Below are 144,179 nucleotides of genomic sequence, written 5' to 3'. Positions count from 1 at the left end.
CAAGACAGTATGGTACTGGCAGAAAAACAGAAATATGGATCAATGGAACAGGATAGAAAGCCCAGAGATAAACCCTCACACACGGTCACCTTACCTTTGATTAAGGAGGCAGGAATGTACAGTAGAGAAAAGACAGCCTCTTCAATATGTGGTACTGGGAAAACTGGACAGGTACATGTAAAAGTATGAGATTAGATCACTCCCTAACACCATAAACAAAAATAAGCTCAAAATGGATTAAAGACCTAAATGTAAGGCCAGAAATTATCAATTCTTAGAGCAAAACACAGGCAGAGCAGTCTATGTCATAAATCACAGCAAGATCCTTTTTGACCCACCTCCTAGAGAAATGGAAAGAAAAACAAAAATAAACAAATGGGACCTAATGAAACTTCAAAGCTTTTCCACAGCAAAGGAAACCATAAAGAAGACCAAAAGACAACCCTCAGAATGGGAGAAAATATTTGCAAATTAAGCAACTGACAAAGGATTAATCTCCCAAATTTATAAGCAGCTCATGCAGCTCAACAACAAAAAAACAAACAACCCATCCAAAAATGGGCAGAAGACCTAAACAGACATTTCTCCAAAGAAGATATACAGACTTCCAATAAACACATGAAAGAATGCTCAACATCATTAATCATTAGAGAAATGCAAATCAAAACTACAATGAGATATCATCTCACACCAGTCAGAATGGTCAAAAAATGGTCAAAAAATCTAGAAACAATAAATGCTGGAGAGGGTGTGGAGAAAAGGGAACACTCTTGCACTGCTGGTGGGAATGTGAATTGGTACAGCCACTATGGAGAACAGTATGGAGGTTCCTTAAAAAACTACAAATAGAACTACCATATGACCCAGCAATCCCACTACTGGGCATATACCCTGAGAAAACCATAATTCAAAAAGAGTCATGTACCAAAATGTTAACTGCAGCTCTATTTACAACAGCCCGAAGATGGAAACAACCTAAGTGTCCATCATCAGATGAATGGATAAAGAAGATGTAGCACATATATACAATGGAATATTACTCAGCCATAAAAAGAAACGAAATTGAACTATTTGTCATGAGGTGGATGGACCTAGAGTCTGTCATACAGAGCGAAGTAAGTCAGAAAGAGAAAGACAAATACCATATGCTAACACATATATATGGAATTTAAGAAAAAAAATATCATGAAGGACCTAGGGGTAAGACAGGAATAAAGACACAGACCTACTAGAGAATGGACTTGAGGATATGGGGAGGGGGAAGGGTAAGGTGTGACAAAGCGAGAGAGGCATGGACATATATACACTCCCAAACGTAAGGTAGATAGCTAGTGGGAAGCAGCCGCATAGCACTGGGAGATCAGCTCGGCGCTTTGTGACCGCCTGGAGGGGTGGGGTAGGGAGGGTGGGAGGGAGGGAGATGCAAGAGGGAAGAGATATGGGAAAATATGTATATGTATAACTGATTTACTTTGTTATAAAGCAGAAACTAACACATTGTAAAGCAATTATACTCCAATAAAGATGCAAAAATAATAATGATTTTTTTTTTTTGGCTGCACAGAGCAGCTTGCGGGATCTTAGCTCCCTGACCAGGGATTGAATCCAAGCCCCCTGCAGTGGAAATGTGGAGCCCTAACCACTGGACTACCAGGGAATTCCCCGAAAACATTCTCAAGATGTCAGTTAATTGAAAGCTACTACCTTCTCCTCTAATCATTTCCCATAGTAATAAAAAAAAAGCAGTAAGACCATGCAGAAATGGCACAAGAAACATGAACGTTATGTTAGAGACCTTGATAATCATGTCATTTATACCCCTATCATTACTACCTTCTTAAAAGCAAGAAATATCTGTGCAATATGAACTCATTGTTATACAGGGTAAAGTATTTTGTAGTTTACTTCCATTAAGAGCAAGGAGGGAGGGGAGGAAACAGAGTAACTTCACAATGTTCAAACTTAACAAACACACCACTGCCATTTGATCGACGTCAGCAACAATAGTCATATTGATAATATATACCCTTGATATGATGTGATGAAAATGGCATGTCAGTGATTTTTCTTCTAATAATCCAGAACCCCAATCTTATCATGAGAAAAACATCAAACTATAATAATGGGCATTCTACAGAATATCTGACTAGTACTCCTCAAAACAAGGTCATCAAAAAATGATACAAATGAATTTATTTACAAAACAGAACTAATCTCACAGACATAGAAAACAAACTTACGGTTACCAAAGGAGACTCGGGGGAGCGGGGGAGATAAATTAGGAGTTTGGGATTAACAGATACAAACTACTGTATATAAAATAGATAAACAACAAGGACGTACTGTATAGCACAGGGAGCTATGTTCAGTATCTTTTAATAACCTATAATGGAAAAGAATCTGAAAAATAAAATTTATATTTATAACTGAATCACTTTGCTGTACACCTGAAACTAACACAACATTGTAAATTAACTATACTTCAATTAAAAATGGTTAAATTTTTTAAAAAGTTCATGAAATACAAGGAACTCTGAGTATCTGTCACAGCCAAGAGGAGCCTAAAGAGACATGACAACTAAATGTAATATGTTCCAAAATGGGATCCTGGAAGAGAAAAAACTAAAGTTTTCAGTAAAAACTAAAGAAATCTGAATAAACTATGGATATTACTTAATAATAATGTACAAATACTGGTTCATTAACTGTAACAAATGCTGATGCTATTGTAGGATGTTAATAACAGGAAAAACTGGGTGTGGAATATATGAGAATCCTCTGTACAAGCTTCTCAATTTTTCTGGGTAAATCTAAAACTGCTCTAAAGAATAAAGTCCACTGTAAAATTCCTTAAATGACTCCACTTGGATAAAAAAGCAAGGGGAGGCATAAAACCCATTCACACATGTTCAATAAGACATTTGCCATGAATAAATGACCTTGGTCATTTGCAAAGAGAATACTGATATTCTTTATCCATGCAGATTCTTTCTTCTTTCTAACAAACCAACAATTGAAACATGTGAAATTATATTCAAAAAAGACAATTTATCTACAGGTAGATAATAAAAAACCATAAAGTTATTCAAGAAATGTGGGATGATAAGCTAGTATTAATCTAGATTAGTAGTTTCTTACTATTGCCCTATTTCTAATCACAGATGGGCTCCTAAAATAATTAGCCTTATTTCTTCCCTTTACACCACTTGAGCCTAACTCAACTTCCCTCTTAAGAAGCTGTCAGAAACAGAAAGCAAGTCAATCTTACGGCGCCTGAATTGGAGGAGATATCTATTTCATTTAATTAAAAAAATGTGTTAAAATAACAATACTTCACATGTCAGCAAAGATGACGTTGAGACCAGGCACTTCTTCCCTAGCTCTTCATCACCAGCCTTTTTCTTAATGTAAAACATTTTGTGGAAATACAACGCATGAAAAAAAGCACAAAACAAAGTTCAGCTCAATTTTTTTTTAAATCCAAAAGCACTGATGGCTTTGCTCCTTTTATTGCAGATTTGTGTCATTACAAGGTTAATCTGGGAATATATTGAAAAAAAACTTCTCCCTTTTATATGCACAAAACGTATGACATGAAATACTTTGTGAGAGAGCTGAGGTAATAGGAACACACTCAGAAACAACAGTACGAAACGTTCCAAATGTTTAAAAAGTGAATTCATCATGAATTAAGCACCTAAAAACAGAGCATACCCAGAACCCCAGAAGCTTCAGCAGCCCCTTCCAGACAGAAAGCCCCAATGGTAACCACTAGCTTCAAGTTCTAACAGAATCAATTAGTTTCACCTGTTTTTTGAACTACATATAAACAGAACCATACAGGCTTCACAGGTGGCTTCACGGGTGAATTCTATCAAACATTTAGAGACGAGCTAACACAACCTTCTCTAACTCTTCAAAAATATAGCAGAGGGACGAACACTCCCAAATTCATTCTACGAGGCCACCATCACCCTGATACCAAAACCAGACAAAGATGTCACAAAGGAAGAAAACTACAGGCCAATATCACTGATGAACATAGATGCAAAAATCTTCAGCAAAATACTAGTAAACAGAATCCAACAGCACATTAAAAGGATCATACACCCTGATCAAATGTGGTTTATCCCAGGAATGCAAGAATTCTTCAATAAATGCAAATCAATCAATGTGATACACCATATTAACAAATTGAAGAAAAAAAACATATGATCATCTAAATAGATGCAGAAAAAGCTTTTGACAAAATTCAACACCCATTTATGATAAAAACTCTCCAGAAAGTGGGCATAGAGGGAACCTACCTCAACATAATAAAGGCCATACCAACCCACAGCAAACATCATTCTCAATAGTGAAAAACTGAAAGCATTTCCTCTAAGATCAGGAACAAGACAAGGATGTCCACTCTCACCACTGTTATTCAAAAACATAGTTCTGGAAGTCCTAGCCACATCAATCAGAGAAGAAAAAGAAATAAAAGGAATACAAACTGGAAAAGAAGAAGTAAAACTCTCCCTGTTTGCAGATGACATGATACTATACATAGAGAAACCTAAAAATGCCACCAGAAAACTACTAGAGCTAATCAATGAATTTGGTAAAGTTGCAGGATAAAAAATTAATGCACAGAAATCTCTTGCGTTCCTATATACTAATGATGAAAAATCTGAAAGAGAAATTATGGAAACACTCCCATTTACCATTGCAACAAAAAGAATAAAATACCTAGGAATAAACCTACCTAGGGAGAAAAAGACCTGTATGCAGAAAACTGTAAAACACTGATGAAAGAAATTAAAGATGATACCAACAGATGGAGAGATATACCACGTTCTTGGACTCGAAAAATCAATACTATGAAAGTGATTATATTACCCAAAGCAATCTACAGATTCAATGCAATCTCTATCAAATTACCAATGGCATTTTTTACAGAACTAGAACAAATCATCTTAAAACTTGTATGGAGACACAAAAGACCCCGAATAGCCAAAGCAGTCTTGAGGGAAAAAAACGGAGCTGGAGGAATCAGGCTCCCTGACTTCAGACTATACTACAAAGCTACAGTAATCAAGACAGTATGGTACTGACACAAAAACAGAAACATAGATCAATGGAACAAGATAGAAAGCCCAGAGATAAACCCATGCACCTATGGTCAACTAATCTATGACAAACGAGGCAAAGATATACAATGGAGAAGAGATAGTCTCTTAAATAAGTGGTGCTGGGAAAACTGGACAGCTACATGTAAAAGAATGAAATTAGAACACTCCCTAACACCATACACAAAAATAAACTCAAAATGGATTTGAGACCTAAATGTAAGATGAGACACTATAAAACTCTTAGAGGAAAACATAGGAAAAACACTCTTTGACATAAATCACAGCAAGATCTTTCTTGATCCACCTCCTAGAGTAATGGAAATTTAAAAAAAAGTAAACAAATGGGACCTGATGAAACTTTAAAGCTTTTGCACAGCAAAGGAAACCATAAACAAGATGAAAAGACAACCCTCAGAATGGGAGAAAATATTTGCAAATGAACCAATGGACAAAGGATTAATCTCCAAAATATATAAACAGCTCATGCAGCTCAATATTAAAGAAACAAACAACCCAATCCAAATATGGGCCAAAGACCTAAATAAACATTTCTCCAAAGAAGACATACAGATGGCCAAGAAGCACATGACAAGCTGCTCAACATGACTAATTATTAGATAAATGCAAATCAAAACTACAATGATGGGGCTTCCCTGGTGGGGAGTGGTTGAGAGTCCTCCTGCCGATGCAGGGAACACGGGTTCATGCTCCAGTCCAGGAAGATTCCACATACCATGGAGCGGCTAGGCCCGTGAGCCATGGCCGCTAAGCCTGCGCATTCGGAGCCTGTGCTCCGCAACGGGAGAGGCCACAGCAGTGAGAGGCCCGTGTACCGCAAAAAAAAAAAAAAAAAAAAAGTACAATGAGGTATCACCTCACAGCAGTTAGAATGGGCACCACCAGAAAATGTACAAACAACAAATGCTGAAGAGGGTGCGGAGAAAAGGGAACCCTCTTGCACTGTTGGTGGGAATGTAAATTGATACAGCCACTATGGAGAACAGCATGGAGGTTCCTTAAAAAACTAAAAATAAAATTACCGTATGATCCAGCAATCCCACTACTGGGCATATACCCAGGGAAAACCATAATCCAAAAAGACACATGCACCCCAATGTTCACTGCAGCACTAGTACAATAGCCAGGTCATGGAAGCAATCTAAATGTCCATCAACAGAGGAATGGATAAAGAAGATGTGGTACATATATACAATGGAATATTACTCAGCCATAAAAAGGAACACAATTGAGTCACTTGTTGAGACACGGACAGATCTAGAGACTGTCATACAGAGTGAAGTAAGTCAGAAAGAGAAAAACAAATATCGTATATTAATGCATGTATGTGGAACCTAGAAAAGTGGTACGGATGAGCTGGTTTCCAGGGCTGAAGTTGAGACACAGATGTAGAGAACAGACGTGTGTACACCAAGGGGGGAAAACCGCGGTGGAGTGGGGATGGTGGTGTGCTGAATTGGGCGATTGGGATTGACATGTATACACTGATGTGTATAAAATTGATAACTAATAAGAACATGCAGTATTAAAAAGCAAACAAACAAAAAAAAACATCTAGTACTAAACTTTCCTTGGGTTATTTGTATGGAAATACGTTAATATAAATATTTCAGACATTACATGAAATTTCTAAAAATCTTATATGTTCTGGTACAGTGTTATAATTCACAATTCTAGTTATTAGTTTAAAATATATATCTCAGAAATAACTAAATTTCCTTGTCAATTGCATTATTATTATGAACTTTTATCAACTATTTAAACATGGTCATTTTTAAGTCTTTTGTCATTTAGAGACAGTTCTGGGTATACTCTGATGCTTTTGCAAACATGTTCCTATAAAAGGGTTTCATCTTCAAGAAATTCATGGAAAAGACTCTGACAAGTACAGGTTTCTGGTAACTGACTATACTGCTGAACTGAATGAATAAGCATTTTCAGAACTCTAATGGAAAACTGATGAACTCATAAAAGTGTGAACAAAAGATCAAGATGAAAAAAAATTAATTAGACGGGACTGAGTGAACTGATGAGGGTGATTATAATATTTGTGACTTCTGTTTGAATAAAAAAAAAAGGATCATACTCCATGATCAAGTGGGGGTTATCACAGGAATGCAAGGATTCTTCAATATATGCAAATTGATCAAGTGGGGTTTATCCCAGGAATGCAAGGATTCTTCAATATACACAAACCAATCAATGGGATATACCATATTAACAGAGTGAAGGAGAAAAACCATGTGATCATCTCAATAGATGCAGAAAAAGCTTTTGACAAAATTTATCACCAATTTATGATAAAAAACCTTCCAGAAAGTAGGCAGAAAGGGAACTTACCTCAACATAATAAAGGCCATATATGACAAAACCACAGCCAACATCGTTTTAAATGGTGAGAAACTGAAACCATTTCCACTAAGATCAGGAACAAGACAATGTGCCCCACTCTCACCAGTATTATTCAACATAGTTTTGGAAGTTTTAGCCACAGCAATCAGAGAAGAAAAAGAAATAAAAGGAATCCAAATCGGAAAAGAGGAAGTAAAACTGCCACTGTTTGTACATGACATGATACTATACATAGAAAATCCTAAAGATGCTACCAGAAAACTACTAGAGCTAATCCATGAATTTGGTAAAGTAGCTGGATACAAAGTTAATGCACAGAAATCTCTTGCATTCCTATACACTAATGATGAAAAATCTGAAAGAGAAATTAAGGAAACACTCCCATTTACCACTGCAACTAAAAGAATAAAATATTCTAGGAATAAACCTACCTAAGGAGACAAAAGACCTGTATGCACAAAAGTATAAGACTCTGATGAAAGAAATTAAAGATGATACAAACAGATGGAGAGATATACCATGTTCTCGGCTTGGAAGAATCAACATTTTACAAATGACTATACCACCCAAAGCAATCTACAGATTCAATGCAACCCCTATCAAACTACCACTGGCATTTTTCACAGAACTAGAACAAAAAATTTCAATTTGTATGGAAATACAAAAGACCCCGAATAGCCAAAGCAACCTTGAGAAAGAAAAATGGAGCTGGAGGATTCAGGCTCCCTGACTTAAGACTATACTACAAAGCTACAGTAATGAAGACATTAAGGTACTGGCACAAAAACAGAAATATAGATCAATGGAACAGGATAGAAAACCCAGAGATAAACCCACGCATATATGGCCACCTTATCTTTGATAAAGGAGGCAAGAACATACAATGGAGAAAAGACAGCCTCTTCAAGAAGTGGTGCTGGGAAAACTGGACAGCTACATATAAAAGAATGAAATTAGAACACTCCCGAACACCGTACACAAAAATAAACTCAAAATTGATTAAAGACCTAAATGTAAGGCCAGACACTATAAAACTCTTAGAGGAAAATGTAGGCAGAACACTCTCTTAACAGAAATCACAGCAAGATTCTTTTGACCCACCTCCTAGAGAAATGAAAATAAAAACAAAAATAAACAAATGGGACCTAATGAAACTTAAAAGCTTTTGCACAGGAGAAGAAACCATAGACAAGACAAAAAGACAACCCTCAGAATTGGAGAAAATATTTGCAAACAAAGCAACTGACAAAGGATTAATCTCCAAAATATACAAGCAGCTCATGCAGATCAATATCAAAAAAACAAACCACCCAATCCAACAACTGGCGGAAGACCTAAATAGACATTTCTCCAAAGAAGATATGCCAACAAACACATGAAAGGATACTCAACATCACTAATCATTAGAGAAATGCAAATGAAAACTACAATGAGGTATCACCACACACTGGTCAGAGTGGCCATCATCAAAATGTCTACAAAGAATAAATGCTGGAGAGGGTGTGGAGAAAAGGGAACCCTCTTGCACTGTTGGTGGGAATGTAAATTGGTACAGCCACTATGGAGAACAGTACGGAGGTTCCTTAAAAAACTAAAATTAGAACTACCATACAACCCAGCAATCCCACTACTCGGCATATACCCTGAGAAAACCATAATTCAGAGAGAGTCATGTACCACAATATTCATTGCAGCTCTATTTACAATAGCCAGCAAATGGAAGCAACCTAAGTGTCCATCGACAGATGAATGGATAAAGAAGAGGTGGCACAGATGTACAATGGAATATTACTTAGTCATAAAAAGAAATGAAATTGATTTATTTGTAGTGAGGTGGATGGACCTAGAGACTGTCACAGAGAGTGAATAAGTCAGAAAGAGAAAAACAAATATTGTATGCCAACACATATATATGGAATCTAAAAAAAAAACAAAAAGTTCTGAATAACCTAGGGACAGAACAGGAATAAAGACACAGATGTATAGAATGGACTTGAGGACATGGGGAGGGGGAAGGGGAAGCTGGGATGAAGTGAGAGAGTGCCATGTACGTATATACCCTACAAAATGTAAAACAGATAGCTAGTGGGAAGCAGCCACATAGCACAGGGAGATCAGCTTGGTGCTTTGTGTCCACCTAGAGGGGTGGGGAAGGGAGGGTCGGAGGGAAACGCAATAGGGAGGAGATATGGGGATATGTATATGTATAGCTGATTCACTTTGTTATAAAGCAGAAACTAACACACCACTGTAAAGCAATTATACTCCAATAAAGATGTAAAAGAAAAATTGAAGTAAATGATGACATTATTTTCTCAATAAAATTTTATGAAACAAATATCCAAAATAAGAGACAAAAAGATTAAATGACAAAACAGATGAGTAAAATGGAGCTGAATAAAGCAAAGAATAAAAGTAAAAAAACTGAAATGCCATAGATAAGAACATCATTATAGAAGCAGAAACACATCAGAACATTTAATCCAAAATATGAAATCAATCAATTTACTAGAACTATCAGAATACACTGAAATAGGAGAAAGATGAAAACTATAAGAGAAAATATGAAAAGTGTAGAGGACAAAAATGGTTATTTGACATCACTGAAAAAGAGACCATACAAATGGAATAGAAGCAACAAATAGATGTTAAATATCTATATATAGATATACAGATATTCCTTAGATGAAGGCTATAATATTCACATCTAAACAGACTTACAACTTTCCACAAACAAAACAAAATTAATGAATATAGATAAAAACCTAATGTACTCTCATGAAAAAATAAAAAATTGAGCATTAAATCTGAAAAAAGAATCATGCAAGCATCCACATAGAAAAACAAAAGAAAAATGCATTCAAACAGCCTCAGACTGCTCTGCCTTATTATTTGAAAAAAACACTGTGAATAAAGTCTATACCTTATTGAGGACTGAAAATGTTATAAGCTAGCTATTAAACAACCCAACAAAAGTGAATGTTTCACATATGAAGGCAAGGGGACAATCTCAGACACTCTCATGAAGTAAACAGATATTTTTAAATAAAAGTACTTAGAGACGTATTCTAGGTAGTCATTAGAGGTATTGGAATAAAGAACTCAGGAGTAGAGAAACTGAAGTGGAGGAAAGTGGCGTGCTGGTGAAACCATTTCAACATACAACTAAGCCTCGACTGTTGTCATAAATGTCATTACAAAAAAGGAAAAAAAAGAATGCAAGTTTTATAAGTAGTTATGGAAAGGTAAAATGCTTCTGTAAAAATATTATTTAATAATCTGGGACTATTTCACAATGTGCATGATGAAGATGATATTTTATTTATAAATTTCTCTTATAAATTAAATGTGAACCTTACAGTTAGGGCCAACGGGTATATGAAAAGATGCCCAACATCACCAATCACTGGGTAAACACAAATCAAAGCCACAATGAATTATCACCTCATACCTGTTAGAATGGCTATTATAACAAGAGTCGGTAAGCATGTGGAGAGAAGGGAGCCCTTGTGCACCCTTGGTGGGAATGTAAATTGGTACAGCCAATATGGAAAACAGTATAGAAGTTCTTCAAAAAAATTAAAAATAGAACTACCATATGACCTGCCAATCCCACTTCTGGGTCTATATCCAAAGGAAATTAGGGGCTTCCCTGGTGATGCAGTGGTTAATATTCCACCTACCAATGTAGGGGACATGGGTTTGAGCCCTGGTCTGGGAAGATCCCACATGCCGCGGAGCAACTAAGCCCATGCACCACAACTACTGAGCCTGTGTTCTAGGGCCCGTGAGCCACAACTACTGAGTCTGTGTGCCACAACTACTGAAGCCCACGTGCCTAGAGCCCGTGCTCTGCAGCAAGAGAAGCCACTGCAATGAGAAGCTCATGCACCGCAACAAAGAGTAGCACCCCCTTGCTGCCACTAGAGAAAAACCCATGCACAGCAACAAAGACCCAATGCAGTCAAAAAATAAATAAAATAAATACATAAAATAAAATAAAGTTTTAAAAAACACAAAGGAAATGAAATCGAAGAGATATCACAGCATTGTTCACAATAGCCAAGACAGGGAAACAAACTAAATGACCATCAATGAATGAATGAATTTTTAAAATGTGAGATATATATAGATATATAGACACACACACACACACACACACACACACACACAATGGAATATTATACGGTCATAGAAAGAAGGCAATCCTGCCATTTGTGACAACATGGATTAACTTTGAGGGCATTACGCTAAGTGAAATAAGACAGAGAAAGACAAGTACTCTATGATACCACTTACATATGGAAATTAAAAAAGCTAAACTCATAGAAATAGAGAGTAAAATGATGGTTGCCAGGGGGCTAGCAGGTGAGGGAAATGGGGTTGGTCAAGGGATACAAACTTCCATTTATAAGATGAGTAAGTTCTGGGGATCTAATTACAGCAGATCTATGCAATGGTGACTAGAGTTAACAACACTGTACTATATAATTGAAAGTTGTTAAGAGAGTAAATCTTAAATATTCTTACCACACACACACAGAGATAATAATGATGTGAGGTGATGGAGGTATTAACTAACCTTATGTGGTAACCATTTCACGATATGTACATGTATCAAAGCATCATGCTATATCCTGTTGTATACCATAAATGTACACAAGGTCATATGTCAATTATACCTCAATAATAAACACTACAGTTAAAAATGAAAAAAAACCCACATCAAAAAGCAAATCTCCAAAGACAAAAGCCACATGACCATTTGTTTAAGAGATTTCTAAAATTCTGATATTATCATCTCAACTTGGAGTATAAGAAAAGAACAAAATATCACCTGTATATCGGGAATTTTCAACAGAACATTTGTAATTTTCTTTTCTCCTTTTATGGAAAGAGAGGTAAGAGTCCAAATGATTATGCTTAGTTTACATACTGAGGGTATCTTATTTTCAAATATATCATGAATTAGTGAACGTGTACTTATCAAGAAGATTGGGACAGAAGAATATTTCACTTGGTAAAAACAGTTGAGCCAATTAGACCATCCACTTCTTCACCTGGTAATTCTAAGGAAATAATCTGAAAACCCAATGTCTGATATCACAGACGTGGCAGAAATACACCAGTTAAAAAAAAATTAACCTGCTCTAACAAGAGCCAAGGTAAAGTCCCCAACATAAGGAGGCTGGAGGTACATGTCTTCAGACACTCTTAGGAAAGTGAACCCAATGATTTCCCCATAAGAAGTACCTAAGACTTGACTCCAGCTTAACCAGGGTCCAAGACAGGTCAACAGGACAACAACGTTTGCCAGCCCCATTCAAGGAGAAGTGCCAGACTGTGAACTGGGGGGGTCAGGGGAGGGAGACTGGGGGAATGGATGACCAATGGGACTAGAATTAACTTTTTATTCTGTCTCATTTTCAGCAATGAGCACATGTGACGCTTCTATTCAGAAAAAAAGTGATAGTTTTCAAAAATGGTTGTTGTAGATTATATATAACATGGGCCATATTCATGATCTAAGTGCTGAAGCAGGTTATAAAGTGGTATAAATTCTACTTACAACTATGAGGAACTAATGAGTTTGGAAGGAAAAAAAAGCAACAAAATGATATGGACAGTAAGATTATAAATGACTGTTTTTTTCCTAATGTTTAAACCATCTATAGTATAGTTCTATTTTAAAATCATTTTAAAGTATTTTAAACATAATTTGTATCCAATCATTGTGCAAAAAATATAGACAAATGACCTTTGTGATTTATGTGTCAAATATCCTCACACTTTCAAGCCTTTAAACAGATTATAGGATGACCAATGAATCTTATTAAATGCATATTACAATTTTTTTTTAAAATTTGGTGCATTGAAAAATAATTTTGAAAACTGGAGACTTAAAATGGAGGTAATTTCCAAGTGAACATTCTTTCTGGTCTCACCCTTTAAGAAAGCGGAGTAGTAACCATTGACTGATTGACCGTTGGCATTATCAGCATTTTACACGTGACAAATATTCATGCAACTGAACCAAATTTTACCTCTAATCAAGAATGGCAGAGTCATGCAGAGACTAGTTATATTCCCACTAAAGTAATCAAGGAAAAATTTCTTTCAGATGTAGTAAAAACCCACACAGAGACTTTTATGAAAATTTGGTGTTCCTTGCCGGGAGGAAAATCCACAAGGCCAAAGAACCTTATCTCCTGCAACTATTATTCTTCAGAGTATTTCAAGAGCTCATTGTCAGAGAAATTGAACTTGACCCTGCTTTTGATTTGGAGTAATTTCTTATCACAGAATTGTCACTTCCCAGCATTCCAGCCTCAGGCACATGATGAGCTGTGGCCTGACAGGAGCTATAATCAGAGGTAAAGCAACTGGTGATAAAGTATGAAGTGCCATGAGTTTTGATATAAATCAATAGAGAAATCCCTTCTCTATCCAGTTAAATCATTTATAACTTTATTGTCTTACAGGAAATACAGCCTGTGTCAAAAGAAAGGCGAAGTCAGAATCTGCTGCTAGAATTCCTATAATGTCTATTTTCTCAACAGTGCTTTAGCAAACTTTCGGTCCTGAGATTTGAAAAGAGCGTTACTAATTCAGAGTACCTTGTCTTGACCCTACCCTGGGCCTGAGGGTAGAATCCCATTGTGTTAAGAGCTCACTGTCGCCCTCTTTTCCAGAAATTGCCCTCAACTGGGAGGAACTGCCTTATCCTCCCCCTTCTCCTCAGCCACAGCCCCCAGTTACTGACGGAATGATTCTGGGGTTAAGAAGGACAAGTACCTCACCTTTTGCGCAGTTGATACTCCAGAGCCCCACTCCCCGAGCCCCGACCCACACACCCTGCCCCCGTGTCTTGGTTGGCCAAAAAGTTCGTTCGGGTTTTCCGGAAGCTCTTAAAACCCAAACGGACTTTTGGGCCAACCCAATATTAGCCCAAGGCCAGATTTTATGCTACTGGGTTCTTTCTCCCTCCCTTCCTGCCTCTTCCCCTTTTCCTGCTTCACATCCTTCCTTAAAGGCTCTTCCCAAAATGCATTTCCTCCATAAATTACAGGCACCCAAATGCCTGTTTTAGACTCGCCTTTAGGAGACAGTGTAAGTTCAACAAATGTTGGCTTCTCAGGCATACGTGACAACGCTTAAGTTTTTTGAAAGCATGACCTTAATTTTGGGGATAATGTTATGACAACAAGATTCGACTCCTATACTTGGACCTCATTTTTGCATCCAACAACTCTGAAATTAGCAGCGGAAGACAGGATAACCTGTCTGCCCTCCAAAGGTCTCTATCCTTCACAAAATTGAAATGCAGAATGCCTTTTGATGCCCCAGGGTTCGCTGCAGTACCTTGCCCTTCCTCATCTTTATGTGACTTCTAAATCAATCACTTTACATATGTGTGAGAAGTTGTTTTGATTTGCTTTAATTCCTGCTAAAGAGAATTTTAATTTACATTTCAATCACTGGGAAAAAAATTTTTTGAGCAGGTCCTGGGGATAGAGCAATGAACACAACAAACAAAATCCTTATTTTTATGATGCTTAAATTCTAATTGTGGAACACCAAAAATTAAAAAAAGAAAATAAATAAAAAGCATACTTTCTAGTAAAGAAGCAATTTCCCAAAATAATATATTCAACTTTGTCTCTCAATTTTAAACAATCTTTCCCTCCATACATTGCATTCTAGGCCAAGAAGCTTAATAGTCATTGAAATGTTTTAATGAAATATAGATTGACCAAAATGGTATAATTCCTATGATGTAATTCCTCAGTGGTGGTAAGTTGAAGGAACTATTGTTTGAAAGTTGATACTAGCTTCACCCAATAATTTCACTGCCCAATTATTTGCATATTGATGGGGCTTTGGGAATATCACAGCATCCAGTACAGCCTTTTTTCACAATATACATCAAGATTGTGTTTCCAATTAGACCACTGGAGTAACAGACACATTCACTGGGGAGATAAGGCCAGGTCAAAACAAGGAATCACATACAGCTCTAGCTGCAGAAGAGATTTGAACGCTACCAGATGCTGAGATGCTTGAGGATGGTACCATGTGTCCCCAACAGAGAAGATACTAAGTAAATGTTTGTGGAATGAAAGAATAAATAAATAAATACATAGATCCATATAGTGAAAATTAGCATTTTATGTTTCTTCTTGCTCCTTACTGGCTCTGAGGAAATACGTCATGTAATCTTAGACAATAATTTCCTCAGAAATAAAGAAAATGACTTTAAGCCAGAAGGCATTTCAGAAATCACTTTGTGACTTTACTACATACATTAATGATTATTGGGTGATGTTTCAGATTAATAGGTCATACTCATCGTAGCTGTAAAAATAAGTACTATTGTGTGAAGTAGCTAATGTCTAAAACGTAATGGACAGTTTCTAATATAAACATTTTCAGGGACATTTTAGAAGTAATATTCCCTTCCTCACATCTTTCAATACAGACATAGAACAAAAAAAAATCAGTTAATCTATCTATCTACTCCTTTTCATTGCTGAACCCCAAATTGACTCTGAACAAGTAGTCCCATTGATTCTCTAGCTAGCTTCCTTTCTTGACTGTTTAAGAATCACCTACAGTTTGCTTTTGTGCCCTTTGCCAGGTATTCCTCAAATTCTTTTTCAGTCCAACTTGTTTTGCCCTGCCATTTTATACTTTGTAGATATTTAGTTGTCTTTAGATAAACCAATGTTTACGTTTCAAAGTTATCTTCTTCCCTGTAGTAGCTGCTTTGACTTTGCCCATTACTGGTACTATGAAAATTAAGTAATATATCAAGACTTTATATAGTTAGTATACTTAAGCTTATCAATTAACATAATTATTTTAGCTATAATTAAAATATAAAATTTATTCTCATCAAATATGCAGATTTCACAGAGCTGGAAAGCAAAGTACTATAATAAAAGCTAGATTAAATATCATTCGCTAGGAGGGGTTGGATCTCAAACTCGAAAGATGAATTCAAAGCCTTGTATTTATATTCCAAAAATTCATTGCATAAGTACAGAAGGGGAAGATATGAAACATAGGCAAAATTTACTTGGAAAAAAAATAATAAGTTGGAAATTTAACTGCAAACTCAGTGGGATCAATATTGAGATGGGACAACTTAAATCCAGTTTTAGCTGGGCTGATAACGTCACATGAAATTACAGGTCTGCTGTAATCTCATATTTCTCAATGTCTATTCAGGAATATTTCTCATCTAAATACTACTTTTTTTGTTTTTAATCACTAGCCATGTTTTACAATGTTAATGCTTGATCAACTTGACTCACTGAAGTATGTGCTGGAACAATTGAAGCTACTTAAGAGTGAGATAAAGTGCTCCACTAGGGATATCCAAAGAGGAGAGAGAATGAGAGGGCAAGTAGAAAATGTAGAGTCAATGAGGTGAAAAGGCAGACCTGAACAAAAAGCAGTAAAATACTCTTCAATCAAATACAGATGAAATGCTCTCCATTTTCTGTGGGAACATCATATGCTTACAACTGAAGACCAATATCAAATCAATGAACTAAGTACATGTATCCATAAGTCACAAATAACTAAATGGGCATCTACATTTATCTTCTCTCTCACTGCCTGGATTAGATTTATCATCGCAAGTATATGCATTGTTATTGTTTGCATAACTGCCCAGGATAACATGAAATGCTAAGTGGTTAACACACAAGTAGGTCCTAATGACACATTTCAACAGTGTACCATGATTGTGGGTGAAATGGTATCAAATGTATTTTATTTCTTTTTAGAAAGTTTGACTTCTATAACGTGCATTTCAGCACATGTGTTATTCATGGCATTTTTTAAATCGCATATAACTCCTTCTCCATCTCCAGAGTCATATGCCACTTCCCCAAAAAATAATTCTCCAACCTTCTGAAGAATACATCTGAAGGTATATTCTGTGTTTGGTGTGTATTTGAGAGATAAGAGAGAAAATGCATTTTTTTTTACATTTTATCTGTTTGTGTACTGATTTAAAATACTGCTGTTATTATTAAAATGTGTATTTTGCAATTATTATATCATGATTCTACTAAAATCTACCTGGCAACTTAGTTTCCTGTGATCACCTATGAGTGTTTTATGTTTTCTCTAAATGCAATGAACCTCACACAGTTGTAATAATTAAATGTAATTCCTTTCCTTATATTCCTGATAATTCTCCAAGTCATCTCAGCTCAAGCCACTCTCTAATTAAGAAGAGATGAAAAAAGTAGCAGGTATTTTGGCAAGTTGATTTTTAACACTCAATAACATTGTTTCCCTCAAAATAAAGCAAGCTATAGAAAATCCTTCTAAGATTCTTACTTTATTCTAGTAGTAGGACTAGTTCAGAGACAAGGTACAATATCAGATTCAAATGCACTAATACTACAATAATAAGGCTCACTTTTAAAGCATCGCTGAACATTAGAATATAATTTAATGGCTGAGTGGCTAAAAGAATTTAATCTCCTTCCTTCCGCATGGCACAAGAATTGCTGCTACTCCCAGCGGCATCAGGTCTAGCAGTTGCGGGGGAAATCTAGCTTGAGGAGTTTAACAGGTTTGTCAAGTCTAGAAGGAAGCATGTGATGTAAATGTATTACACGTACATGAAACCACCATTTCCCTTCCTAGGAATGTTTTGTCTTGACATTGCCATCTTTTCTTTTCCTCCAAAAGGAAAGATAAACAAAATTGCAAAGAGCTATCTTCATTAAATTCACAACATCCCCAAGTTCTATAAATATGCAGCTAGACATAACCAAGTTTTAGAAACACATATAAATTGAATCAAAGGGGAAGAAATAGGAAAGATTGAGACTATAATTCAGCTATTTAATGTTATCCTTGGATCAATCCAGACTGATTTTTTTCCTCGCAGAATGATTTCAAGAAATTTCTCTATGCTATTATGATCTCAAAAGGAGAATAATGAGAAATGAGGCAATGAATATGAGAATAGGATATGGTGGCTATCATCAGGACGTTATTACACCATCCATTAAAACACACAGAGGCCTTTTAAGAGTACCCATGAGAAAAATTCCTCTATGATTTTAGTACCAGAGAAAATCCTTATTTTTATCTTACAGGAACAATGATTCAGCCCTTATGTTTCTCTGTTTGTTCTAGCTACTGGAAAGTCCAAGCCAAAGTTTTTAAACCCCTCTTACAAGTGAAAATGACTTTCTGTTATGCTTTTGTCCCCTAATCTTTCATTTAGCTCTACATTATTATCTTATTACTTCTTCCCTCATACCTCATGCCTGCCTGAAAGTCGACCCAAATTATCTCTTTTTAAAAAATGTATGGAACAAAGTGCAACATAAATAAATAGTACATTGGGATTCTTATTATATTTTAAAGGAAATCATTATAATTCTTTAAAAGATTCCTGTTCCTACTTTCAACGGAATGACTTGTGGTTTTGTTTTTTTGTGTTTTTTTTTTTGCGGTGCGCGGGCCTCTCATTGTTGTGGCCTCTCCCGTTGCGGAGCACAGGCTCCGGACGCGCAGGCTCAGCGGCCATGGCTCACGGGCCTAGCCGCTCCGCGGCATGTGGGATCTTCCCGGACCGGGGCACGAACCCGCGTCCCTTGCATCGGCAGGCGGACTCTCAACCACTGCACCACCAGGGAAGCCCTGCCTTGTGGTTTTATACACAAAGTTCATTAAGCAATACAAAAGAAAATATCTTCCAAGACAACGTCACAGACAGTGAGGGCTGGTTCTACATAACTCTTTCTTGTTTGACTCTTTGATCAATAGTTGAATATACCCTTGCCTTCTGAGTACCACACTTGCCTGAGTTTCTTCCTACCATACTAATTGTGAATTCCCAGGCTCCCCTCTCGTTCCTGAGATCATAATTTTGGAATGCTTAGCCTTTGGTCTCTTCTTTGTCTACTCTCCCTTTCTTGGACTCACATCCAGTCTTATAGCTTTAAGTACCATCAATATGTTGGCAGTCCCAAATGGGTGTTTCTAGCCTAGACCACTCTTCCAAAGTCAAGACATATATCCAACTGACTGCTCAAAATCTCCCCTTGGATATCTAATAGCATATCAAATTCAAAATGTATTTCTAAAACCAAACTCAGGATTTTCCTCCCTAAACATGCTCCACCTGTAGCCTTCCTCACTTCAATTGTTGGCAACTTGATCCGTCCAGTTGTTCAGGTCAAAGCCCTGGAATTATCTCTGACTCCCCTCTTTCTCTTCCACTTGGCATCTAATGCATCAAGAAATTCTATTGGGGGCTTCCCTGGTGGCGCAGTGGTTGGGAGTCCGCCTGCCGATGCAGGGGACACGGGTTCGTGCCCCGGTCCGGGAAGATCCCACATGCCGTGGAGCGGCTGGGTCCGTGAGCCATGGCCGCTGAGCCTGCGCGTCCGGAGCCTGTGCTCCACAATGGGACAGGCTATTCTATTATCTTCTAATGTTTCGCTATATACCTTCTTTGTTAGGGTCATTAATAGTGCAGTTCTGATCAGAATAACCTAATTGCTGTTGATAAATACCCTTAAAACTGGCAAAAACATCAGGATAAATTCAGTAACTAAACACTCCTCTCTCTTTATCTGTGAACATAAATCTATGACTCACTATTAAAAGTATTTTGCCTCTCTCCTCTCAAGGTTATAAGAGTTCTGAGTCTTTACAGAATAAAAGAATAAAAAGGCTAAAGCATTTCCCTAATGATTCTTATTATACATTTTTAATACACAACTTTTTAACATTATAACTTATTATAACATACAACGTAAGTAAACTTAACCATCACCATTTCCTCACCTTGAAGGGCAGCAGACACAGGGGAATCTAACCCAAGAGGACTTTTGTTACTTTATTAGATGTTCTGGGACAAACTGCAATTCACAACTTTGAGGAGAACGTCATGGCCACCCCAACCTGGGCAAATTTCCTTCTACTGTATTTTTTTTTAGGATACTACTCTGAGGAACAAGAACAAGAGGACACAGGTTAGTTTATGGGACTTACTGAATACTCCTCTTACATTAGAGTACAATGATATATAATGGGGAAAAACTTAAAACCTGAACTATGTGCTCAGTCTCTAAAATCAGAGGCCCTATGTTCTCATTCGAATCCACTGATACTTCACTTTCTGCATGAAATAGAAGCCATCATTTTATTTTTGAGTAGTTATCTGTTTTAAAGCCATGAATAAATATGATTAAAGTAGTCAGACATCTCAAGACTGAAATACGAATCGTGGACCCAAATCAAGAGCCTTTCATTTTCTGTGTTAATGAAGGGGAACACAGTGAATAATATACGCACATAAATCCATTCAGACACATACTGACGAGTCGTAACACATCCTCCAGTATGTTTCAAACCTATTCTTTCCATTCTGCTTGACTGTCACTGCTCCCTGCCGTTCAAGTCCCCACCACGTCATACAGTCTTGCTACAAAGCTTCCTCTCTCTCCTTGCACACTTCAGGGTTTCCTCCTCTTTAATTCATTTTCAGACAACATTCTCAAGCATCATTTTTATCTGGAAACACCTATGATTACTAAAACACTCCCCCTGGCTTTCAGAGCCTCCAAGGATTTACTCCCAACAAACATATTCAAACTTACTTCCCACTGTCCCATTAGCATTGACAGGAAAATCCAACTTTAACCAGTCCTGTACCTTTAGTAACAATGCCCTTGTCAGCAACCATCAGGACAGTGACAAGCCCCCAAGTACCATGGCTAGGGTCCCCTCACTCCCAGGGAATGTCCTCCTTGCCTGGCCCCCACTGCATCCCGCTCATCCAAATTTGACCTTCAGGACCTGACTCAACTCCATGGAAAATTTATTTCCTTTAGTTTTATTTAGTTTATGATCATTTTTGTTGTTTACTTTTGCCAGAAGACCTATGGCCTTGGAAGACAAAGCTTACCATCTTTAATCTTTAAAAGCTTGTCTATTATGGTAAAGTGATAAGGGACAGTTAGTGACTGTATTGGAGTATGTATTATAAATTCTTAAAACTTTATTTTCCTGATGCCTCAACATCCCCACAGGTTGTGTGTGTGCAGCACATCCCCACAGGTTGCGTGTGTGCGGCACATCCCCACAGGTTGCGTGTGTGCGGCACATCCCCACAGGTTGCGTGTGTGCGGCACATCCCCACAGGTTGCGTGTGTGCGGCACATCCCCACAGGTTGCGTGTGTGCGGCACATCCCCACAGGTTGCGTGTGTGCGGCACATCCCCACAGGTTGCGTGTGTGCGGCACATCCCCACAGGTTGCGTGTGTGCGGCACATCCCCACAGGTTGCGTGTGTGCGGCACATCCCCACAGGTTGCGTGTGTGCGGCACATCCCCACAGGTTGCGTGTGTGCGGCACATCCCCACAGGTTGCGTGTGTGCGGCACATCCCCACAGGTTGCGTGTGTGCGGCACATCCCCACAGACAGGTTGCGTGTGTGCAGCACATCCCCACAGGTTGCGTGTGTGCAGCACATCCCCACAGACAGGTTGCGTGTGTGCAGCACATCCCCACAGGTTGCGTGTGTGCAGCACATCCCCACACGTTGTGTGTGTGCAGCACATCCCCACACGTTGCGTGTGTGCAGCACATCCCCACAGGTTGCGTGTGTGCAGCACATCCCCACACGTTGCGTGTGTGCAGCACATCCCCACACGTTGTGTGTGTGCAGCACATCCCCACAGGTTGCGTGTGTGCAGCACATCCCCACACGTTGTGTGTGTGCAGCACATCCCCACACGTTGTGTGTGTGCAGCACATCCCCACAGACAGGTTGTGTGTGTGCAGCACATCCCCACAGACAGGTTGTGTGTGTGCAGCACATCCCCACACGTTGTGTGTGTGCAGCACATCCCCACACGTTGTGTGTGTGCAGCACATCCCCACACGTTGTGTGTGTGCAGCACATCCCCACACGTTGTGTGTGTGCAGCACATCCCCACACGTTGTGTGTGTGCAGCACATCCCCACACGTTGTGTGTGTGCAGCACCTCCCCACACGTTGTGTGTGTGCAGCACACATCCCCACACGTTGTGTGTGTGCAGCACATCCCCACACGTTGTGTGTGTGCAGCACATCCCCACACGTTGTGTGTGTGCAGCACCTCCCCACACGTTGAGTGTGTGCAGCACATCCCCACACGTTGTGTGTGTGCAGCACCTCCCCACACGTTGTGTGTGTGCAGCACCTCCCCACGGGTTGTGTGTGTGCAGCACCCGTCTCAGGGTACTAGGTGTCCCAGTATGATGAGTGTGGCCCCCCGCCGCAAGTTCCCCTTCTTTCCCTCCCCATCCCCCCACTGTGACCTAGTGACATTCAAATGCACCTATAATACTGCCCCCTGACCCCCAATAAAGGCACCTTCCATGGGCCCTCCCTCTCCCTCAGCTCCCCACCTGCCCTTGGTTGAGTTTACCCTTTGGAGCTTCTCCCATACGGTCTTTTGTGTGGTATGTCTTGCCTCCCAATTTAGGACCTGTGCGTATAATACATCTCTCTCACTTCCCTATGTCTCTCCACCTCTCCATGGTGTTATTTCATGTCCATACCAGAATGACCATCACAAGAACCTCATTTTTAATTCTTACAATGCACTATATATATATCATACCCCAATAGAAATGTATACATGTTAAAGTTTGTTCCTTTAGTCACTAATTTTGCCAACTACAGTTTTCATTTGTCTACACATGTTGATGCTGACAATAAATTTGCCAATATGGAGTCCTCCACACAGATAATAGAACATTAGTGATGACTTCATACCATCAGCATCACACAGTGGTACATTAGCTGCCAGACTGTTAAATTATTGCTGCTCTCAATAAGCTTACTTCTAGAAAGAATACTACAATATAGATGCTCGTTAAAATTTTGTTGAATAATTGCTTCCGTGTATGCAGGCATGGGTGAAAAAATTACAAAACATGTTACAGGTCACAGGAATGCTATATTTAGAGAATGAGTGACTTTTTACTGAAAAATGTTTTTAATTTATATATTTAATTTAAAATATATTTAATTTAAGAAAAGCATATACCCATGACTCAATGTCTATTTTGTATTTCTGACACTTAAATATTAGGTACTGTGTACCAGATGCTATTTGAAGAACATAAAAATGATAATGTAATCCTCATAATAACCTCATGTCCATTTTATGGATGAGAAAGCAGAGGCACAACAAAGTCTCATAATCGGTTAAGTGGCTGAGCTAGGATTCAAACCCAGACAGTCTGGCTCCAAACTCTGTGTTCTTAGTGACTATGCAATGTTGCCACTCTGAGATTTTATTTTTAAAATAAAATATGCAATATCACCCAAGGTTTAATACACCCTCTTTACAAAAGGTAAGTAATGCATGTTTCTGACCATCCATGCCATGGGTTTTTGAAAGTCTTACGACTCAAATAGAAAATTTTATTGAGTGTTCTACAAGTGAAAATGTTCTGAGAGCTTATTCAGCAGCCTGGCCCTGTTAAAGAATTTGAGAATTCTCTTAATTCCCGTCAACATGAGATAATGCATCAAAGAGAAACCACTTTCAGCTTACACGATTAAGCAAGTGCTACCAAAAAGTCCTCTGAGCCTTATTTGTATTCATATCACACAATTGATATGCATATCGGGCATCTGCAAAACAATTTTACCCAAGAAGACACATTTCACCTGATGGTACCAAATAGATATATCTTAAGTTAGTGCTTCAAACCAGGAAATGTTCCATACTTTTATCACAAATACAGAAAAAAATAATTATTTAAAGTCACTTCTATCCAATTTACGAGCATGATGTTTGTTAATTAAACATGACCTTGGATTTGCACAGAAAATGTGCAATACTCAGAGATGGCCATTTGCTGTCTCTGTCCATGCTCTGTGACTGGCGTATGTAGTTCACGGTCAGAGACTCCTGCAGTTCCCATCCACATTCCTGACTGGCTTATGTAGCAAAACTATCTGTTATGTCTAGCAACCATCTACATCCCTTCCCACTCTTCCTTGTTAACCCAACTCCAATTTTGTTGAGATGGCAACATTCTCAGGGCAGGGGTACAGCTCCAGGGAATGAATCATGATTACTCCCAGCCCTGCATGGTTCTACCTCCCCTCCCCGGATGCTTGTCAGAGAGTGGTTTGCACATAGGCATGCTATCCACTTCTGAGCAGTGAGATGAAGTCTGCTGGGACCTTCTGGTACAAAATTTCTCCCCTGGAGAAAAGATGCAGAGCCCTGACACCACTGAGTGTTAAATCAGCCCTGGAAGTACCTGTCTCCGGACTTCTTTTTATGTGAAATTATAAGGATCTACTACCAAAATGGCATTTAATACGCTCTTCTATCACTTGCAGTCCAAAGTACCTTAATTTACAGACCTTACTTGATTTGCTTTCCAACCTGCAAGGCCATTGTCCTAAATATGCGCATCTACTGTACCTTAACCTTTACATTAATAGAATTTCTCCTCACAGATACCCGATTCTTTTCTGTTTCTTTCATATGTAAATTATATTGATTTAAATAAAAATATAATAATTAGAAGATAAAATATATGTCTGGAAAGTTTTTGATGTCTAAATTGCAATGGTGATCGCCACCACTGATTAAGATGGATTAAACTGTCCCTGACAGCAAGAAATCTAGCCAGCGTTCTGATTACGCACATTCAGTTTGCGTAAATATTCAGAAAAAAGGTCGTATTTTTGTCGAGCACTTGCATGAATCCCTGTGAGCACACAATTTTCCTTCTCTGAATTCTGAAGCATGCTTACCACCTGCAGATACTGAGGAAACTGACAAAAATAGGCAACTATCCTATAGCAACAGGACACTGGGAAACATATACTGCGCCAGATAGCATTTTATATTGAAGAAAATACACTAAATTTTCACATTAGGTCAAGTTTATATCATATTCAGAGAAAAGCTTCCCTCTTCCTTTTTCTTTTATAATACCCTTGTAACAACCTCAATCAGAAATCCAAGGGGAAATTAAACGATATGCAGTGACAATCTTAAATTAGAAAATTGTTCCCTGGCTGGACCTCTTCCTGAGTTTGCTAGGACTGTGTACTTCAATTTGAAGAGACAACAATGGTCACAGAAGACGTGCAGGATACTATAATGGGCCCACGTTTTGGAGACAAACATCAGGAAGGAGAAGCAAGGTTATTCAAACATGAAATAAATATTGTCAGAATGTATTTCAGTGAGGAAACTACTGTATATTAAAGTTGTGGGATAACACACTTTGGATTCCAAATAGATGAAAGTGTTGCCTAAAATCCACAAAGCATGATTTTAAAAAAACAATATTGAAAGGAAGATTGGTTCCTGAAGGAGAAAACCACTTTGCAACCAACAGACTCATTGTGCTGGATGGCAGGAACCAGGCAGCAGTGACCAGAGACTCAAACAGAACTTAACTGGAGCAAACATTACCAGGTGGGACGAAAGCCACCCTTTGTCATGTCAGTATACAACTTCAGAAACTCAAAATATAACTCTCCAACAGAGACTTAATAAAAACTGAAAGACTAAGATTGAGCTCTTAGGTCTTGTATACCATTTATGTTACTGTCAGGGTAAGTCCCACACATAGATACGAAAAACATTAAACATTCATGAACATCCTTCCGTCAACTGCCCAATTCCTCAAGACTTCATTTCTATCTTGAACAGATGGCAAGCTATCAGTGTGTTCTTTATGACCAGAACATAAACACTGTCTGATTAAATCATTCTGAAGCCAATTAAAATCTCAACATTTACTCTGAGTAAAACATATCTACAATAAGAGAGCAAACATGGGGAAATTCAGTCCATTTATTGCCCCATCTCCTAAGAAAAATGTGACATAGTGCAATGTATTAATAGAAGAAATAATTTATCTCAGTTTAGCTATCTGTTTCCACCTGAGCTCTCAAATGAAATTGGCCAGAGATGTTAGAATTCCTTTCTCAAATATGCATTGGAATTCCCCAATGATAAAGCCCACACACACATACACACAGGCTAATTTAAAATCTTGATTCCCACTACAGAAAGTAAATAAATAAAGCAGATGCTACTCCAGCAAGAGTCTGGGTTCGGCTTATCTTGTAGCCACTTGTAGCTCAAATATTGAAAACTCCAGGCACTATCAGGCACCTGAAAACTATCAGGCACTATAACACACTGACTACCTTACATTACTTCATTGACTCTTTATAAGAACCTATGAGGAAGGAGCTAATTATTATACCATTTGACAGATTTAGAAACCGTATCTTCGTGTGATTGAGCAGCTTGCCCAAGATCACACAGTTAGTATGTGAAAGAGCTGTGCTTTGTACCCATGAGTTTTGATTCCAGAAGACATGCTTCAAACTCTATGCCCTCTCTAAGAGAGTAAGTTTTTCTAAGCCCTTTTAGAGAATTAAAATTAATAGATGAAGCTCTTTAAATCTAAGTATTGCTAGAACAAATTATTTTCATGCATGGCATACAAACAACTGAAATATTAATCATAAATCATTCTTATTTCTTCATTAAAGCCTTATGAGAACGTCTTTCTACTCCAAATTACTATGTATACTTAAAAGAAATAAATTGACTTTATAAATATTATATAACTCAGATTAGATAAAAAGATGGATTTTAAATATTCATACTTTAGATTTTTCATATATACTATAAAATATGAATTTTAAGTAGTACAAATGTTACATTAAAATGTAAATGAGTATCTAATATATCTGATACTCATCACCAGAAGAGCATATATTATTGATACTTGACATGACCTAACTATAAACAATTCTAGGCACTTAAGAAAGAATTTATAGGCATGGCCCCAACTGGGACACATCACTTCAGTGTTAAAACCGGGGAAGGCACAGGGAAACTGAGGTAAGTTGGTCCCCCTAATTCTGAAAGAGTGTCAGGTACCAAAGAAAGCCACTGTCCAGGAAAGGCACAAATAGCTCAGAAAAGATCCTTATGTGATTTAATGCTAGAAAAATGTATATGGAATTATATACTTTCTTGTGAAATTGGGCAATTATAATTTCTTCTGCTTAATCAGGCCCAAATTTTCCCTACAGCTGGAGAATAACTTTAAAAAAGAGTTTGAATGGTCAAATATGACAAAATTCCTCTGCTTAGCTTTGCTAGATCTGAGAGATAAAGCATCACCCAAAATTATCTTTACATGCAGCTGTAACTGACATATCCAATATTTACTACTTTAACACATATTTAATGTACATTCTGATTGGAGGATGTGTTCCAGAAATTCATGACATTCATGATGTTTGGCTAAAATTGTCTCACGATGGTCCAACTGAGGAAATGTCCTACCGTGCATAGCCAAAAAGGCTATGTTTATATTTTATTACTGATATTTAGTAGATGGTAGCAAAGATATTTCAATTAAGTTAAAATTGAATTTAAGATTGAATTTCACTATTTCATGGCCATGACAAATAAAACTAGGTTTAGACCCAGTCCCTTCATAAATTTGTCCCAGTGACAACAAATTAAACTAGGCAAATAAATTAACTGATTTAATTAAATTCATCACAACTAGAAGAAGAATAATTAAAAGTGCAAAAAGAAATTGCATTTTTAAAATACAGCATAGATCTTAGAAAATGATATTAAGTGAGAGACATTGTCCCAAAATATTACATACAGCATAATACCTTTCTAGAAAGTTAAAAACAAAAACAGAAACAACAACAAAAAAACATGCTTTTGAAGGGATACATATAAATGCAATGAAACCATATAAAAAGGAAAGAAAGAAAGAGTTACCAAAGAAATGGGAAAGAAGTAGGGACCATTTGTTTAGTTTGGGTTTGGTGTTCATAGTGCTTATTACATTATTTTACATAAAAATAAATAAATATATGAATGAGTGAAAGCAAGCCATACCTAGAAAATGAAGAGAGAGCGTCATGTAATAAGGGTTATAATATTCCCAATTCTGAGCACTTAAAGCTTCTTAAAATAATATGTAAACTTATCACCCTATTTAAATCCTCACTATTGGAGTCAGGGAGAACAGGCAGAAGATCCAGAGTAATCTTCCTATCCCCAGGGTTTTCTTCTCCATTTCAACATACATAACTCTGATACATTCTCGCAGAACTTCAAAAGCTTCACATGTATCATCCACAGAATAACAACCAGGTCAAGAGCTCCTATAATGCTGACCAGGTCTTCCTTCTCCATCACTCAATGCTTCCTTCATTGACTACCTCCTTCCTGTTCATGCTAGTCCCTGGTCCTGGGTGCTTCCCTGTCATTCAGCATCTCCTCCTTCCTAAGTCCTACTTCCCTTATAAGGCCTGGCGCAAGGACCACCACATCCACAAATTGGCTGGTCTGAAATCTGTCTCCACTCTGTGCCCCAGAGCACAGTATATGTATCTTTATAATCGAATTTATCTATAGCATTCAATTTAATATTGCTAGTTTAGCAAAATTTTATTGACTATTTACCACTATTAATGAGGCAATATACAAGTTTGGAAAAAATATAACCAGAGCATATACAATACCCTCAAAGATTTTATAATCTAGAATTATTTATATTCCTGCCTTACTTGATAATAAACAAGGCAGTATCAATAGATATCACCTTTGAATGTTTCCTAGCACTTAGGAAAGAATCACCATCCTAGGCAATGCTTGTCCTCTATTTCAGAAAAGAGGAGCTGAGTTTGCTGCTCTTCACTGAAAGCTGCTTTCCCAGCTGGCGAGAGATATTCCTGCATTTGTAGCTCTCTTTTTACATGTATTGCCAGAAATTCAAAATGTTAAAGGTCTTTGCACATGTAATTTTTGTCTTCAACCATAGTTTTAAAAAAATGACTGTACCAGCTAAAAATACATATGTCCTAACTCCACTGCAGCTATAGGTGACCATGTGACATAGTTCTTAGCAATGAAACAGAAACAGAAATGTGCTGAGAGGAGCTTTCACAAATAGACTATTTTTCTAATCAAAAAAAAAGTGGACACCTACTTTCTTCTCCTTGTACTTCCCCTCTTTAAGTTACATACTCATTACATACATAATATACATTATATACCCATTATATATTATATACCCATTATATATTATATACCCATCAGAGAGAGAGAAATGATGCCCAGAGTTGGTACAGCCACTCTGTGACCATAAGAATAAAAGTCACCCTAGGGTTGGAGGTTGAGAAACTAGAAGCAGCCTTGGTCCCCAGTCACTTCCTTCACCAGCTATGTTTGCTCCGGACTGCTTAGCTCTAGACTTCTGGTCACATGAGAATGAAAGGCTCTATCTGGTTTGGCCATTGTGGTGTTTTCTTACCTCAGCCTAAAGCAGTTCTAACTGACATAACATCCCTGCTTACAAACAATAAGTAGGCTGAATTCACTTCCTGTTTAAAGAATGAATAATAAATGCAAAGAAGGTGTGAGGACCAGAAAATTTTTCTTTAACGTAAAAGAACATAGCTTTAAGAATGGATTCCTTTAAAAGATGCTTCAGGAAATGTGATTTTAGAAACACTGTCTCTTTTCACAATACAATTCAAAGTATAGACCTTTGAAATAAGTGCTGAGAGATGAGAGGGTAAGACAAAGTACTGATATGAAAAAGGAATTTGGCTAGGAGATGAGTTGAAATGAAAAGGACATAAATTAAAAGTAAAATGGCAAAAGTAATATCTTCATGAGATTAGAATCACTCAAGATTAGATTCACTGAAGAACAAAGCCAACACTGGTGAAAATTGAATAGTGTGTAGAACAAATTTGAACAGCTGTCTCCAATATATAAGAAACTAACAGATTAAAATCATGAGAGAAGAAAAAGTAGATGTAGTTAATGGGAAAATTATGTGCCACATCACTTTTGTTCTTGAAGAAGAAGCCATTTGAACAAAAACTTAATAAATCTGAGTTATAATAGGACTACATATTATAATATAATTATACATATTTAATATAACAGTACAATATATTCCTATACAAAAGAATGGCTTGAGTCTAAAAATGAAAAAGTCTCAGTGATTAACAAGCAATATTAATAAAAATGAAAACCTGAATTGATACTGTTGAACTTCATGATTTCAAGGCTAAAGAAAATACATTATTTCTTAACTTAGCAGAAAAGTTGTCTACAAAAGAAAAAAAATTCAGACTCCTCCCCATCAAAAAATAGCAGGAAGCAATGAGCCAACATCTGTAGAGTTCTAGGTGGTAACAATTATAACCCAATATATCCCTAGGTGGTAAAACTTATAGAGTTCTAGGTGGTAAAAATTATAACCCAATATGTCCCTACATAAAATATTTATTGTATGTGAAGATCAAAGAAATATATTATCAGATATACAAGAATTCAAATGTATGTCAATTATATTTTTGAATATGAAAAATTTACACTTCAAATTTTAACCACCCGGAGGATTAATCAAAAGTGAAGGACTCCATAATGAAGACACTAAAAATACCTATCCTAAGAAAATAATAAAATACCAAATATATGCAGAAAATTTTCAGTATATACATGTTCATCACAGTATTATTTATAATAGGTAAAAAATGGAAACATCTGCATGACCAGATATGCAAAGTTGGTTAAATGGATTATAGTACCACAAATGACAGACTAAGACGCAGCCTTTTTAAACAACATACTCAAAAAATAGTGAAAAATATGAGCAATCATTGCAACATATTGATAAATGCAATAATTACGAAATGTATGTGCAGAATGAAAATAATTGTTTCAATAATATGTGCAGCTGGTTAGAAAAATATTAAAAGTAGAACAAAATTCTTACTCTGGTTTAAGATATGCAGATTTTTCTTCTTGAATTTTTTGTGTATTTTCTCTAATAAATGAAAAACAAATCATATTTTTAATCACCTGTCCCTTTCTTGCTTTTGGGTGAATTTATAGCAGTTTAGTTCTAGTGTCTTCATTGTGGCTTTGGAAGCTTCTATCACTTTCAGTAATGTTTGGAGTTGAGATAAGAATTAATAACATCATATCACTTATTAGGTAAAATGACTATGTTCTGATCTGTTTTACTGCAACTGACAATTCATAAATCAAATTTGTCATTTTGCCTATGATGAGAAAATACTGGGCAATATATGTTCTAATAACTTTCTTTAAAAACTGTGAAACTCCAGAATCTGAGCCTATGTTTTCAATACGCAGACCTATTCAGCAGTGCTTTTTGTTTTCAGTATGAAGCCATAAATATTTTGGAACTATAAGTTTGCCTCCAGCCTTTCCATTTATCCTATCACTCTGTCTTTCCATTTTTGCTAAATTTCACTTAGCTGATTGATACTTTTACATACTTAATATAGGCTGGTATTTAAAGAACATATAGTAGAATCCTAGATCTTTATTTAGTAAGCATTGCACTTTTCTATAGTAAACAAAGTTATAGGTTTAATTGAAGAGGAAAATGTCATTTCATTTTCTTTCAGCTATTTTCTAGAGTGAGAAAGATTTTCACGGTAAAGCTTAGCACAGTATTAGCCTTTGGCAGTAAACTAGGGAGATGAGGCTGTCAGTTCAAAGAAACACATGAACTTGAAAACACGGATTGTTGATGTTATTATCTGGAGGTTAGTTTATGGGCTCCTGGGTTCTTAACTCCCCCCAGACACACAGAAATTCACAGGGAGAGCCTCAAGCAGACCCAGGTAGCACTGATTCTCCGCCTCACCTTTGTTTCCCCATTTGCCATGGGGTCTGCACAGAAGTTGGTGAGAATTCCTCAACTAAACCCAAGATGAAGCATCCAGAGTGTGACATTCTAATTCCCGCTCTGCCCCTGGCTTACCAGTGATCTCAGATAAGGCACTTATCTGGTCTCTGCCTAAAGCCACCTGCAAAGTCAGAATAATATTTTGATCCCAACTCTCTAGGATGCTGTGACGGTTAACTGATAAATTATTTTGAAGCTAAGAAGAAACAAAGATATGCTTAGAGTTCTCAGTTTATTCAAATAAACTCCTTAAAATCCTAGCTGTCATGACTTCCTCAGGCCCAATTACCCTGCAAATAAGAGGAGGAAATAATTTGAGGAAGAAGGTTTTCAATAAGCAGAACCACATGTTAATTTTCAGATCAACAAATCCCTACTGGAACTTAACATAAAAAAGATTATTTTATCTTATCCATGGGTAAGCTTTCTTTCATTCTTTTATCAGATTTAACAATTCTTTTATTTTTATAAAATTTACCATGCTAATATTTGCATTACTTTGTGATTTTTCTGGTATCAACTTTTTGGCTGTAGTCACTTAAGCTTGAACGAGGCACCAAATCAACTTCATGTATCTCTATAACCTTCTCTCAGCATCCTTCTTTTCTTTCGAAGTAGCCACCCCATCAGTGGTTATACTGATGCAGCTTTTTAATCAATGGTTGTCCTTTTAAACAGGCCATATAATATGGAGAATGTATCTTCTCCAACATATTTTTCCTTTAGTTTCTTATAAAAGTATAGGCTTCCATAAATTACACGATTGAAATAGGACAGCAAATACTATATGCTGAAGAAGAATTAAATTACATAAACACAAAATCCAAATGCTGTATTTTTATTGACAGGCAGAACAGCATTGGGGGGAGGTCCTCAATTTCTTCCTCTGAAATTGGGGATAATAAGGATAGTTATTACAAAGACTAAAAGATCTAATCCTTTAAAATGATTACAACAGGGTCTGGCACATAATAAGTAATCAATAAACATTATCAATTACTATTATTCTATTACAAAAATATACAAATCCTAATCACACTGAAGTTCTGAATATCTAATAAATGAAATCTAATGTTACAGGTATTTTCAAATCCTACAGAGAACTACTGATGCAATAATATTTCTAAAATTCTTGTTTTAAAGATGGGATACTTAAAATTATGTACAAAATCAACGAAAAATTTGATTATTTTTTTCAATGTTCTTTTTATGCAGACATCATGATATAATGGAGATATAATGACCTGACCTCAAACACATTGTTCTCGCTTATTGGGAGTTTATATCTGAGTTTGCCTACCACTGAGCCTAGCATATAGTGAACACTCAATGCGTGCTACCTTTTATTATTTGCATTACTCCTAATATTTAAACAGATATCATAAACTGACTTGTAATATTAGCTAAGTGCTAAATACATATTCTAGATAAGTGGGTGAGATGACCTCTAGATAGTTGTTCAAGGAAGACTCTGTGGCAGAATTAAATCTGAGCTCCACCTAGGTAGAAAGGATTTTGTGCATTGTTGTGCTATTCCATACTATGCTGTATTATACTGTATACTATATGTGTACATCTGACATGCATACTACAGTGAAGTAATCCATACAGCAATTATCTCAAGTCCTTCTCCCACACTTACTACTACATATATTTTACATTAAGAAAAAAATATATAAAAACTAAAGACATAGCACTTCCCTGGTGGTGCAGTGGTTAAGAATCTGCCTGCCAATGCAGGGGACACGGGTTCGATCCCTGGTCCGGGAAGATTCCACATACCGTGGAGCAACTAAGCCTATGCGCCACAACTACTGAGCCTGTGTTCTAGAGCCTGCTGGCCACAACTACTGAGCCCATGCGCCACAACTACTGAGCCTGCGCTCTAGGGCCTGCGAACCACAACTACTGAAAAAAAGCAAAAACTAAAGACATAATGATATACTCAAATTCTCAGCAATGAGAAAAAGACCAAAAACCAGCAAGCTAATAAATAGATTTTCTGTGAGCCCTACTAGAGAAAAAAGACAAAAATCTAGCATGCAGCCAAATGCCAACAAAGAGAAGACAACTCAACTGGCAACAGAAACCACGCACTTTCTATCACCCACTCTGTGTTCTCTTGTCTTGGTCTTCTGTGCTTTGACTTAAGAAAATGGAAAGAGCTACTCAGAAATGCTGACTGGTCACTCCCAAACCCAAATCTTCACTCCTGCCATCCCTGGATATCATCTTCTTGAACCCTGAACTTGTCTTATTCCATCTCAACACTGCCCAAGTGAAAACAAATTTCAACCCTTTCCAGACACTACCTACTACAGTTGGTACCATCCCTACCATAATATTTAAACGGTTAATATTTTTGTATACTTACTACTTTTAAAGCTTTGAAGAAGCATATAAATAAGAGCCATAATGTGGTTTTAAGAAAGCGCCATGGGAAGAATATGCCCTCTCAGAGGAAGCATCATCAGGTCCTCGATGGCAGCAGAACACAGACCAGAGGTGACTGTGGACCTATAATGCGGTGCCCAGGTATTTTCTTGGAGTGGGAGGGGAATGAGTTCCAAAGAAATATATGAAATAGCTTTCACCCTCAACCACCTTTCTATCAGGGACAAAATACTTTAACAAATTTAACAGAGCACAAAACAAGATAAATGATGCGTGCTACATTTCTGAATTTCTAGAAGGCACGGCAGGCTTGTTTGGCTCTGGATCCCCTGTGTATAGCAATGGTTCTTCAATTGGTTCTTCAGTAAATGTTTGCGGAATGAATGAGTAAACAAGTCAGTAGAAGTGAGTGAGAGAAACGTTTCCTTTCAGCTATTCATTTCATTAAGGCTTCTTGAATCTCTACACTTAAAGCTCAGGGTCAGATCCTTTAGGGATGCAGAGATGGATTCCTTAAAAAAAAAAATGAACTCTACCTTCAGAACTTTATACCTGGTGATCCTAACCTCTAAATGAAGTAAAACTTTGCAGGGCCACAAAATTTTTAGTTTGTGAAAAAAGAGGGACAAAAACCAAGTACATCATTCAAGAGAGTAAGACTAACATGTCTCAGGTAAGATGGGGAAAGAGTCTAACAGAATTGAAACACATTACATAGGAGTCCTAAAAAGTGCCAGCCACATTAAATGCCAATGAAATAAAATGAGATGGAAACTAACTGCAAAAATACTCCCAAAAAATAAAGGTAAATATAGTATGTTTTTTTAAAAAAAAGATGAAGGGTCAACTCTGTAGAGGACAAACATTTTTATCTACATAAAATTAGAACTTTCCATTTCAGAATGGCAGACTTATGTTGCTCTCTTCCTTTTGAGGACTTGTTAAAATAACAGTAAGAGCATAACAAAGTTACAATCCATCAACAACAAAGAGAAAAGGTGGGAACCAGCAGTGAATGGGGTCTATCCAAAACGTTCCATAATAATGAAAGCATTCCATGTGGGAGGAAGAAGGAAGCAAGGGGTCCTGAGATTCCTGATGAGTGTCCTCCTGCTCATCAGGAGTCTCAGAACCACCTTCACACTGTGTGGTCTGACAGAGCATGGCAGTAAGAATCTGAGCATGAGGAGATGGGTTAAAGGTCTCTACGTGGGATTTCCAACCCATACCCACGTCTATCTATTGTACACAGGTTGCCAACAGCCAAACATGTACAGTCTAGAGCAAAATAAAAGGTCTTTGCTAGTAATAATATAATACTAGAATGAGTTATCTGCCAGAGAACTAGCACAGCTAATAAAAGTTAAGCTCAGAGTAAGGTCCTCTGCATTCTGGCGTTTGGGATCCAGAATTAAGACTGGCTCCCCTTCTGCCCTCCTTAAAAAAAAAAAGCCTTACATCCTACTACTAGCTCTGCCCATATACCCAGAACTCTCTGTCAGGCTTTCTATTAAGTTATCCTTTGATTTGGACAAAATTAATCCCATTGTTTCAAGTACCACTGATAGGCTGGTATCTCTCAAATCTATATCACAATACCTGTTTTATGATATTTTCAATTCCTGAAAAGCAAACAACTCTTACTCCATCATCCCTCAAACCTCCTTCCTGCTCTATTTCATCTTAGTAAATGGAACATCACCCAACCACTCAGTTGCTCAAGCCAGAAGCTGAGTCTTTGCTGATACTTCCCATTTCCTCTGTCCCTAAGCAAGTTCTGCCGAGTTTGACCCCAGCAGTTATCCTAAACCAGTCAGTCCCCTTTTACTTGCTTCACAGATACCACCGAAGTCCAAGCCAATCTCATCTTCTACCCGGATACTCCCACAATAGCCTTTTAATCTCCCTACCTCCACTCTTGGCTTTTGTTCCGATTTCCTGCCATGCATTCTCCATTGAGAAGCCAGAATGAGCTCTTAAAAATGTAAATCACAACTTGTTATGTCCCTGCTAGAATCCACCCAAAGGACTCCTTTCTCACTCAGAATAAAATCCAAACCCGTCACTAAGGCTGGAGGACCCCAGGTGACTTGGCCCTGCCAGCGTCCCTCACTTCATCTCATGTATACTCTCTCCCTTTTCCTCATTCTGCTGTAAACACTCTTTTCTTGAATTCATTAGTGATTTCTGAAGACTGCCCCAACCTCAGGACATTTATAATTGTTGTTCCCTCTGCCTGACATACCTTCCCCTGGATCTTCACACAGAGAGCCAGCATTTTTTCTTTCAGATCTCAGCTTCTTTAGACAGGCCTTCTCTGACCTCCTAGTCACTCTCTCACACGTGGATAAGTTCCCACAGTTAGAATTTTCTCCATATTACTGCTGTCAATTTATTATATTTAATTTTTGTCTAGTCATATTCTTTCCACTCTAAGATGAAAGCTCCATGGAACACAGTGGTCAGTTTTATTTACTACCATATCCATAGTGCCTAGAACAGTGCCTGAGTCACAATATGTGTTCAGAAGTCTTTGCTAAATAATTGATCAAAACTGTCTGGAAATGAAAGAAAAAGCCCAATATCAACCAAAATAATACCAACTCCAGAAAAGAGAAAAAAAAAACTTATAAAGTATTTTAATTATTAACTCAGATTAATTTGAGAATGATATGGAACAATTAGAAAACAAGAGTTGGTAGACATGAGAAAGATTATTTCTAAAATATTAGTTTAGTAGGAGGATTGGAAAATAAAGGAATCTCTCAAATGTGGTATTAAAAAACATGATATGGAAAATATAAAAGACCCAGAAGATTTCTCCAGGTGGTATAGCATCCAACCATTGGGAATTCCAAAAAGAGAAGCAGGGAAAATGGAGAGGAGAGAAGCTTACTAGGCGGCTCAGGCTGGCATAATAGAATATCATAGACTGGGTGGTGGCTTAAACAACAGAAATGTATTTTCTCACTGTTCTGGAGGTCCAAAGTCCAAGATCAAGGAACTGGGAGTGTGGGTTTCTCATGAGACATCTCTTCCTGGCTTACAGACGGCTGCCTTCTTGTTGTGTTCCCACGTGGCCTTCCTCTGTGGGCAAATAGAGAGATCTCTGGTGTCTCTTCCTCTCCTTATAAGAACACCAGACTTATCAGGTTAAAATCCCACCTTCATGACCTCACTTAACCTTAATTATCTCTTTAAAGGCCCTATCCTCACATTGGAGATTAGGGCTTCAACACATAAATTTGTGGGAAAGTGGGGGACATAATTCAGTCCATAACAGAAAGTAAATAATTTTTTAATCCATACAAGAAATTTTTCAAAAGCTAAACAAAACATAAATCTTAAAATTGAAAGAATTTAGTGAATACTAGGAAGTTAATTTTAAGTTTCACACCTTGTAGTGAAATTTAAGAACAGGATAAAGAGAATATGCTCATCCATAAGGCATTAAGCAGAGAGAAAAAACAAGGTGCCTACAAAGAAACAAGAATTATACTTGCATTAAACTTATAATAAGCATCACTGGGTGTTATAAGACAATGGAGATGAACAACCATTTTCAACCTAAAATTCTCTCACCAGCTTAAATTATTAACTATGCAGGCAAAATAAAGTTTCATTTTCAGGCATACAAGGACACTTAAATTTTACATTCCACACACCTTAATTGAGGATACCATCCTGCAAAATGAGGAGTAAACCAAACAGCATCAGGAACAGTAGGATCAGAAACAGTGAAGTCTAAGCAAAGCAAAAAAAAAAAAAGATAAACAGGGTTTCCCAGGGTGAAATAAATCAGCCCAAAGAGGAATGCAAAAAGAGGAGATTCTAGACAGGAAAACGGTTCATTTAATTTTATTTTTGTTTGCACTATTATAACTTCATGGATCTTGTTCTCTGCAGAATGAAATACTGTGCCTTAAATGCATGTTGTCTCTTACATAGTTTTTTATTTTGTTAATTTTTCTCTGGAGTTTCTAATTATTATGCTTTTGAAATTTTCACTAAGGTGAAGCACTACATAAAGTCTAAACATACAAGAGACTGGGAGAAACATATGTGCAACATGTAGGACAAAGAATTTATACACAAAGAACAAAAATCATTTTATATATAAATGCAAGCAACTCAATAGAAAAAATGAGCAAAGACTATGAGGCAACTCATGGAAGAGCAAATGCCACTTGGAAAAACACTTGAAAAGTTGCTCCTTTTCATTTATAGCCCAAGAAATGCAAATCAAACTAGCTATGAGGTACCATTTTCATCCATAATATTAGCAAAAATTAAAATTTCGATTACATCCAGAACTGGACAGCAAATGGGTAAATATTCACTCACATGCAATACTGATGCAAGTCTGAACTGTTATGAGCATTTGGGAAAGTAATCCAACAGTGTCTATCAATAACTAAATGCACATATCCTCTGACTCAAAATTCCCCTTTTGAAATCAATTCAACAGTATAAAAGCATTAGTATACAAGAATATAGCACTTTAGTATCTACTGAAGTATAGTTTACAGTAACAAAAAAAATTCTGAATAGCAATATAGTTAAATAAAATTTAGCACATCCATAAAATAGAGTATTAGGCAGCTACTTTTAAAAATGGTTAGATCAGTGGTTTGGAAGGAGATTTATTGTAGATTATTAAATTTTAAAAAAGCAAATTTGTAGAAAGCAAATTTCAAAATGTATATGAAGTTACATCTTATTTTTGAAAGAAATAGAAGGCCATATATGTTGCATATGTGTGTGTGCATATATATTAATAAATATTATTAGCAGAAAGAAAAATATGAACATATACACATAAGACCATTAGCAATAATAGCCTCAGGGGAGTGGGAGGTGGGAGGAGTGTAGCAAAGAAAAAAATTTTCTTTATACACCTCCATATTGTTTACTAATTACAAGAAACATGTAATTCTTTTCTTAATTTAAATTCCAAACAAAATCAGGGAAAGTCCAGTGAAATTGAAAAAAAAAAAAAAAGGGCTTCCCTGGTGGCGCAGTGGTTGAGCGTCCGCCTGCCAATGCAGGAGACGTGGGTTCATGCCCCGGTCTGGGAGGATCCCACATGCCGCGGAGCGGCTGGGCCCGTGAGCTATGGCCGCTGAGCCTGCGCGTCCGGAGCCTGTGCTCCGCAGCGGGAGAGGCCACAACAGTGAGAGGCCCACGTACCGCAAAAAAAAAAAAAAAAAAAAAGAGAGACAAAGGACAAAAAGGAAGAATCAATTATGGACTTAAACACTACCCAAAAAACAGGGGAAAATATCTCCACATGAGTCGTTTCTTCTTTAGAAGAACTCACGGACAACATGAAATCAATGAAACAAGACACCCAAGATGAAAGGATAAGACAACAGAATAAAGTGAAAAATGAGATTGCAAAGAGAAAAAGACAAATTGGAGATCAAAACATCACTATTACAAAAATAATAAATAAATTTGAAACAGCATAAACAGAACATATGGGGCCAAATACAGAAAGAGAGGCCAAATGAGCACAGAGAACAAAGACAAAGAGATTACGAAGCTCTTAGGAGAGAGTTAATAGGTATATCAGACAGAAAATGATGATCCAGCAGAAGAAAATCAATTGTTCTTCATTTTAGGGAAATCTTGTATTCTATGCTATAAATGGAAGAAGGGAAAACAGTTCATTTATATATTAAAGAAAATGTCCATGAGATGCAAGAAAAAAAAATGGATCTGCTGATCAAAGAAGCCTACAGCGTTTGGGAAATAAAAATAAATATTAAACAGAAGCATCAAAACTGAGACATACACTGAAAATTTTTCTGGAAAAGCAAAAGGGAAAAAGGAAGGAAGAAGAGAGGAAAGAAAGGAACAGAGGAAGATGGGAGGGATGAAAAGAGGCGGGGGCAGGGTGTGTAGAGGTGGAGGAGTAGTAAACAAGGCAGGAATATGGCTAGTACAGCTAAGGAGAAAGTTTGATTGTCAGAACATGAGAGTAAGTGGTTTCCACTATTGTCACCCTCTCTACTACCACTCTTTCAAAACCTGGCCTGAGGGCAGGGAGTTGTAAAGCTTATCACATTTGCCCTAGTTAGGTAAAATATAGGCATTTGTATTTTAACTGTGAATAAAGCTTTAAATCATTAAAAAAGAAAGTTAATGGGTTGTAGCAACATGGATGAAACTAAAGACTATCAGACTAAGTGAAGTAAGAAAGAGAATGACAAATACCATATATCACTTGTATGTGGAATCTAAAATATGGCAAAATGAACCTATCTACAAAATAGCAACAGACTCACGGACATAGAGAACAGACTTGTGGTTGCCAAGGGTTGTGGTGGGGGGTGGTAGGGAAAGACTGGGAATGTGGGATTAGCAGATGTAAACTATTATATACAGGATGGATAAACAACAAGGTCCTACTATATAGCACAGGGAACTATGTTCAATATCCTGTGATAAACCATGAAGGAAAAGAATATAAGAAAAAGAATGTCTCTATGTGTATAACTGAGCCACTGTGCTGCACAGCAGAGATTGGCACAGTATTGTAAATGAACTACAATTTAAAAAATTAAATTAAAAAATTGTAAATCAACTATACTTCAATAAAATTTTTTTTTAAAAGCTTCGAAAAAAATTTAATGGGAAAATATCAGATAACAAGGGGTTAGTGAAGAAAGTATTTCAGAGACACAAGTCTGAAATCACATCATGTAGGCAGCTAACACTAATCCTTCTCAAAAGAAAAAACAATGTTAAAATTTTTCTTTAACCTATTCTGCCCTTTCCTATCCATCTACTTTTTGAGACCAAAACCAGAAATTTGATCCAAAGTTGCAAAGGCATGACAACTGTGATCAAGGAAGCACATTAAAAGTTTCCAAGTATAAAGACTTTCTACCCTCTGATCCTTAGAATTTGAGAAGACCCTGAAAATTAAATATCCTCTCAAAACTAACGAAAGCAAAGAAACAATCTTGCCAGATCCTAATTCTCTATTGAATTCCTGCATCACTTGACTTACCTGGATTTCTCATTCCTCATTTATATTCAGCCTCACATATCAAATGATGGCATAATTGAACATAAATGCTCTACAACTTATACCTGTGGAGCACTGTTGCCAAACTTAACCTGGCTAACCCTGGAGCTGGGGACCAAACAGGGAGTTAAAATCATGGGCCCAGAACTTCTCTTGAAAGCCTCAGGAAGCAAGGTATTATATTTGGAAGTACAGTTAAGTGATGGAGAAGGCTGTCTAAACCTAAGTGGTAAATAAGCACTGTTAGAGGATTTAGGGCAAGAAGAAGGGAAAGAAGTTTCCATGACAAGTTTAGTGTATACTGCCATATGCTGTTTCAATTGCTTTTCTGTAATATGGTTTGCTGGGGTTAAGATAGTTTTCAAAGTTCTGTGGATTTATAGATTCAGAAGAGTATAAGTAGATAGACACATACACATATACATACATTTTTTTAATGGAATGCTGTCAACAAGAGATTGGGCACAACTGAATCCAATTTTATCTTAGACACAGTTCTCTGCTTTGAATAATATAATTAAACATATTTCAGTGACATGAAAAGATATTAAACATCATCCACACACATTGAAAATCAACACCTTTCTAACAAATAAGATGCACTGAAAGTAGAACTTAAAGAGAAATATCAAGCAAGAAATAATGGAAACCCATTGATCTGAGCAAACTTTAATTTTCTAGATCAGAGTGCACCTACTTAAGTGCACTGAAAGTAATTCCAGGTCACGTCTTGATCCTATAAAAATCTGTCATCTGTGATATTGGATTTTGCATCTGACTCTCAAAGGTCAGTAGAATAACAGGAAAGCTGCATTTCCAGTTTATCTGTAAATCATTTTGTATTCATGGAGGTACTGCGTTACTGCTAGGAAAACCGCCTAGAAACCAGACGGAAAATGTCTATGAATTGAGTACTTTCCCAATGGACAGGGATCTACACAGTGATGACATATTTCAAAACTTTTGGGGAAAAAAAAATATATATATATACGTCAAAGTTAGTTAAGATTAAGATACTTTGCAGAGACCTTCAAGATGGCATAGGAGTAAGACGTGGAGATCACCTTCCTCTCCACAAATACATGAGAAGTACATCTACATGTGGAACAACTCCTACAGAACACCTACTGAACGCTGGCAGAAGACCTCAGACCTCCCAAAAGGCAAGAAAATCTCCACGTATGTGGGAAGGACAAAAGAAAAAAGAAAAAACAGAGACAGAAGAATAGGGATGGGACCTGGACCACTGGGAGGGAGCTGTGAAGGAGGAAAGGTTTCCACACACTAGGAAGTCCCTTTGCGGGCGGAGACTGCGGGTGGTAGGGTGGAGGGAAGCTGCGGAGCCACAGAGGAGAGCGCAGCAACAGGGGTGCGGAGGGCAAAGTGGAGAGATTCCCGCACAGAGGATCAGTGCCGACCAGCACTCACCAGCCCAAGAGGCTTGTCTGCTCACCCGCTGGGGCGAGCGGGGGCTGGGAGCTGAGGCTTGGGCTTCGGAGGTCGGACCCCAGGGAGAGGACTGGGGTTGGTGGTGTGAGCACAGCCTGAACGGGCTAGTGCACCACAGCTAGCCGGTAGGGATCCGGGAAAGAGTCTGAACCTGCCTAAGAGGGAAGACACTATTGTTTCGGGGTGTGCGAGGAGAGGGGATTCAGAGCACCGCCTAAACGAGCTCGAGACAGGTGCGAGCCGCGGCTATCAGCGTGGACCCCAGAGACAGGCATGAGACTTAGCTAAGGCTGCTGTTGCCGCAACCAAGAAGCCTGTGTGCAAGCACAGGTCACTATCCACACCTCCCCTCCCGGGAGCCTGTGCGGCCCGCCACCACCAGGGTCCCGTGATCCAGGGACAACTTCCCCAGGAAAACAAACAGCGCGCCTCAGACTGGTGCAACGTCACACCGGCCTCTGCCGCTGCAGGCTCGCCCCGCGTCCATTCCCCTCCCTCCCCCAGGCCTGAGTGAGCCAGAGCCCCCGAATCAGCTGCTCCTTTAACCCCGTCCTGTCTGAGCGGGGAAGAGATGCCCTCAGGTGACCTACACGCAGAGGCGGGTCCAAATCCAAAGCTGAGCCCCAGGAGCTGTGCGAACAAAGAAGAGAAAGGGAAATCTCGCCCAGCAGCCTCAGGAGCAGAGGATTAAATCCCCAAAATCAACTTTATGTACCCTGCATCTGTGGAATACCTGAATAGACAATGAATCGTCCCAAAATTAAGTTGGTGGACTGGTTAGCAACTGTACACTTGGGGTTTGCTTTCTGCATCTAATTTGTTTCTGGTTTTATGTTTATCTTAGTTTAGTATTTAGAGTTTATTGTCATTGGTAGATTTGTTTACTGATTTGCTTTTTGTTTATATATATATATATATATATTTCCTTTTTCTCTTTTTGTGAGTGTGTATGTGTATGCTTCTTTGTGTAATTTTGTCTGTATAGCTTTGCTTTTACAATTTGTCCTGGGTTCTGTCTGTCCAGTGTTTTGGGTTTTTTTGTAGTATACTTTTTAGCACTTGTTATCATTGGTGGATTTGTTTATTGGTTTGGTTGCTCTCTTCTTTGTTTCTTTCTTTAATTTTTAATGATTTTTTAATGTTTTTATTTTTAATAATATTTTTCAATTATTTTATTTTAATATTCTTTTTTTTCTTTCATTTTTTTCCCTAACTTTTCTTCTGAGCTGTGTGGCTGACAGGGTCCTGGTGCTACGGGCAGGTTTCAGGCCTGTGACTCTGAGTTGGGAGAGGTAAGTTCAAGACACTGGTCCTCCAGAGACATCCCAGGTCCACGTAATGTCAAACAGCAAAAGCTCTCCCAGAGATTTCCATCTCAACCTTAACACACAGCTCTACTCAACGACCAGCAAGCTACAGTGCTGGACATCCTATGCCAAACAACTAGCAAGACAGGAACACATCCCCAACCATTAGCAGAGAGGCTTCCTAAAATCATAAGGTCACAGACACTCCAAAACACACCACCCGATGTGGTTCTGCCCACCAGAAAGACAAGATCCAGCCTCATCCACCAGAACACAGGCACCAGTCCCCTCCACCAGGAAGCCTACACAACCCACTGAACCAACCTTACCCACTGGGGGCAGACACCAAAAACAATGGGAACTACGAACGTGCAGCCTGTGAAAAGGAGACCCCAAACACAGTAAGTTAAGCAAAATGAGAAGACAGAGAAACACACAACAGATGAAGGAGCAAGGTAAACACCCACCAAACAAACAAATGAAGAAGAAACAGGCAGTCTACCTGAGAAAGAATTCAGAGTAATGATAGTAAAGATGATTCAAAATCTTAGAAATAGAGTGGAGAAAATACAAGAAATGTTTAACAAGGACCTAGAAGAACTAAAGAGCAAACAAACAATGATGAACAACACCATAAATGAAATTAAACATTCTCTAGAAGGAATCAATAGCAGAATAACTGAGGCAGAAGAACGGATAAGTGACCTGGAGGACAAAATAGTGGAAATAACTACTGCAGAGCAGAATAAAGAAAAAAGAATGAAAAGAATTGAGGACAGTCTCAGAGACCTCTGGGACAACATCAAACACAGGCAACATTCGAATTATGGGGGTCCAAGAAGAAGAAAAGAAAAAGAAAGGGACTGAAAAAATATTTGAAGAGACTACAGATAAAAACTTCATTAATATGGGAAAGGAAATAGTCGATGAAGTCCAAGAAGTGCAGAGAGTCCCATACAGGGTAATTCAAGGAGATACATGCCAAGAAACATATTAATCAAACTATCAAAATTTAAATACAAAGAAAAAAATATAAAAAGAAGCAAGGGAAAAAACCCAAATAACATACAAGGAAATCCCCATAAGGATAACAGCTGATCTTTCAGCAAAACTCTGGAAGCCAGAAGGCAGAGGCAGGACATATTTAAAGTGATGAAACAGAAAAACCTACAACCAAGAGTACTCTACACAACAAGGATCTCATTCAGGATCGGTGGAGAAATTAAAACCTTTACAGACAAGCAAAAGCTAAGAGAATTCAGCATCACCAAACCAGCTTTACAACAAATGCTAAAGGATCTACTCTAGGCAGGGAACACAGGAGAAGGAAAAGACCACAATACCAAACCCAAAACAATTAAGAAAATGGTAATAGGAACATACATATCTATAATTACCTTAAATGTAAATGGATTAAATGCTCCAACCAAAAGACACAGACTGGCTGAATGGATACAAAAACAACACCTGTATATATGCTATCTACAAGAGACCCACTTCAGACCTTGGGACACATACAGACTGAAAGTGAAGGGATGGAAAAACATATTCCATGCAAATGTAAATCAAAAGAAAGCTGGAGTACCAATTCTCATATCAGACAAAATAGACTTTAAAACAACGACTATTACAAGAGACAAGGAAGGACACTACATAATGATCAAGGGATCGATCCAAGAAGAAGATATAACAATTGTAAATATTTATGCACCCAACATAGGAGCACCTCACTACATAAGGCAAATACTAACAGCCATAAAAGGGGAAATCGACAGTAACACAGTCACAGTAGGGGACTTTAACACCCCACTTTCACCAATGGACAGATCATACAAAATGAAAACAAATAAGGAAAGACAAACTTTAAATGTTACATTAAACAAAATGGACTTAACTGATATTTATATGACATTCCATCCCAAAACAGCAGATTACACGTTCTCCTCAAGTGCTCACTGAACACTCTCCAGGACAGATCATATCTTGGGTCACAAATCAGGTCTTGGTAAATTAAAGAACACTGAAACCATATAAAGTATCTTTTCTGACCACAATGCTATGAGACAAGATATCAATTACAGGAAAAAATCTGTAAAAAATACAAACATATGGAGGCTAAACAATACACTACTAAATAACCAAGAGATAACTGAAGAATTCAAAGAGGAAATCAAAAAATACCTAGAAACAAATGACAATGAAAACACAATGACCCAAACCCTATGGGATGCAGCAAAAGCAGTTCTAAGAGGGAAGTTTATAGCAATACAATCCTACCTCAAGAAACAAGAAACATCTCAAATAAACAACCTAACCTTACACCTAAAGCAATTAGAGAAAGAAGAACAAAAAAAAAGCCAAGGTTAGCAGAAGGAAAAAAATCATAAAGATCAGATCAGAAATAAATGAAAAAGAAATGAAGAAAACAATAGCAAAGATCAATAAAACTAAAAGCTGGTTCTTTGAGAAGATAAACAAAATTGATAAACCATTAGCCAGACTCATCAAGAAAAAAAGGGAGAAGGCTCAAATCAATAGAATTAGAAATAAAAAAGGAGAAGTAACAACTGACACTGCAGAAATTCAATAGATCATGAGAGATTACTACAACCAACTCTATGCCAATAAAATGGACAACCTGGAAGAAATGGCCAAATTCTTAGAAAAGCACAACCTTCTGAGAATGAATCAGGAAGAAATAGAAAATATAAACAGACCAATCACAAGCACTGAAATTAAAACTGTGATTAAAACTCTTCCAACAAACAAAAGCCCAGGACCAGATGGCTTCACAGGTGAATTCTATCAAACATTTAGAGAAGAGCTAACACCTATCCTTCTCAAACTCTTCCAAAATATAGCAGAGGGAGAAACACTCCTAACCTCATTCTACGAGGCCACAATCACCCTGATACCAATACCAGACAAAGATGTCACAAAGGAAGAAACCTACAGGCCAATATCACTGATGAACATGATGCAAAAATCCTCAACAAAATTCTAGCAAACAGGATCCAACAGCACATTAAAAGGATCATACACTATGATCAAGTGGGGTTTATTCCAGGAATGCAAGGATTCTTCAATATATGCAAATCAATCAATGTGATACACCATAGTAACAAACTGAAGTATAAAAATGATATGATCATCTCAATAGATGCAGAAAAAGCTTTTGACAAAATTCAACACACATTTATGATAAAATCCTCCAGAAAGTGGACATAGAGGGAACTTACCTCAACATAATAAAGGTTATATATGACAAACCCACAGCCAACATCATCCTCAATGGTGAAAAACTGAAACCATTTCCACTAAGATCAGGAACAAGACAAGGTTGCCCACTCTCACCACTATTATTCAACATAGCTTTGGAAGTTTTAGCCACAGCAATCAGAGAAGAAAAAGAAATAAAAGGAATCCGAATTGGAAAAGAAGAAGTAAAACTGTCACTGTTTGCAGATGACACGATACTACACATAGAGAATCCTAAAGAAGCTACCAAAAACTACTAGAGCTAATCAATGAATTTGGTAAAGTACCAGGATACAACATTAATGCACAGAAATCTCTTACATTCCTAAACACTAATTATGAAAAATCTGAAAGAGAAATTAAGGAAACACTCCCATTTACCATTGCAACAAAAAGAATAACATACCTAGGAATAAACCTACCTAAGGAGACAAAAGACCTGTATGCAGAACATTATAAGACACTGATGAAAGAAATTAAAGATGATACAAACAGTTGGAGAGATATACCATGTTCTTGGATTGGAAGAATCAACATTGTGAAAATGACTCTATGACCCAAAGCAATCTACAGATTCAATGCAATCCCTATCAAACTACCAATGGCATTTTTCACAGAACTAGAACAAAAAATTTCACAATTTGCATGGAAACACAAAAGACCCTGAATAGCCCAAGCAATCTTGAGAAAGGAAAATGGAGCTGGAGGAATCAGGCTCGCAGACTTCAGACTATACCACAAAGCTACAGTAATCAAGACAGTGTGGTACTGGCACAAAAACAGAAATATAGATCAATGGAACAGGATAGAAAGCCCAGAGGTAAACCCGCACTCATATGGTCACCTTATGTTTGATCAAGGAGGCAAGAATATACAATGGAGAAAAGACAGCCTCTTCAAGAAGTGGTGCTGGGAATATTGGACAGCTACATGTAAAAGAATGACATTAGAACACACCCTAACACCACAGACAGAAATAAACTCAAAATGGATTAAAGACCTAAATGTAAGGCCAGACTCTTATAAAACTCTTAGAGGAAAACATAGGCAGAACGCTCTATGACATAAATCACAGCAAGATCCTTTTTGACCCACCTCCTAGAGAAATGGAAATAAAAACAAAAATAAACAAATGAGACCCAATGAAACTTAAAAGCTTTTGCACAGCAAAGGAAACTATAAACAAGACGGAAAGACAACCCTCAGAACTGGAGAAAATATTTGCAAACGAAGCAACTGACAAAGGATTAATCTCCAAAATATACAAGCAGCTTATGCAGCTCAATATGAAAAAACCAAACCACCCAACAAATGGGCAGAAGACCTAAGTAGACATTTTTTCAAAGAAGATATACAGATTGCCAACAAATACATGAAAGGATATTCAACATCACTGATCATTAGAGAAATGCAAATCAAAACTACAATGAAGTATCACCTCACACTGGTCAGAATGGCCATCATGAAAACGTCTACAAACAATAAATGTTGGAGAGGTGTGGAGAAAAGCGAACTCTCTTGCACTGTCAGTGGGAATGTAAATTGATACAGCCACTATGGAAAACAGTATAGAGGTTCCTTAAAAAACTAAAAATAGAACTACTATATGACCCAGAAATCCCACTACTGGGCTTATACCCAGAGAAAACCGTAATTCAAAAGGAGTTATGTACCACAATGTTCATTCAGCTCTATTTACCATAGCCAGGACATGGAAGCAACCTAAGTGTCCATCGACAGATGAACGGATAAAGAAGATGTGGCACATATATACAATGGAATATTACTCAGCCATAAAAAGAAATGAAATTGAGTTATTTGTAGTGAGGTGGATGGACCTAGAGTGTGTCATAGTGAGTGAAGTCATAAAGAGAAAAACAAATACCCTATGCTAACACATACATATGGAATCTTAAAAAAAAAAATGGTTCTGAAGAACCTAGGGGCAGGGCAAGAATAAAGACACAGACATAGAAAATGGACTTGTGGACACGCGGAGGGGGAAGGGTAAGCTGTGACAAAGTGAGAGAGTGGCATGGACATATATCCACTCCCTAATGTAAAACAGATAGCTAGTGGGAAGCAGCCGCATAGCACAGGGAGATCAGCTCGGTGCTCTGTGACCACCTAGAGGGGTGGGATATGGAGGGTGGGAGGGAAATGCAAGAGGGAGGGGATATGGGGATATATGTATACGTATAGCTGATTCATTTTGTTATACAGCTGAAACAAGCACACCATTGTAAAGCAATTATACTCCAATAATGATGTTAAAAAATAAATAAATAAAAGGGACAATTGTAACTCTATAGTGCAGAAATGTGGCAGACACCACCTTAATCAAGTGATCACAGTTAGCATCACCAGTAGTGAGACACAGCAGCATTCTGTACTCCCTGGCATGGCTCACTGAAAAGGACACAGCGCTTCCTTGGTGGTCCTGCCAAAAATTGCACAATCTCAATCTAATAAAATATCAAAGAAACAAAAATGAAGGGACATTCTACAGAATAATTTGCCAGTACAATATGAAAGTGTAGAAAAAGACGTAGAAAAAGGACATTAGTTTGAATACCGGGAAATTTTTAATAATGTCTGTAGATTATAGCATTGTGTAAATATTAATTTCCTGGTTTCAATCATTGTACCATGGTTATATAATTTGTTAACATTGAGGGAAGCTGGGTGAAGGATATACAGGGACTCTCTGTACTATTTTTTTGTAAGACTGAAGTTATTTCAAAATAAAACATTTGAGAAAAATGTAATAAATCACGTCATGCTGTTCCTTTATCCAAAGCCCTGCAGTGGCTTCCCATTTCCCTCAGACATAATAACTAGATGAGTTCATTACTCATTATTTTCTCTGCTCCAGCCACACTGTCCTCTCTGCTGTTCCTTAAACCAGGCATGCTCCCGTCTTAGAGGGTTTCACTGGTATTTCTCCTACCTGGAATGTACTTCCCCAAGATACCCACGTGGCTAATTCCCTCATCTCCTTCAAATCTTGTGTCTAATCTCGTCTTCACAATGATATCTGACCATGCTATTTGGTACTGCAGTGTGCAACCTCCACTCCACCTCCAGAATTTCTGACTGCCTATCTTGCTCTACTTTGTCTTATTATTTTTCCACGGTACTTTCCACCTTCCACCATAACATTATCTCAATTAGCTCTCCCCACGCACTAGTATGTAAGCTCCTCAGAGGCAGAAAGCATTGTCTGATAGGTTCACTGTTGTATCCCAAGCACCTAGAACAGTGCCTGGGACAGAGAGAAGCTCTATAGTTAGTAAATGTTAAAGCAACAAATTCTTAATACTATAATGGCGTTTTGCTTAACTTAGATTTTTGTTTTTCCTTTTATCTTATATTGTTGCTTATATTATTCTTATCTTGGTATCTTCATTCCAAATATCTCTAATTTATAGGTTCTATCTTCATTTTCTGTTCTGACAGATTCATCATCATAACACATCAATAATACAAAAATATCTGGAAAAATATTCACAGCATGTATTACAGACTAAGTTAATATATTAAATATATAGAGAACTATTAAACTAATAACCAAAAGACAGACATTGGAATAGGAAAATGTGCAAAAGATATGAACAGATAACACATGAAAGAATTCCAGTTGCCTTATAAAAACAGTAATAAACTTACAAATAAAGAAATTCAAAGAAAACAACTTAAAGCTCTTGGCTATAAAACTAGGAAGGGGGCTTCCCTGGTGGCGCAGTGGCTGAGAGTCCACCTGCCAATGCAGGGGACATGGGTTCAAGCCCTGGTCCGGAAAGATCCCACATGCCGCGGAGCAACTAAGCCCGTGTGCCACAACTACTGAGCCTGCACTCTAGAGCCCGTGTGCCACACTACTGAAGCCCATGCACCTAGAGCCTGTGCTCCGCAACATGAGAAGCCACCACAATGAGAAGCCTGCACACCACAACGAAGAGTAGCCCCGCTCTCCATAGCTAGAGAGAGCCTGCACGAGGCAATGAAGACCCAACACAGAGAGATATAAATAAATAAATAGACATAGATAGATAGATAGATAGATAGATAAAAAGGCTATGTAATAGTGTCTGGGGCCATTTTTGGTTGTCACACTGGAAGAGGTACTACTGGCATCTAGTGGTGGAGACCAGGGAAGCTATTCAACATCCAGTAAGGCACAGGAAAGAGCTACACAGTAAAGAACTATCTAGCCCAAAATGTCAATAACGCTGAGGTTCAGAAACCTTGGTCTAGATAGCTTACTGTAAATAAGGCTCTAACTGAAGAATGTGTGCACTGCAGTTGGCTGGAGAATGGAAGTGAGCCCTATAATCTCTTTATCCCCACAGAACTAACCACGTACAAAAATAAAGAAGCTCTGCAATAGGCAGAATAATGGTTCCCCCAAAGATGTTCGCCTCCTAAACACTAGAACCTGTACATATATTTCCTTACAGGGCAAAAAGGACTTTGCAGACGTGCTGAAGATGAGATGAGGAGGCTATCCTGGATTATCCAGGCAGACCCTGTCTAATCACGTGAACTCAAAGCTGAGAACCTTTGCCAGCTGCAGGGAGTGAGAGGAGTTGGGAGCTGTGGGTGGGGAGGGGGGGAGTGGTGAGACAGCAGAAGAGAAGGCAGGAGAAATGAGGCCTGAGAAGGACTTGACTCACTGTTGCTGGCTTTGAAGACACGGAATGCAGGTGATCTTTAGAAGCTGAGAACGACCCTTCGCCGACAGCCAGCAAGGAAATACACTTCAGTCCTACAACCACATGGAACTGAGTTCTGTCAATGATCTCAATGACCCTGGAAGCAGATTCCACCCGCCCACCCCAGAGCCTTCCTTGTGGCTCCCAGAGCAGAGAAATCAGCTGAGTGAGCTGGACTAATGACCCAGAACTATGAGAGCATACATTGTGTTGTTTTAGGTTATTAAATTTGTGGTCATTTGCTATGACAACAATAGAAAACTCACACAAGCCCCAAATGTAAGTGACTTCCTCTGAACCATTATATCCTTCACACATTATTAGTGCTTCTTTAAAACCAAAACCCAGCCCAGTGTGGGAAAAGGGGCAATGAGAAGCTTGCCTCTGTTGGATCCGAGCCTCTCCAGACAGCACTGACAAGCTTACACCTGCTCTGTGCTTGTGTCCTTTGAGTCATTACTAAGGCAATGTTGGGTAAGACCTACATGATCTGCATTGACGAATCAGCCCTGTGTGGTAGTGCTCAGCCTGGCAAGGGTTTGTTGGTTGGTTGGTGGATGGGTTGGTTTAATGGCAGTAGTCATTACGTGATTGATTACTTGTCACACAGTGCAGTGGCCACGCTCAACCACTGCAGGCAGGAGTGTAAATGATTGCAAGGTTTTTGGAAAACATTTTGATAATATGTACAAAAAGACTTCCAAAGTTAACACAATTCTACTCAGAAACTCCCCTTCTATGAATATATTCATTAAGGTAGATTTGCAAAGAACTGTGTGTGGGATATTCCCCAAAGCATAGGTTATATTATTAAATATTTGGGAAACAACATGGTATCAAACAATAATAGGTTGAATTTTTACCATTATATGAAAAACTATTATTATATTATTATTAAAAAAAAGTTTTCAAAGAGTAGCTTCAAATAGACCAATACTGATAATATAATAAATTAAAATAGGATGATTTAAATTGCATCTGTAATTACATATGTATAAAGAACTAAACGTAAAATATATATGTGTCAATGTAAACGTGTATGCGTGAAACATGAGGTATGTAATGGAAGCTCGCCTTTCACCTTTCCAGATTTGGCTGCAGTTGGGAAGTTATTCCAGCCCAGAGGAACAGCCGAAAGCTAAAAGCAAAGCCATGGCATTAGCTTCCAGGTTTAGAAAGTCCTATTATCAGTTATCACCTTGAGAAAAACAGACTTCCCTCAGAAGACAAAGCCTCCCAACACCTCCCTCTTTTCTGTGTGTTTGTCTCATCTCTCTCTCTACATCTCTTATAAGGACAGCATTTAGGGCCCACCTAGATAGGCCAGAATAATCTCATCGAAAAATCCTTAACTTAATCACAGCAGCAAAGACCCTTTGTCCAGATAAGGTACTATTCACAGTCTCCAGGGATTAGGACACGATACATTTGGGTGTCCATTGTTCAGTTCACTGTGGAAGGGGAGCCCTGTCTCTAGTCTTCAGATATTCCCGCTATCATAGGCTTTTAATAGGACTCCAACAGGCTTCTTACCACAAGTCCCAGTCCTGCTTCAGAGCTTAATGTAAAGAGCAACAGGAGAGCCTAACAACTCTCACTAGGCTACTTTTTTACCCAGTCCCCTCAACCTGAGACACTTCAAATTCAGTCATTCAAAGCACAGGAGACAATGTTGTGTAACAAAGCTTATTTGGTAGTACGTACAAGTGTAAGAAAATTCAAACTGATGGATCCTGGAGGGATGACCACCCAGGGATCCTTATGGAATACATTGCAAAGCTGAGCAAAGAGCCGAAGCACAAGGACTGGGCTGCAAATCTCCCTCTGTGCTCGGCCACCCTGCACTGATTCCTCTCAGATGACGTATGACAGAATGCCGAAGGCCTCCAAGCCTGACAGCAGCCCCGACCCAAATGACGCTTCACAATGGGCTTCTTTGTACCATTTCTCCATCACTTATGAAGTCTCAGGCTGAAATTTCCCTCATTTTCTTACATTTCTTTAGCACAGCAGTATTTGCTCTTTCCTTGGGTCACACTGCCTCCCTAGCAAGTGGCCAAGAAGTAGAATCAGGGTCCCTTTCTCTTTAGAGAGCTGAAACTTTTTCTTTTATTGTCTCTCCTGCCCACAACCGAAGAGAATAGTTTTATACCCTGGATATCTACCTCTCCCTCTTCCCTGATTACCATCCCTCAGGGGACTCTGTCACACCTGATCTTCCTCTCAGAGGTATTTTCTTATTTTATTTTTTAACAGCTTTGTTGAAGTATGATTGACAAATAAAAATTGTATTTATTTAAGGTACATAATGGGACATTTTCATATACATTTACATTGTGAAATGATTACCACAATCAAGCTAATTAACACATCAATCACCTCACATAGTTATCTTTTGGTGCCTGTGGTGAGAAAACTTAAGACCTACACTCAGCAAATTTCAAGTCTACAGTACATTATTATTAACTGTAGTTACCATGTCGTACATTAGGTCTCCAGAATTTATTTATCCTCACTTTTGATGTTTCCCTCAGTTCCACCCAGTCTAAATTCCTTAATGGATTTAGTTTTCAGAAACTAATTCCTGAAAGACTCCTTTTTACGTGGCTTTCCTTCCTACTGCACTGAATACTGAGCAGACTAACTACCTCAATGAATACTGACGAAAAAGAAATTTTGTAATTATTTCCAGAATGTTTCCTCCCGAGAATTCTGAACTTCTATTTATTGCTAATATGAGTATTATACTTAATATTTTTAAAAAGGAAGCATCACAGTAAGGAAAAAAGCAGGGTATAAACTCCAAGAAGAGGTGAAAGCTTTATCTCAACAAAATACCCGCCTCCAAGTTGTAACTGTCATAACATGAAAAACAAAACAAAACAATCAGGCAAACCTGCAGATATCAAGGACTCAGGTTAGCCAGACATCACTGACAGATTAAACAGTAAGAATCAGAACAACCCGTGTTCAGTAAGAAAGGAATTAATGCAATAAACAGTTCTTTTGGTCAAGGCCAGACCACATAGTAACAAAAGAGAGAATTCAGACCACTCTCCGTTTTGTTTTTTTCGGCTCTTCCCTTGTCCACAGAGGCTAAAGGCATTACCAGTTCCTTACAGATTTTTAATAAGAAAGTAACGCCTCCTCTCTACACATAGCCTTCATATATTGCTACATATACGTAATCATATGGTAATCTGTACATTGTTCTCTTCGTGTTTGTTTGTTTATTTGGCAGCACCACGTGGCATGCAGGCTCTTAGCTTCCCAACCAGGGATCGAACCCGTGCTCCCAGAAGTGGAAGCTCCGACTGTTAACCACTGGACCTCCAGGGAAGTCACTGTTCTCTTTTTAAAAAGAGGTTCAGTCATTCTTAACACATTCCTTCAGGCCTCCAGGAGTCTCGAATAAAATATTAACGAAAGCCCTCAAGATTATTTTAAATTAATAATTAGATTAGGAAAAATAATAGTATTTGCAATGTGTTTGCCACTGCAAGAGTGCTTTACATGCATCATTATTTTCAAATCTTCACCATAATCCTGTGAGTTAAGATCAAGGGGACTCGCCATCTAGCCATAGGGTTAAGGTGTGGAACCCACTACCTCATGAACAGAATTCTGTCCAGATATGCTTCAAATTTCCTAGCGTAATACCTAGGCTTTGGGGGGTATGTGTTGTTAGTACAGATCAGTACAACCATTAAATTTAAATGAGTATTCATCTCCTTTTATTACTGTAAATCTTTTATTAAAGGTCAAATTTGATTGAAATGAGGAAAGACCAACAGAAGATAGTAATGAGGATTAGATGAAGCCTCGGCCCTGGATTTCCCCTCTGTTGCTTAGCCACTGCACTTATTCTGCTTCCAATTTAAAAGTAGTAAATCTCTAGATAATCTTTTGAACGGCTTCCAGTCACTGAAATATATTTTATAGCTTCCACAGAAGTGTAACACTGATTGTAAGATTTGTGGAACATCGAGTAGCATTAGACCTTCAAATTTAAAATGAAGATTCGTATTCCACGAGGCTGTTTGAGAGAGCCTTAAGCCAAATCAGCTGATTTGACTCAAGGCATGTCTGTCACGGAACTATTATAGGCAGACAGCTAACTCCGTAGAAGTTTTACAGACCAGTCAGCTACCCGTTCAACTTTCTAACAGCTTTAACCCATGCTCTGGCCACTACGACTCTGAGGAAACAAGCCAGTAAGAGAATAAAATCGTTCCCATGTGAATAATAACAATATTAATAGCTTTATTTTTAACACATGCTAGATGCTAGGCATGTACTATGCATATTCATTTATTCAAATATTCATCAGGATTTGAAAAATGATTACAGAGTTAGACTCTGCAGCTAGTCTTCCTTGGTTGTGGTCTCAAGTCGACCACTTTTAGCTAAATGACCTTGGGCAGAATATTTAAATTCTCATCTAAAATGAGATAAAAATAACACCTGTCTCACAGGTTGTGAGGAATATAAGTGTGTGCGTGCAAAGCGCTTGAAAGAGTGCCTATCACAGCTCTCAATAAAAGTAGCTGGAGGGGGAGGGGGGTGGGGGAGGGATGGAGTGGGAGTTTGGGATTAGCAGATGCAAACTCTTATATATAGGATGGGTAACAACAAGGTCCTACTGTATAACACAGGGAACTATATTCAATATCCTGTAATAAACCATAATGGAAAAGAATATGAAAAAGAACATATATATGTATAACTGAGTCACTTTGCTCTACAGCAGAAATTAACACAACAGTGTAAATCAACTATACTTCAATAAAATTTTTTTTTTAATAAGTACCTGTTACTGTGCGTGACCACTATATGTCACATGATCACTGGGCCCTGGCGACATGATGGTGAACAAGATACCTTTATATTGTGATTAAGAAAATAAACATGATGATTGTATTGACAATAGCTAGGGAAGGACAACTGAGATGAAGGAGGGAAGGAAGGGCTATAAGTAGAGGGATCATTTAAGATGGACCGAAAGAATGACTATGAGCCACCTCTACCACCAACTGGGCAAAACGATTCGGGCAGAAGGGACGGTAAGTGTAAAAGCCCAGAGAAGATGAAGCAGAAGAGGAGCCAGATCTGTTAAATCCTTGCTGGTCATGAAAAGGAGTTGAGATTTTATTCTAAGAGCAAAAGGAAAATGCTGAAGGATTTTGAGAGAGGGTAACACAATCTGATCCAGTTGTTCTTTGGTTCTGTTTTTTTGTTAATCACTTTGGTTTCTATGTGATAAGACAGGAAATGGAAAAAATCAAGAAGTGCAAAGAAGACCAATAGGCAATTAAGGCAGTGTTCCAAGCGAGAGATGATAGGCAGATGGGTTAGGATAATGGCAACAGATACAGACACAAGTAAGTTGAATGACTTGGAGATAAAAACAAAAGTTATTAATAATAATAATAATAAACCTATAAAATAAGTATGATGGTTATCCTAATTATATAGGTAAAGAAACTAAAGCCTATAGAACTTAAAAACTTAGTCCAAGAGGAGCTAGGTTTCAAGCACAGCAATTTTGACTCTGCCATTTAGATGTTACAGTTAGAAGTGTGGTTGTGTGAAAAATTAGCATTCATTTAACCCTTCCTAAGTCAGCCTGTCTAGAATCAAACTGAACACAATGAAGTGTTCTGTAAGTATGCGTCTGTTGGGTTTTTCCTCTAGGAGCATCTCCAGTTTTGTTTTAAATCTTGTAAGTTGTCAGAGTCAAAATATTTTTCCCTTTCTTTCTTTCTTTCTCTTTCTCTCTTTTCTTTCTTTCTTTCATCTCTCTCTCTCTCTCTCTCTCTTTCTCTCTGCCTTTCCTTTCGTCTCTTAAGACGGGCTCTGAAACAAAGCACTGCAGGGTAACTTGTTACTGTTTGGCTTTTACTTGAGGTAGGACAGTTCGTTTCTGTTGCCATCTTCTCTGAAAGGTGGATTGCTTTACAAAACGTGTGAATGTCTACTTGAGAAGGGGAAGTTGAACTCTTATTTATCTCTAACCCTGCTTACCCACATGAGGGAATCAGAATTACAGGCCCTTATTTTGCCATATGCTGATCTTCACCTGAAGCAGAATTTTTGTTGCCAAAAATTAAATAAGCTTGCAAAAAGAATTTGTTTCACTGCTGCCAACATTCCTAGTCTCTCTAATAAAACAATCAGCTTTCAAAATGTGGCAATGTACCTCCCTGAAGACTCTCACCCCCAAAACCTGTTGACCTAGATGATTGTCCACTGCTGTAGAAGTCATGACAGAAAGTCTTGAAGTGTATTAGGAAGATTCTCTGTGATCAGCATGGGAGAAAGATTGCTCTGAAATACATTCAGGAATTCAGGTAAGGTAAGTAACTTTATCTGATACTTTCCAAATATCCTGGAAAATATGTTTTAATTTTTTTTATTTAATTAAGAGAAGGAGAACTGTGGTACAAAGTTCAAAATAAGGAAAGGAGAAGGAAAAAACTGAGTAAAAGTTACTTCAGTCAAGTGTGTTGCTGTAACAATTCACTCAGACATCTTGAGTGCAATTTCCCTTTTATGAACACATCTCTAAAATTCATGTTATTAGAGGACAATTCTACACGCTGACAATGTCATACATATTTTGTAAATTGAAGTTGACTGGCCTCTATACCTTAGTAAAACACTTATAGAGGAAATTGACAAGAAGACAATGGGACAGAGAGGGTGAAAATTTCATAGATATTCACAATCTATCCATTAACTTTTCTAGATGCCCTCAGTTTTCCCACTTTCACCTTCTCTTCATTTCCTGAGTCAAGAAGACATTGCAGTCTCTGGAAATGAGGGAAAGTGCAATGGTAGAAAAACATGGAACCAGAATTGAAACTAAAATTATAGGCAGTAGTGAATTATGCCTAATAGTCAAAAAGGAGCACTTAGCCTCACATATGATATAATGAACTTCACCTAAATTTTAATATTGGAAAGGTGGCATATTTGTTTCTATGTGTTGTTAAATTCCACCATAAACTCCTAAAGGGATTAGTTTGTATGGCTCTAGTATGGTTTGCCATAATATATCAATAGTTAACACATGAACACAAAAGATCACGTAACAGAACCCACTGGAATAATAAAAAAATCAGTGAAAAAATATTAAAGGTCTGTTATTTGACTTCTGACACAAATACAACTGTAATGCAAGAAATTGACCACACCTGAAAACTGTACCTGATACCCTTCACCTTGAGAGTTCTCCTGGCCTGTTGAAGAAAGCAAAATGAATCCTGAAGAAAGCTGAGATATTGCAGTATACAGACAATTCATGTTCCATCACTACTGTGTCATGATGTGTCTTCTCAAGGCGCAGACACTTCCCTTTATATGATTCGGAGATCAGCTTCTTACACAACATAAAAGAAGCAATATTATTTATGAAAGCATATTCACTGAACTGATTACCCTGTCTGAAAAATGTATGTTCCTCCCTTGGTTTAAAAAGGAAAAGGAAAAGTAAATTCATTTTTGTGAAGTGACAACACTATGTGACATTTTAATAATTCTAATTGTAGCATCTAAGAATTCTGGTCAGTGAAGATAAATGAATGCGTTACTTATGGTTTTATTCCATTTCTTAGATCACCCTGTCAATGTGGTAGCCATTAGCAACATGTAGCTATTTAAATTTAAGTTAGCTAAAATTAAATAAAATTTCCAATTCATTTACCAGTAACATTAGCCACATTTCAAGTTCCTAACGCCCAGAATATGGTGAGTGGCTATCATATTGAACAGTGCAGATATGGAACATTTCCATTATCAGAGAAAGTTCTATCAGACAGCATTGACTAAAATGCTCTGGCCCCATTACACTAGCAAGCCAGAAAATGGAGGGAAGAGAAGAAAATGGAAACTGCCCTTTGTGTTAATCCATTACTACTTTCTCATGGAAATGATTTGGGCTTAGCAGCATCTTTTGAATAGTCGGATGGTAGGTACATCTTAATCTGGAACCCAATATCCTTGAAGGAATATGCAATTCTTTCTTTCATATATAATTATAATGGGGCGCAATGGAGAAAACACTTATTAAGTCATGCTTCACATAGTAATTCCCAAGCACTGCATGTGCCAGTAGAATAAACAAGACTCTGCCCAGAATTGACTCCTTACCCTTATTTTTCTATTATTCTTGACCCTGGTAGAACAGATACCTTTAGAGCAAAGCAGTATTTTAGTCCTTAGGAGGAACCTCCGCCTAGTACTCCCCAATCCCTTAGCAGCCCAGATGTTTCTGTACTGAATCCTGACTCTCTCCAGCGGGATGTTAAAGTAAGTTCAGAGAGCCTCCTCTCTTGGGCTTACTAATGAAGTAGAATTTTCCATCTTTGCCTGGCAAGGACTAATTATTGTCCTTGAGTATGAAAAATGCACTCAATACCCCTGCAAGAAAAAAAAAATCAAAATTCAAACTTAAATCCAGCAGTTTCTGAATTAAAATTTGCAGAACCTCGGCCTGACTAATTTCGAACTCATTCAACAACTCTGTCCTTGGCCATAATCTGTACCCTTTCAATACAGTGATTATCCCAGCAGGAAAAATATCAACAAAACCAATGTTATGGGAGCTACAACATAATGTTTGGTAATCATATATCTGCCCATCAGAGGTTCATTGTCTGGTCAAAAAAATCTGTGGATAATAGAAAATAGATTAGATGGCAAAAAAAGGAAAAAAATTCTTGCATGCACCTGCCTGATTGTTCTAGATAAACTCAGGAGGCAGAAACAACACAGAGCAGCCTATCTTGACACATAGGATTAGAAAACGACGTTTCCAAAAAATACACTACAAAAAAGGTACCATTGTCTGAAATAAAAGATGCCTGTCTGAATTCTATTTTTAGTTCATCCGTTTCCTATGTTATGTCACTACTACTCCAATCCTTACCACTGATACTCTTTTGCCAGGTAGCTATTGCTCTAATCTATAGGCCATGCTGCTTCACATCCAGAATCTGAAAGTGCCTGATCGCCATGGCCTCCAGAAAGCATCTTCTCTCCCAATCTCAAATTACCATGAATGTGTCACCCATTTTAAAAATACAGCTTAGGATACAAATAGCTCATACAAATCAATAACAACAACAACAACCCAATCAACTGGGCAGAAGATCCAAGTAGACATTTCTCCAAAGAAGACATACAGATGGCCAATAAACACATGAAAAGATGCTGCACTTTGCTAAATATTAGAGAAATGCAAAGCAAAACCACAATTAGGTATCACCTCACACCAGTCAGAATGGCCATCACTAAAAAGTCTAGAAATAAATGCTAGAGAGGGTGTGGAGAAAAGGGAACCCTTCTATACTGTTGGTAGGAATACAAACTGGTGCAGCCACTATGGAAAGCAGAATGGAGGTTCCTTTAAAAACTAAAAATAGAGTTACCATATGATCCAGCAATCCCACTCCCGGGCATATAGCTGCAGAAAACCATAATTCGAAAGGATGCATGTGCCACAATGTTCACTGCAGCTCTATTTACAATAGCCAGGACATGGAAGCAATCTAAATGTCCATCGACAGATGAATGGACAAAGAAGATGTGGTATATATTGATATATACAATGGAATACAACTCAGCCATAAAAAATAGTGAAATAATGCCATTTGCAGCAACATGAATGGACCCAGGGATTATCATACTAACTGAAGTCAGACAGAGAAAGACAGCTACCATATGGTATCACTTATATTTGGAATCTAAACTTTGATACAAATGAACTTATTTACAAAACAGAAACAGACTCACAGACATAGAAAACAAACTTACGATTACCAAAATGAAAACTGGGGGGAGGAGGAAATACATCAGCAGTTTGGGACTGGCAGATGCAAGCTACTGTATACAAAATAAACAAGGTCCTACTGTATAGCACAGGGATCTATATTCAATACCCTGTAATAAACTATAATGGAAAAGAATTCTAAAAAAAGAAAAGAAAAAAATGTGCATTAGGGAGACTCACAATATTGTATAGTTTTGTTCTAATTGGAAAAAATAGAGGGGATTTCAAACAGTGCAAGATAAAATGATTTTCTTCTCATTTTTAAAATACTTTTCTTTTTTGGTTTTAGCTATTGCATCCATTTTTAGTTCCTATTCTGTTTCCTTTTTCTAATTTGAAACACTATGTTTTCTTATGCTTCAGTGAGCAAAACACTCTTCAAGGTAATCTTAAAGCGCAGTGTTCATTTTACATCCCTTAAGACATTTCCACCGCAAAAATCATGAGGTAAATGCTAAAAACTGGAATACATTTCCCCCCTGGATATCATTTTCCTGGACAAGCTTGAGTGCTGTTCCTATACCCAGAGGCAGTTTCCAAGCTGGTAATGGCATGAAGGTCTTTCACCTTCACACAGAAAGCGGACATTCTACGGCCCATCAGTTTCTGGTTACTCTAACCTCTACTGGAGTCATGAAAAAAACATGAACAACTTTTATTTCTTCTCTTCTATTTGTTCTGTCATTTGAAGAATTTAGCTGAGGTAAAGAGGCACCTTTTCTTCATTAATCATTGTAAGTTACGGAATAATTTTATTGCTGTTAATGTTTTGGGCAGCGTGCCCATCTCAAAGTAGAAGATGTTAAGCTGACCCATTTTCTCATAAGGTGTATGTTTCTGCATCTTCAACCAATATTCCTTAGTCTGCTGAAATATTTTAAAAGATAAATAGTCCCACCTTGCTGTTTTGAGGTAGTGGATTGAACTATAAGGCATGTGGAAGAGATAACTTCATGCCCGCTTATAGTATAATAAATAAGTTCAAAAATAGACAAATTCTTTGTAAATAAAATCTTGAAATAAACCCAAAGGCTTGAAATATAACACACTGAATGATCAAGTTGAAAGAGGGGCCTTACTTCACTTAGTAACCAAACCTGATTAAGAATAAAGCAAATATGAAAGGTATAGGAATGTTGGGTGAAAATGCCTCTAAATAAATGACTATTTGCTTTGCAAATATTTGAAATCTCAATCTAATAAAGCGCAAAGGAAAATGGTTTCATTACAATAATTCTGGCCTTAAATTTGCCTTTTTGTAAGAAAGAGAAAGACGAAGAGAATATATCTTTAAATAGATTGTAAACTCTACAAGGGCTCTGTACGTGTGTGTGCATCATGTGTGTGTATGTGTGTGTATGTGTTATTCACTGATATATGACTGACATATAGAAGGCATACATTAAATATTTGTTATATAGAGTTTATGTAAGAGTTTCCTGTGTATGATCTCGTACGATCTCACCTGACCCAGCAGTCACATGCTTTAGCCTGGAGGTGGGGGATGAGGAAGGACAGCCCCTCAGGTAGCGTCACAGAAATGGAAGTCAGCCGGGAAGGGCTTTTTGTGAAACAGGCAGTGATAAATGGGTGCCAATGTCCAGCACCCCATAGACACCAAATCAATATTCATTGAATAGTAAAGCCTTCCCTGCAGATTCAGTCTGACTAAACTCGGCCCCCCTCCATTTACTATCACAGCACCATATTTGATTTTCTCCGAAATTCTTACCATAATGAGAAATAGGTTATTCAGCTATGCTTTTTCTTGTTTATTGTTTCTCTCTTCTCCCTAAAATGTAAGAGAATGAAGAGTCCTTGTCTGTCTGGTCCCTAAGAAGTGTCTGAATCACGGAAGACACCTCTGTAAGATTTGGATGAATACATGAATCAACCAACCAAATCAACCAACCAACCGTCTACCTGAAATGACCTGTCTGGATTATCTTTCTTCAATTATTCTCTCTCTTTACTTCACATTACTTGGGCAACACAATTATCTGTTGTAGTTTGTGTGTACATGTATGTGTGCCGCTTTTCTTTCCCTCCCTTTCTTCCCCTGTAACATGGACTATCTCCTTTTTGAAGAGGTTAGAAGCCCACGGGAGACCTAGTAGGACCGTGGTAGAGTCCAAGAAAAAAAGAACTGCGATTTGGATGGCTTAAGCTAACTCTTCTCTAATAGCTGAAGAAAGAAATGTTCTTTTTACCTCACATTCTTTTTTTAATTTTTAAAAAAAATTTTTGGCCACGCAACACCACATGTGGGATCTTAGTTCCCTGACCAGGGATTGAACCTGTGCCCCCTGCAGTGGAAGCACAGAGTCTTAACCACTGGAACGCAAGGGAAGTCCCTCTTGCAATCATCTTTATGGTTTTTCTCTTGCCTTCAGAGAGGTAAGAACACAGGAGCCGAAAGTAAGGAAATTAAAGAGGCCCCCAGAATACGATATGACAGAGTTCCCAGGGAGAAATAACAGGCACATGTGCCTAGATTGTCCTTTGTATCAGAGCTATTCCTCGTCAACCAGGACCCCTGTGCTATATATTCCTCTATTGAAACTAACAGCATAAATGTTATAGATGAGGAAACAGCCTCAGGGTGCTAATGAGACAGGACTTCAAACAGGTCTCCCAACAAGAAGGCACTGCTCTTCCCTCCTATGTCCATGCTTTAACTGCCTTTCATCTCACTGTGATTATGAAAATTAAAAGTTTTGAAGAGACATACTATGAAAATATACATTTTGATTTTCATTTCTTCTTTAGTTGAAGAGTAAATTAAATAATTTATTCTTAAGACAACCAGGCAATTCAAAAGAGGTAAACCAGCCTTAAATTTAAAATAATGGGATAAAATCCTATTACCACCGTGACCCATTTATTTGTCATCTTCACTTATTGCTTCTTTTTCTCCTTCCAGGCAATTTTCTGGAAATACTGAGAAGTTTTCGTTCTCATTTTATTCAATATGGCAATAGTCCTAAATCTTGAAGCAATAAAACTAGTCAAATAAATTCAAGGAAAGACTTGGAATATTTTTTTATAAAAATCTGGCTCTGTCTCCTCATTCATGTCACTACTTGAAGAGTTATCTGCTCAGCTCCTGCTGCTTTGTGAAATGTCCAATCTCTAATATGAATAATATCTTTTCTTCTTCAATTCCACATTCTCCCTCCCCACCCCCACCGCTCAACACTTTGTTCAATATTTGTGACTGGATTTACTAGTCTTTCCCCAATAATTGCTGTTTTTCTTCTATTTCTGCATTTCTTATTCTCTCACATTGTGCAAAACATACTTTTGTACTTTCCTTTTGTCCCTTCTAGAGCATTCATTCTTTAAAGGTAAGAACACTTTCTTACATATCTTTTTTTTTTTTTTTTTTTTTTTTTTTTTTTTTTGCGGTACGCGGGCCTCTCACTGTTGTGGCCTCTCCCGTTGCAGATCACAGGCTCTGGACGCTCAGGCTCAGCGGCCATGGCTCACGGGCCCAGCTGCTCTGCGGCATGTGGGATCTTCCCGGACCGGGGCACGAACCCGTGTCCCCTGCGTCGGCAGGCAGACTCTCAACCACCGTGCCACCAGGGAAGCCCTCTTACATATCTTTTGATCTCCAACAGGGCACTGTCTATATAACCAAAAGCAAGGGTTAAGATGCAACAATTATGCCCTCCTGTTTGCTCTACTCCTCCCAAATAATTTAATATGTTTGTGATAATTAGATTTGCATTGAAAATGGGAACTGAGAAAAAGCTTTAGGCTAACAAAGGGCATTGTCCCATTATTGGACATTAGCTGTAACAAGTCTGACTAGATCTAAAGGAATTAACCAAACACCCTGTGCACTTTCATCTACAATCCCATTACATTTAAATGGCTATCTGTGTCCTTTCAAATTTTAATCACCTAGAAATCTGTTAGTATCCCAGAGCCTGCTGGGTGAAATTATTATCCCCCAGATTTTGTTCTCGAAGTATTTGATGCTCTTGGAGCAATAGCTCCACATAACTTTCTCTTCCCCTTACAGTCAAAAGTGGTAAAATCTCCAAACAGATGACTCAAAGATTGGTCATGGAACTATGTCAGTAAATACTATAATCTCGTGAGTTTTTCAAGGGGAAAAATTGGCCCCTTATGTGAAACCAAACAGCTTTTTTTCAATTCCACCGTTCCGGGAGAAAAAGAGAATGATATCTTTGTACAAGGTGGATAGACAGGGCCTGCTTCTGGATTTTGATATATAGGCTTAAAATTTAAGGGGAGGAGTTTAGGTTTGGCAGGAAAAAGTTCTCAGCTGTAAAAGTTATTTGACCCTGGAATGTAATCTAAAGGAAATCTACAGTGTTGCAACCAAAGAATTTTAGGTCTTTAAATGTCGTAGTGGCCTCTCAAAGGGCTACCTGGGCACAAAGAAATAACTTCTTAAAGAGGATTCCTGTGATTCTATAATTATTTAAATATAACAAAGGGTTTCCTAACACTGGAGATTTTCAGAGGGTGGTACAAGTTATTGGGAAAATGAAGAATACTTCTGGAGGTTTAAACACAAAAAGATGTATGTTTCAATCCAAATTTTTTTTTTTTAAATCAAGCTTATTTTAACATTCCAAAATGGTTTTTAAAATAAACTCAGTATTCAAAAATACAACCCTACAAATAAGTCCTTCTGGAGTCAACATTAGTTAACACTTGTACTCACAAATTACCTAAGCCAAACGTTTCCAAAATAAAGTGCTTCCCCTTTCTGGGTCCACATTCTATGCAGAACAGTACAATCTGAATATTACAAAAAGTCAATCTATAACCATTTTACGGTTTGAATCACAAATCCGTTTTTTTTTTTTGCGTTACGCAGGCCTCTCACTGTTGTGGCCTCTCCCGCTGCGGAGCACAGGCTCCGGACGCGCAGGCTCAGTGGCCATGGCTCACGGGCCCAGCCGCTCCGCGGCATGTGGGATCTTCCCAGACCGGGGCACGAACCCGTGTCCCCTGCATCGGCAGGCGGACTCTCAACCACTGCGCCACCAGGGAATCCCCTATAAATCAGTTTTAAAGTGGAATTATAACACCTTTGGGGAAGAATATTGGTCACAGCTTTATAAGACTAATATTTTTCCCTGTATTGTTTTTTTAAATTCCTTTTTTCTTTTGTAAATATCATACATTAACCTTCTGAAAGCCTGTCAGAGTCACATTTTAAGTGAAGGAGTAAAACAATCCAAATCACTTGGTAAACCACACGTAAATTAGTCCGGCTTTCCCAGAGATAGTTGGGATATTTTCATGCCAGGGTTTCCAATCAATAACACAGACCTAGCTGTAGAGGAAGTACTCTCACTAAAACGCAAGCAGCATGGGAAGCTCTTTTTTTTATTATTATTTCAAGTAAATTGTTTCATTAAAAACCTCACCAAGGAGATGGCTTCCTGTGTTTGTACAGAGAAAAGTTCCAGGAACAGAAAAATAAGTCAGCAGAGCCCAAATTAGCTAACTTCATTATCTCATCCACTCACCTCCACAGAAGAATCTACCTGCTCACATTTCTTCCTGCCCTCTCCCTCCTGTTGCCGTGGCTTCCCAGCAGGGAGAAAAGGCTCAGTTCACTCTCTCTGAACACCTCCCCCAGAAACTGCTCGAACTTTGACTATGACGCACTTCACCTGTTTTTCAGTAACAGCTGCTGGGAATCATACTGGGGCAATATTTAAATATTATGCCCACCAGCTGAGTTTTTTTAAGTAGCATCTTTAAAAGTCAGGGGCTGTGTTTGTGACAGGTTTTACAAGGCAGGAATAAGCACTGAAAAAGCATTTTCTCCTCTAGAGGTTTAATAGTTCCCAAAGTCACTTCACATCAGTAAGAAAAGTTTGCCTTTCTTTAGCGCTTCCCCCACGTATGACTGAGTTACTGAGTATTCCTTGCTTGCAGCTATCTTTCCAAAGGCAGGCGCCAAATAGGGGAAAACATTCATCAGTGAAACTTTAATAAGCCAATCCATGGAAAGCTCGGTGACGGGTTCAGGATGACTGAAGTTGAACAAGAGAAGCACCCAGGGCTGGGGGCCATTATGATGACTGTTAATAGAAGGAAGGTGAGTTCTAATAGCACTTTGATCAATTTTTCAGTTGGTAGCTCACAAACTCCTGCCACTAAAAATTCCAGGAATTACTATGCAGTTGAGCGTGGAATGAAATTTTTTTTGAATATATGAGTTTTGTAGAGCATGGTTCTGAGCCACTCTTTTTTAGGCAATTCTGGAAACTACATTCGAAAAAGTAAAACCTCTAAATTAGAAAATATTATCGCAAAATACTGACTCATGTATGCTATTCTCTGAATCCAAGTGATCCCAAAGCACATCAGAAAACAGTTAAATGAGTATGAAAATTTATGTAGGAAGACAGATTGGTATCTCTTCACTATAAAAGGGAAAATGACTCATTCCCCCAAAGGTGAGCTAGCATCCTGCTACATTTTTCAAATGTTATAAAGTTAACTTACTTCTAGTCCAAATTATCTCCAAAAGCAGCAGTTATGAGAGCAACACTGCAGATGAGCAAAGATGGGACAAATGGACAAGACCAAGGGCTCAAGACTTGTCTCTGATGACCTAGAACTGGTCTGACATTGATATATTTAATTCCCACTCTACCACATCTTTTACTTCCTAGGTCCACTGTCTCCTGCCCTTTCTTGGAAACTTTTCATAACCATCCTGCCTTCATTTTCTGTACTAATTATCTAGATTCTATCACCCATCACTTTGTACATACTTTGTCAATATTCCCATATTCCCAAATCCCTTGAGTCATTGTTCTTCTTTCCACCTAAGTTTCTAATCATTCATAAATTAACGAGAGGTCCTAGAATCAGGCTAGTGACTACTTAAAGCGTGAATGTCTCATTTTTGTCAAATCCTTTCATAGTCCCTGTGTGGAGTACATTTCAGCCAATCCAGAAATTTGCATGTTTTTGCACACTGAAAATATACTACATGCATTTTTACTTTCTCTCACTGTTCTCTTTGGTTGGCAGCTGAGAAAAGTATGTTCCCTTCTCGAGTTCTGGTGACTTTGTTCATTTGCTGGTGGCTGATAAATTTATAAAGCTAATAGTCTTGAAGCAAATTGTATCTAAGAATCGTCAAAGCACCGTGAGCTGATCTTCCAACATGGTTAAGCGCAGGGGATATACCCTCAGCCTCTGACAACTCTGGCTAAGGATGCTACAAACATCATCACACAACTAGGAACTCTTGTGCTCAGTGACTTGAGATCTCTTTGGCAGACTCAGCTAAACCTGATAATATTTAAGTGATACCCCAAAAGGCCACAATTCTTCTGCAGGAAGTGGGGATACCAACAATTGTAAATTAACAACATAAAACGGGAAAAGACAGTTGAGTTTTTGCTAATGTAAGGCAGAAGCAGAAGATGGTTGACTGACACAACTGACACTAAGAAAACTATCCCTAGTTTTTCAATATAGCAGGCAAATGAATATGGCAGATAAATGCACTATCAATTTTATTCTTACAACACTGATACTTTAATCCTGACCTTGAAAAGGCTTCTCCATACACAAAGCCTTTTTGAAATGACACTGTACCAGAAAAAAAAGTGAAACAATAATCTATCTAGTGATGAACTTTTATTTGGGTATTTACTGTGTGCCAGGCAACTAAGTGATTTATCTACATCTTGTGTCATTTAATCCTTAAGACAACGTGAGGAGGTTACTATTGATATCCACATTTTACAGATAGAAAAACTGAGGCTTGGTGCTGAATCAGGTCTATTCGATATCAGGACCCAAACTCTTAGGCCTCCTCTGAGATCACACCCCGGTAGTTTGTGTTTCTTCCACCTGGCTTCCTATCAGTTAATGGTAAGGGCGTTTGACATATACTGATAATTATAAAAAAGCAGGTACTAAAAATAGTGCAGGGAAGATGACAGCAGGTAATTGATTGATTTCAGGCTCTAAGATAAAGGAAAAGCAAAATTCACAGCAAGTTCTAGGCTTCCCTATAGGAAAAGCAGACCGTTGACTATGTAATGACATTTAAAGAGACCTAAAATCTTCCTTTACACTGGTATTAAACATCTTTCTCACCAGTCTTTTCTAGAGCCCGACATTAAGCCTTAACCTCCTTAGGGACTTTTTAAACGACACTTGTATCTTAAATGGGTCAACCGATGTGCTTCCTAGGAAATGGAACATATTAACTAATAAAAAGAAGGAATTAATTCATCTACTACCATCCCTTTTCAATTAACAGAGACACACATCTAAGTGTAAAGATTTCTGGAAAGAGTTTCTTCCCACTCTACTTTGTCACGTCTTAGATGTCCCCTCATCCTTTCACTAAAACCCTCTTGCCAAGGTGACCTTGTTGTTAAACCCACTGTTTTTTTTTCAGTCCTCATCTTATTCTCTCCAGCAGTCGACACCGTTGACAGCTTCCTCCATTTGAAAAACCCTCTTTTTTTGGTACCAGAACATCACATTCTCCTTGTTTCTTATTTCTCTGCCCCTTCCTCTCAGTTTCCTCTGTGAACTACTCCTCTTTTACTCTCCATCATGTGTCGAAGTTCCTCTGGGCTCTGTCCCAGGCCTTTACTCTTCTCTCTATATTAAGTCTGGGTCATCTCATCCACTCATGTAGTTTTAGTTACTATACTTACATGGACAACCTTAAAATTTCTACCTTCAGCTCAGAAGTCTATCCAGAGTTTCAGATCCATAGATTAAAATGTCTCCCAGATCTGTTAGACATTCTACAGATGTCTTAAATTCCACAATTCCCAAAATTCAGTTGTTATTCTCCAACCCCAAAATATGTTCATCTTCTGGTGTTCTCAATAAATGGTCCACCATCTACCCAGCTGCCAAGGGAGAAACCTGGGGTGTTATAGCCCTTGTCATTCTTCCTCATTCCCCACATCCAATCAGCCACCATCTGCTGTGTGTTCTACCTCTTAAATATTACTACTACTATCTATCTTCTACTGTGCTCTGCCCTCACTATCACTACCGTAATGCAAGACATCCTCTCTCCTCCAGAATGCTGCAACCAATTGCAACCAAGATCTTCATGCTACACGGTCTTCTTTGCCCACTCTTGGCAAAACCATATAATTTATCATCAAAATCAAATTTTATGATTGAAAAGGGACACTATTCATATTGACAGTAGAACTATAAGCAAAAATTGGATCTGTTTGGGCTTCCCTGGTGGCACAGTGGTTGAGAGTCCGCCTGCCGATGCAGGGGACACGGGTTCGTGCCCTGGTCAGGGAAGATCCCACATGCCGCGGAGCAGCTGGGCCCGTGAGCCATGGCCGCTGGGCCTGCGCGTCCGGAGCCTGTGCTCTGCAATGGGAGAGAAAAAAAAAAAAAAAAATTGGATCTGTTCTAGAAAATCAGGACATGTGATCATACTATCAGGCTGCAGTTAGAGAGACATCCTTCAAAAGCACATCCCTCACCATGTCACGTGTTTGCTTAAAAGGTATCCATGGCTCCCTCATTGCCTTCTGAAAGATGGTCAGACTTCCCAACAAGGCTCGGCATGGTCCCCACTTGGCTCTCATGCCTCATCTCTCACCCCTTTATCTCACCATTCTTCTGCCACACGTTAAATTCCCCCAAATTTATATACTCTCTCTTGATCCTAGAATGTTCTTGTGCTCTTGTGTCTTACTAAAAGTCTTTGTCTACTTCTCTGCTACCAGATTTCTTCAGGTTTCAGGCTAGATGCTACATCCATAGAAAAGTTTCTCCCAACCCTGAGAACGGACTGCTGTGCCCCTCCAGTGTGACACCAACACAATGCTTATCCCTATCCATGTGGCACTGCTATTGCTTAGTTTCTTATCTTTGTTGGCCATGAGATTATACTAGTGCCAGAAATTTCCTATATATAAGGCACTTAAAAGCATAAAAGTGATTTAAGGTTAGGGTGGAAAGGGAACAGAAAAGTAATTTGAGGTTAGGGGTGGCTAGCTAAATTTAATTAGTAAACATTCTATTTTTACTTATACCTACTGTTTATTGGTATATATTTAGAGGGGATAACAAATACCATAGGGGTAGAGGGCTTAAAAGTTCTCATAAACTACATGTTAGTACCACTAATGCACAAAACCAGAGGTCTGAAAGCATTTTTTTTTTTGCATTACGTGGGCCTCTCACTGTTGTGGCCTCTCCCATTGTGGAGCACGGGCTCCGGACGTGCAGGCTCAGCGGCCATGGCTCACGGGCCCAGCCGCTCCGCGGCATGTGGGATCTTCCCAGACCGGGGCACGAACCCGTGTCCCCTGCATCGGCAGGCGGACTCTCAACCACTGCACCACAGGGAAGCCCTGAAAGCATTTTTGACTAAAACCTCTATCAATAAATAGTATGAGCATGCACTCTTAATATTTGGATTTTATAATTTATAAATTAAGCACATGTTCTAGTATACTAATATGTGATGTCCCATCTAAACATTCTCAGAAACAGAAATTAAAATTTTTCTAAAAAGGCAAAATACTGGCTCTCAATTTTTCTATACCTCAGTGGATCATCTATTGATTCCTCTCTGAATATCATTTTTAAAAATGGGTTGTGAAGGCAGGAATGGTAGCAGGTTGGCTGCTGTAACACCAACGCCAGGCCCAGCACAAAGCCCAGCACATAATAACCATCAATAGTTATTGAGTGAATGGAAGAAAGATTGGACTGGAGGATGGAGTGGCTTCCAGGGTGAAGTCAGATCCCCAGGAGGATCCTGTGGTATTCCATGGACAGCACGTAGGTGCTGTGGTTAGGAGGAGGAGGATTTAGCTGGGGAAGTGTTAGGAAGAGCAAATCCAAGTGGAGAAGTGAAAGATCCTCAAACAGAACAATAATCTCCACAGAGTAACCCGGGCTTCATGTAGTATATTATTATCAATTATACCCACAGAAATTATGTATTGGTTAATGCATTTGAGAACAAAAGCATTATGAAGCCAAGTGCAAAGAAACAGAATCCCTGGTAGCCATGTGATATTCACCATCACTGTGTCTCAAAAGTGAAATTCAGTGTTGCCACTTTAAGTTGAAAAACCAAAAGGAAGAAAGACAAATCTTTTGTTACCTCTTACTTTGTGTCAGTTACTCTTCTGGGTGTTTCACAGAAGTTACAAATTTGTGTCAGCATTTTTCCTGCACTCTGGGATTTTACCCTCCAACCCTAGAGAGGAGGTAAGATGAGTATGCAAATAAATACAAATCAAATAGAATAAAATAGCTTCAGGAATTATGGTACCAATAAATTTTGGATTTTATGCAACAGTTTGGATGTTCTGTGATTTTATTATTTTCAATGACACTGCATATAATGTACAACTAAAAGGTATTTCATTTAAAAATCTTTACAAGAATTTTCTTCTCAAAGTAATTGTTCTGAAAAAAAATGCTTCTTAATATAACTATGTTGCCCAATATTGGTTGTTATTTAAAAAAAAAAAAGATTATGGGAGAGTAATGAAGGGCTAGAGGGGTCTGGAGGAGAAAGTCTTTCACCAAGGGAATCAGAAACAGAATTGTGAAGAAAGCATTCAACAGCAGAAGAAACCATAAGCAAAAGGAAAAGACAACCCTCAGAATAGGAGAAAATATTTGCAAACAAAGCAACTGACAAGGGACTAATCACCAAAATATACAAACAGCTCATGTAACTCAATGTCAGAAAAACAAACAACCCAACCAAAAAATGGGTGGAAGACCTAAATAGACATTTCTCCGAAGAAGACATACAGATGGCCAACAAACACATGGAAAGATGTTCAACATCACTAATTATTAGAGATATGCAAATCAAAACTACAGTGAGGTATCACCTCACACCAGTCAAATGGCCATCATCAAAATATCTGCAAACAGTAAATGCTAGAGAGGGTGTGGAGAAAAGGGAACTTTCCTGAACTGTTGATGGGAATGTAAATTGGTACAGCCATTATGGAGAACAGTACGGAGGGTCCTTAAGAAACTAAAAATAGAGCTACCATATGACCCAGCAATCCCACTCCCAGGCATATGTCTGGAGAAAACCATAATTCGAAAGGATGCATGTACCCCAATGTTCACTGAAGCATTATATACAATAGCCAGGACATGGAAGCAACCTAAGTGTCCATCGACAGAGGAATGGATAGAGAAGATGTGGTACGTACATACAATGGAATACTACTCAGCCATAAAAAGGAATGAAATAGTGCCATTTATTTGCAGAGATGTGGATGGACCTAGAGACTGTCATACAGAGTGAAGTAAGTCAGAAGGAGAAAAACAAATATCATATATTAACGTGTATATGTGGAATCTGAAAAAATTGTTATAGACGATCTTACTTACAAAGCAGAAATAGAGACACAGATGTAGAGAACAAACATATGGATACCAAAGGGGAAGGGGGTGTGTGTGGGATGAACTGGGAGGTTGGGATTGGCATATATACACTATTGATACTATGTATAAATTATATAGCTAATGAAAACCTACTGTATAGCACAGGGAACTCTACTCAGTGCTCTTTGGTGACCTAAATGGGAAGAAAGCCCAAAAAAGAGGGGATATATGTATATGTATAGCTGATTCACTTTGCTATACAGTAGAAACTAACACAACATTGTAAAGCAACTATATTCCAATAAAAATTAATTTAAAAAAAGGCATTCAGCTAAACAACAACAGCAAAAAATATGGAAAGGATTTCATCAAGCAACACTGACTGTAGGTGGATAGAATGGGCAAGCAAAAGGCTTTTAACCTACATAGATAGTAACACTCACCATAGTAACAAATGTCACCATGGAAGGGGACAGTCAGGACCAAGCCAGCTTAAAAAACATAATTGTTAGGAGCCCATCAACAAAATGTTGAAATGTTCTACTCAACCATGAAAATAATTTGTAGACCCTAGGAAATAATAATAGCTTTTGTAAAACTCACCCATATTCCTTATGCAGAACTTCTTTTGGTTGGGGGGTGGGGGACAAATAAAAATTTCTTCCAAAGAGCTTGAGTATGTTCAAGATGGAAAAGATACCTTCTCTGCTCTTCGTTAACTAAAATTGTGACTTTGATCCTCCCTTCACTGAAGAAGGGAAGAATCAAGCTTGATACCGTCATTGAAGAGTTAGCTGTTGATTCCCCCATCAAAGATATTCTAGATGTTGAGAAAAGTTACTGAGAGACAGAAGCAGAGTTCTTCTGCTGGCCATCACTGTAAGCATTGACATTTTCTCTTCCTAAAGCCAGTGAAAACCTGGCCAAAAGAAGGAAGGAAAAGAGGTGAGATCCAAAAACATTTACAAGGTAATATCATCAAGGAAAGTTTTCCAAAGACATGCAAGAAAGGGTGTCTGCCTTCCAAGATGAAAAACACAAATGTACTATGTAAGTAAACATATCATCATCTCTTTTTATATCTGAAAATTTGAATGGGTTTTGTAAAACAAATTTCAAGCATTTTTAATGACTCAAAATACTAGCAATTACTAATAGGATTTGGGGGAGACAGCTAAGAAGAGATTCATTTCTGAAGTGAAAGTAATCAATATGCTTGTGAATATTCTTCCATTTCATATATTTTCCTTAAGATTTCTGCATTAAGTGACTTTTCAGACCTATAATTCACCACCACTGATGTCAGAAAATAATAACCCATTGTTCTGGCCAGATAATAACAAAGGAAGTTTCTCAAAGGATCGTGGAGAAAGATGAACAATGTCTATAGTCTGTCAGAAGTTAAGCAGGAAAAAAATTGTTTTCTTTGTATCCACCTCACTTCCAAAAATAACATTAAATTTCTCAAGATATGCAAACAACATGGTGTTTATGCTCCTCGAGAGAAAGGATCAGACCTGATAGAGTCTTATTGTGTTCAGTGAGTGGTAGATTGCATGAGTTAGAGGATTGTTTCAGAGGTTACAGGCAAACACAAGTCCCATGGCTTGAATTCTGATGCTTTGATTCAGGAGCACTGGCTGGTTTTTTCTAGGGTGATAGGAATGAAAGTCACATATTCTTACTCTTTTCTGAAACTAAGACAAGAAGCTGACATGACCTGGAAGCCAGAATATCTAATGAGTTTGAGTTCCTCTTTCTGGAAGAATGTTTCAAATTTTCATAAGTACATTTCAGATTCATTCTACTAATTTTTAACAGCTTTATACATACCAAAATTTTATTTTTTATTTTTTGCAGTACGCGGGCCTCTCACTGTTGTGGCCTCTCCCGTTGCGGAGCACAGGCTCCGGATGCGCAGGCTCAGCGGCCATGGCTCACGAGCCCAGCCGCTCCGCGGCATGTGGGATCTTCCTGGACCGGGGCACGAACCCGTGTCCCCTGCAACGGCAGGCGGACTCTCAACCACTGTGCCACCAGGGAAGCCCCATACCATAAATTTTTAATGTACAATTCAATGGTTTCTAGTAAATGTACAGAGTTGTGTAACCATCACCACAATCCAAATTTAAAACACTATCACCCCAAAATGAAACTTCATGCTGTTTGCAGTCACCCCTTACCCACACTCCAGCTCCCCAGGAAATTAATCTGCTATCTGTCACTATAAATTTACATTTTCTGGACTTTTCTTTTAATGAAATTCTACAATATGTGATCTTCTGTGTCTGGCTTCTTCCACTTAACATAATGGTTTTAAAGGTCATCCATGCTGTAGTATGCATCACTACTCCATTCCTTTTCATTGTTCAAGAGTATTCTGTTGTATGGATACACCAGTTTTTGTTTACCTGTTCACCAGTTGATGGACATTTGGACTGTTTCCTTTGGGGGGCTAATGTGAATAATGCTGCTAATGAACATTTACATACAAGTCTTTGTGTGGATATATGATTTCATTTCTCTTAGGTAGATAACTAGGAGTGAAATTGCTGGGTCATATATTTATGTTTAACATTTCTAGAAACTACCAAACTACTTTGCAAAGTGGCTGCAGCATCATTCTACCTAACTGTAAATTTCCTGAGCACCAGATAAATATCACTGTGCTTTGAACAAACCTTGATTTCCTAACCCAAGTGGACTCTAAACCTCTCCCAGCTCTTAGCAGTTAATGTACTTCCATCATTCTATCATTTTCTACTCTATGTATTACTCAAGTGATATAATTTGATGAAATTAAATACTGGTTACTTGGAACCATTAAGAAATCTGAATACAAATGGGCTTTGAAAAGTTATCCGTCTTTTTTGTAAAGCAGCTTGAAAATGTCAGAAACATTCATATCACTGTTACTTTTACTGTGAAGAGTTCCATCAAAGTGGTGAAGGGCTGACGACGAGTAAGAAGCATCGTCGTGTGATTCGGGAAGATCCCTCAGTAAGTCATCTCCATAAAGAGATAGAGGAGAGTCCTTAGATTTAGTCTTTAGAGTGGTGTGACATTTCTGTGAAAAACAATATTTTGTGAGACTGTTGCTTGAGAAGCCCATGAAAAATAAAAAAGGAAACGAAACACTGTTCACAGATCAACACATATCTTTTCTCCTTGAATGACTTCTCCATTGTCAACCTCAAGAGAGCCAAGCTACCACCATGACTTTCAGCAGAGATCTTAATACCAGGACTGAAGCAGTCAACTTTTCACAGGGAGAAGAAAAATGTAAATTTCACTTAAAAAAAAAGAAAATCCACGTTTAATGGAAGAATAAGGCCTCCCCCTAGTGGATAATTTAAGAATTTGGTTTCCACAGTCTAATTTGGGATTTACACAGTAAAATATCATAATTGATACATAGAATGAGTTATAAAATAGAAATGCTAATAATTAGTTCTTACGTGAAGCCCATCAAAACTTGAAAAGGATTCCCTAATCTTTCAAGGAGACCAGGAAAGTTCACAGTCACCAATGATACATTTAAAAGTAAACTTTTAGAAGCATGGAGAACATTTAGCTAGGTGATCAAAAATATATTCATCTCAAAGCAGCAGTGACTCCGCATCATAATCCTCAGCACCGTATGAATTGCCATGGTGCCCAGGCCATCAGAGTCTAGGGTATTTCCCTCAGCAGCCCTGTGGATTGACCAGATTTTCCAGAGTCAGAAGACAAAAAAATGTGCTTCTCAGTCAGGTCATTTGGGGCTATAATAGGATTTTTATAACCATATATAGCAGTCAAATTGTATGGCTTTTATTATGAGTTTAATTAAAATTCTAGAGAACAACAGATTTGAGGATTATAATTGTTCTGTATTTATTAAAACCTCAGCACCTGTGCAGTGATTAAACAAAAATTATGCTAATCTTTGAGGATTCACCATGTTATAGGCACTGGTAAGGACTTCGTATAAATTATTTTACATAATCCCCAAAACAGTCCTAAACTTCTGCCTTTTACAGATGAAGAAACTGGCACAGAAGTGGTAGAACTGGAATCTGAGCCAAGAAGTCCAACTCCAGAGATCACATCCTTTATCTCTGAATGGAAACAGAAACAAAGTCAGTAAAATACAAAGTGATTGTATATTTCTCAATGTGTTTAAGGAGAAGTGTATATCCTTTTCTAATTTATATTATTTCTTTGGTAATTTTAAAGAAATTGCTAACATCTCAATTCAGTTTTAGAACAAGCACTGAAGTGACAACCAGAAGTCCTAGGCGCTTTGTTTCTGCCTTTCACTTCCCTTTTGACCTTAGACCATTCATTTAACCTCTGTAGTGAAATGACCTGCCTTTTTTCCTAGTGTTCCTGGTATTGAAGCCATAAGGTGTTATATTGAAGTCAATGGGATTAGTAGGGTCACCGCTGAAGTGCATAAATGTTCCCACACCCACTGAAAGACAGTCATAACCAAACATAAAATATGAATCCAGACCTTCAGTTATGAGAGAAATGCAGTTGACAGAGCATGAGGATCATTTGGTACCGCATCCCTGCAGCCTCCGTTTCCTTTGCTGTATAGTAACATCGACTAGGATTCAGTGTTTCTATGTGGTAGAGCTGTTAGCCTTTGGCAAGGCAGCTCTTGGTTGTGCAGGATTATCTCATGATTGCAAGACAGTTAACATCGTTGACCCCCATCTTTAAAATGCTAGTAGAGCCCCACACATCCCAAAAGTCACTCCTATGGGAAATGGTACAACCTCCTGGGGAAAACCATGGCAAAGATCCTTCAGGCCGTGGAATCTTTGTGTATTACTTTGCCCAAAGTTTGTCAAATACAAAGAGATTATCATTAAGGTCAACAAACCATATGCACTTTGAGACAACCACTCAACAGCATAGATGGTTGCTTTGGGGGGTTCACTGCACCCAGTGAGGAAGACATCCAAAGCCAAGGAGGGCACTTGAAATGTGTGGTAGTGGTTCCTGTAGTCATCTTGCTTTTTGGTCTCACTGCTGACTTTTGGCAGACTTAGAAACTAGCATTTGAAAAATGGCACTATGATTTTTGATCCTCTGCATGAAATTGTAACTGATCAGACACAGGGAAAAGCAAAATAAGGCTTATAGGGTGTGGGGATAACGCTTGTGTGTATAAGGGTTAGTATAGTTCAAAGACACTCTGGGTTGCAAAATAAATAAAATGCGTTCCTTATTTTTCTATAGTTCAACCTTAATTTCAACACCCTATTCCCCATAACAACAGAAAATTGATCTAATCATTCAAAACAAAAAACCAAGGTTTTCTCAGCATTTTTAAATTTAAACTCAGTATACCTCCTCTCCTTCATTCCTTCATCATTTGTGGGGTTGAGAAGCTAATCACAACAATAATAATAACAACAGTTAAAGTTTTTGAGCTCTGCATTCCCATCCCCAGACAATGCTTTCTATCATGATAGATTGGTCTGCGTTTTATATAAATGGATTATACACTATGTACTCTATTTGCTTTCTTTCATTCTCTTAACATAATCACTTTGAGATTCATCCATATTGTTACATATCAATAATTCATTCCTTTTATTGTATGGTTATACTTCTAATTTCTATCCATTCAATAGCTAATAGAATTTTTGGTTGTTTACAGTTTTTAACCATCACAAATAGAGCCACCGTGAATACTCATGTTCAAGCCTTTTTGTGAACATGTACTTCTATATCCTTGAGAATTCTTGAGTAAACACCTAGAAGTGGTATGGTGGGATCATATGGTAGGTGTACATACATCTTTTTAAGAAAATGCCAAACTTTTTTCCAAAGTGATTTTATCATTTTACATTCCCACCAAGAATGTATGGAAAGTTCACGTTTCCCAACGTTTTATATAACCAGGCTTTTTCAATGTCAGTTATCCAAATGAGTAAGTAGAGGTATCTCACTGTGGTTTAATTTACTTTTCCATAGTGACTAATGATCTTGGGCATCTTGTTATGTGTTTATTTACAATCTGTATAACATCTTTGAAAAAAATATCTGTTCAAAGATCTTGCTCGGGCTTCCCTGGTGGCACAGTGGTTGAGAGTCCGCCTGCCGATGCAGGGGACACGGGTTCGTGCCCCGGTCCAGGAAGATCCCACATGCCACAGAGCGGCTGGGCCTGTGAGCCATGGCCGCTGAGCCTGCGCGTCCGGAGCCTGTGCTCCACAACGGCAGAGGCCACAACAGTGAGAGGCCCGCGTACCGCAAAAAAAAAAAAAAAAAAAAAAAAATCTTGCTCATTTTCTATTAGACTGTTTTCCTTTTATTAAGTAGTAGGACATTTTTATGTTCTAAAAACAAGTCCTTTATCAGATGTATGTTTTGCAATATTTGATCCCAGTTTTGTTTGCTTAACAGAGTAAAAGTTTTCAGTTTTGATAACGTCTACTTTACTGATTTCTTTTGTTATGAATTGTGATTTTGGTGTTGTATTTAAGAAAACTTTTCCAAGGACAACATCACTAAAGTTGTCTCCTATGTTATCTTCTGGAATTTCTAAGTTTGTGAACCATTTGAATGTACTTTGTGTCTATGTTGTGAGGTAAGAGAAGCTTTAGTTTTTGCATGTGGCTATGAAATGGTTCTGTACCATTTGTTGAAAAAAGTGTCCTTGCTCCCCCTTGAATTAAATTCCTCATTGAATCCCACTAATCTATTTGTCTATCTTTACACCAATATCACACTTTTGTTTTTACAGATTTACCGAAATATAACTGACATATAACATTGTGTAAGTTTAAAGTATACCATGTGGTGATTTGATACATGTATGTATTGTGAAATGTTTCCACAACGAGGTTACATAACACATCCTTCACCTCATATTAATACCATCTTGTAGTTGTTATGGTGAGAATACTAAAGTTCTCCTCTCACAGCAACTTTCAAGTATAAAATACATTGCTGTTCAGGGAGATCAGCTCGGTGCTTTGTGACCACCTGGATGGGTGGGATAGGGAGGGTGGGAGGGAGGGAGACGCAAGAGGGAGGAGATATGGGAACATATGTGTATGTATAACTGACTTACTTTGTTATAAAGCAGAAACTAACACACCATTGTAAAGCAATTATACTCCAATAAAGACGTAAAAAAAAAAAAAAGCAACCTAATACAAAGCAGTGACAGCAGCAGGTCACTGCCCCACACTTGGGGTAGAGGGGGACTTGATCTACTTGTAGCAGCAGCATAGCAAAAAAAAAATAAAATACAGTGCTGTTAACTATAGTCACCATGCTGTATACAGACCCCCATAACTTATTCATCTTACAACTAAAAATTGTACCCTTTAACCAACATCTTTCCATTTCCCCAACCCCTCAGCCCCTGGCAACCACCATTTTACTCTGTTTCCATGTGTTCCACATATAAATGAGATCATATAGTATTTGTCTTTCTCTGTCTGACTTATTGCACTTAACATAATGCCTTCAAGCTCCAACCATGTTGTCACAAATGGCAGGATTTCCTTCTTTTTATAGCTAGCTAATACTCCACTGGATATATATATATATATATATACCACATTTTTTTTACCCATTCATCTGTCATGGACACTTAGGCAGTTTCCATATCTTCACCATTCTGAGTAATGTTGCAATGAACATGAGAGTAAAGATCTCCCTCCCAGATCCTGATTTTATTTCTTTTGGGTTTATACCCATAAGGGGGATTGATGAATCATATGGTAGTCTTAATTTTTAAAGGACTCTCCATATTGTTTTTCATAGTGGCTGCACCAATTTACATTCCCACCAACAGTGCACAAGGGTTCCCTTTTCTCTACATCCTCGCCAACACTTATTAGCTCTTGTCTTCTTGATGACAGCCATTCTAATAGGTGTGAGGTGATATCTCATTGTGATTTTGATTGCACTACCCTGATGATTAGTAATATTGGACATATTTTCATGTATCTGTTGGCCACTTGTATATCTTCTTTGGAAAAGAAAACTGTCTATTCAGTTCCTCTGCCCATTTTCCAATCATATTTTTTCTATTGGGTTATTCATATATTTTGGATATCAACTCCTTATCAGATATATGGTTTGTAAACATTTTCTCCCATTCTCTAGGTTACCTTTTCATTTTGTTGATTGTTTCCTTCATTGTGCAGATGTTTTTTTAGTTTGACATAGTCCCACTTGTTAATTTTTGCTTTTCTTGTTTGTGCCTTTGGCATTGTATACAAGAAGTCATTGCCAATACTGATGTCAAGGAGCTTTTTGACTGTTTTCTTCCAGGAGTTTTGCAGTTTCCGGTCTTATGTTTAAGTACTTAATCCATTTCAGGTTCATTGTGAATGGTGTATGATAGGGGTGCAATTTCATTCTTTTGCATGTGGACATCGTTTTCCAACACCATGTTTTGAAGAGACTATCCTTTCCCTATTGAATATTTTCGGCTACCTAGTCAAATATTAGTTAACCGTATATGCATGGGTTTATTTCTGGGCTCTCAGTTTTGTTCCATTAGTCTATGTGTCTGTTTTTATTCCAGCACCATAATGTTTTGATTACTATAGCTTTGTAATATAGTTTGAAATTTCTTAGAGGGAAAGCATTCAGTCTTTCACCATTAAGTTTGATGTTAACAATAGGTTTTTCATAGATGCCTTTATCAGGTTTAGGAAGCTCACTTCTCAATAAGAATTTTTATCAGAAATGGATGTTGGATTTTTTTCAAAACTTTTTCTGCATCTAATAAGACAATCATATATTTTTCTTTTATAATCTGTTAATGTGGTGGATCACAGATTTTCAAATATTAAACCAGTCTTGCACTCCTGTATTAACCCCACTTGATCATGATGTATTACCCTTATAAATATTATTGGATTTGAAAGCCATTGGTCTATAGTTTCTTGTAATTTCTTTCTCCAGTTTTGGCATCAGGGTAGTCTTGAAATAAGTTGGGAATAATTTTCTGGAAGAGGTTGTATAAAATTGGCATCATTTCTTTGATATGATTAACACATAATATATTTTAACTCAATCTTTTTGAAAACAAATGTAAGGCAGGCCAATATTATCACCATTTTACAGAATAATAATTTACTTGTCCAAGGGTCACAGTTTATAAGTCATGGAGCCAGAATTAGACCTTTGGCCATCTGGTACCAAAGGCCAACTCATAACTACTTCACTATGCTGACTTCTGTCACATTCAAATAAAATGAAATCAATACTTTTAATTGTTTGCATATTTTATAATCCCATTTAAGCCTCATAAGTTAAGAATAAGAGCATGGCAGAGAGAGGAAAAGACCTTTGCTAAGGAAATATCTAGTCTTTGGAGGACTAACAGTATCACAGCACGTTAAAAGGGAAACCTTTTTGCCCCAACTTTTGCTGCGGTTACAGAAGGCCCAGAAACAAAATAAAAGGTACAAAATTTGCAGAAGGGGAGGACACACAATCAGTCAAGGGTAAAAAACAGTTTGCAGCTGAAGAGGCTGAAGTAATAAAAGTTGGAGAGCTGTGATATTTTCTCACCCACCTCCCCTTGCCACATATCTAGAAAGGGGAGATCTGAGAAGACCACTGGTAGAGCCAGAAGTTTCCTCCCAATTGTTTGAGAGGCAAAAGAGCTGTGTTTGACTCAAGTCTGAGAAGAGCAAATGTAAAAATCTATGCACAAGTTTTCTGGGAGTAAACTGGATGTTCTAGATATTTCCCAGGCTGAATGAATCCTCTTCAAAGGCCCACCCCTGAAAGAACAGCCAGCCAGGTAAGCAAAACTCCTCAATGAGATGCTATGACTCGTACCACCAAGAGAAGCTCTGAGAATGAGTTCTTCAGCTCCCTTAAGCACAGTGATTTCTCTCCCACACCACACATTCCACCAAACCTAGAGTCTGCTGAGGTATCAAACTTGTTCCTCCTCACTATGTCCAAACAGCTTACCCCTATTTCGTAAAACTCCCTTGATAATTCAGAGCACATGCCATCAGAACCTGATACCCTTCATTTACTGAGAATTTTATCACCTAGCTTATGTATGTCTTTCAACCACTAACCATATCAATTTGGATGACTCGCTATGCCTGTAAATTCAACACTTTGGCCACCCACTCTGCCTCTAATAATTTTGTCCTTCATCTTACCTCTTCCACTAATAAGTACGTCATCTCCAATATCTGGGTTTCAATCATCCCATTCTCTGGTCGTTACCCTCTATTGTTTGAGCGTGCTCCTCTAGAGCTGGCACTCCAATAATCCTTACTCCAAGGACCCACTACAACTTCCAACCTGCTGACCTGACCACCGTTTTCTGCTCTATCACACATCTCATGCCTTCACTTCCCTCCTTACCCAGCTTAGATTCCATGACCTATCATGATCACCAACTCATATACCCTCAATTCCTTGATCCTCTCTCCCCTCCTTAAACTCAGCTAACAAAACATCAATCCTAGTTAAATTCAATTCTAAATCCAACCCTGAGTTCTCTATATTGATTTACTGGATTTCTTCATTATATACCTTGTCCAAGAATAATTCGTGGGTGCTATATTCCCTGGGCCCTTGCATTTTTGAAACTATTCATCTGTAACCTTCATACCTTAACTGAAACATGCCAAGTATAAATATTTTTGTTCAAATTATTTTCCTTTCTTGAATTTCCACTGTCTTCTGGCAGCAAGCTAGTGTGAAAAAATTTGTGAAACCAGTCTGATTTTTAAGTGACTTTTTTTCCTTGGACACTAAATAATTAATTTTCCTTGAGGAGCAGTAATTTCACCTTGATATAGACTGGTGTTTATTGCCCTGGAACATAGTGTGCCTTTCAACTTTTAGATGTTGTGACTTATTAATTTCTTCATTTTTGAAAGTTTGTTTATAAAATTATATCTTAGAATGTTTTTCTGCTTTTTTAAAACTCTGGAATGAGTATTACACTACTTCAACATTTTTAATTAGTTCCAAAACCGCCTTTTGTATTCAATTTATTTCTCTATCTCTCCCAAATTATCCTCTTGTCTATTCTCTTCAGCTCTGACTTACGGTTTCATGTATTCTATAGCCTCTCTAATTCTTTTAAAAATGCAAAGCATTACTTGTGAATATTTTTCTTTTGTTTTCTGAGGTATGTATTCAGAGTGCTCTGCATGGGAAATTCATTTATTTCATTTTTTAAAATAACCATAGTAATTTCTCATAGTTGTTATCCTATTTCTTCTCATTTCATGCACATTAGACAGACAGCTCTTCTTTTTCCCATGTGGGAACTCTCCTTGAACCCCTTCCCATCATATCTAAGACCTAAGTGCATCTGACCTTCAGAGCACCAGTGAGGAGACTGGGCATTAATACAGTGGTTCGCTGTGCTCTTCTGTTCCTTGGGAATAAGAAGTGAGGAAAGGGAGGAAACACTGCTGTGGGCTTTTGAGATTGATGATCCCTTCTCTATTTTCCTATTACTTCTGTAAAATCCCGTTCTGTATTTTGTTTTGTCCAGTCAAATGTTAACTTATTTCCCTCATTCAGAGTGAGTGCTGAGCCTTCACTCCACAAAATATTACCCTTTCTTGTTAGATTTATTCATCCTCTTTTTGCTGAATACTAAGATCCTAAGTTCAAATGGGAGGCTTTCATACTAGCCATTAGTCTTTCCCTGTGCCATAAATACTATAATAAAATATTATGAGGGATTAAATTAATAAACTTAGTTAGAAATGATCTCAGAATGAAAACACGAGCCGGAAAATTGGAAACTGCTGTACATCCCTTCTATCTCTAACCTGCCCATAAGCTCAACTTTCTGAAAATGATTTTAATGTTGTCATTCCTTACTAATGACTGCAGAGAACCTCAAAGGAACTCTGTTTCTTTTTATTCCAACCTATTGACAAATAGGCAACATGTCCAGTATACCATGATCTTAAGCACTCCTTCCAAAGCAATAGCCCTCCTCCTACCCATTTAGGAAAAAAAAAAAAAAGTTGCTGAGTCCGAAGTCACAACATTCTAAAGGATTTCCTTTCAATTTAACCACCAAAGAGATTCCTATCAAATATACAGTGCATATGAATGTATGACATAAGTTTCCAAAGAATTGTAGCTCCAATTTGACTAAAATGAAAAGTTTAGTCCTATTAAAATTAAAACTTTAAAGCCATGAGGGAAAACATCACTTTCCACTGTTTCGATTATCACTTTATGCAAATGACTTCTAAATTTAAATCTCTTTTAAGAATCAGAAACAGGTTGGCAGATTCCCACAATTTATCTTTTTGCTCCCACTTCAAACTTACTAAGGCCAAAAGAAAACTTCATATTCTCTCCATCAAATAGGGTTTTTTTTCCTGTTTCCTCATCTATTAGTGCCATTACCAATCTATCAGACATATATGTGACAGATTCTAAAAGTCATCTTATTTCTTTCTCTTTATCAACAGTTCCTCAGTTAATCAGTCATCCAGTTTTGTAGATTTTCCTCCACCTTTTGAACCAAATTGTGTTTCTTTCTGTTTATTCACACACACCACTGGGAAGTTCAGACCTTTATTACTTTTCTCCCAAGTTATTACAACAGCCAGACTTCTCACGATTATAAATATTTCCTTGAACTTGATCCATTTAAGGTTACTGTAAAAAAACACAGTTCTGACCATGTCACTACCAGGTTGAAAAACCTTTGCTGGCTCTCCAATACCTACTTAACCTCCTTTCATTGTTTTCAATATCCCCCATGATCGGGGTCCAGACAACCTCTATGTCATAGTCTTCTGTTCACAAAAGCACACACGGTCCAAACCCAACAATTTACTTACTGTTATCAAACAAACCCTATTTTATGTCTTTAATGATGTGGCTACTTCTGTCAAGAAAGTCCATTCATTCTTTCCTCTCTGGCTTCACTGCTACTTGCTCAATTCTATTCAGACTTCGAGGCCTGGATCAAACAGTCACTCTACTACAAAGCATTCCTCCAAGTCCAAAAGGAAATAATCTCCTCCTTATATGACTTTTTAGTGCCAACTAATTATTATTCTCATCTTATAATTACTGTATTTTTATTCTCATTTATTTTCTTTCTATTCCCCATATAAAATTCTTGAGTGCAAACTTGGAGCCATGTTCATTTTTGTGTTCTCAAAGTCAGAGCTCAAGGCCTTGCCAATAATAATTCTTCCACAGTCTGAAAGCTCATTGAGAGCAAGGACCAGGTAGGCTTTTTAAAAAAAAAATCAGAACTCTATCACTACCACTTAACACAGTGCCTCTCACTATTTTGAATGAATGTTGAATGAAATAAATCAATTCAGCAATTATTCATTGAAGTCTTCATTGTTGGCTTTTATTTGAAAGACATCCGAAATTCACTTTTTGGTCAGAATATGTAGCAATGGATCAAGTTCAACGAAATTTTATGTATATGCAGTGCCAAAAAGGTTCTGTCTTCACATAACGACATGTTTTGCTAAAGATAATGAAATAGTGAAAACACATCTATTTTTGGTTTTCATGCACCAGCACATGTAATGCACAATTTTGCTCAAATACCAAGATAAATTATAGTCACCTCTATATGCAATTGTCAATAGGGATTCTAAAATCTATGAAATAGTGCTATTTACATAAAATATCTATGTGAGATCATATACTTGTGGTGGTTCCAGTTGAGGGAGATGTTATTGATTTGTTGTGGTTTTATCATTTATGGAGAGCTGGTATTCAAAGGGAGAGAAAACACAAATGTCTTTCATTTTCTTCTCCTAACATATTAATAACAATAATATTTGATTCTTTCAAGTTTCAAAGCATTATTTCATACAATATCTTACCAAAATAGCCAAAAATCCTTTAAAGCTGTTTCAGTGATAATATGGGTGATAGAGTAGCATTCAGGAATTACTCTGGACTTTAGTCTTCTTCTCCATAAATGAAAGAATTGTACTAAATGACTTCTGAGGACCCTGCCAGTTCTAAGTTTTCATTATTTTTAGTGAAGTTTGTCAGTTCAGTCTTGAAACTGATCAAAACGAAAAGTTCCAAAATGTTTGGAAAAAGTGATAGCAACCTTCAAGTAGAAAGTTAAATAATAAAAATTGATTTAAATTTAACTCAGTTTCTATGAAATATAATACACATATTTTTGCAATTTTCCTATATAATTTAGAAAAACACTCTTGCAAATAAAACTGCCCAAAATATATTTCTGATTTCAGGAATCTGGTGAATCTTGAACCAGTTTGGTAACATTTCGATTGATCAGTAGAGGGCACACTTGATTCAACATATAATACACATGAAAGCTGCTTGCTTCATTTCGCCTGGAAAAAGGTCTTAGCACTGCACTCAGGAAACTTAAGGCTAGAATTATTAGTTAGTTTTTTATTGTTGTGTTGGTGGTGAAAGGGATTAGAAAAGCACAAGAAGATTCGTTTATTGCCATTTAGCTGATGGTAATATTTCTTCCTGGGAAGAAAATTGTTCATCTACTCTTATCTTTTCTCATCTCAGCATTGGTTTGCAGGGGCCTCAAATGTTTTCAACAAGGGACAGCAACAATTTGGCTACAGAAAACAGGATTTTTTTCCACTGAGATGATACAGCCCATCTTGTGATAGTGGCTCCTCTTTCTCCACCCTCCATCTCTTTGCATTGTTGCCTCTCTTTGTGTACCCATGCCATTAGTATTGAGAGGACCATTGTCCATTGTAAGAAAATATAAAAGAAGATCATTAGAAGTTCAGATTTCTGTAGTGGCTCTTTGGGGTTTTTGATCAACACAGAGGCTGTCTGAAAAGTGAAACATTTCCAAGGCGAATGTGCTGCCTGACTAAAGAATGTGAGGACCCTAAAAAGAGCCTGAAAAAAACCCACCTACCAGCAGGCTAGACAAAGGCTACAGGTTGGGGCCTCTTCTTTGAAAGAGCTGATTAATGTGAGGTCTTGTTACCTGCTTTATCAGTGTTTTGTTATGAGTGAAAGGTTTCAGCATTCTTAATTTGTCTTGGGGATGGGAAAAGGAAAGGCAAACTTGCCGGACAGGGGTCCAAGGGTGAGGTAGATCCATTTGCCCTCAGTGAGAAATAACAGACACAAAAGACACAGGCTCTTCTACAAATTCATACTGAACGTTTTTTCTAAAAAAGCAGACCAAAGGCCCTCACCGCTTATCCAGTTATCTTGAAGAATAAGGTATAGACTCTGGAGGTTGCTAAAAATAAAAATTATCCATTATGCTAAAGCAAAAATGGATTCAGAGAACTGAATAGGGGAAAAAAAAATCTGTTTTAGGATGTAGTGGGGAAAGTAAACAACACTTGTGGAAGATAAAAATTCATGATTGTTTGAATTGTGTTACTGTAATCCTCTTATTTACTAGGTTATGCTAAAGCACATTTAGGTATAAGGTCTCTAGGAATAATCTCATAGTATGTCCAGTTTTTAAATTAATTACCAAATACTTTTTCATACCAACTATAAAATTGGAATGCACGTGCCATGCTCTGACAATTTGGAGGTTGTTTTAGACAAGAAGCAGAATGTGGCCTTTTACAGTGTTTTATTTCTGGTTCCCTGAAATTTAAGTCTTAAGAAAATATTAGGAGACACATGCCATAGTTAATGACAAATGTCCAGTACGTACTGTCAAGGGATGAAGAGAGAAGGGGTAGAGTAAGATGCTTGTTCTGGGTGTTTCGTAAGAATTGTTTAGTGAAGACTGCCATGTAACAGAAGCTGATACCTGTGTCAACGCATTAGTTAGTCACAGATACCAAGTGAAAGATATAACAGCGTTGTTAATTAAGTGGAAAATACCCTCAATAAGTAAACAAATGAGAAACTGTTTGAAAACATATGGCATCTGACGCAGACAGTTGTTCCACAAATTTTAGCTAGTAATCACAATCATGTAATGTGTAAGGACAATTTGGTCTGATTGGGTTTATTTTTTCAATGTTTTCGTTAGCATTTTGATCTCACATCTAATATAAATTGCCTTAATCTTTTCTTTCTCGTTATGCCCAAACTTAATAATATAAGGTAAGAGAAAAAATGGTTAAAATGCATATACATACATTTATTTATATCTATTTATATACGTACATGTAACTTTTTGCCATACAAGATTGCTGGTTAAACACGTTAGCTTAGTAGTTGAATAATACATAGTTTCTGCTTTCTTTTACAGTATTTAGTGACCCTGAGCACTAACTGACTTGCACTACTAGACTGTGTATACACTCGGTTGTAAGCTTATTTCAAGATACGTATCTTCCTGATTTTTATACTCCCTAAGCCCAGCACAGGCATTCTTATAAAAGTCTGCTTTCAAAAAATGCTTGCTGAATGAATGAGCCCAGATCAGATACAACCAAATTTTTAAATTATCTCACTGTTTCCATCAATTGTTTTTAAAAAAGAAGAAGGTATAAATTCCCATCCTCCCAAAGCACAATGACAACTTCTAGTTCTTAGTAAGCACTCTGCCACCTCTCTGAGCCCACCACAACAAGCACTAGTTCAAGCAACGGAAACTCTGTCCATTTAAATCTTGCAGCAAGAATTATGGTCTCCTGGGGAACAGAATTCCGTAAGATAAAAAAAAAAAAGGAGAAATAAATAAATAAACAAATACTTGTTTTAATGAGACTATTTATCAGCGATGCCTGTCTGCCTTGATAGGGGAGGAGGAGAGGCATGGGTTTGAATCCTCACTCTGCCTGGCCTTGGGCAGAAAACTTAATCTCTTTGAGACTCAATTTCCTTGTGTGAAAAATGATGATAATAATATCTCTGTAAATTTCCTGAGGCTCCTTGGAAATACCATGGCCCTTTTCCATCTAAATGGAAGCCAGACATCTTTCAGGAGGATTTGTCACTGTGCCATATTTCCAAGGCTTAAAAAGTTAGAAATCATTACATGTTGCACGTTGAGCTCAGCTCACCTCTAAAGACCTGCTCTTACTGGAATGGCTGACTCCTTTTAGATCTTCTCAGAAGCCCCAGGACCACGCCCACGGAAGGCAGGCTCTCCCAGAGTTGTATTTTTATTTAGGTGACAAGCACTTAGACGCAGCAGGCACTGTCCAAAGCACTTGATAAGCAGTAACTGATTTAATCCTATGACCTTGATGCCACCCCTTGAAATATGGCCTGTGGTCTTGCTCTACTTAATAATCTCTTCTTTGTTCTTGAATAATTCAGCCTCCATTCCTAAAATAAATGCTGAGCGATGACAGTAGTTGTTCACTGTGGGGAAAAGTTTTAAGTGCACCCTAGAAGATTTGATGGGGAATATTGCAGAAAACCATATAGAATTTTATTTCAAATGAAAAGAAAAAAAACGTATCTTCCACCTCAGCACAACCATGAGATTGACAGAGAATGTTTCCTGTCAGCAAGGCTAGATCCAGGAGAAGAATCCAGACGTCTCTCTGCAAAACTAAATACCATTTTGCAACTCTTTCATTTTTTTCTGAAGCTTTGAAGTAAATGAGAGTAGGACCAAGCCTAGTAAATTACCTGAGGACTGAAGCATTTTTGACGTAAGTCTTGAGATATTTCTTTGCCTACTTCAGAACACTAGCCTTGTTTCATGTCAGAGCCCTGAGTGACAGAAACGATGATGGACAGACTGGACAGCAAGCCTTGCTCCCCTGATGCCAAACAGAGAGCACAGTCACCCAGGCTGCTGCTTTCCAGAGTCCTGAGACTTGATTTGCATATATATTTAACTATTTGGTTGCACCAGAACTGCTCTGTTAGCATCTTTTAATACTGGTATAACATGGTGATTGTGACAGCAGCTTGGTTAGGTAGACAGGCTTGATTAGAGACCAGGCTCTAACACTTATGAACTGTGTAAATCTGTACTGGTGGCTGAACTGCTTTTTGCCTCAATTTCTTCAGTTATAAAGTAATTATAATAGAACCTACCTCATAAGTGTGTTGGGAAGATGAGTTAATGCATCTGAAGCACTTACCACAGTATTTAACTCATAGTGAGTAGTTGTTCACATTACTATTCTCCCAGGTTATTCACAGCAATGGACCTAGATTGCTCTTTGCTGAGTGCACTGCTTCCCAAACTAAATTCTGAAGCCCACTATTCCCTGAAGGTCAGCCAAAAGGAATTCTCTTCTTCAAATAATCTTGGAAAACACTGCATTTGCCTTGGAAATTCAGAATGCACTGAAACTGAACTATTAAAGACTTTGAGAGAAAGACCTGCAATTAAGAAGTCTATTTTATTTTGTTTAACCCTATGAGTCTCAAATATAGAAGAGTACTTGACCCTTAAGTTCCACAGTCACTTATTCGTTTTTGTTAGTTCATCTGTGTACCCTTCACTTCAAGGTCTTAATTTTCCTGAAATGAGACATTTCATTTCTTTTTAATGTACATGGAACATCAAACAGTGTTACAGGTGCTTACTTTTTACACATAAGAATAGTAGGTCTTTGCAGATATAACTGAGTTAAGGACCTTGAGATGTAAAGATCACCTGGATTATCTGGATGGGCCCTAAGTCCAATGACAATGGTCCTTATAAGAGAAAGGTAAGAGGATATTTGAGACACAGAATAGAGGACACAGACAGAAGAGGAGGAGGAAATGTGACCACAGAGGCAGAGATGGGAGGGATGTGGTCACAAGCCAAAGGATGCTGACAGCCATCAGGAGCTGGAAGGGACAAGAAATGGATTGTTCCCTGGAGCCTCCAGAAGGAGTGAAGCCCCGCTGATTCCTTAATTTCAGCCTTCTAGCTTCCAGAATGGTGAGAGAATAAATTTCAGTCATTTTAAGCCACAGAGTTGATGGTCCTTTTGTTTACGGCAGCCCTAGGCAACTAATACTCTGTTTCACCACTTACAAAATGGGGTTAATAAAAGCCTACCCTGGCCTGCCATCGTCAGAACAGTGCCATGAGGATCAGATCTAATAATGTATGTGAAAATACTTCTGCAATTTAAAGTACTTATGCAGATATGACATTATGTTTATCATTACTGTGTGAAATCCACAGGTTTTCTTGTTTCCAGTGGAAACAATGATTCTAACTTTTGTTTCCTTGGCAACTTTTCTGCTTTACCTTATTCCTTTGCTTTTTTGTTTCGTTTCATGAGAAAAAAATCCAGCATCCTCACCTCTTCCCATTCAATACCCAGAGTGGCAAATACTGAACTCCTTAGGAAAATCTCAGCTATATTTGTCATTCACTTCCTGAGGCTATAGTTGCATATATATTTAATTATATAACTTATATAATTATACAACACATAATATTAATTACATAATCATTGATTATATAACTGTATTATAATTAATGATGTTCAAATTTAAATAAATCCATTGAGATAATGGGGAAAAGAGTATGATAAATTAATATTAATCTAGATTGCAATGAAATACCTCAAGTTATTAAATGACTCTCCAGAGACATTTAGCATGATATTTCAATTTTAATAAAAGATGTACTGGACACATTTTAATGAAATCTGCCTCTCTGGGCTCTAATATATAAAAATAAATATATTAGCTTTCCTCAAACTTTTTCCTGAAAACCACAACAGCTCAAACCGCAAGAACTATAGCTTTTAAAACTAACCAAATGCAATTAGAGATGCTCCCTTCCTTACAGAGAGGCACAGGAGAGCTTTCCTTTGTTAGAGACTGGCTTCCTTAACTTCCGCAAGAAAAGAAGCTCAGAGATGGCACATCTGTCAAGAAGCATATTGAAGGAGCCAACGTAGATACTCTCACTTTCTTTTTGAAACTGTGTCCTTTTCTTATTCATTTCAGCAATTGACTTGCCTACTCCCAGCAGTGATCAAATTTCCCTTTCCTTTTAAAGTGAGAATCTTCATTTGATAGAATCTAGACTTGACTGGATATTTAGCTCAGAGTGGCAAGCACTGAGAGTTTCCAAGGGGTCTTTTACTGTGGTATTCAAATTTAAATTTATTTCTAGAAACTGATTCTTCCTCTCTCAAATCATCCTAAATGCTATTGGAAATTCAATAAATGTGTAGGGAACTTTGCTGAAACCAAGGAGGATTCCCATTCCAACTCTTCTTTTTTCTACCACACTTTCTCTTCACAATCCCAACTACCCTCTGAAAGTTCTGAGAAGACTTTTCCTGAAAATGTTTTACATTTTTTTAAGTGGTTGTTCTGTAAGAATGAGTTTTTTTCCTATTTTGTTTGTGGCTTTCTCCACACTTATCTCAGTTTGGTTCACGTGTCCCTGTAAAACTTCCCCATTCACATCTGTAACATTGTTCCAAGCCTACAGTTTGTCAAGGTAACTATGACAACTGTTCATCCTCTTGATGTGTCATACGCTCTTGTAAATCATAACAGGTGAATGATGTGGGAAAGATCTTCAATGGCATGAGCCATTAGTCCAACAAATTCCTACAATTTGCCCTACTGAAAACCAGCATTTTTATGTCTTATACTATCCATCCTACAAATGTATAAGCACCAAACACCAGGAATGTTTCTAGGAAATGAGAATATATCTGTGAATTAAAGCAACAAAAATCACTGTCCTCAAAGAGCTTACGTTCAGGGCTTCCCTGGTGGTGCAGTGGTTGAGAGTCTGCCTGCCGATGCAGGGGACACAGGTTCGTGCCCTGGTCCAGGAGGATCCCACATGCCGTGGAGCCATGGCCGCTGAGCCTGCGCATCTGGAGCCTGTGCTCTGCAACGGGAGAGGCCACAACAGTGAGAGGCCCACATACCACAAAAAAAAAAAAAAAGCTTACGTTTGAGTGAGCAATAGCAGTTAATTCCTACTATGAGTCAAGTACTATTTTTAGTATTTAATATAAATTAACTGATTTAATCCTTACAACAACCTTATGAGATTGATATAATTAGTATCACCATTTAAGAAAAAATAAAACTAGGGCAGAAAGAGTTAAATGTCTTGCTCAGAGTCATAAGAATGAAGTCCACTTTGGCTTTTTCAAAGGAAAATTAAAATGCAAACATTTAGAGAAGATTAGAATAGATCTTCAATGCTTAGCTCAGCACTCAATAAAATCTAGTGAATAAATTCATCTTCATTGTACTATTAGAGGATGTCTTAGTTCATTTGGGCTGCTGCAACAATATACCACAGACTGGTTAGCTAATAAACAACAGAAATATATTTCTCACAGTACTGGAGGCTGGAAATCTGAGATCAGGTACCAGCGCGGTGGGGAGAGGTCCCTAACCTGGGTTGCAGACTTCTCATTATATCCTCACATGGCAGGAGGGGCAAGGAAGCTCTCTCAGGCTTCTTTCATAAGGGCACTAATTCCATCTGTGAGGGTTCCACCCTCATGACCTAATTACCTCCCATAGACCCCATCTCCTAACACCATCACCTTAAGGGTTAGGTTTCAATATATGAATTTTAGGAAGACACCAACATTCAGACCATAACAAAAGAATTCTGTTATGCAGCTTCTTTTTACAACCAACACAACTAAAGTTGTTAATATGAAAATGATAATATTTTCCAAATTTAAAAATTATAAAATCAATGTAAAAATTATTATTCTAGGACTATAAGGAAGGTACAATTGATGGTTACTTTATTATTGAACTACGGCTTTTAGTAATAAAAATCATTTTAGCACATCACAGTTCATAACTGTATGTACATTATATCATTATGTGATTAATGTCTCTCTAGAGCCACTCTCCTGCATTTAAATGTGCCCTCCACAATAGCAAAGATTTAGCAAAATAGTATAATGCCTTCTATATCAGAAATTTATAGGTTTAGCACTTACCTCTACGTTGCATTATGAGCATAATGAGGATACTGACTACAGCATGTAGCAGCCAGATATATGCACATTAATTTTCAATGAGAATTACATCCAATAAGAAACTCCTAGTACACAAATGTCCCAAGATAATTCAGTGGGGAAAGAATAGCCTTTTCCACAAATGATGCTGGGACAATTGAACATCCTCATGCAGAAGGATGAATCTGAATCCTTATCTCACACCATACAAAGAAAGTAACTTGAAATGTGTCATAGATCTACATATAAGAACCAAAACTATAAAACTCTTAGAAGAAAACATAAGAGTAAATTTTGGTGATTTTAGATTTTAATACTTCAAACACATGAGGAAAAGAAAACATTAACAGACTGGACTTCATCAAAATTCAAAACCTTTGCACTTCAAAATAGGCCATCAAGGAAGTAAAAAGACAAGCCTCAGACTAGAAAAAAAAAAAAGCTTGAACTCATATATCCAATAAGGGACTTGTATCTAGAATAAAGAACTCTTGCAACTCAATAATTAAAAAGATAAGCAACCCAATAAAAAAAGTAGTCAAAATAATTGAATAGCTATTTCACCAAAGAAGATACAGGAGTGACTAATACACACATGAAGAGATACTCAACATCATTAGTCACTAGGGAGATGCATATTAAAACCACAATGAGATCTCACTTCACACCAACTAGGATGGCAGTGACAAAAGGCAGACAATGCTGAGCGTTGGCAAGAATTTGGGGAAATTGGAAGGAACCCTCACACTAGTAGGAATATAAAATAACACAGCCACTCATAATACTTCCATCAACCTATATCAGCCTGATGAATTGGCGTTCTCTACATTTTAGATTAGAATCAAGACACGATTTAACTTACAACTTCAGCAAATAAAAGACAAATCTCCCACCCCTTATTCTGTGGCCCATGAACGACAGCACTAATCCATCACTGAACTCTTCTCCCACCAAACCTACATACAGCCTCACAATTTTCTCAACAGAGGATGTTATACAAACATTCCTATTTGTCATCTGATGTTCTTTTGACTTCTTTTTTAGACCTCCCATCAGCAGTGCCCTTATTTTATGATAATATTATCATATCAGATCTTACATAGGTTATGTATTAATCTTATGCTTAATGTGAGTTTTAAAAGGATTTTGGGGGAGGGTGGGCAAGGGATTTCTTGCCTATACCCTTCGGTTGAACTACAGAAGCCATCATATAATGCACCTGGCTATAAATCTTCTTTTATACAAAAATCATATACTATACTAAATTCTTATTTTATTTTTTAATCAAATAGTGTATTGCTTAGTCAAATATAACGTTAGAAACCTAAGAAAAGTTTGTTGTTTAAAAAAATGTAAGAAAATAAGTTACAACATTCATGTGTTAACTCTGCAATAATTCTTGGGATAATTTTTATGATTATACAAGGCGTGTAAAGCATGTATAATAATCTAACTTTAGGATGATCCAAGAAAAGAATATATAGACCCTTAAAAATCCTAGTACTAAATCTCTCTGCTTCCAACTTCTTTATACAATAAAATTTTTATACAGTAAGTAATGTTCATTTTTCTTTTGTTAAGTTGGTTCAAGCACATCAGCTTCTGAGCATCACAACCTTTGGCAAAATATGTCATATCTCTGCTATTGGTTGTGAAAGAAAACTCAGAGCTGCAACATTAATCCTCTCAATTCTAATTCCTGACCTCTTGTGTCGAGGTTATAATTATCACTGAATCTCATACAGATATCTCACAGGAATTTATTTCTTTCATTTCACCCTCAACTTAAATGGAACCTGGAGCCTGGAAATCACCTGCTAGGTCCTTTGTTTTCAACTGCCTTAAATCTCACATTATAGCCTCCACAGCTAAGTACAAAATCATGTAAGGCAGACCAAATTTCCTGGAACAATTTGAAATGCTGTTGTATTCCAGAATATTGTAAGTCAAACTGGCCTAATGCAATATAATACATTGTCAGAGTAATAGAGAGTGAGATAAAAGTCTTCCTTAAGGATCACATAACAATTCTCTTACTCACTTGGAGTGTTCTTTTAAGGTGCACTTAATACACTTGTATCTGTTGATAACAGCAACCCTGAATTATTTAAAAAAAAAAAAAAAGAGCAATTTGTCCCTATTCAAATGACACCTCAGGCACCTGTTGTCCACAGAAAGCATAAACATAGGGTAACAAATAAATCTGAGATCTGGCTGGTTGCGGCCAAGGGCACTCTGTGCCATGGGCTGCCACCTTTGTAAAGTACTCTCCCTGCAGGGTTTGTGTCGGTGCTCTCCACCCCCTGGGTCGTTAATATCAGCCTGACAAAATACGCAATTAGGCTCCTCTATTTAGCGGAGTCCTTTTGACAAGGAACGACACTGTGAACCTCTGTGTTAACATGAACAGGTGATAAAGGGGGTCAAATAGCTCTTCACAGCTGCCAATATCAAAGAGTTACATGAAACACAGAAATCTAAAAGGCAGCTCTTTTGCTGAAGCCCCAGGGAGTGGAGTTTGCTTTTCTGACTCTCAGTGCGTCCTCTTTCTGGTCGTGCCATGAGCACTCTCTCTATACAGCTTGGCAGCCCATTAAAGCGAAAAATGCTTTAGTCCGTGAGGCTATAAAGTTGAATAATTGCTGTCTCAAGTCTTTCTCGAAGTCACTTGAAAGATGACCATTGTAAGATAGGTTGCCTTCTGGTAAATGATCTATGGTAAAGAGCAAGCTACAGGACAGACGAGAATACCTGGGCTAAGTTCCTGGTAGGGGCAGCAAAGCGGTGAGTAAATCATTCCCAGAACAGCCACCGCTTCAGTGACCAGAGCTCTGCTCAACCTTGATGACCAATGTGTTTGGCTTTCACTGTGGCTCCCACTTACTAGCAAATGTCAGATCTGCTATTGCTTGACCTGAACTCAGGAAACCATTGCTCTTCTAGGCAAAGATAATCATCTGGTCACTCAAAACTAAGTATGGATAATCCTGGGAACACAGGGGCAGGGACTGTGGGAGACTGCAAAGTGAAAAAAGGCACAGCCTTACCCTAAAGTCATTTCAAATCTAATAGAAGAGATAAAAGAATAAATAATTCTAATCAAAGTAACATGCATGCAGAGGGCCCTCCAGGCGGAGTTTTCTTATTTGATAAACACACCTAATCTCTTCCTGCCTCTATTTTCCCAATTGTAAAATAAGAGCACTACCCTCAAATGCCATTGTGAGGATTAAGGAAGAGACTAGCGTAAAAAATAAAAAAGCTTTGCACACAGTAAGTACTTGATAAATGTTAGCTTTTTAAAATTCTCAGCAAGTAAATAGCAGAAGCACAAAAACATACAGAGACAGTTAATAGAGCTCTCTGGAACCGGAAATTAATATAATGGGGAAAATGGAGCTTTAGAGTGAAGAGAGCAATGTACAGCTGTCTAAGAAGACTTCGATAAATAGACACGGTTTGATGGAGTAAAACAGCAAGATTTCAGAGGAGAACAGAAAGGAGAAAAAGCACTTTAAAGAAGATAAGAACGAGAGTTGTTAAACTGTCAAGTCCTAGTAACATGCAATCATGAAAAGTTGAGTCTGATTAAACGACAATTACAGAAAACCACAATTAATCCTAGAAATCAGAAGATCTTATTCTGATATTAACTACTTCATTGATTAAATACAGAAATTGAACTAGAAATTATCCAAAGTCCCTTCCAGATCTACTTTATGATTCTCTGATACTCTTATCATGAAGTTCTTACCACTGTACTCCTGTAATCAAGAATTTAGAAAGGCTCATTAAATAGGTTAAAACTGCCTCATTTTGAAGGCCTGCTTCAATTCGCTCTTCTGTAAAATCTCACTTAATTACACCACATTCATACAATTGCCTAAGTCAAATAGTTCAGAATTATATGCAACTTCTCTGGTTATTTATAACTCTCACGTTTCATTTGTCAAGTCCTATTGTATATACACCTGTTACTTTTTCTTCTCTCAAGGAGAGAGCAACTTGTGCGGGAAAAACTAAACTCTAGCTCAAATTTAGCAACATATGAAAACTAACATCCAACGAGAACCCAAGTACCCATCTTCCCCAGCTCCCTTAATGAAATGCATCAAGCCTGTTAAAATAATGAATATTATTAATTAGTATAGAAGGCATACCTTATATAGTAGTGTTTTGCAAACTTAAATGTGCATCTCAAATCTGAATGTAAAATCATGTTAAAATGCAGGTTCTGATTCAGTAAGTCTAGAATGGAGCCTGCTAATCTTGGCATTTATAACAAGGTCCCACATGGTGTTGATGCTGTTGGTATATGGATCACATTGAATAGCAAGAGTCTAGAATGGCACTTTCCAATATGTTAGCCACTGGCCATATGTGGCTATTTAAATTTCAATCAAAATAACTGAAATAAAATTTAACTAGAAATTCAGTTCTTTGGTCACACTAGCCACATTTCAAGTACTCAATAGCTACATATGGCTAGTGGCTACCATATTGAATATGTCCATCATTGCAGAATGTTCTATTGGACAGGACTAATCAAAAGTATTGTAATCCATAAGATTATCTGACTTACACAAATATAACAAAAAAATGCTACTTGATTTTTTCCAAAGGTAACAAAAAAGCTAACACAAAAAAACACATATGAATATAGATTTTTTAAATTACAGAAACAGACCAATGTAGAAGTTATCCTGATAGGAGTCAGAAGAATTTGCTACATTCCTGATTTTTAATAATAAAATTCCTTAATAATATTACTATCTTAATAAATGGTGAATCATTATAAATGTATTCAAATTGAAGTATGTATTGATACCTAACAAAACACCTCAAAACTTAATGGCTTAAAGCAACAATGATTTATTATTTCTCATGGTTTTATCAGTTAGTTGAGCAGTTCTGCTGGTTTCACCAGGGTTCATTCATTTGTTGCATTTAGGTGGAGAGTACACTGTCCTTCGTCTTTCTCTCCTTGTGATCTTTTATCCTCAAGGATGGCAGACCAAGCTTCCTTGCCAGATGGCCACAAACTTCCAATAGGGTCAGCTCCAGCTCATAACTGTTCATCAAGTCTCTGCTTTCATGGCACTTGCCCAGAGCAAGTCACATGACAAAGCCATAGTCAGTGCAGGAGGGACTCCACAAGGGAGTGTGCACTGGAAGGTGTGATCCACTGACGGTCTTTATGATAACAACCCATCACAAAAAAGAAGTGTAGTATTAAGAAAGGGAGAGAAATTTCTCAAGATAAAGACTTATAGTTGAAAACTGAGAGGGAACATCAAATTCCAATAAACTTTAGAGAAACAGAAAGAAAGAGAGAGAGACAGAGACAGAGAAAAGCAGCTAATGACGAAGATTTCCTCCTTGACCTAACTTTCATCAGGCTCCTCTAAGCCCTCTTCTCAATTAGGCCTCAGCCTTGGCCAGCCTGTAGCAAGAAGCCTGTGAAGTCAGTTTAGTGAAAATGCCTCCACCCTTGATACATGATCAAATTCCTTACTCCCCACCCATGACATCTAAGTCCTTGGCCTAACTTTACTAGCATGAATACTATTGGGCCACTTTAGTAAAAATCCCTCTGCCCTCGATGTCTCTCCTCAGTAATTTTCCATCCACTAACCCTCATTGGCTATAAGTCCCCATTCATCCTTGTATTGAGAGTTGAGTTCAGCCTCTCCCTTGTTGTAATATTCTCTTCCTTGTTGCAAAAGTCTTGAATAAAGTCCTGTTTATCATTTTAACAAGTGTTAGAATAATTTTACTTTTACATTAAAAATATCCTGACCAAAGTATTTCATAATTTTTGTTATAAATACACAAAAATCAATTGACTTTTAAAATTTTCAGGCAATATACAATGGAAACGGGGTTCCTATTCATAACAAATATATATACAGTTATCATGAATATATATACTTGATAAATCTTAAAACAGATGAAGAAAACTACAAAATTATATTGATGGGTATAGAAGAAGAATTAAATAAATTGAGAGAAATACTAATTTGGAAAGAATGATTAATGAAAAATATTACTCCTTCAAAAATGAATTTACCATTTTACCACATGCTAACAACACAGAATATCAATGAAGCTCATGCTAAATACATATACGAAAGATTTTGAAGTTTTTTTTTTTAAAGAAGAGAAATAAGTAAGGAAGTTAACCAAAGTTAGAGTATTATAAAAATACAATAACTAAAACAATTGCTAAAGTCAAAAGAATTAAAGCAATGGAAGAAAATGATCACAGAAAAACCTAGTATATATGAGAATTAATGAGATAAAAAGACAAAATATACAAATGATGAAGGGAGATTATTCACTAGTCAGTCAACAATTATTGTGGGCTATGTACCAGCAATGTTCTGAGAGCTGGTGGTATGCTAGTGAACAAAATATACAAAATAATCTCTTTTTTTAACATGTCATTTATTATTTTGGGGAGTACTGGTTATTTAGAAAACAATTTATTTTGAAAATTACCCTATAGGTATTGCCAAAATAAAACATGGAATAAGAGGCTAAATGTTATCCTTAAATGGAGGCACTCAGTAATATCTGAATAAATAAATGCTTATTAGGATAATGAGAAAACTGGATATTTACTGATATTAAGAAATTATTCTCTTTTTTTTTTACATCTTCATTGGAGTATAATTGCTTTACAATGGTGTATTAGTTTCTGCTGTATAACAAAGTGAATCAGCTATACATAAACATATATCCCCATAGCTCCTCCCTCTTGCATCTCCCTCCCACCCCTCTAGATGGTCACAAAGCAGCGAGCTGATCTCCCTGTGCTATGTGGCTGCTTCCCACTACCTATCTATTTTACATTTGGTAGTCTATATATGTCCATGCCACTCTCTCACTTCGTCCCAGCTTACCCTTCCCCCTCCCCATGTCCTCAAATCGATTCTCTACATCTGTGTCTTTATTCCTGTCCTGCCCCTAGGTTCCTCAGAACCTTTTTTTTTTTTTAGGTTCCATATATATGTGTTAGCATACAGTATTTGTTTTTCTCTTTCTGACTTACTTCACTCTGTATGACAGCCTCTAGGTCCATCCACCTCACTACAAATAACTCAATTTCATTTCTTTTTATGGCTGAGTAATATTACATTGTATATATGTGCCACATCTTCTTTATCCATTCATCTGTTGATGGACATTTAGGTTGCTTCCATGTCCTGGCTATTGTACATAGAGCTGCAGTGAACATTGTGGTACATGACTCTTTTTGAATTATGGTTTTCTCAGGTAAATTATTCATTTTTAATATGTTTAAAGGCATTGTGGTTCTTTAAAAAAAAAAGACCTTATCTTTAATGAATATATGCTGGATATTTACAGACAAAATGGAATATAATTCAAAATTACCCAGTTGAGGAGAGATGAGGGAGTGGATGAGGAATAGATTAAACAAGATTGGCAAAGTGTTGATAATTGTTGAAACCAAGTTGTGAATATATGGGGTTCATTGTACTATTTCTTAACTTTCATAATAGTTTAAGGTATAGTTATAGCATATTAATTACCAAGCATCATAGTTTGAACTATCAGTTATAAGGACAAAATAAAGACCAAACAATAAAGGCTTGATATAAATCAAAATAGGAAAAATTTTAACAAAGTGATCCCCCAAATGATATCATGTATTAGAAAATAACATGTGTATTTAGCTACCACAATTTCTATTTCTACACTGAACACAATATTTTTGTTTCTAAAATGGTTATCATCGTGTTTTCCCCAAGTACACTGCAGCATATCTTAATTAACAGGAGTACTTCAATGATTAATTCTGCTACAATGGTAGGAAACTTGAAAAGGGGTTATTATAGTCCAAACTGAGCAGAGGTTTTTATATCGCACTATTAAGTCTAACTTCTAAGCAACGACATGACTTAGTTCTATTGACTGAACCTGTTCCCTTGTTCCTTTTGAAAATGAATAATTTTTTGGTAGCTCCGTTGTCCAATTATTCAGGCTTAAATTTTTGGAGTCACCTTTTAATTCTCTTTCTTGTTAGCCCCTAAAGCCCGGTTTCTAAGTCCTGTAGATTCTAGCCCAAAAAGTCTTTCACACAATCCATTTCTTTGTATCACCAACATCAGAAACTTAACTCAGGTCTCCTGAATGTTTGTAAAGCCTCTTTTGTCCTCAGTATCATTACACATTTTCCCCATGTGACTCATCCTAAAGCACAGATTAAATCATATTACTCTTTAATCCAAATTCAGATATGACTTCCCATTGCTTTTCCAAGGGAAATGCGGTAAATGGAGGGGAGAAGAAGAATGGCATCAGAAAACCTGAATTCAAATCCTGACTATGGAACTTACCCACTATATTTCTTGAACTAGACAAGGTATAATCCAAAAGGAAATAATATAAATAAAAGAGTTCTGTGAAATCTTTAAATTGATTGTAAACCATCATGATAGTGATTATATATGTATATAAATGATAATGCATCAGCTTACTATGTGGCAGGCACTGTTCTAGATACTGGGTATATACATCCATGAAAAGAGACAAAAATCCCTACCATAGTGGGTTTTATATTTTAGTGGAGTGAGAGAGAAACAATAAACATGCTAAACACAATAAATAACACACATGGTAAACAATACATTTCCAGATGTGTTAGAAGGTGGTACATACTATGGAGAAGTAAAGAAAAGTCAGAGGAATTGAGAGCACCATGGTCAAGGCAGGCCTCCCTGAGAAGGTGACATGGCGGCACAGGTTAAAGGAGAGAGGGAATGAGCCTGCAGAGAAAGTGTGAGGGGAGAGAAGATGGATATAAGGTCACAGAGCACTAATGTGGGAGATAACCCAGAGAACCATATGAGCCACTCAAGCTCTTGGGCATTTACTCTGAGGGAAATGCAGCACCACTGGAGGTGTGTGAGCAGGTGTGATATGATCTATCATACTTTTTTAAAAGGTCACTATGGCAACTCTATTGAAAATAAACTCCAGTGAGTCAAGGTAGAAAGCAGGGAGACAAGTTAGGAGGCTACTGCAGTCACCCAGGTGAAAGACGATGATAGCTTAGAACAAAGTGGTAGGAAGTAGGAAGTGGAAAGAAGTGGTTATATTGAAATATTTTGAAAGTAGATCCAAAGGCTTCCCGCAAGGATTTATGTGGGGTATGAAAAAAATGAAGCCTGAGCAATTGGAAAGATGGGGTTTTCATTAACTGAGATGGGGAAATTTGCAGCGGGTGGAGATCAGGAGTCCAGTACTGAACGTGGTAAATTGGAGATGCTTAGAAAACATTGAAATGGAAATGCATTTACTCTCCTAAGTGATACAACCGTGACCAGTACCATACTAGGCACTTTATATGTATCATCTAATTTGAGATGATTCTCACAACAAGTTTATTCATAATTTTTACCCAGATGCTAATTAACTTGCCCCAGATCACTGAGCTAAGAAAAGCAGAAGCTGGAATTTAAACCCTTCTCTTTGTCCAAAATCTGCACTCTTAGCCACTACTCCACACAGTCCCATTACTAATAAATGGAAGAACGATCCTGAAGTGTCATGTCTCTTAGAACTTATTACCTGACCCCAAACTGGCCAACTATTAAAATATAACAGTGGCTAAACTGGAATTAATTGCAAAAAAGTATCTGAACACCAACCAAGAGAACAATTTCCCAAAATTCACCACACTGTGCCCCAAGGCGCAACAGGAAATCAAAATCTGACATAAGGCCAGCTTTAAAGCTTTCATCCTTTTAATCTCCAAAGATTATTATTACAACCTTAAGTAGCTTATGTGATTTACCTTCATAGGTCAGACCAAAAAGTCAGCAGCGATTTGGAGAAAGGCCCTACCATTATGTTCAGTGACATTTTATATCGGCAGGAAGTAGCCATTTATGCAATTATTTTGTGTAATCCTTACATTCCTATTGGTATAAGCTAAAGAAAAGAAAATATATAAATATATATAAAATGATCATGTTCCTTAGTGGGAAACTGGACGAAATGCTGTCTCGTTGTGATCCCTTCTTTCCTCTAAAATGTAATTATGTCGCTGAAGTACCTACAACTAAGGGAAAATGAGAAAATAATTTTCTTGCGATGAACCAGGAAGCTTGAGATAGAGACATGTTCTCATTGTTTTCCCACTTTATTTCTCCGGGACTCAATTTCTACTGGAAATAGTGGCTATCTATAAAACCAATACAAAGACACAGCTACATTCCTTTAAAGACACTAGGAACTAAAGCGATACTCCTAAATTCAAAATTGCTGTCCCTATTTTATTAATAGTTGTAGTGACCATTAATTTTTGTCTCTTTTCCTAATTGACTTTGACCTGCCAATAAAAAATTTTAACTCTTGAATGGAAAAAAAAAGAAAGAAAAAGCACATTGCTGTTATATTCTCTTAGATTTCATTGATTAGCCTAAAAATCCAAAAAGCTAAATTATAGAAAAATCCATAGGACTGGTTAATCTAAACAAAGATTAAAATTTTTAGGACCTATAAATGATATAATTTACACGTAATACTTATATCATGTCTATCTAAAATACTAAAGAATTTATAGCCCTTAAGGTATCAATCCACTTCATACGGGCCTTGCAAAAGTCTGAGAAAAGATGCCAGCTGATTTTCAACTCTGTGATTGAGAGTAAATGATTAAGAACATAGAGGGTGTATTAGTCAAGGATTTCTGGAGATAGAGAATCAATAGGAGATTAGATATTGATATAGATTATATAGATCTAGATTTATTTTGAGGAATTGATTCACACAATTGTAAAAGCTGGCAAGTCTGAAATTTGCAAAGCAGACCAGCAGGCTGGAGACCCTGGCAGAGTTGATATTTCAGCTCAAATCCACAAGCTATCTGCCAGCTGAAGTCCCTCTTACTCTGGAAAACTCAATCTTTTTCTTTTAAGGCCTCTAACTGATCAGATGAGGCCTACATACATTTTCAAATTCTACTGATTTAAATGTTCACCTCATCTTTAAAAGACACTCACATAGGGGGAAGCAGCCGCAAGGCACAGGGATATTAGCTCGGTGCTTTGTGACAGCCTGGAGGGGTGGGATAGGGAGAGTGGGAGGGAGGGAGACGCAAGAGGGAAGACATATGGGAACATATGTATATGTATAACTGATTCACTTTGTTATAAAGCAGAAACTAACACACCATTGTAAAGCAATTATACCCCAATAAAGATGTTTAAAAAAAAAATAAAATAAAAATAAAAGACACTCACAGAGCCATCCAGACTGCTGTTTGACCAAATATCTGGGTTGACCATTGCCTACCTAGGTTGACAAATAAAACTAACCATCACAGGGAGCCTGGAAGACCTGAAGATATAAGCAGAAAATACGTAGATGGCATACAGGTGTCATAAACTAAAGTAGGTTCTTTAATTAAATGTATAGAGAGCAACAAACAACAATGAAAAATTAATGACTCAGTTTACTTAACAACTTAAGTGGTATTAATTAGACCAGTAGATCTTAAAGTGTGGTCCCCAGACCAAAAGCATCACCATCATAGGACCTTGTCTTGGGCCTCATCCCAGACCTACTGAATAAGAAACTTGAGGGTGTGCCCCAGCAATCCGGGTTTTGACAAGCCCACTGGGTAATATTATTGCTAAAGTCAGAAAGCCAATGAATTGGACCATTGCATCACTACAGAATTCACACATTTCTATTTGTCTACTGATTAATGTACCCAAACAGTATTTTCTCACCAACAATCATTTAGAGAGTGTCTACTATGTGCTGGGCTCTGTGCTATTATTAGCTTTGGGGGGAGTAATACGGTGGTGGTGAGCAGACAGAGGTGAGGCTGTCGAGACAGATCTGGGCCAGTTTATCCCAGGTTTTATTTGCCATGTTAAGGTTTGTTTGTTTGTTTATGCTGACAACTTACTTGTAAAAATAGAAGTTCAATTACCAAGAAATAATTCTAATAGCACAGCGGAGTAGGATAACTGGAAAGTGATAGAAATGCCAGTTGGAAGAGGCATTGGGGAGCAAATAAATTAGTGCAGACAGGAAAGAAGAGGAAACGGGAATGATGATTGTAGAAATAGTCTGAGTAAGAATAAGTGATCAAACAGATAAGAAGCATGAAGAAGAGAATAAAGGATGATGTTAATGTTCCTCTTAGAAGCATGGTAACATGTCTGCACATGCACACATACACACATATACAATGCAAAAGAAAGACTAAACAAAGTGAAAGATGATTTAGATATGAATGGGGAAATTGGAAATGAAAGGTAAATATCTAAGAATAAGTAAGAGCTTTGGGATCCTTGGGTATACAGGTTAAAGACTTGGGAGCAGATAAAATTGCACAGTGTAGAGAATATAAACTGTGATTTTTTCAACCAACCTGAGTAGGGCAGAGAGGGGCAGAGGCCATGACTTTCATCCGAGGTGTATTTGTTGAAGTATATTCCATACACCCGATGCGCACTAACACAGTGAAATTTGACAGTATCCCAGCTGAGACATGCAGATTCAGAGCATCGCTGCACCAGCTAATGCACAAATTAAAGGAGAGGATGGACTCCTGCAGCAAAACAGAGAAGAAGGAGGATCAAGGTGGAATCCTATAGAAGACCAACAACTCCAGGAAAGGAGAGGGAAGAGGAGCTAATAAAGGAGGCTTAGAAGAAGCTGCAAAGAAAAGGGAGGAGGTGCAGCACTGAACGATGGTAAGAAAGCCAAGAGAGGAAGTGCTTAAACCAGAGGAAGCATGAAGGCAGCAGTGTCCTGATGAGGAATACTCATCGCTGTTCCACGTCCCAGCTGCCCACAATCCCCAACAGTCTCAAGGAGCTAGAAGAGGAGAAATCATTTTCGAGCCATTTAACTTCCGTCATTCTCACTTTTCCTCCCTGCACAATGAGGAAAGTGGACTCAAAGACCCCTCTCCACAAGATCCAAAATTCCAGGGCAGAGGTTCTGGAGATTAGGGAGGAAGGGGTTTGCAATAGGGTTCAGATGGCATTTTGAATAAGAACTCATTGCAACATCAGTTCAGTTGCTTTGGGAAACTTTAAGAAATACAAGTCCTATAGTTGTTATCAGGTACACAGTTTCTCTTGTACAGTTTCTATCAGCATCTTCTCTGTGGTTTCCTGTCTCATGAAGTGCATGACACATAGTTTTATAAACACCTTGCAGGAGTCATCCCACCTCCTTGCAGGTATCTCCTGGGGCCCTTGGCGGCTTTCTCATGGAGGGGCCCGTCTGCTGCTCTTGCGGCTGCCTTTATGGACTCTGGGACACCACAGCTGCCCCTGCCTCTCCTGGGGACCACCTGTCTCCGTGATGGCCCCCACTGTACCTTCTGTGAGTACATCTCCTTAGACTGTCTTGCCCATGAAGAAACAAATGTAAAAAAAAAAAATGTACATCACAAAATTATTTTAGTTAAAGCTGAAATCCAAATACTATCATGATTTGACAATTTAGGGCACAGAATTCATTATTTTAAGAGTGATAATTCTTAATAGTTTCCCACAGAGCTGTGATAAACATCCAGGAATAAAGCAGTCATTCTGAGCTAACTCTCAGTTAAGAATGATTTCTTTTACATTTTCTAATTTTCTTATAGCTTATTTTACTAATGCACTAATAATTTCCACTTTTCATATAATTTACAAAAATTGTTTTCCTTGGAAGAATAATACTGAAAACAAGTGAGCCTCTGGTAACCAAAAAAAAAAAAAAAAAATCTTATAGGGACTTATGGAATGATTCAAACATTCAAGGTACCAATACATACTCTTACACCTAACAGGAGTCATTTATATTTCATCACAAAAAGGGAACTACTTTGCTGACACCTCCAGGAGCGGTAATGAGATTAAGAAAGAGGTTTGTGAAGAGAATAAGGAACACTACTAAAGCCCAGAAATTTCTCATTTTAATCAATGATTTTTAAATAGTAAACTAAGAAAAGATGTTGCTTCCAACCGTACCATGACTGAGGCATATATGGTTGGACAATTTGAGAATGGAGTAGAACAAAAGGAATTTGGACTATTCTGAAAAATTATTCCTGGTTAAATCCTACATCCAGCTGTAGGTAAAGTGAAAACAATTGCTCTGGGAGACAGATGAGTTGGCTGCTTTTAAAACAGAAGGTGATGAGGACCAAAGGCCGGCAAATCACGGAGGGAACATAACACAATAATACGCGAATAACATTACCAAAATCATGGGCAATAAATAAGTCCTTAACTAAAAAAAAAATTTTAATTAAAAAAAAACTTTAGAATTCAATTTTCAATTTAAACTCCTTTCTGACAGCTTCAACATTTTTATTTTAATTTAATAAGATTCTTATGAAAAGTAAAGAAAAAGGGAATAGTTTAATAGAGGCAAGGTATATTATTCTTCTTGGAGTTCTGTAATATCATTTTTATTAGGCCCATGGTATAGAGACCAGGGTGTGTGTGTGTGTGTGTATACAATCTATATTTAGATAGACAGAAATATACAATCTATATATCCAGGTAAATAGATGATAGATACAGATACAAATTAGGTGCCAAATTGTAACAGAACCAACATACCAAATTTTAAGTACTACTTATTGAATGTTGCACCAACTTTCTGACCTGATGCAGATGAGAAAACATTAAATGGAAGATCAGATCTGTACAAAAGGTTAAGTTTGTAATTATACTACCCTAAAATTTCAATCATTCCATGATTTAAATGCTAATACAAATATTCCACGGCACTTACAATCAAGCTACTTAAAATAAATCATTGTTTTATTTATGGCTATTCTCAGTATCTAAACCGGTGCCAAACTGCGGGAAAGAAGCAAATTATTTTCAAACATATAGAAGCAACTACTGGCAAAAACTGATAGAAGCAATTCTTAACTGTTTATTGAAACAAGAACTTCTATATGCCATATTTTACTAAGTCACTAAGAGTCAGGCTATAAATTTAAGTGGTTTGTAAATTTTTTTTCTAAATTTTATTTTTTTATTATAAATTTTCTTTCCTTCCTTGAGAGCATTCCAAATTAATAAGGTTCTATACTTAATCATACTGCAAATAAATAATGTTATCCTGTTTTCGGTCTTGGCACAGGATCTATGGTGGCATAAATATAATTATATCTAATTATCCTAATTTATGATTACTCAAAAATTTGTATCAGGGACACACAAAACAGAATGAAATAAAATGTGATCAGTGCTGACTTCTTATGCATGAAATATTCTGTATTAAATTATTCTCACATGGGGTGACCTACACAGCAATTAAATCTTTGCGCTATTAAGGAAACAGTTCTCTTTCATCATTGTTCAAGAATTTGGGGTTCTACATTTTAGGGACCTTCCAAACAGAATTTTTTTTAGTTTAGTGGGAATATAAGTATAATCATAGAATCCTAAAAGGATATATTTACATAAAAGAGAAAAGAATATACTCAATAACAAGATTAATATTTAGAATTAAAGTACAATTAAAACTGTATTTTTGCAGGCAATGAAATTTTTCTTCTAATATTCCTTTACACTATCAGTAGCACAAAACCTCATAATTTTCTTGGTCTTTATATTATTATTATAATTTAATATTGTAATATTATTTTTATATTATAATTTGTAATGAGAAGATATTATTCCAAAATGTAAGGTGTTCAATATATACACCAGTACTCTCTGGCTAAATAAAACTAGTTATTGCTTCTACTGTGAAACTCACATAATACAATTTATTTTCTAAATTTTCTGAACCAAGTCTCTCATAAGAAACAAACATCTAGGATTACCATTAAACATGGATATGTTTTGAAAGAGGCTAATCTTACTTGAGTCAAATTAAATAGGGTTAGACATGAAAGTCCGAATGAATAGTCTATTTCCTGTTCCGTCTCAGCAGAGTAGCTGCCTAGAGCGGCTGTGAGTCTGCAGCTGTCATCTTCCTCAGCGCTTGACTGATGAAGGAATCTTTTGTTCTACTGATAAGTGATACATTGTGCACCGCTCAGGTGCCCAGAACAAAAAGTGTAGAGCACACAATGAGCCTCTCTCCAGCCAGTTTTAAGACGCATAAAAGGAAAACCAGCTTTACCTGAGATGTGTTTCTTTCAATGAAACTTTCCTTGCCCATTCTAAAGAAAAATATCATTCTGTCTGTTTTTAAAAGCTTGCTCTATAGTTTGCTCCTCCCTCGCCCCCCTCCTTCATTCTGGGACAAAAGCAACAGGAACAGAAGGTCTTTCTTACTAAAATGCTAAGTTGGGTAAATTGCTGGCTTTTTGAAGGGGATTGCTGGAGTGATTATCTAAGATAAATTGTCTCAATGTGTCTAAACAATTAGAATCATTTAAATAACCATTGATTCTATTTAGTTATCAATGTAGAAAGATGATTTTTAAACCTTTTCTATATGTTCTTAAATTCACCTAAAATGTTTTATCTTTACTCAACATTTCTAAATGGAAAAAAAGTGTATAACATAAATAAATGTAATTTCATAAATATGAATTAGAATATATAAATTATAGTGAATAAATTAAAACTTACAAGAATACTTTTAAAATCAGTGTATGATATATAATTTGTTTAATGAAATCTTGTCTTACATTTAAAGAAAATATTAGTATTTTTCTAGAGATATTGTCAAAGGGAAACCAAGCAGGATGCTGTGAGGTCTTCCCCAATGACAAGACCTCTCTGTGTCTCCTGTTTTTTTTCTTGTTGTTGTTGTTTGTTTGTTTTTTGCGGTACACCACTGTTGTGGCCTCTCCCGTTGCAGAGCACAGGCTCCGGACGTGCAGGCCCAGAGGCCATGGCTCACGACCCCAGCCGCTCCGCGGCATGTGGGATCTTCCCAGACCGGGGCACGAACCCGTGTCCCCTGCATCAGCAGGCGGACTCTCACCCACTACGCCACCAGGGAAGCCCCCCCATTTTTTGTTTGTAGGAAAAAGACTTTAGTCTCCTAGACCTTCCCTCAGTTCTAAAGAGCAGACTCAAGCAGTTACTAATATAGAAAAGTGATGGAATGCAGAAACAAAGGAAAAGCAGTTAAGCAAGATAGATTGAATGATAGTTCAGAGTCCTAGTTCTTATCAATCTGATGTGTATCTTTGAGTTATTATGCAGAAACTAAGACCCCTGCCCATGCTGACCACAAGTACGTAGACCTCAGACTGGTTGGAACCAGAAGGCTGATGATTAAGATTCCCGAAACATCACCCCGTTATCTCATGACCAACCAATCAGAAGAAAGTCCTGCATCTTGCAGTCTTCACCCAAGATGTTACTTTTAAAAATACCTCCCTGAAAGCCATCAGACAGTTCAAGTCTTTTGAGCTTAAGCTGCCCATTCTCCTTGCTTGGCACCCTGCAGTAAACCCTGTACTTTCCTTCATCACAACCCAGTGTCAATAATTGTCTTTGCTGCACACGGGCGAGCAGACCAGGTTCAGTAACAAAACCACAATGTGAAAAGCCCTGGGGGTGGGGGAATCACCTTCTTTTCCACTCTCCTATCAATAGATGAAGATGCCCCAAAAGGACACCTTGTTTGACCCAAAAAGAGTGTGCAAATCTGAGCTACTATAAGCCACACTGGTTCTCTATGGCACCACAAGTCAATTTCATCAAGAAAAAAAAAAGAACACTGCATTATTGATGATTATCACAACAATTACATGGGTTAGTGTTGCTTAGATGTGACTCAGTTTTTCTCCTTTATCTTCCATATCAGGTTATTACATTTTTATGATTTATAAGTTCATAATTATTAGGATCAGTAAGCTCAAGAAGGTCAGTGTTTTTCATATAGCATTTCCATGTTGGGTACATTTGCAAATTTTTTTTTTTTTTTGCATAATGAATAAAAGGCTCTCCAATATGTGTCTAAATATGATGGGTCTACAATGCTTCTTTAGCCTTTAGATGTACCACTAGCACTGTCTACTATGTTATAAAATCTATTACATGCATACATATATCTTACACACAGCATAAATGTGTATAAAATGTTTATACATTTCATATATAAGTGCCTGGTGGGCAGAATTTGTATTTATTAACCTATAAATCTCAAGAGCCTAGAACAAAGCCTGGCAAACAGTGTATCATAAATATTTGCTTAATTAATTAATTGGCAAGGAGATGGTAGATACAAATCTTAAAATTATGTAGAAGGTTCTATAATTTCTACTTAGTTAAATCTTGAATATTAGCATTGATTCTTTTTATTATTTTATTCTAAATATTAACCAAAATAAGTTAAATATTTCTTTGTTTGCATTTGATTCCAAGTTCTACAATAAATTAGCATATCACGGGTAGGTTATATTTTTGGCATCATTTTCTGGAATTCATCCTTCTAGAGACCTAGAAAATTAAAGGAATTAGAATTCTAAAATGTTCAACACTTCTATTAGAGCTTACAAAATTTAAATAATGAACATATTAGTGCATCAACACATGAGATGACTACTTCCCTTTATTCACTTTTTGTAGCATTAAAAATGTCAAAAATCAAAAAGTTCTAATCTTACTGCATGTTGCCTTAAGTTTGGGCAATAGAGAAAGAAGAGAAACAAAAGCAATAGTTCTTCATATGTTTACTATCACGTTTTACTAGGACCATCAAGGTCAAATGCTTGTCAATGTCTTAAATTTAGATAACAAGTTGGGATTTTCTTAGACAAGTTTATTTCTTTTGGTAAAATCTGAAGGCCACAGCTGCCCTCCTGGGTCATTTGGAAGCTCTTAAGTGAACCTGGATGCACCACCTCTTTCAAATCTTTGTCTCAAGTCATACACTTGGTAAAAGAAAGTGTATTATATGATAAAATCCTGCTGTAACAAGGTAAAATCCAAAATCTATATTGAAGATCATATGTGAAGTTCATCTTGTGAAATAAAAACACTCCTTTCTGAACATCACAGCAAGCTCCCAATAAATGTGGGACTCAATATTAACATCTTAGTAATGGGTAGATAAGAAAGAAAATGCTATTGTGAGAACATGCATACGTATATACATATATAAATACACAGAGAGAGAGAGAGAGAGTCTGATTAAGGAAAAGAGGAAAACAGTAGAGTTTTTCTTCAGTCAACTTTTACTATGTCATTGTTTTCCCTTACACTCCTACAATTATATACACCATTAAAATTCCATAATTCAGTGGCTAAAAAACTCACACTACAAAACAAAGAAGCTGAAAGAGGCATTTTCAAACATCTGTGAGAACTTAACCACCAGCTTGAGCCAGATTCTATTCCTTCTGTTCTATTTATTTTTGAATCCATCATCTTGGGATCATAGAACCACTGTTTTGTGTTGCTTAGTTTTTCTATCCATATATGTAGGAAACTGAACCATCCTAACCTGTATTGCTCATGTGGGAAAGACACCTATACAAATATGAAGAACAGCATCCTACTTTTCCTAAGAAACAGCTGCAAAGTCTGTAGACTGACAAACTGGCAGGTCATAAGTGACCACTTAATGCCTCTGTATTTCAGTTTCCTAGTCTGTAAAATAAAGAAGATACCAAATCACTCATGGTTTTGAGGATTACATGAGATGCAACATGAAAACATACTTTATAAATTCTGAGGTATTATACAAATATTTTATACTCATACTATAATGAGACTTTATTAGTAGATATGATAGAATCTATCAGTCAAGTTTTCTTCAAGTATTCATACAGAAATATTTTGCACTTATTTCAATGAACTATCATTACTGAAAAATGCATTTTAGAAGTCTTTTTTTCATGAGTCTGATTATGATCCTCATGAGAATATTAATTTAGCTAGATCATAACAACAAGATGGCTTTACCAAATCTCTGGTGGGTTTACCATCAACATTAATTCTCAAAATTTGAGGCATTCCCAATAGGTATACTTAGGCTTAAATTTAAGAATAGTTTACTTTCAAAGGAAGTGTTTAGATGGTGACAGCACTTATTTAAATATTGAGTTCTGGCTAGTTTTATTTATAAACAAGTCATGTTTTTATAATGTATTAAATATTTCATAATTTCTCTCTCCCCACCAAGAAAACTAGAGGAAATATATTCAAATCAAAATATAAGCTTTGCTTAAGAATTCTCTTCTATGTAGAAGACTACTCAATAAGAACATTTATATCAATAATAAATGATAATTTTTTATTCATTCAATCAAGCAGTCAATCAATAAGTATTTCTTGAGTCCTTACTGGGAATACCAAGTCCTGGCGCTAAAGATGCACAAAGTATAGTGGAAAAGACAAAGTAATGTCAGTGAAAGACTTGGAGAGAAAAAGCTAATAGAGAGAAGTTTACTGTAGAAGAAGGTATCTTTATAATAAATACTATTTATTAGCAGTTACATGGAAATCCTATTGTGGAAGCTTTTGAAAGAGAAAGCTTTTGAAACCCTTTAAACAAGAGTCCAGTAAACCTACAAACATTAAAGTTTAATTTTAAACTCTAAGCTTTCCACCACATACTTAACCCACAGATGCTGAAAAGATTTCAACACACTTAGCTCAATGCTTGTTAGCCAATAAATAACCACTGAGTGCTAGACACTGTCCTAAGAAGTGGGGATAGTTTTAGACAAAACAGACACCAATCTTTCCTGTGTACCTAATGGTATAGCTGGAAAGACAAATTAAACAAACTATTTCAAAATAATTAAATCATTTAAACTGTGCAAAGTACTGGAAGAGAATACATGATGCTCTGGAGGCATATAATATAGAGAAATTATCGGATTTCAATATTCATCTGTTTTTATTTGAGAAAATACAGACTGTTTGGTTTTTAGGAAAATCAAGTTACCAAAATATAAATATGCTGCAAAGCCATCATGAAACCTGCATTGTTATATCTTGGGTAAAATAACCACATACAGGCTATCTATGAATAGTTGTTTTAGGAAGGTAAATTTTGTTTAGCCCCTTCAACTTGTCACTTTTTCTCTTATTCGAAGTCTGATGGGTAACTTTGGAAATTCTGAACAGTTCGGGACTGCATGGGCTTTAACTAGTCTGATGTATTTCTAAGTGACTAACAAGTTATCCTTTGCTCTCTACAGGAGTTCATCAAGTAGGAGGCAGGGATTAATCACTGGATTTCTATCTGGGTTCCACACTGAAACCAACTTATAAGTTTTATCAATTTGAAAGTGAACCAAGGAAAATGTAAACTTTTGCCTCAAAATCATACCATAATGCTCTAGACAACCATAAATGTTACTATAAAAGAAAAGGTATTAGTTACACTTTAGGGGGAAAAAAATTGAAATGCACTAAAGATAAAACAAAGAGAAAATATGTTAAAGAGAAAACTAAGAGTTTTAAATTAAGAAGATTCTTAAAGTGAAACAATCTTTGAAAGTCTCCAAAGTAATCAGAATGGTTGGGAGTTTTTCGTAAACAGGACTACTTGGCAACAGGAGTCTATGTTGGGGACAGTCTATATTATGGTCAATCAATACTGTTTATTTATGTTCCTATCAGTTTTTAACATAAATGCTGTTTTAAAGATTTGGCTAAGTGCCAGATCACAGCATACCTATAAGTATGCCTGCTTCTTTTCGAAACAAAAGCTTAAGAGATAAAGCAATTTATTTTTTCTCCTTTCCTTTTCCTTTTTTTTTTTTTTTTTAATATTTATTTATTTATCTGGTTGCGCTAGGTCTTAGTTGCGGCAGGCGGGCTCCTAAGTTGCGGTTCGTAGTCTCCTTTTCTTAACTGTATAAATAATATATGATTAATTCTCACTGTTAAAAATCAAATACATGGAGTTCTAGTTCCTATAGGAATATGACAGGAGCTTAATGCTTCACCTTCCCATTTTTTCTGCCTAAATAACATACACATGAACATAAAAATATGTATTCAGATATCTTTAAGCTGCATTTTTATAGATGAGGAGACAGAAACAACCACAGATGCCAAATAGTATTAAGTGTGAGCTAAATGAAATGGTTACTGTTTTAAGCTACTATGTTTTGGGATGGTTCGTTACATAGCAAAAGCTAATCACTATAGTTTAAAAAATAAATAAGGCATGGGGGAATAATGTAGAGCGTGGTGACTACAATTAATGACACTGTATTGCATATCTGAAAGTTGCCAAGAGATATTAAAAGTTCTCCTCATAAGAAAAAAATCTGTAACTGTAAGTGGTGACAGATACTAACTAGATTTATCATGGTGATCAGTTTGTAATATATACAAATACTGAATCATTGTGTTGTATGCTTGAAACTAATATGATATATATCAGTTATACCTTGATAAAAAAATTATTCCGGATGGATTATAGATCTAAAAGTAAACAATAAATCACTAAAGCTTCTAGAACAGCATAGTCCTATAGACATGTCTGTGATCATGAAAATAGTCTGTATTTGCTGTGTCCAACAAGGTAGCTACTAAGCTACCTGTGGCTACTGAGCATTTGAGATGTGTCTAGTGCAATGGATAGACTGACTTTTTAATTTAATGTAATCTAAATTTAATTAATTCAAGTTTAAATTTAGCTATATGTAGCTAGTCACTACATAGAACTATTGGACATATAATATTGGAGTGAAATTCTAAAAGAAAACAGAATAATTCGTATCTTCAGGAACTCTGGATAAGCAAAATCTATAGGAAACCAAAAAAAGTAGCCACATTGGAAAACATTGCTTAACTAGCCCACATAAAAATTAAGAATTTTATTCGTCAAAAGGCATTATTAAGAATGCAAAGAGACAAGCTATAGTGTAAGAAAATATAATTAAAACACATGTACCTGACAGAGGACTCATATCCAGAATATATAAAGAAATCATAAAATTAAATTAGAAAAAAAATTCCAAGAAAAAATTAGCCAATAACTTGAACAGTCACTGCAGAAAAGAAGATTTCCATAAGTCCAATACACATATAAGATATTTGTCCTCATTAGACAGAAGTAAATTAAAATAAAACCACATTGAGATACCATTAAACATCCACTAGAATGGCTAAAACTAAAGAGTTATCAAGAATATGGAGCAATTGGAAATCTACATTGCTGATGGAAGTGTAAAGTGGTACAATTACTTTGGAAGACTGTTTAGCAGTATCTTGTAAAGCTTAAAATAAGCATACCTAATAACCCAGCAATTCTATTCCTAGGTAAATAGAAATGTGTACATATGTACATCAAGAAATGGTATAAGCATGCTCACAGCAGCAATATTTTTAATAGCAAAACTAGAATAACCCAAATATTCAACAGTAGAATCAGTAGAATGAATAGTCACAAAGTAAAATACTTATGTGTGTATACATAAACACATGGATGAATCCCAAAATGTTGAGCAAAAGAAGCCACACAAATTAGAGTACATATTTTATTATTCTATTTGTGTGAAGTTTAAAAAGACGTGAGATAAAACTTTAGACATACTGTTAATTTAGGCATGGAAAGATTGCTCAATATTAAAACTAATAAATTATCTTCACAGAACTTATTTTATTTATGGTCTACAAAGGAAATCCTATGATCATCTCCATGGATAGTGAAAAGATACTTAATTCAACTTCATTCTTAAACTTAAAAACATTTAATAAAAAGGGATTCAGTGGTCAGTTCCTTAATATGTGTGCTGATGGTCTCTGTTTGGCCCCTCTAGATTCACTTTTCCTTCGTGTCCTGGCAGGCTCGCTCATACGGTCTGAGTCATTGCAAACCACAAGCTTCTATTTGGGGTAAGCCAATTAGAGGAGATTGCAAGGTTAAAATTATTCTTTTTTTTTTTTAATACAGTTGTATTTTTTTCTTTTTTGTTGTTGTCAGGTTTTGTTGCTTGTTTTATTTTGTTTTTAATTTTTATTGGAGTATAATTGATTTACAATGTTGTGTTAGTTTCAGGTGTACAGCAAAGTGAATGTAAAGCCAGATACTATAAACAGAGGAAAACATAGGCAGAACCCTCTCTGACATAAATCTCAGCAAGTTCTTTTTTGATCCACCTCCTAGAGTAATGAAAATAAAAACAAAAATAAATAAATGGGACCTAATTAAACTTAAAAGCTTTTGCACAGCAAAGGAAACCATAAACAAAACGAAAGACAACCCTCAGAATGGTAGAAAATATTTGCAAATGAAACAACTGACAAGGGATTAATCTCCAAAATATACAAACAGCTCATGCAGCTCAATATCAAAAAAACAAACAACTCAATCAAAAAATGGGCAGAAGATCTAAATAGGCATTTCTCCAAAGAAGACATACAGATGCCTAAAAAGCACTTGAAAAGATGCTCTACATCACTAATTATTAGAGAAATTCAAATCAAAACTACAATGAGGTATCACCTCACACAGGACAGAATGGCCATCATCAAAAAATCTACAAACAATAAATGCTGGAGAGGGTGTGGAGAAAAGGGGACCTTCCTGCACTGTTGGTGGAAATGTAAATTGGTACAGCCCCTATGGAGAACAGTACGGGGGTTCCCTAAAAAACTAAAACTAGAGCTACCATATGATCCAGCAATCCCACTCCTAGGCATATATCCAGAGGAAACCATAATTTGAAAAGATACATGCACCCCAATGTTCACTGCAGCACTATTTACAATAGCCAGGACACAGAAGCAACCTAAATGTCCATCAACAGAGGAATGGATAGAGGAGGTGTGGTACATATATACAATGGAATACTACTCAGCCATAAAAAAGAATGAAATCATGCCATTTGCAGCTACATGGATGGACTGAGAGATTGTCATACTGAGTGAAGTAAGTCAGACAGAGAAAGACAAATATCAAGTGATATCACTTACATGTGCAATCTAAAAAAGAGTACAAATGAACTTACCTACAAACAGAAATAGAGTCACAGATGTAGAAAAAAAACTTATGGTTCCCAGGAGGTAAGGTGGGAGAGGGATAAATTGGGAGATTGGGACTGACATATACACACACTACTATATATAAAACAGATAACTAATAAGGCACAGGCATATTAGGCATAGCACAGGCAACTCTACTCAATACTTTGTAATGGCCTATATGGAAAAAAAAATCTAAAAAGAGTGTATATAAAGTGATTCTTTTCTGAAGTCTACAGTTCCTATCAGGAGGCTCTTGCCTGCAGCTCTCTGTTCCCAGAGCCTCGGATCCCTAGTTCCCCTTCAGTCCTAAGAAGGGCAATGCCGCCTCACCATGGTTAGTCCCATAAAAATCACCATCCCTTTTTGGCTTCCTTAGCCCTGCCACTTTTTTTTTTTTTTGCGATACGCGGACCTCTCACTGTTGTGACCTCTCCCGTCGCAGAGCACAGGCTCCGGACGTGCAGGCTCCACGGCCATGGCTCATGGGCCCAGCCGCTCCACGGCATGTGGGATCTTCCCGGACTGGGGCACAAACCCGTGTCCCCTGCATCAGCAGGCGGACTCTCAACCACTGCACCACCAGGGAAGCCCAGTCCTGCCACTTTTTAATAAAAGGTTTCTCTTCATTAAGCTCTTAGTAATTATTTAGTTTGATTGTAATTGTTGGGATATTGTAGTATAATGAGAAATATATTTATTCTTTGTCTCCAGTTCCAGGCACTAGGGCTTCTAAAGCCCTAGGAATTTCTTGAGTGGAGGGATGAGAAGAGCATCTTTTGTTATGCATAATAAGCCCCTTTTAATTAAACCTGAGTTTAAGCCAAGGAGGTGATTCTTGGAGGATGGGGGCTGGTTGCCAAAAGAACCAACCATGTAATTAGAGGACTGACTTTCGCCCCATCCCCAGGGTGGAGCGAGGGGCGGAGGATCAAGTTAACCACCCCTGGCCAGTGATTTAATCAACTGTGCCTACGTAATGGGACTTCCATAAAAACCCTAAATAACAGGGTTTGGAGAGTTTCCAAGTTGGTGAATGCATTCATGTGCCAGGAGGGTGATGCACTCCTGATTCCATAAGGACAGAAGCTCCCACACGTGATGCCCTTCCAGACCTCATCTTGTTATGTACCTCTTCATCCTCTTCATTTGACTGTTTATTTGCATCCTTTATAATACTGTCAGGGAGGAGGAAATTTTCCTCTACCCGTCTAGGTTCTTCTGTCTGGTCTAAGCACTAAATTGACATGAGACAAAGTAACAGAAGATAAACAAGAATTTAATAATGTGGATACATGGAAGAGACCTAGGAAAACTGAGTAACGCACCAAAACAGCTGAAATCCTCACCTTAAATACCATCTTCTGTTACTGAATCAGGTTCATTCGCCCAACGCCGCAAGCCAAATGCTGAGACGGCGAAATTTGCGCGAAAGGATTTGCGAAAAAGGATTTATTCACAAGGTGGCCAAGCAAGAAGAAGGGAGAACAAATCTCAAATCCACTTTCCACTTTCCCTGAAGGTATGGGACTTGGGACAAAGCTGAGCCTATTGCGAGCGTGGGGGAAGCTAACTGGAGATAAGAAAAAGGTGAGGCAATCATCATTCTGTGCAGGCACAACTAAACGACTGGCTTCTTCCTCAGACCTGAGGAGGGGGTGGTGGAAACCCCTAATTCGTAGTCAGGTTGGACAGAAGTGTGGGTAACCTGGGGCTCATTACTTACAAGTGGCATCTGAAGTTGAGGGCAGTCTTGTGGGACTGAGTCCTTAACCTGGGGATCTGTGCTAATTCCAGGTAGTTAGTGTCAGAATTGAATTAAATTGTAGGATAGCTAGTTGGTGTCTGCAGAGAATTGCAGAATTGCTTAGGGTGGAAAACACAGTCTGGTGTCAGAAATGTTATGATTAGAGAAATAATTTTCCTTTAACTGTTTACTGCAAAGATTCCAGCTGATACGACATGATTCTAGGTAAGCCCAGCCCAAACACCAGCATCTTTCCTAATTAAGAAATGTTCTGGATGAATAAGAAAAATATAGCCACTATCAACACTACTATTTAGCCTTGTATTAAAGGTGTTCAGCTATATATTTATATAAGAGAAAAATAGCTGATGCTTAGAAGTTGGAAAGGAAAAGATAAAACTATATTGCAGATAATTCTACACTTTTAGAATATGTACAAGAGTATTCATTTTTGGCTGTTTGTAGACAAAAAGGCCTAGAAATAATCCAAGTGCCCAGCAAATATTGGACTGGTTAAATAAACTAAGGAACACTGTAGAATATTATGCAGTTGTTAAAAAAGGAAAAATGTATATGTACTGAAATGACAAGATCTCTGTGACATACTAATGCAAAATAAAAGCAAAGTCAAGAACAAAACATAGGTAATAAATGGGGAAAATAACATAAATTTGTTTTTGCTCAATTTGTCATTAAGCATTCTTATGAGAAAAACAATATACTAATTTATTGCCTATAGTTTGCAGAAATGGGGCGGATGAAAAAGAAAGTGGGAGCTGATCTTCTTAGTGTATACTTTTAATAGTGTTTTGATGTTTGAAACAAAAAATGTATTACCTGCTCAAAAATTAAATTAAATTTTAAAAATTAAAATAAAGTCAACAATATAAGAAAATAATTATAATTTCCTCCTTACATCCAATTCTAATTCTCAGAAATAAAGATTATAGTCTGATGATTATTGTTCCTGATCTTTTTCTAAGCACTCACATAGCGTGTTAGTTAGCCACTGATGCAGTAATAGTGCATAACAACCAATCTCAAAAATCAAGTGACTTAGAACATTTATTTTTATTGGTGGAGGGATTATGAGGCAGCTAGGGCAACTCTGTTTCAGGCCTTAGATCAGTTTAGGTTCATTCTAAGGGTTTTTCCTCTGGGACTATCAGCTATCAAGGCTTGATTTTTCTCATGGCAGAGAGCAAACATGCAAGAGATCAGGCAAAACCCCACAATCACATTTAAAGCTTCTGCTTACATCATGACCCCTAACATTCCATTAATCAAGACAAATTATATGGCCATGCAAGACATTGGGCAGAGATATACAGGCACAATTAACTATAGGAATTTAGTATATGACATGTCAGCATTTCATATAAAAAGATGTTGACATTCAATTCTACTACAGAGATGGAGGGAAGAGTTGGGAAAAATAAAGTGATCTACCCTACCATACATACATACATATATACATACCAAAACATATAGTTTTGATGTGTTTGAATTGTTTGAATTCAAAACCAGCTTTCTAGATATATTGCCTTGAAACTCCTTTTCTTCAAAACTTAGCAATGTTTTGAAGAGTTTTCCATGACAATACATATAATCCTACCTCAATATTCTAACTGCTGCATAAGTTCCAAATGCAGCTATAATTTACCTATTCCTTCCTCCATTGATAGACTTCTAGTCTGTTTCCAGTTTTCACCATTGCAAACACTGATGCAATGAATATCTCTACATCTACAGTCTTTATGTATCAATACATATGAAATTTATCTCACATTTACCTCTACAATGTACACAGCAGGAATTATGAATAATCTGATATCCTCTTTTGGAAGCAGCCTATAACCACTTACCCTGTTCCCTTACAGGGCCTGGAATAGAGAAAGTATCCAATAAAGGAATGATTTAATGTTCATGAACAGCTTAAAATCATAGAATCATAAAAAGCAACTTCAAGATTGTATCTCTTTTGCATTATTTATCCCCTTCTGCCTTATACACCAGCACCAGTTCTACCACTACATTTTGAGCTGCTTTATCCTATTTATTGTATCAAACAAGCAAATTTTCTTAAATTTTTTAAAAATTGTTTTTCTGGAAAATCTTACTCCCAATCCCCTGTACTCGGCCCTATTTTTCCTCTTATCCTTCTTTCACAGCTCTTGGCGCCTTCTCCCTTACTACAGAATTTATGTGTCTTTTATGTTGTTTACTATCCATTTCTCCCAATTTAAATGTAAGCCCCACAAAAGTAGGCATTTTTTAACTTTACAATATTTACATTTACAATATTTTTTAAATAACTTGGTATGTCTCATAGAGAATGGGTAGTTAACTTTAACAGTATTCACTAAAATTTCCATGTTTGAATTAGGAAACAGTAAATGATAGCTTCTATTTTGTGGAGAAATTGGCAAACAGTTTAACAACAGGTTCACTAAAAAAACAACAGTATATAAATACTATCCATGGCATCATTTAAAAAAGAAACCCTATGATTCTATAAACAATAAAAATGTCTTCACTGACCCCAGGACCACAGATTTTATGACAGAGTCCTTATTTTTCATCTTAAATAAATTTTAAAATCTTTTTGAGTACTTTTTGTGGACTCCATAACATGATCTTTTTAATAAAATGGGGCACAATAATGTCATAAAATCAAGATTTACATCTGAGAGCAAACTGTTGTTAAGAATTTCCACCAAGGCTGTTCTAATTCCTTTTTTTTTAATATTAATATTTTAAAAATTGTGTTTCTACTAAATAAATGATTCATGTAAAGCCCTCAATAATAATAAATTTAAAATCCCACGATGTTAACTATTGAAGAGAAATCCTTATTTAGTGTAATTACTTTTAGAACAATACAGATACTTTCTAATTTACAAATTGCATGTTTAAAAATTTCTCTGTTACACATCATAGTTGGTATCTGAACATCTACAAGTGAAATACTTTTAAATATATGTCACTTAAAATATTCAATCACTTTCTGATCAGAGGGATCATTAACATTGATATAATTATGATTAAATAAGATGTTATTAATATTAATCAAATATCAATATTTATTTAATGTTACTAATGAATATTAACATTAAATAAATATTAAATAATGTTTAACAATATTTAATAATGTTAACAATTAATATTAATAATTAAATTAAGATTAATTAATATGATTATGATTAAAGAATTCTTAATAGAACATTTTCAGTATAGATTATTTAATATAACTGTTCCTAATTTCCATCTTGTCAAAACAATTCTTTAGCAGTGCTCAAATTTTATATATATATATATATACATACATATATATATAAAATCTAACAGTGATAAATTAGTAGTGCTTTTTAAACAGATAATTGAATGGAATACTAGTAACCTACATGTCACCCAATATTACTCAGAGTAAATTCTTCATTAAGACAAAATAAATATGTGTATTTCTCTCGGAATTGATTCCTCAACTGGAAAATCTAAATTCAGGGGCAACTTCCTATTTGTTTTCCATAAATCAGGCTATGATGCCAGGAGAAAAAAATATACTGAAAAACCCACGTCCACATCCAAAGGCTCTGCCCCAATTTCTGGGCACTGTGCCACGTTTCCACTCACTCGAGTAGATGAGTCAGGGCTCCCGGGGCCTTACTCTGAAAAGATCTGCACAGAGACAGAGACGGAAACTATTCCTCTTCGGGCAGACCTCCTGGTTAATGTCCTGGTTTAATGTAAAAGGCAAGGTTCCTTCGGCCTGCGAATGAGGGCTCGGAGAAGAGAGCATCCGCGTTCCCTGTCATCATTTACTCCACCTGGGGCTGCTTCCTGGTGGACTCACCCCCCCCCCACTCTGCGTACCATTAGGTGACCATCCTAATTCACAGGTCAGCGGCTGCTTCCTCTTCTCAGTAAGAACAGTATCTGTCTCCCACATAAAAGGTCATTCAGCAGGGCTTCCCTGGTGACGCAGTGGTTGAGAATCTGCCCGCCAATGCAGGAGACACGGGTTCGAGCCCTGGTCTGGGAAGATCCCACATGCCGCGGAGCAACTAGGCCCATGAGCCACAACTACTGAGCCTGCGCATTTGGAGCTTGTGCTCCGCAACAAGAGAGGCCGCGACAGTGAGAGGCCCGCGCACCACGATGAAGAGTGGCCCCCGCTTGCCACAACTAGAGAAAGCCTTCACACAGAAACAAAGACCCAACACAGCCAAAAATAAATAAATAATTTAAATAAAAGATCTATGATAACAAGGGTCATTCACAAAAACTCATTATAATGATTTATAATAATAGTTTGGTTCATTTAAAAAAAAAGTCATTCAACAAAGTAGAGTTTACCTTCTGCTTTTCATTACATAGGAAATAGGCCCCGAAATGTGTAAAAGTGCTGTGCCTGTTGTTGACCTTTCTGCCGTATTCAGCTCAGAACTCCCTCTTTTTCTTAAAAACCATAATTTGTAGAAAAATGTAGGATCTCTTATATGGATAGCAAAGCAAGATTGGCAAACTGCATAAGAATTACCTAAGGGGCAAGGAGAAGTAGCTAATAACTGAACAAAATTCATTCAATTTCTGATGATCGATTAGCAATTTTATAATAAAATACTGAAAATGTGACAACTTATATTCACATGAGAATATTATTTCTTGAGTATGTGTGTGTGAACATGCATTCATGCACAGTTCACCCAGTACCTGTAACATCCCAGGTGCTGTGATAGGGGTTTCTTTCAGGTTCTTACTTAATCCTCAGACAAACTCTCTGAAGCAGATATTATTATCTTCTTTTTGCAGGTGAGAAAACTGAGGTAGGAAAGGTGATGTACCTTTCCCAGTGTTAACAGAGTCAAGAGCTTGGGCCACTATTCTCAGTCTGGCCTATCTGATTCCAAAGCTTGTACTCTTGCTACACAATGATTTTTCCTCCCATACGCCAATCTTAAGATCCTGCATATCTTTTAAAACTCAGTTCAGGGAATTCCCTGGCAGTCCAGTGGTTAGAACTCTGCATTTCCACCGCACAAGGCACAAGTTCGATACCTGGTCGGGGAACTGAGATCCCACAAGCCTCAAAGCATGGCCAGAAAGGAAAAACAAAAACAAAAAAACACTCAGTTCAAATTCTTTTAAAACATCTCTCAGAATCCCTCTCAATCAGAAGTGAACTCTTCCAACCATGTATCCACATAGCGCTTTGGTTTGCTTGGCCATTAACAATATGGATAGTCGCCTGTCTTGTGTTAGTGCGGGTCATGTATGTTTCCACCTAATCAGTGGAGTGAGTCGTTTGAGAGTAGGATCCAAGCCCCACCCTTGCATCACCGATACAGTTTAACACGATGAACGCAAAGGTTCCACGTTGAACTTAGTTGAATCACCATTGCCAACAAATAGAAGCACCTGAGTAGCCTTTTCCTAAAGTAGAGAGGCTGGCTGTCTTCATGATGGGCATTTAGGTCCATCCTGCAAATCTGTAGGAGGCTGGCAGATATAAAAGAAACCCTACAATCTCACACATTCCCATCTGTGGCAGTAAATTATGAGAATGCCAGAAACATGGTACACACATTTATAAACTCTAGGGACACTCCAAATCTGTAAGTCCATAAAATCTAAAACTCACTTAATGAAACACTCAAATTTAAAAATTGAAGAATTGCAGTCTCACATAATAATAAAAGGTGTTATTCTAGATTTTGTCAATTGATTCTAAAGAAAGACTTCAGTTTGGTGCTCTAGAAAGTTTATTGTATTTTCAAAACGTCATTAAATCTGAAAAAAGATTCTCCAAAAGGTCAAAAGGCAGAATCCACCTAATTACTTCATGTGAACCTGTCCAAAAGAGACAGAACATTGAAAACAAGGTACTCAATTTAGAAGAGACTTTTAAGAATCTAACTTAGGCAATTTGCCTCTTTAACTTTATACATATATGCCATACAATATTGAACCTAGGGTGTTACTGCCACAACAATGCCTATTCTTAAATCCAATTCACTGAAAGAGATCAGAGGTGATTTTAAAGAAACATTATTTTGTTTAAATGACCACATCTGGTAGTAAAATCCATGACTTTAGAATCAAATGGCTGAGGTCCAAATTTCAGCTTTGCTTCCTACTAACTGGGTGATCTTGAGGAAAGTTCTTGACCTGGTTAGGACTTCACCTTCCAGAGCAGGGGGTGTGGGTTCGATCCCTGGTTAGGGAGTTAAGATCCCACATGCCTCGCAGCCAAAAAACCAAAACATAAAACAGAAGCCATGCTGTAACAAATTCAATAAAGACTTTTAAAAAATGGTCTACATCAAAAAACTCTTTAAAAAATAAATAAATACAACGGTGGTGATAATGAAAACCTACCTTATATGGTTGTTGTGAGGATCCAGATGCTCCATGTGAAGTACCTAGAAAAGTAGCTGGGACACAGCGTTTTAATTATTATTTGCACTTACTAACAGTAGTAATAGTCTTACAGTTCTTGCTTTTATTATTTTTATTATATTATTATATTTATTATTATCATCATTATGCAAGGTACTTAGCATAATACCTTGCTCATAGTAAGTGCACAATTAATTTTAGTTTCTGGTGTTATTGTTATTATTATTGTTATTAGCCAGCAATAATTACATCCCTTCATAATCCCAATGTATTTTAAAATTCGTTAAGTTTTAAACAATATTCTTAAACTATAATTCAAATATTAAGTAGGTCAATATTGGCAGCATTTCAACAATTTACACATTTACTTTATCTTATTATTATTATTTTTATACACACACCACCTAATGAAGTGGTGGTGTCCAAGTTAGACCCATTTGAGTAGAGTTTCCAAGTTAAACCTACTAGAATTCAAATCCTGGTTCTCCCACCACTAGCTGTGTGACCCTGGGTGAGTTGCTTTACTATTTCTTCATCTCCAAGAAGGACAGAATGGTGACTAACTTGGTTGGACCATTGTGCAGAATAATGAGATACTGCATGTAAAATATGTGACACAATGCCTGCTCAGAGATATGATGGAAGAATTCAAAGGAGGTACCCTGTACAATGTGATCTGTACCAGTGAGGCAGATTATAATGGTTGTCTTTCCTGATATCCAAGAAAAAACAACTGGTTATCAGGAAACTCCGGATTAGCAATAAAACTGTTATCTGGTTATTTCTGCTTTTTTTCTTGGGAGGCTCTCTGTCCTTGGAAGTCTAATTGAAGCAAGTCAGAACTCATTACTCTAAAACTTCAGAAATCATGAGTACATAGAACTGGACATCTAAGGATTTTGATTAGGTATTCAGGAAAGAGTCCTCCAGAACACCTCCTGACCTAGTATTTTTTACTATGTGAAAACACTGAGATATTCCCTATTACATTATTGTGAGTCTTTGAAATAAAACATTAGAAAAATTTCCATATTTTGAACTACAAATTAAACAGTAGACATAATGGTATCACGAGAAGAGAATCTAAATAAAGCAGGACTATACAGAGTGCCATGTATTTTAAATTTTATTTTTAATTTCTTCTTTCAGTTGTTATAAATAAGCCCCAAACCATCATTCTAGATAGAAAGTTGAGGCGATTAAAAGGTTCATATTTGTCACTCTCCACAAAAGCCTCATCGTCCCACACATCACCTCAAAGGGATGCAGCCTGGAGCCAGAGTGAAGGACTTGGCAGCGTAGAGGACCTGGACTTCAGCCCACACGCACCTGCTCAACATGCTCAGGAGACCGTGCAGCTTCACAGATGTAGTCAGATGGTACATGGGAGTCAGTACGAGGCCAAATCACCAAAGGGGCCAGACTTTCATGTTTATGCAGGTCTCTGGGCCACATGGCACAGGCCCTGCTGACAAATCCCTGTGAAGCCTCGAAAGTGGTGATGCTAACATTTCCAGAGACTCTGCAAAGGGTATGACTAGGCCTGCCTTACCAGTAGACACCTGTGATGAGGGAAGCTTCATTTAGAAATATGTATTCTGCCACCTATTGTACCTCATTAATTCCTTTGGGTCTTGAAGGTTTCTTTCCTTTAAAGATCTTTATCAAGAGGCCTTTCCATTAAAACTCTCAGTGCCCCAGGCTGCATCCCAGGATCTCTGAGGGTGAGACTCAGGGATCAGTATTTTTCTCAGCTTTCAAAATGCGGACAAGGTTGAGATGATCTAAACCCATCACTGTAATCTCGCCTTTCTGTGATTGATTTAGGAATTAGCATGGGACCCAATCCTTACCAAGGCATGAGAAGAAGTCTCTTGGAGGGCTGCTGGGAAAGCTTTCTTCAACTCTTTTACAAAAGTAAATAGGGCTTCCCTGGTGGCGCAGTGGTTGAGAGTCCGCCTGCCGATGCAGGGGACACGGGTTCGTGTCCCGGTCCGAGAGGATACCACATGCCGCAGAGCGGCTGGGCCCATGAGCCATGGCCGCTGAGCCTGCACGTCCGGAGCCTGTGCTCCGCAACGGGAGAGGCCACAACAGTGAGAGGCCCGCGTACTGCAAAAAAAAAAAAAGTAACTAAAGGGACTTCCCTGGCAGTCCAGTAGTTAAGACTCTACTCTTCCACTGCAGGGGACGCTGGCCGATCCATGGTTGGGGAACTAAGATCCCACAAGCCACACGGCACGGCCAAAAATAAATAAATAAAATAAATAAATAAGAATACAAGAGGGCCTCCCTGGTGGCGCAGTGGTTGAGAGTCCGCCTGCCGATGCAGGGGACACGGGTTCATGCCCCAGTCTGGGAAGATCCCACATGCCGTGGAGCGTCTAGGCCTGTGTGCCATGGCCGCTGAGCCTGCGCGTCCAGAGCCTGTGCTCCGCAACGGGAGAGGCCGCAACAGTGAGAGACCCGCGTACCACAAAAAAAAAAAAAAAACAAGAAAGAGTCCTCCTTCTTCCTCAGAGCAGTATTGATCTGAATCTGCTGCTACCATCTTAAGACTGTGACAAAAAATAGCTTAAAGGTGAAGGTGACTTTGAAGATCTAAAAGAAGTAGAAATAACTAGCCTTAGTTCCAGATAGATGGATGGATAGATAGATAGATAGATAGATACTTGAGAGGTCTCCTTCCAAAAAAATGTTTGTAACCAAGTAGTGATTAGTAAAAAGCCACTGAAAAGTACAAATGGCATTTACAATAGAGTATTTCCTGAACAGAAACTGGAGAGTGGGGCAAGCTACATGGCAAGTTGGGAATCAAAGATACCAAAGGATTACTGAGGAGTAGCAGAGTGTCATTGACAAACTGCCTTCCCCACATTTTGAACGTGTTATAAAACTGAGATTAAAGTGCTGTTGACTTGCACTTGCAAAAGAGAGGCTGCTAAGAATTAAAGAGAAAGTCCTGCAGAATTATATGACACACTCTTTAAACCAGAAATGGTAAATATTTTTTGCAAAACCATTATTATACAAACCTAAAAACACTAAAAATTTAGGTTAAATACTGTTTCTAAAATAACATTTCCCTTTTAAGTATACCTGTAAAGATCCTCCTGTTTACATTCTTTTACATTAAGGAACTGTCAAAAATCCTTGCTTATGTGTCCACTATGACTCATTATAAGAAAAACCATTTGAAATGTGATTTTATATAGTAAAGCAATCTATTCCCATGGAGGAAGCTCTGTCTTTCAACATCTTTTGGCCACCCAAGAACATTTCAGCATCTCTGGCTCTGAGAAAAGATTAGTAATATGTAAAGTATTTATCAAAGTAAATCTCGATTTTCTTTAAGTAATTTTCCCTTTCATGGATGTAAACTGACTCTGAAGATCGAAAAAAAAAAGATCCTAACTTCTTATTTCAAAATGTATTGTCAACTCATTAAATTTCTAACTATCAAGTTAAGATCAAGAAAGTGAATGTTAGTAGGTTAGTTAACTATCAACAATGTTGACTGGGCTCCAGTTTACAGACCCTGGTTTTCAAACAGGTAGTATCACATAAGAATGTTAACTGTGAAGGTGAAAACAAATCCCTATTCTCGGCTTTCTGCTTTTATTCTTCTTTTATTTTTTTATTCTTTGTTGGCTTTCCTTTATTCTTATTCTTTCTTTACCCCAGGTTGACCCCTGTCTGTCTCTTGGTCTGATTTCTCGATTTAGTGTCTCCCATCTCCTCTTTCTACTCTCCTTTTCAAGTTGCTTGGGTTTTTGTCTAAGACTCTCCTCTTTGAAGCCATCCTCTGCCTCTCAACTCCGCCTTTGTCACCGGTACTCCCCCACTCACTTCCCATTCTATCACTGCGTTCTCTTCTTACCTCCTCACCTTGGCACTCTAGGCCTACCAACGGGGATCTGTTGGAGAAACGTATATCACCTGAAGACAGTGTCTCACCTTAACCTCGTCTTGACCATCAAAAAATAATAATAATTCAAGTGTGAGTAGGGGCAACTAACCTTGGATTTTTAGTAACTTCATGGAACAACCTTCTGAAAACGCAAACCTAATCAGTCTCTTGTCTGTTATAAAACCAAATGCTTTTATAATGTGTCAAGAGATTTATCACTAATGCATAAACCTTCATAGGAGTGGGACTCCACTTACCACATTAGACTATTTAAATTGAGATTTTAAAAATCCCTGGGGGCTACGTTTAAAGAGAAGGGAAAACAAAAACATCTAAATAATACAGTATAATTAAAAGATGAAAAGTTGAAATAATTACAGACCCGAAGCAGAACTGAGTTGAAATGAATTACCTTGGACTCTAGCTAGATGGCGCTAGAGCACGTGCGTGGCTAATTGGTACAGTACCGTTACTGAATGGAAAGTACTAGTCAAACAGATGTTTCACATTTTTTAGGATATGGGACTCTGTTAGAAATTAAAGCAAATACCATAATTAGAACTTTTAAGAATCTAACTCTTCTGAGAGTGATATTTTGCATCTTTGAAAGGAAGGAGACATCCATTAATATGTATTATATACGTTCTTTGACCCTGAAGTAGGACCTTCAATATTCACATTCAGGATTTTCATCATTTTGAAATTTTTTTTAAGCCTTGCTCATTAATTAATAGTAGCAACATGTTCCATGTATTTGTGAAATTCTTCAGTAGAGAAAACAACTTTAAAAATCCCAAGGATCTTTGGGATTTATAGCCTTCTGCCAGAAGCTTCTCTTTGATCACAACTGGGAGGCACCCCAGCTGATTTCTCCAGAAAGATTTCCCTCCTTCCAAATTACACAATTTCAAATGTGGCAAATGCAAGTACATAGTTTACCTCCTTTCCATTGCACCCATTTAGCCCAGTACTAACTATGCTTCGGCTGACTTTTTGTAACATGTCATTATTCAGTTTTAATTATTGATTTAATTTAATCAGGTACTTTGAAGTTTAAAGATAGGCCACTTTCATCAGCAAGCCCACTGAAAAGGAGATTACCTTATGCGACTCTCACCTCAGCTCATCTACATGAATTTAAAAATGAGTCACAGGCAAACTACTAAACAAAAGAAATGAACAGATTTTAGTTGTTTGTTTGTTGTATTTAGAATTAGTATTTGACATTTTTATTTTTAATATTCTTATTTTTTCAGGAAAAAAATTTATTTTACTTTAGTATTTTTATTTTTTCAGAAAAAGGTTTTTAAGTTCTCACTTACAGAATGTGACATAGATAATTATCACTGTCTCCAATTTCTACTTGCAGAAACCAGGGAAGGATCATAGAATTATGTTTTGTATTCAGTTTTTGAACATCTCTAGCCTATAAGTAATCTGTATAGTAACTATTATATGAATAAATACACATATCAGTGCTCACAGAGTACATGACTACTTCAGATTTACCTAAGAAGAACAGTAAAATTAAAATGTGTATCATTTGTATTACAGACTTTCCAACTTTGTTTTTTAGAATCCAGCGGAATCCCCAGAAGTGCTGTTTAATCTAAAATGTCATCTTTAAGTTGCTGTTTTATCTTAGTCTTGTTGACTTGTTTTAAAAGCTTCATGGGACTTCCCTGGTGGTGCAGTGGTTAAGAATCAGCCTGCCAATGCAAGGGACATGGGTTCGAGCCCTGGTCTGGGAACACCCCACATGCCACGGAGCAACTAAGCCCATGTGCCACAACTACTGAGCCTGCACTCTATAGCCTGCGAGCCACAACTAATGAGCCCACATGCTGCAACTACTGAAGCCCGCGTGCACCTACAGGCCGTGCTCTACAACAAGAGAAGCCACCGCAATAGGAAGCCTGCACACCGCAATGAAGAATAGCCCCTGCTCGCCACAACTAGAGAAAGCCTGCGCACAGCAACAAAGACCCAACGCAGCCAAAAATAAATAAATAAATTTATATTTTAAAAAGAAGCTTCAAATAGATACCCCATGGCGAAAGGGAAAAGAGACTAAAACAGAATTTTCTTCTGAACTTTTCTTATGGGCATTCCCTACAAACAGATATTGAGACTATGTACACCCCAAGCACCTAAGATTCCTGTGCTTTATGGAAGTACTGATGATCCAGCTGTATCCCACTCTGGTCCTGAGCATCCCCTCTGCTTCATCCTTTTCCTCACTCATTCATTTAGCATTTAATGAACACGCACTCTGAGCTAGGCACTGTGCTAGCAAGGAGAATTCAAAATGAACCATGAGCAGTCCCTCAAGATGTCTAGAAACACAGTTTAAAGTGGTTACGCACTTTAGGTTAGATACCCAAACAGATAAATAGAGCACAACGAGACGAGTGCCAGGCTGGAGATATACAAAGTGTCTGAATAAGGACAAAAAGAGTTCAGGATCAGTTTCTTGGAGGAGGCAAAGCCTGACACAAGCCTTAACCAAAGTGTCAACCAGGTAAAAAATATGGCCCTAATGAAACCTCATTTACCCATAAGAGTCCAGAGAAGAGAATGGCAAATACCATAGGAAAAGAGAAGTATGACAAGAAAATAGCTCTATAATAAATTCCTCTCATTGCTTACACTAAACCACTTTAACATTCTAGAAGAGCAATCCCAGGCCTTGAACACAATCTGCCTAACAGACGGATAATATCCTCTATTAGTTTTATAACTTAGGCAAGTAAATCTGTGAGACTTCTATTCCTTCTCTGGAGAATAAGGAAATCATTACCTAGAAGATTGTTGTAAGGATCAAATGAGTTATTGCATGTAAAACTATCTGGCACACTGTAAACATCTTTTGTCTACAGGCATCACTACCTAAATAATGCTGGATGTGGAGTTCAGAGAAGGAAAACGTATTGGATCTGAAGGCAGAAAATGGTTTGTGTTCAACTCTACCAACTACTAAACTCTGTAACCCTGAGTCAGTTAAGTAACTTTTCTGAGCTACATTTAAACTATTAATAAAATCAGGATAGTAAGACCTCCTATGCCTACCTAGACAGGTTGTTATGAATATCAAATGGGATAGTATGTATTTCAGTGCTTAAATAAATAAAAGGGGCTTTACATATGACACAGATTTTTAAAAGACTGATCTTAATATTTTTATTAGGTTAAACATCAACAATGAATGTGGAGTGTATGTGTGTGTGTGTGTGTGTGTGTGTGTGTGAGAGAGAGAGAAATGCTGCTAGAAAAGTGAATACGTGTGATCCCTTTTGCTCTAGAATCAAGGTCAAGACAAATGTAGTTTTTAAATGGAATGATTTTAAAAGTATAATACATTATTGAGAAAAAGCTATTTGCATACTCTCTAATAAAGCACTTAATAAAGTCATATCTTTAAAATAAAATGGCTCTTAAAATCAGTAAAGGAAAGGATAAATAGCACTATAAAAATGACCAAAATATGACCCAGAATTTGACTAAAACAGAATACCCAAATGGCTAATTAAACTGTGAAAATTTGTTCCAATTTGTTAGAAATCAAAATGCAAATTAATATAAGAAAATTTTGGACTTGAGGATACAGGGTGGGGCTGGGACGAAGTGAGAGAGTGGCATGGACATATATACACTACTAAATGTAAAACAGATAGCTAGTGGGAAGCAGCCGCATAGCACAGGGAGATCAGCTCAGTGCTTTGTGACCACCTAGAGGGGTGGGATAGGAAGGGTGGGAGGGAGACAAAAGAGGGAGGAGATATGGGGACATAGGTATATGTATAGCTGATTCACTTTGTTATACAGCAGAAACTAACACACCATTGTAAAGCAATTATACTCCAATAAAGATGTTAAATAATAATAAAAAGGAGTGGTAAAAAATATATATAAATAAATAAATAAGAAAATTTCTCTCTCAAATTGTTAAGTAAGAAAAATAATTATAATCCCAGTGTTGGCCAACATATAACACGGAGATGACTCTTTTATACGTATCTGGTGAGAATAAGCATGAGCCTTTAAAATATTTTTTATCCAAGTAATTCACTTTCAGATTAATACGCTAAATAAGTTATCATGGACAAGCAAGATATCTGTGTAGAATTTTTTTCACAGAATTACTTACCATCATAAAAACTGATAATAATGGAGTAGTTTATTAATTACAATGAATGTATACAATCACATATTACCATTAAAAATCTGGTTTCGAAGCATTAGTATCATGGAAAAGTATGGGGAAATTCAGGAAGCAAAATTTTGCTTACATTATCCCAAATTTAATATATATATATTTATTTCTTGGAAAAAAGACTTGAAGAGGAAACAGTGAATTATGACCAATTGTATCAGTTATCTATTGCTGTGTAACAAATTACTCCCAACTTTAGCAGCTTAAAACAACATGCATTTATTATTTCACCATTTCTACAAGTCAGGAATCCAGGCACAGCTTAGCTGGGACCTCTGCTTCAGTGTCTCAAAAAGTTTTAATCATGTTACCAATCAGCCCTGAAGGCTGGATTAGGGAAGAATCCACTTTCAAGCTCACTTATATGGTTGTTGTCAGCACTCACTTCCCCAAGAAGTGTTGGACTGAGGGTTCCTTGCTGGCTATTGACAGAAGCCACCCTCAGTTCCTTGCTATGTTGGCCTCTCCAATATGGCAGCTTACTTCATCAAAACCAACAATGGAGAGTGTCTGCTAGCAAGTCAGAGATCACAATCTTTTGTTACTTAATCACAAAATTGACATCTCCTCAATGTTACTGTATTCTACTAGTTAGAAGCAAGTTACTCAAGGGGAAGAAATTCACAAAATTAGGACTGTCTAGAGCTGGGGATCATCGAAGGTTATGTCAGAAGCTGTCTACACATCAGTGGATACCTCATTTCCTTTCTTATATGTCTCCATTTTTATAGATCTTATTATAAACATATATTTAATATATAAGAAAAATTGTTTGAAAGTAAATATAATAAAGTGGCTAACCTCTTAAGAGAGCAATTAGGAAAAATATAAGAAAAGTAATAAAACTGTGTCCTATGATGTGATAATTAAAAATATACTTATTTATACAGCTAGTCTTCAAGGCAGTTTAAAAATATTAAAGAAGAAAGGAAGGAAGGAAAGGAGAGAGGGAACAGGGGAGAAAATAAGTGATCTAATTGCCAAACACTTGGTGAACAACTGGTTTAAAAGAATAAAAATTGTGTCATTACAGTAAAATACCTCTTTACATGAGAAATATTTAGCTATATAGAGAGATGTGGAAAAGGCACAAAATTTAAATACCAAGTAAAAAACAAAATACAACATATACCATCATGTAAACTAACAGCTATGTCTGTATCATTATAACTAAGCTTCACTTACACTCAGTGATGTGGTAAAGGGGAATTTTGTGATTTTGTTAATAGTTTTGCTTGTATTCCCTATTGAAAAATTGGTGAAGAAAATCCCGTTTAAAAAAAAAACAGTCTAGTTATACTTGACCAAAGCAGGAAGATGCAAATTATTTTCTCACCTCAGATTTCCCCCAAATAATTAAAAACCAATATGACCACTGTATAGAAATTTTCTTTTTCCCACAACTGTTATAAGATGAATGAAATTATACAAGTCTAAGATGCTTTCCACTTAGACTGAAACATGTCCTTATGCTGTACAAAATCTCTTATGGGGAGAAAATAGAGCTGTCTGTGAAAAGAAAAGACCTGTGTTCTAGGCCAGACAGTTTATCTGATTAAGGAAAGAGAAGAAGGTTTACAGTCAAAGATTAATTCTCCAGCACCACACAGTAAGCTCTCCGAACAAGATCTGTGTCACTCCAAACTTCATTCCTAACAGTTGAGCAGAGTTTTTCAATTCCTGGTGTTATTATTGATTCTTGGTTGCAGTTGTTCAGTCCAATCTTTTGCAAAATGCTACCAACAAAGAACAAGTCAAAACATCTACTGCCAGCACCAGACAGAATCAACAATAACAATATGAGCTGCTCTCATAACTAGAAGCTGATTTTAGTAAATGAAATAAAACTATAGATCTAAAAATAAATGTATGCACCAACCTTAGTAACTTTTCTCTTCAAAAATATATGAAAAACTGAATTCATACAAACAAAAATTTAATGCTAATGAAATAAGCTGATAGGAAGTATAATTTGCTAAAGAAAACAATAACTCCAAGAGGTGATACAGAATTAAAAATAGTCTTATACTGGATACAAAGTTGGTCATCTCCATAGTGGATGAACAGGTATCAGAGAATCGTTCTAAAATAAAGCTTCAGTTTTCTCTCTTGGGGGTAAAGAGCCAATATAATAGAAGTCAGAAATAGAATGCTGCTGTGTGTTTCTTACCTATGAACATTATCTCTTGCCTACAAACATTAAAGATATTTAAGAAGTTAGAGTTCAAAGACCATAAAGAAAACAACTCCTATATTAGGACAATGCCAAAGAGTTATTTTATCTTTATCTCAGGAATAATATGCAAAGACTTTTTCTAATGTATAATGTTTCTCCTAACTTGCCTTTGTTCTGCTAGGTTTGTTTTGGGGTGGGAATTTTCTCTCTCTCTCTCCCCCACTTGGTTCAGCCGTGTCCCTATTTCTCAAATAATCTGGCATTTGGACTCCGAATTCAAATGTACCTAGATTTGATTTCTGTTTCTTATACTTACTACCTGTAGAACCATAGATCAAATACTTAACTTAAGGTTAAAACATAAGCAATGATAGTGCCTTTTGCATAAGAGTATTGTGGCAGAAGGCAGGTAAATCATTTATCATAATGTCTGACATATATTAAGGCACTAAATATTATCATATAATGTTAACTTTTATTGATTTTATTACTTACCTTGATGCAATAAATAAGTTCCCATAGGCATGATTTTAGAGATAGTTTACCCTTATATCAGATTGTCTGCAGTTTCCAATATCTTTGCTTTAAATAAGTCTAGTCAAATCACTTAAATAGGTTTATTACTAAGAATTGTTCAATAAAATGTTAACCAGGAAGAAAAAAACCTCTAGTAGATACAAAAAAAAGAAAGAGAAAGAAATGAAACCATACCACTAAAAAAGATAAATCACAAAGGAAGAGAGGAAGAAAGGAACAAAATGGCAATAGTTAGTCCTTACCAACAATCACTTTAAATGTAAATAGATTAAATTCTCCACTCAAAGAACACAGAGTGGCTGAACAGATAAGAAACCAAGATCCAACAATATGCTGCCTACAAGAGACTCTCTTTAGTTTTAGGAACATGCACAGACTGAAGGGATAGAAAAACATATTCATGCAAGTGGCAACTGAAAGAGAGCAGGAGTGCCCATACTTTTATCCGACAAAATAGACTTTCAGTCAAAACAGGTCACAAGAGACAAAGGAGGTCACTATACAGTGATAAAGGAGTCAATTCATTGAGAGGCTGTAACAATTCTAAATATACATTCACGCAAAATTGGAGCATCTAAATATTTAAAGCCAATATTAACAGAACTGAAGAGAGAAATAGACAATACAATAATAGTAGGAGAATTCAATAACACACTTTCAACCACGGATAGCTCATCCAGACAGGAAATCAATAAGGAAAAATGGATTGGAATAATGCTATACACCAAATAGACCTAACAGACATAATCAGGACATTCCATTCAACAGCACCAGGGTACACATTCTTCTCAAAAACATGAAACATTCTCCAGGATAGATCATATGTTGAGGCACAAAGCAAATGTTAACAAATTTTTAAAGACTGATAACATGAATATATATTCTGACCACGTTATAAAACTAAAAATCAGTTGTAAGAAGACTACTGGAAACTGCACAAATATGTGGAAATTAGACAACATTCTCCTGAGCAAACAGTAGGTCAAAGAAGAATCAAAAAGAAAGTCCAAAATATTCTGATACAAACAAAAATGGAAACACAACATACCAAAACTTATGAGATGCAGCAAACACAGTCTTAAAAGATAAGTTTATAGAGATGAATGTGTACATTAAAAGAAAGATCTCGGAGAGGGAGCTTCAAGATGGCGGAAGAGTAAGACGCAGAGATCACCTTCCTCCTCACAGATACATCAGAAATACATTTACATGTGGAACAACTCCTACAGAACACCTACTGAACGCTGGCAGAAGACCTCAGACCTCCCAAAAGGCATGAAACTCTCCACATACCTGGGTAGGACAAAAGAAAAAAGAATAAACAGAGACAAAAGAATAGGGAGAGGACCCGCACCAGTGGGAGGAAGCTGTGAAGGAGGAAAAGTTTCCACACACTAGGAAGCCCCTTCGCAGGTGGAGACTGCTGGTGGCGGAGGGGGGAAGCTTCGGAGCCGCGGAGGAGAGCACAGCAACAGGGGTACAGAGGGCAAAGCAGAAAGATTCCCGCACAGATTATCGGTGCCGACTGGCACTCACCAGCCCGAGAGGCTTGTCTGCTCACCCGCCGGGGTGGGCGGGGCTGGGAGCTGAGGCTCGGGCTTCGGTCGGAGCGCAGGGAGAGGACTGGGGTTGGCGGCGTGAACACAGCCTGAAGGGGGTTAGTGCGCCACGGCTAGCCGGGAGCGAGTCCGGGAAAAGGTCTGGAGCTGCCAAAGAGGCAAGAGACTTTTTCTTCCCTCTTTGTTTCCTGGTGCGTGAGAAGAGGGGATTCAGAGCACTGCTTAAAGGAGCTCCAGAGACGGGCGCAAGCCACGGCTATCAGCGCGGACCCCAGAGACGGGCATGAGACGCTAAGGCTTCTGCTGCCGCCACCAAGAAGCCTGTGTCCGAGCACAGGTCACTCTCCACATCTCCCCGCCCGGGAGCCTGTGTAGCCCGCTACTACCAGGTTCCGGGATCCAGGGACAACTTCCGTGGGAGACGAACGGCACGCCTCGGCTGGTGCAACGTCACGCTGGCTTCTGCCGCCGCACGCTGTGCCCCTCCCTCCCCCCGGGCTGAGTGAGCCAGAGCCCCTGAAATAGCTGCTCCTTTAACCCTGTCCTGTCTGAGCAAAGAACAGACGCCCTCAGGCGACCAACATGCAGAGGCGGGGCCAAATCCAAAACTGAGCCCCGGGAGCTCTGCGAACAAAGAAGAGAAAGGGAAATCCCTCCCAGCAGCCTCAGGAGCAGCGGATTAAATCACCACAATCAACCTAATGTACCCAGCTTCACTCAACGACCAGCAAGCTACAGCGCTGGACACCCTATACCAAACAACTAGCAAGACAGGAACACAACCCCACCCATTAGCAGAGAGGCTGCCTAAAATCATAATAAGGCCAAAGACACCCCATAACACACCACCAGACATGGACCTGCACACCAGGAAGGCAAGATCTAGCCTCACCCACCAGAACACAGGCACTAGTCCCCTCCACCAGGAAGCCTACACAACCCACTGAAACAACCTTAGCCACTGGGGACAGACACCAAAAACAACGAGAAATGCGAACCTGCAGCCTGTGAAAAGGAGACCCCAAACACAGTAAGTTAAGCAAAATGAGAGGACAGAAAAATACACAGCAGATGAAGGAGCAAGGTAAAAACCCACCAGATCTAATAAATGAAGAGGAAGTAGGCAGTCTACCTGAAAAAGAATTCAGAGTAATAATAGTAAAGATGATCCAAAATCTTGGAAATAGAATGGACAAAATACAAAAAACGTTTAACAAGGACCTAGAAGAACTAAAGAGCAAACAAACAGTGATGAACAACACAATAAATGAAATTAAAAATTCTCTAGAAGGGATCAATAGCAGAATAACTGAGGCAGAAGAACGGATAAGTGACCTGGAAGATAAAATAGGGGAAATAACTACTGCAGAGCAGAATAAAGAAAAAAGAATGAAAAGAATTGAGGACAGTCTCAGAGACCTCTGGGACAACATTAAATGCACCAACATTCGAATTATAGGGGTCCCAGAAGAAGAAGAGAAAAAGAAAGGGACTGAGAAAATATTTAAAGAGATTATAGTTGAAAACTTCCCTAATATGGGAAAGGAAATAGTTATTCAAGTCCAGGAAGCACAGAGAGTCCCATACAGCATAAATCCAAGTAGAAACACGCCAAGACACATATTAATCAAACTATCAAAAATTAAATACAAAGAAAACATATTAAAAGCAGCAAGGAAATAATAACACACAAGGGAATCCCCATAAGGTTAACAGCTGATCTTTCAGCAGAAACTCAGCAAGCCAGAATGGAGTGGCAGGACATATTTAAAGTGATGAAGGAGAAAAACCTACAACCAAGATTACTATACCCAGCAAGGATCTCATTCAGATTTGATGGAGAAATTAAAACCTTTACAGACAAGCAAAAGCTGAGAGAGTTCAGCACCACCAAACCAGCTTTACAACAAATGCTAAAGGAACTTCTCTAGGCAAGAAACACAAGACAAGGAAAAGACCTACAATAACAATCCAAAACAATTAAGAAAATGGGAATAGGAACATACATATCGATAATTACCTTAAATGTAAATGGATTAAATGCTCCCACCAAAAGACCCAGACTGGCTGAATGGATACAAAAACAAGACCTGTATATATGCTGTCTACAAGAGACTCACTTCAGACCTAGGGACACATACAGACTGAAAGTGAGGGGATGGAAAAAGATATTCCATGCAAATGAAAACCAAAAGAAAGCTGGAGTAGCAATTCTCATATCAGACAAAATAGACTTTAAAATAAAGACTATTAGAAGAGA

At 37.4% G+C, this 144,179-nt stretch overlaps 1 long non-coding RNA gene across 3 annotated transcripts; it reads right to left on the bottom strand.

Annotated features, from left to right (window-relative positions):
- Positions 1-22,586: 22,586 nt before the first annotated feature.
- On the bottom strand, positions 22,587-143,008 carry LOC149744433 (uncharacterized). Of its 3 annotated transcripts, none has more exons than XR_016391154.1 (5): positions 141,897-143,008; positions 131,378-131,636; positions 129,504-129,559; positions 95,237-95,374; positions 22,587-37,770 (listed from the first exon to the last, which is right to left on the bottom strand). It is a non-coding gene; the product is annotated as an uncharacterized LOC149744433 (long non-coding RNA). The 3 variants fall into 3 exon arrangements; XR_016391153.1 differs by lacking the exon at positions 22,587-37,770 and adding an exon at positions 69,092-73,507; XR_016391152.1 differs by lacking the exon at positions 22,587-37,770 and having other exon boundaries at positions 69,092-95,374.
- Between the last annotated feature and the right edge of the window lie 1,171 nt (positions 143,009-144,179).

The sequence above is a fragment of the Delphinapterus leucas genome, chromosome 21 (genome assembly GCF_059928025.1).
Source record: "Delphinapterus leucas isolate spDelLeu-1000000601 "Yukka" chromosome 21, BTC_Dleu_Yukka2, whole genome shotgun sequence".
Classification (NCBI taxonomy): domain Eukaryota; kingdom Metazoa; phylum Chordata; class Mammalia; order Artiodactyla; family Monodontidae; genus Delphinapterus; species Delphinapterus leucas.
The sequence above is the reverse complement of the archived record's forward strand: the minus strand, read 5'-3'. Positions and strand labels throughout refer to the sequence as shown.